The 105,373-nt window shown below is 33.6% G+C and overlaps 3 protein-coding genes and 1 long non-coding RNA gene across 6 annotated transcripts; 1 reads left to right on the forward strand and 3 right to left on the reverse strand.

The window, feature by feature from the left end:
* Window positions 1–28,243: 28,243 nt before the first annotated feature.
* LOC143256991 (uncharacterized) lies at window positions 28,244–66,593 on the reverse strand. Of its 2 annotated transcripts, XM_076515016.1 has the most exons (15): window positions 65,568–66,593; window positions 57,126–57,306; window positions 56,649–56,719; window positions 55,407–55,505; window positions 54,735–54,923; window positions 53,762–53,871; window positions 52,448–52,565; window positions 49,332–49,539; window positions 44,288–44,436; window positions 42,400–42,564; window positions 40,843–40,911; window positions 36,358–36,449; window positions 34,701–34,809; window positions 31,704–32,507; window positions 28,245–31,056 (listed from the first exon to the last, which is right to left on the reverse strand). In XM_076515016.1, the coding sequence occupies exons 1-15, from the start codon at window positions 65,638–65,640 to the stop codon at window positions 30,938–30,940; spliced, it is 2,556 nt and encodes an 851-aa protein (XP_076371131.1). In that variant the 5' UTR covers window positions 65,641–66,593; the 3' UTR covers window positions 28,245–30,937. The 2 variants fall into 2 exon arrangements, with proteins under 2 accessions (XP_076371132.1, XP_076371131.1); XM_076515017.1 differs by lacking the exon at window positions 40,843–40,911 and having other exon boundaries at window positions 28,244–31,056.
* LOC143256992 (glucose-6-phosphate exchanger SLC37A4-like) lies at window positions 63,308–86,971 on the forward strand. Of its 2 annotated transcripts, none has more exons than XM_076515019.1 (9): window positions 63,308–63,432; window positions 77,483–77,715; window positions 79,748–79,883; window positions 82,320–82,427; window positions 83,016–83,180; window positions 83,491–83,588; window positions 84,713–84,823; window positions 85,137–85,275; window positions 85,941–86,971. In XM_076515019.1, the coding sequence occupies exons 2-9, from the start codon at window positions 77,506–77,508 to the stop codon at window positions 86,099–86,101; spliced, it is 1,128 nt and encodes a 375-aa protein (XP_076371134.1). In that variant the 5' UTR covers window positions 63,308–63,432; window positions 77,483–77,505; the 3' UTR covers window positions 86,102–86,971. The 2 variants fall into 2 exon arrangements, with proteins under 2 accessions (XP_076371134.1, XP_076371133.1); XM_076515018.1 differs by lacking the exon at window positions 63,308–63,432 and adding an exon at window positions 72,767–73,350.
* A 5,309-nt stretch (window positions 86,972–92,280) lies between these two features.
* LOC143256994 (uncharacterized) lies at window positions 92,281–94,169 on the reverse strand. The gene is made up of 2 exons (XR_013031653.1): window positions 93,860–94,169; window positions 92,281–93,702 (listed from the first exon to the last, which is right to left on the reverse strand). It is a non-coding gene; the product is annotated as an uncharacterized LOC143256994 (long non-coding RNA).
* A 1,254-nt stretch (window positions 94,170–95,423) lies between these two features.
* Window positions 95,424–98,428, reverse strand: LOC143256993 (TNF receptor-associated factor 5-like). The gene is made up of 4 exons (XM_076515021.1): window positions 98,286–98,428; window positions 97,716–97,818; window positions 96,900–97,130; window positions 95,424–96,124 (listed from the first exon to the last, which is right to left on the reverse strand). The coding sequence occupies exons 1-4, from the start codon at window positions 98,345–98,347 to the stop codon at window positions 95,900–95,902; spliced, it is 621 nt and encodes a 206-aa protein (XP_076371136.1). The 5' UTR covers window positions 98,348–98,428; the 3' UTR covers window positions 95,424–95,899.
* Between the last annotated feature and the right edge of the window lie 6,945 nt (window positions 98,429–105,373).

Consider the following 105,373-nt stretch of genomic DNA (forward strand, 5'->3'; position numbering starts at 1 on the left):
ACATTATAACGCCTCCATAGCTGAAGGGCCAACATGTTTGATGTGATAGGGATTCGAACCCGGGTCTCTCAGATTACATAATCCACCTGGCCACTTAACGGTGTTTAAAGGATAGAACTAATACTGAAATATTTCACAAATAACTATGAACGTGCTAAACTCAATTAATTAGGCTAGGTATTCTATTACAAATAATGAAAAAGATTCGTATCAGTGATTGCTCATGATGGTAAGGAAGCCACGTGAAGTAAATATAAAGTTGATGTGGGTCTTAAAAAGTTTTTAATTATCCTGTGTTTCAAGTAAAAGATTTTATAATAATTCGATATCATTTCTATCTATTAAGAGTTAAACAAACTTCTAATGATTTTTTGATAAGAAACGACAGCTGTCACACGTGTAGTAAAGCTGTGTGAATATGAAAGTTATAGATGACATAATTTTTGATTAAATACGTATATTATAATATATATAGATAGATGTAAAAATGTTATTTATTCTCTGAGATTAATAACGATAGTTTCAAAACTGTGAAAGAATCATAAGCTGGTGAAAACGGCAAATTGAGTGAACATCTCATCTCTACACTGATTTCTTAGTCACTTGCACAACGTATTCAGCTAAGTAATACAAACTAATTAATTAGAATCATCATATGCGCCTGTGTATACATTTCCTATATTGATATTGGGTTGGTCTGTAAGTAGAATCCTTTCAAAGACATCCTTCATGTAACAACACCCATTCCAACACTATATGAAGCCTAACCTTAAGGTATTGAAGACCTTCCATCTATCCAGTAACATACGTCTCATAGTGGTAAACCTTTACTCAGTGACTCGTATCCATACTTTCAGTCTTTAGTCCTCCCCTCACATTTTATGAATGTTTTTACTGCCTGTATTTCTGCTGTTACACATCATTTAATTCATTCTCACTTGTACTTTTCTTCGTTCTTTCTCACTCGTGATCTCTATATTTTCCCTCACCCTTTCACCATATCTTGCATCTTTTATTTTTCCTCCTTTTTCTCGTGTTTTTATCTTGCCCGACGAGAGGACGTACCCCTCTAAGGGTCCGCCAGCTCCCTCTCAGCCTGAAATGAAATGATGATATGGTTTTGTATAAATTTATTCATGATGGGTGGAATACCTTGATAGGGGTATAATTTGGTACTGCATAGTTAATCAAAATATTTATTGGATCAAGAGTTAATATGTTAAACAACTTATATGATGGAGTAATGTGCAAAGGTAAGTTATTAGTATCATAAAATTCTTATATAAATATTGTATTACTGTGTGACTGAATAATATGTGAAAATAACACACGTAACCTACTAAAACTATCATTCAACATTTATCCTAATCTATCATACAAGAGACAAATTAGTTGCTTAAGCCTACTGGCTTAATCTTCGCGATAGTTATTTTATATGAATATGTGAAAATATTATTTGTATAACAATAATAAAGCCGATACGAAATATTGAAGTCGTTTAAAATGATGATGGAGATAATTATTTCGTGTCGGTGCATTCATCTTCTTAATATTTCGTTATGAAGCATTCTATTTCGTTAATTTTTTAAAGTTTCACATTAAGCCGAATTTTTATTTCTTTTTTCCATAAAAAACTAGAGAAATGTGTGCAGGTTCATTCACGACAAGCTTAATAACATCATTATTGTCATAAAAAAATGTGTTTTTCCATCTTTGTCTGAACAGCATTATTAATCTGTATTTAATGGGAGTTTTAGTTTCTCCTGGATTTCCATTTCTCATAGTTTCGTTAATAAATGATATACTTGTTTATTGTATAACATATTAACTTCTATTTATTTTGTAGCCAAAGTTACAGAAACATTTTCCCTTGAAGCAAAAAACAAAACTGTAGCATTTGTTTTAACACTTCGTGTCTGTTTCAATTAAAGTTACTTGTGTTTATACATAAGATCATTTGAGCCTTTTTAGATAAATATGTTTCAGCTATTATATATAATGTTTATTAATTTGGTGAGTTATATATAACTATTTCAGAGAATGACTCGGAAGGAAAATAAAAAAGCAACAGCTCCTCGTATTTCGTCTAGTAGTTTTCATCTTTAAGCATACTTATGAAGAAACTTTAAGAAGTCATTTGAAAAGCGCATTTTAAGAAAGACATTTCCGACAGGTGTTTAAAGAGATAGTCCTTAGAGAGTCAAATGCTGTTTTGTGTCTACAAAGATTGTTTGAAATACATAAATTTTACTTGCAACTATTTGCAACAAGAGTAAAACCTCATAATATTTATATAATTTTGCAATTTTTTGGTTTTCTTGGATCTCGCAGAAAGCTGTACGAATAGAGTAAGCCGTATATAAATTTGAAGTAATCTACCAGAGGGAGCTACTTAGCACCACTCACAATAAACTCCTCGGAAACTGAAGACACGTTTCAGGACACCAAAGAAAAAGGAAAACAAAAAAAATCACTCTGTGACGAGTTCCAGGCTACGACTCGCGTGTTGTGAGTACAGCGCTCAAACCTTAAGTCCTCGCTATATTTCAATACATTTTACCAACAACATCACAAAAAGAACAAAGAGCATGTGAGATTTAAAAAAAAATGAACTGAAGATGACTGAAGCAATATGCTTAATAATCACGTATGATTAAATTAAACCATATGGACAGTACAATTATAAACTGGATGGGTTAACTAGACATTAATGAATTAACAGAAGCTCACTGTGCTATGTTTAGTAATTAGATACACTTAGTTAGCTCGATGAACAAATATAGTAACTTGACCCTAACTGAACGAAATAACACTATACCAGGAAAACGAACTGTTGGATATTTTATGAGCTAGAAGAATCGCTCATTATTACACATTTAGAAGAATCGTAAAGTGGCAGGCTTTGTAACTGTAATACCTAGTGAAGTACAAGAACCGTACACTAAAAGTCTTTTCAACTACACTTTTAGTAAACTAGAATAAATATACCATGCGAAAGTTGTTAACGAGTCATTTAGTAAACTATAATACAGTATAATATTAGAAATTTAGAATGAACATTTAATGTTTGTTTGTTTTTTTAATTTTGCGCAAAGGTACATGAGGGCTATCTGCGCTAGCCATCCCTAATTTAACAGTGTAAGACTAGAGGGAAAGCAGCTAGTCATCACCATCTACTGCCAACTCTTGGGCTACTCTTTTACCAACGAATAGTGGGATTGATCGTGACATTATAACTCCCCCACGGCTGAAAGAGCGAGTATGTTTGGTGCGAGGAGCATTTGAACCCGCGACCCTCAGACCTGGCCACGCCGGGTCAGCATTTAATGAAATAGATAAAAAAAACACACGATGCTAACATTCAAAATAAGAACTAGTCAAGGCGACGACTTTTGAATAGTAACTCAGATAGTCAAACGGTGCCAGAAAAGACTCTCCAAGTAGTCGCTAAAATATATTACTACCTAATATGACTATTAAATATTAGTCAGTTTTACTATTGTGTAGTCGGGAAATAGCCAGGTGATGGTGGCAGAGATACCTGGCAGGTAATAAATTTGACTGCTCTATAATAATCGTTATAACTTTCGTTAGGTAGTCATTCTGACCAATGCTGATTAACTGACAATAATCGCATCGTCTACCTGCAAAGCACTACAGAGTAGTCATGACATACTCAGTGTGACCCTAATCTTCCAAGGAGCGGTTGTCATTATGACCATTCATTAACAGTGGACTGTTGTCAGTGATGACGAGAAACCCACTTGTTGAGAAATTTATATGCAAAAACGGCTCGTTCGGGCTGAGAAAACACTTTACATAGAAGAGCGAACAACGTTTCGACCTTCTTCGGTCATCGTCAGGTCGAAACGTTGTTCGCTCTTCTATGTAAAGTGTTTTCTCAGCCCGAACGAGCCGTTTTTGCATATAAGTGGACTGTTGTCATTATGACTATCCAACGACCATGGAAGATAAGTCATGTTGACCCGGTCAGAACCACCTCTGCAATGTCACTGTTAGGCAAAGAGACCATCCTCAGTCAGTTGTGGTCAGCAAAACCATCACTGAGCAGTCAACCCCGCAGCCATATGATGATTCAACCTATGTCCCAGTAACCTGCCACCATCCTGAAAAATATAAAATGCATTTTAGCAGCATCATTTTTATTTCAAACTGAACACAAGTGTACATCAATATACATGTTACTATTATCATATCTAATATAACCTTATGGCTTTGAACACTTTCCTCTTCCTTTATATTTGGACGTTTTGACAGATTTTTCGCTCCTATGTTTTCTGACATTCAACACATCAAGCAACTGAAGAACACATCTGTCTGCATCTTTTTCAGATTTGGTAATTTTCCTGGACTCATCATAGAGCTTCAGAATAACTCTTTCAACAAAGTTGAAAGTTTTCTTAAGTTTTGTTGGAAATGCAAAGTTGAAGATATAAAAACTCCCTACATACATAATGAATGCTTCCACAAAATCTTCAGTGGCACAAATATCAAAGCCATCAACGTATAGTTTGAATTCCTGAGAAATTGAACCACATTGAATGTATATACAACTCTCAGCAGGTTCCCTAACTTTAGTGATACTTTCACTTTCTTTTAGAAGAAAATGTATACCAAGAATGACAATACTAGGTGTAACATCAGACATGTGTGAGGACTGTTTCATAAGAAATGCTAGCAATGGATTATATTCTGGTGATATGTTTCTGTCCTGCAGGTGAGAATTCACTGAGTCCTTATATTGAAAGATAAAGTTGGACACTCCTTTTTCTGCATCATTTCCTAGCCGCTTAAATTTATTCGATAGCTGTACTGGTGATGCCACAAGAAAAGTATAATGCTCTATAAGTTCATTGATAGGAGTGTTGTCAATGCCCAGTTTCCTACGATCATGCAGAGTTTTGTCCATAAGCAAGTCCACTTTACACAGATCACCCTTTTTTTTTGCAATGCAGACGAGGTTTTATCAATTCCTTCTGTTTTTCGGTGGAAGTTTCATCCTCCCCAACAGGCTTTTCACACAAGCATTTCTTTAACCCATATAGCCTCTGTTCTGAGATGTGGTTTGGAAATAATGTTTCATCTGTTGCAGTTTTCGTCTTTTTCTTTCCTTCTTGGACTATAGGCAATGATGAATCCTTCCACTTTCTATTATTCTGGAATTCCTGACGAAGCTTCATCCTCCACAGCTCCTGCAATTATAATTGACATAATTAGTTCTATTGAGAATGAATAACAAAACTGTGCTGGTATAATTATAATCATTTTAAAAAGTATTTCTTTTAAACCACCTTTGGCATTTTGCAGGTTTAATCTGAGAAACTGAAAGTCATACACATACTTGTTAATAAATCAGTTGTACGAGTTCATCTTGACAATGTATTCTCTTTAACGTCAAATTAGTTGAGTTTCATTAGACGCGTCATATTACATCGTATACAAACAAAACAAATATTTTAAAGTATCAAAATAGTATTTCCCGCCCCTCCTTGGTAGATATATGTACTTGTATGTATTTTAAAAAATATAACTTCCCACAAAATTTTCACTTGTTTCTTCACTAATATTATGCAACACAAAAAAATGCCATTTCAGTTATTTTGTAACTAACGAACAAAGTTCTTGCAGAATACATTTACACCCTTACAAGTGATGATATGGTCATTTCTGTCATGCACTTTAGGACGAATTTTATTGGGGTCATAAAGCCAAATGTATAGATAAAAGAATATATTTGTGATAAAAATATATTTCACAACAAACATAACATAATGCACATGTGGATAGTACTTACACGAACACCTTGGGGTGTTAGATTTGGGGCATCTGACAGCTGAAGGTAGCGCTTAAATATTTCATCCACTATTTGGTCATACTGCCTTGACGTGGGATATTTGGAAAATAGAGGTTGGGCAGGCTATCAAGTACAGATGAAGACACCTGAAGAGACATAAGTACACGCTTGTAATCAGAAATGGTACACATGGTATTCACTGCACAGCACTTACAAGGTATAGTTGGAAACCTCAGTGTAGACTGCATCCAGTAAATGGAAGCGACCTTCTTTCTCAACAGGCTTCTCTTGCGACAACAGCAAAGCAATAGATCTAGGCAGACTTGACAAATCTTCCAGCTTAAAGGATACTGGCCAAAGCTTGAATGCTAAGATGCTGACCAAAGAAAATATCAAATAATTCAAAACACTTACAAATTAGGGTTGACGGATTGCAATGAAATATTAACCAAGGCCTAATTGTCTCAAGTGAAAGATGAAACTATTTCTCCAATAGATTGAAAGATCTGTCTTACATATCTTAGGATATATCCTACCATGATGATATGGACTGAATATTTTCAGTAGTGGGACCGGATGAAGATGCACTCTGCTTGCTTGAAGGCACTTCAGGGTTCGGTTGATTCTGGTCAAAAATACATTTTTAACGGGTCTACTTTTGCAATAAAAAATAACAACAGTAATTTTGTTATGTTGAATAATGTATATTGAACAATTTCACTTCTTTTCTTCGGAAAAAAGTTTCCGCAAAGTGATATCCAATGACTACATAAATGATTATATTCACTCAAATTTAAATGGGTTGCGCATTCTTACAAACGATTTACCACAACAGCTATCTCTCCGTCAGAGGCCCCAGCATTAGAAACCAAAGAAACACGTAACTTTGCTCGTGGTTTTGGAATGTCAGACCATTGAACATCCACTCATTCCTGTCAGTCTTTCATGTACACTTGAGCTGACAAGTTGGTAGCATCTACATCCAGATTAAATTGTCAGAAATCTTAGTGGGCAACAATCCCAGATCATCCACTGACACCACATTTTTTTAATTGTAGGTAATGTGGTAGGATAAAGCCATCTCTTTGGAATCTAAAAGTATGGTTCTGATCAAAAATGTTTTATATGTATACACATGCAGAAAAGTTGTCATTCAAGAACAACTACAAAACACCAAAAAGATATATTACATTTCCATAAATTTAACATCAGCAGAACTGGTATAAATCAGCTAAATAAGTAATTTGTTTTTTCTTTAACAAACAGTAGCCTTTAAAAGGTGAAAGCAAATATAAGTAGTCTGACCTCAATAGATGGTAATGATAGTAGTGATTTTGGTGCAAATATACATGATACATATTAATATGACACAAGTTCTCGCTGTTTGAAAATTGTGATGAAATTTTTCACAAAAAGACAGAAACAAATTTACATAAAATATGTCAAATATTGATGAAATTTGTCACTGGAAGTTACACACCAAGTTACATAAAATAGGTTAAAATTTACCACTGATTACCGAGTTATGTTTAAAATTTGTCATAATTCAGTTGCCACAAATGTAGTGATGTATGATTATTATATTTTCACCTTTATTCACATAACAAGGCAATGGGTAATGATCATAAATATCTGGAATGCTCAGGAGTTCATAGCTTCTCATTGGCTCTACAATGTAAGCATGAGATACCTGTGATAATCAACAGTTTGGTATCTTTGACAATACAAGAAAGGTTTTCCCCAAAGAACAAAGCAACAGATTACTGAAGAAAATTGAAGACTGTCGAATTCATAGCTACTGACAACCATTGTTCCTGTGTTGTACGTGAGGCAGTTGACTGTACCACCTGATGCTTTAGTAACAAAATCGCCTTCCCCAACAAATGTACTGACAAGGTTTCGCTCTTCTCCGAGTGAATTCACAGGCAACTTGACAGGATTAGTCAAGTCAAAGGCATCTATTCCAAAAAAGCCATTGCTTTTCAAATATGAACAGAGTTTATACTGGTGTCTCATTGTCATTTTTTGGCTAAATTCCTCCTGTGTTTGGTACGTCCTGCAACATCAACAAAAATCATGCTTGGCCTCAAATCTCTTGGTCCACACATTCCTCAGTGGATCAGATCTGCGGGTCATCTCTGGGTAATGCAAAGTAAAATGTCCCTTTGGCTTGAGAGTTCTATTTGGAAATTCTTTTTCATAAAGAGGATGGAACTGTTGTATTACATCATTTAAAAATACAATGCTTGCATATGACATTGATGGACACATTATCAATTCTACCATATCCAGCAGAGCCAACAGAACTTCCCATTTGTTGTTGCCTTCTGGCACTGCATCACCCACCAGTAATGGAAATAACCTTAAGAGACACCAAACTTGCACAGCGTTTTGCTTAATGTGTACAGACCCTCTCAAAATAAGAAGCTCAGGCCTATTGATTTTATCAGTTTCTTTGTAGTGGAACTCCTTCACTCTGCCTGCAAGGTACTGAAGGCTGAACTATCCAGACAAGACATACTGATCTATGAGTAAAACTAAAATTTCTGACACCAAGCCAGATTCAAAAAGGTCATGTAATATATCAGGTGGTAGAGCATTTCCCACATGAAATTGTTGCAGAAAATTCAGGGAGGATCTTTTTTAAACCCCATATGTACTTGACAAAGTCGGTTCAGTTTTGACCATTGCAACTTGGTAATTATAAGATGCAATAGATCTCTCGGGACATTTTGAAATATTAGTCAACTTTCTTAAATCATCCCGAGTCACCATGCAGAATCTACATGATCTGAGAGCAGAAAATGATTCAAGAAACCCTCTAATAGCATGGCTTCCCAAATTATCTGCAACAAGAACAAGAGGTGCACCTCTGAATTTGAATGTTCCCTCTGGTTTACCAATGTCAATACCAATGTTTTCAAAACAGATAGTTCTTCAATCAAAGGTCTCATCACTGTATTTAGCCCATGTTGTTTTACATTTTGGCTCTTCAACAAGATTGCTAAGAGTATACAATGAAGCTGATATCTTTAAGCAGGTTCAATATTGCTTAACTGATAGTAGAAAGCAGTATATTTGTAAGCAGGAGCTCGTATTCCAGCCTGGTTCACAGCTGTAAACTCATCGAAATAGAGAATGATTTGAAGGGCAAGGGGAGTTTTTTGCCAGAATGGATGGTTTTTGAAATGTTCACCATAAACGATATCTCTAAGACAATCATCAGCTGACTGGCGAGGATAAACAACCTGGCTAAAAAATATCATCATGTTTAAGCAAACACCTCAGAGGATCTAATAAAGAAACATACTGCATTGTGTCATGTTTCCCATCACCAGCAGTTCCCAGGTCATACTCAACAGGTTTTACAAATTCCAAATTATCTTCAATGTAAAACTGGAAATTATTGTGATCAGTGAAATTTTCAATCATGGAATGAAAGTCAAGAATTTTTTCTTGCAAACTTCCATCACTGCAACTATACTATTTCTAGGAACCCCCTCACTGATCAATGTTCTTTTTATGGTTTAGAATAAATGTTCATCTTTGGCAGCCATAATAGAACAGGACAAATTTTAAAAAAAAATTACTTTCACGCAGCTGCAGAATTGTTTTAACGAAGGTTCTTCGCTTGTCTGTGACAACCATTTCCTTATTACCATCAACTGCCTCATCACTGTCAGAGTTTTTATACCTCTGTTCCATAAAGTATTCGGCACATTCACCACCAGCTTCATTATCATGCATGCTGGTAGTAGCAAACCATCCATGCTTTTTATTTATGTATTTTCAAACATCTGATGCTTTTGAATGGTCTTTCACATCCGTTAGCCCCACATGGGACAACAAATCCAGGCTCATGCTCATGAACCAAAGAAAAATGAGAAAGAAGCTTGCTAAAATGCCTAACCTTATAATTACATTTAATGCAAGGGAAAATATTGAAAACTTCTGATTGTTCTGCCATGTTTAACTCCAAAGTTTACCAAACTTCACAGTATCTATTAATAAATACCATACAAGACATGCATCCAAATGTCACGGGTTTTCATTCTGGAACGTAAAATGTATCATTTATTTAACTACATTTAATGATAAATGTCAACAAAAACAACTAGCAAATGTCGTTCGTCCGCAAACCGACGGTGTATCCTTGGACTTGCACTCAATCTAGTGAATGAAAACCTGCTTCAAAATGCAAATTCTTGCCACAAAATCCCTCCCGGGAGTGGCAAAAAACATTCATTGGCCATACCTCAACCTAACTAACATATTCACCATATTGGACAGAAATCCGAAAGGAATTGTGGACTGTAGAGTGAACACAAGGAAATATCTGCAGACGCATACGCATGCTGATGCGTGATCCATAGTATCCCCCGATTTTCGTAAGGGTATACAAGTTTTATTATTTTAACTACACAACTCGGTTGCTCATGACTCGATGCAATATTCCACTAATCCTACATTTCATACACCGTTATGAATGTGGTATGGATTATAGGAGGGACCCAAAGTCTGAGAAAGTTCCCTAGGAGCAAAGAAGGGAGAGGGGTTGGGGGAATATTTTGCAGGATCGCAGGCCTTCTATTCTTAATGTACGGCCTGGCGCTGGCTCCTATCTCGCACCATTCGATTTCAAAGAATAAAGTTTAAAATTTAAATACATTCTGTACCTAAAGAGATCTTTAGATAGTTTGTAATATTAAATTAAAGAAACACATATTAAACATAATATATGTTTCAGTTTTTCGCTGTTTTCAAATGATTTGTCTTGCCGCCCCCATTTGTAACTCCATTGTTGGCTGTGTCAGTGGATCCCACCATAATACACACGTCGCATAAAATGTGTACGCTTTAGCATTTGTAGCTCTGCTGATTTATTACAAATAAGGATTTATAATTTATGTATTATCGTATGTCATCTTTCATTATCAAAGGTTTATAAAATAATAAGAGACGAGGTCCCTTTTAATGAGTATACAACTTTCATCTGTGTAGCGGTGGCCGTAACAAATATTTTTAGCAGCGGTGTAGTTGGCGCTAAATTTAACAGAGCAGCAACATGGATCATTGCGGGCATTTAATTCTTCCACAGGATATGCATTCAAGATACCAAATATGTGCATTTGTGATGTCAAGACTGGGGAATGTTTTCGATTTCACACTTGCTTCAAAGCATTACCTAAATATAAATATTCCTACTCTACTACTACTAGACTACAGTAGTACAGACCTACGCAATGTAACGGGCAACCATCCTTGTTTACACAAAACGAGTTGTACAAAAAATACGGATGGATTCACTTCAGCTAATCTAGAAAGTTAAACATTCGTATTCTTATATTGTTTTATTGAAACATAGTATAGGAAATTAAGATATAAATTATTTATATTTACCTGGATTTCTTCTTTCCGTCATCTGCGCGGTTGCATGGCAATTGTGCAATGTCAGTACAAGTTTCGGTCATTATAGATTCTATAAACGTCATATGTAATTCTCCAATGAGCAAGAAAATACTGCTGTGTGTGATTCCCCCCTTTTGGGTTTATAATGTCATCCCTACCTTCGGCTGCCGCTTAGGAGTGGACCGTGCCGTCTTCACTCTCCACCTGTGTATGTATTGTTGTATGTGAGCCACTAAATCCCCCCTTGACCACCTTGAGGAATGATCAACCTCTCTTCACAAATAACATCTACAGCTCTCCTTGCACAAGGAATTCCCTTCTTCAGATAAACTCGAACTGGTACATCCCTCTTGAAAAGAGATAGTCTCGCTCACGCCAAATGTAGCAGCTTTCCATTTGTACTCGATTTGCGCTGCGGACCACTAGATGAATCGGATGCATTTCCCGGACGTGTAGCGTCAGCGCGAGTGTTAACCACGTGGGGAAAGCTGATTTCAGTCATAACTTAGGTCGTTGTGGATTGTAATAATAAATGTATTGATTATCGAATGTCATATTCGAATATTCCAACACACGCACACAATATAAAAACACAATTGTCAAATAAAACAGTGAAGAAATAGTAGTGGTCGAAAAATAAGATTTATTTAGGTTCGATTTATTTTGTGTGAAAGAAATTTATTTCCCCCAAAAAATTAAAGTAAATAAATAAATTCTTGCAAAGTTTAACCATGGTCACGTTTCAATTGTTGTATTTATGGAACAAAATGCATGAATACAGTCATTTGTTTGGACTGCGCCTTAATGCTATAAGAAACATGAAGAGTGTCAATTCATGAGTTAATGCTGCCTATGGTGTTGGTCTTCCTGACCACAAAGCAGTCCTTAAGACTAGCATAGCAGTGCTGCTATGAAGTAGTCAAGGTGACTGGGAAGTGGTCAAACAGACTGGGAAGCAGTCAAACCGACTAATTGTTTAAATTGACTACGTGAGTAGTAAGAGATCGTCGTTACTACTTAATAGTCAATTTCATATCTACGACTACAAATTGATAGTCATCTTGCTTATTGATACATTTTAGATAGTCAATTTGACAGTGACCACGATATCTCTAAAGCAGAAAATAGACGTGACTTTATCCTGGTATTCGAAGTGAACAACTTTTATTTAGAGTGTAAAATTTATAACATGATATGTTTGTAAACTGGAAAAACATTACAGTGACAGAGTTTTGAACAAATAAATATGTAGTGAACTACAAGAGGAATACAATACTAGGTTCGGTAAAATGATACTAAGCACTCTAGAAGAATGGTACAGCACTAGATTTATGAATTTGCTTCAACTAGAAAATTTTCAAATACATTTTTAAGCAGGACGTGGCTCTAGTTATTTGTAACGTGCATTCAGCTATTATAATTGTCAAGTTTATTATTTCTATTTGCCCTTCTTTGTCTCTATTTGTCTTAACAAATGTATATCAGATTAAATATTCCTAATGCTGACATGATTCAAGTATTCATGGTATTTACATTTTATCTGAATATTTTTAAATATTATCACACATTTTAAGTTTATAAAACTCTATCCTGTCGTTTTGATGAAAAACTGTAAGAAAATTTTTAATTATTTTATTTTTAACATATTAATTTATTTTTCGTTATCTTTTCTTTATAGATATTCAAAATTTGTACTAAGTTTTCTAAACTGAAGTTCTATTTTAGACGTTATGCTATTTACAATTTTGTTTCGTTAATGATGATTAAAGTGGAAATTAATAAAATATGAGTGTCATTTTGATCACAGAAATGTCAGCCCGGCATGGTCAGGTGGTTAGGGCATTTGATTTGTCATGTGACGAAAACGGGTTTGACCCCCCATCACAGCAAACATGCTCGCCCTTTCAGCCACGGGGTCGTTATTAAGTAACGATAAATCTCACTATTCACTGGTACAATAGTAGTTCAGAAGTTGGAGTTGTGTGGTGATGAATAGCTGACTTCCCTTTAGTCCTACATACCAAATTAGGGGCAGCTAGTGTAAATAGCCCTCGTATAGCTTTGCACAAAATTCGAAACAAACAAACATACAGAGAAGTTGACATCAACCATGTTATGTACGTTATGTATTACGATATTTGCCAACAAGATTGATACACACAATTTTCTTTCTTAATACACGTGTATTGTAGCTTTCGAAGCTGATAGTGTACAGACTGAAGCCGAATAACAATATTCTATTTTCTCTTGGCGTGTCGATTTATAAAGTTTCTTAGGAGACGTTTTTAAAAGTTCACTTGGCAAAAGCACTGTCAATCACTTGTATTACATACATACCGAGTACTGTTGATTCTTGCGCTCGAGAATGTTCTACAAATTTAGAGAATAGGCGGGACATGGGCAATACACATTTAACAATATTAGCTACATGCATTTTTAATATATATTTAACTAGAATAAAGAGCAAAACTAAATATATATACATTAGTAAATTTGTTACTGTCATACCCTCATCCTAAGAAAATTAAAAAGTTCATTCAGAAACATTTAGTTGACCAGAATGACACAAGTTGTCTTGGCATTGAAAGATTAAAACATGCACTAGTAATAATTACATTATGAATTGCCCAGACGTAATGTTTACGACAAATGTTTATTTTTTTATTATTTATGTTCCAGCATTCTAGGCTGGGACATTTATTTTTGTGAAAACACAAGTGATTGAGCCGAAGTGTAACTTGGGCGATTTAAAGATATTTATAATACTTTTTAAAGACGGAAATCACTCACCTCTAAAGATAGAAATGTGACAATTTATAATTGTAATAGATGATAAAGACCCCTTATTTTTTATTCACTTGCATCTTTGTAAAAGTATTAGTATAGAGCTACTATTTAACGCTCCCCAGTGGCACAGCGGTATGTCTATGGCTTTACAACCTTAACAACTGGAATTCGATAACCGTGGTGGGCAGAACACAGATAGCTCATTGTGTAGCTTTCTGATTAATTTAAAAACAACAACAACCACTAATTAACTTTAGAGGAATATTTACGTTATCAATCACATAACAGACATAAATAACGTTGTGTTGGAAAATAATGCTGTAATATTAATGAAAATATTTCATTATTGATACATAAAAACAGAAATTGTAGTAGCAATATTCCTTAAATTTGCTTCATGAATCTGTTTCTATTTTAACCATTAATCAAAGAAACAAAACATTTTTAAGCATTAACATCTACATCTCATTATCTGAATATATACTCTTCAAAAACAGAAACGCAAAAGGCAAAATATGAGACACCTTGTTAACAAGTTTATTCCGGATAGTTCTGTATGACATGTGTGACACTTTGCACATTCACTGATGAACATCCAAAGTCTGCAAAGGCGAAGTTTACGCTCACTAGGTGAAGTTTAACGTCACTCAACGTCAATAACGAGTATGCCCCGTGAGCATCAATAACTGCTTGGCATCTCCTGCCCATGGAAGCGATGAGATGACGAATCACATCCTGTGGAATGGCTGTCCACTCAGCCTGCAAAGCTGCTGCAACCTGAGGTAGAGTCTGCGGTTGAGGTTGTCGCCGTTGCAGACGTCTGTCCAACTCGTCCCAAATATGTTCGATGGGGTTTAAGTCTGGTGCTCTGGAGGGCCAGGGAAGAACGTTGATGTTGTGGTATTTCAAGAAGACAGCGGTGAGTCAGGCTGTGTGAGGACGGGCGTTGTCATGTTGAAAAACGTCGTTGACGTTCACCATGATAGGTTGCACATGGGGCCTAAGAATCTCGTCGACGGTTGCGTACGGTCTGATCGGAAATCCTACGCAGCCCTGGTATGCCCTCGAATGTGCAAAAGGTCTGTTCTGGCATTGTAGGCGATGGCAGCCCACATCATGACGCTGCCACCACCATATCTGTTAACATCCTGCACACAGTGTGCTCCAAAACGTTCACCTTGGCGACGGTAAACACGGGTCCTTCCATCCTGCCTACGAAGCATAAAACGTGATTCATCGCTGAACCAAACATGCCGCCATCGTCGATGAGGCCATACCCGATGTGCCCGAGTCCACTGCAGCCGTGCTTGACGATGTTGCTGGGTGAGGATGACGCCTCTGACTGGACATCGAGGTCGGATTCCTGCATCTCGTAGACGGTTGCGTACGGTCTGATCGGAAATCCTACGCAGCCCTGGTATGGTTGAGGCAGTAGACGTCGCAGTGGTGGTCCTATCCCGAAGGTGACGTAACCGGATGTTGCGATCTTGTGCGGGCGTGGTCACACGAGGTCTGCCAGATCGTGGACGGTCACGAGTTGATCCATGTTGTTGGTGACGATTCCATAGCCTTGTGGCGGTGCTTGGGTGGACATTCACAGCTCTGGCAACATCTGATCGAGATTCGCCTGCTTCCATGGGACCAATGGCGTTGTTGCGTTGTGCTTCAGTCAGTCTTGGCGTAACTGTATTGCGTGTCGGTGGCTTAACACTGAGCTATAGAAACCGAGAACCCGTCAATTTTATAGGGATTTTGCACATGTTGCACTTGCAGAACATGCAGATCTCTCAAACAAATGTATTGGACACGCATGCGTTTTGGCGAAAAATTCGATGTTTTCCTCCGTTTTCAAAGTGCACAACTTTTATTGTCATTTTGGTCTGACAATCAGTGCCTTAACACGTGTAACATGACATACTCTACACTTGTAACGTTGTTACATATAATTCTCTTTAAAATAACAAAAATATCCGTTTTGTGTTTCTTGTTTTGAAGAGTATATGTTTACCTGGGACATTTCATTAACTACTTAACCTCAGTTCCACATTTCTATTGGGTTGAGGAATAATTCGTAAGCGTTTTTTCAAGTTAAAAAAATATATTCATAAATGAAACGCTTTCGCAAAATATTTCATGTCATTTGGTAGATAATTTTTTGCTCTAATAGATGGTGTGTTTGATTTTCATATGTCTTTAATTTTTGCTTTCATTTTCAGCTCATGAAGTGGAATGGCAAGTGGACAAAATCGAGCATTTTCGACACCATCTGCTTTTCGTATTTAATTTCTGGCAATTTCGTTTAAAACAATGCATACTATATACCTGGGTATTACATGAAATAACGTATCATAATAAATGTTTTGGGTGTAATGTGTTCATGCATTGAAGTATTGTATAGTCTTGCATGTAATGCTTAAATGAAATTATTTAAAAACGCTCACGAATTATTCCTCAACCTAATACAATAAACTATTCATGAAATCAGTATAGCCGTTGGAAATTTTATTTAAAGAATTCAAGTCTGAAGATAAATTTAAATTATCGCTAATTTTTCTTTGTAAAAGAATGTTTTTATTACTAATGATTAACATACAAACATTTCAAATACTGTGTATAGCATAATCACTCTGAATATGTAACAAAAGCTGCATAACAGAGCATCGATCTGAATCTGCTAAAATTACAAAAAAATGATATGGATATTAAAATTACATAAAACAAGTGAGAGGTACATTATGTTTACAAATTTAAATTGGTATTACAATAAATTTTCTATGGAATTAATAAGAAATAAAACAATGGATTAAAAAAATGTAAAATCGAAGTAAGGAAGTTACTCATTTTTAACTGTCCGAAACTTGTCCTTATTTTCTTCGATGGATGCATGTTTTATTCATTTATAGTTGTACCTGTAATAATAATGCGATGTCTTCCAATATACGTAATTAGTAAACGTGGATTTAATATTGCACTGTAATTAATATCCTAAATGGAACATTGGCATCCAATTTATTTGGACTGAAAATTCATAAAGATTTTGTTTGATATATGTGTCACATGTTACAGAAGATATATATAAAATGATGGTTTGGGATATATAAATCAACCTACTACACTTTAACTCTTAAACGGCACCCATCATCAATCGATGCTGCTACCGCAACATTCCCGCTGTTCAAGGGTTAATTATCAGAATTTGTTTTTAATGAATGAAATAAATGGTACGCTATCTATTAAAAAATAATCAAATTCCTAAAATACAAATTTTAAGAAGACGCAGCTAACTACAAATGTAGAAGTTTTGGTACATGAAATAAATATTTTTAATGATTGAAACGAATATTATGCTTCTATTTTTAGATTAAGAGCAAAAGCCAGCGAAGAGGGAGTAATTCCATCTGAACGGTACAAGTACACCGGCGCACTGAACCGACGTCAAGTGGATATTCCAAAAACCCACGCTTTCCACCTTCATCCCTGGGTACTGTATGTGCAAACAACTGATAACCACATGCCAAGATGAGAGCAGCTAATGCTGAGGATATCATACAGATCCTTGACCATGAAGTATGATTCCAGTTTTTATATTTTATTTACAACCATATACAACATCTGAAAACTGACAATAAATAATAAAATACAAGCAACAATATAAAAATTACAATATCAGAACAAAAAAAAAACATTTTTGACATAAGGTAACTATTAAAAACTATAGTTACAAAGAATATCACACAAAATTAAGAGTGCAAGGACAGAAGATTGTGTACAATGAATTCTAGTAATGCTGTGTAAAGGACAAACATGTAAACATAAAACTAACGAAAAATAGTTAAAGATATACATAATTGTGCAAAATGTTAAAGAGAGGAGTTACGAGTACTCCAGAATTTCACAAAACGCGACAAAGAGAGATGTAAGAAGTCAGGTACAAATGCGGATGCCAAGGCAGTAAGACATTGAGAAAAGAATTCAAATTCTCAGCATTTTGAAATGGAAAATTATAATAAATTACAAAAATAATTAAAAATTAATTTCAATCTGACACATAAAAAATTTAAGATTGCCATAAGTTGTTAAAATGTGTCAAGCTGTGTAATTATACAATAAACAGAAATAATTCTATCTTTCCTAATTTCGCTGTTACTTTCCTTTACCATATTTTCTTAGCCTTATTTAAAATAGTTAAGTTCAGTTTGCAAGACCGCATGTGGCCTTCTGATTATGATGCCCAAAACTATGAATTAGAAAACTAATGCTTCGAGTCTCTCACTATGAAATGTGATGTGTGGATGTGCTGTATTGGTAACAGTGAATTACAAGTGTTCAATAGGACAAAGGCAGCCATAGAGATGGTAGAAGGCGATTTATATTAGTCTATCAGTCTAAAACTAAAGACTATGTATTTGAAGGATTTTTCTACCCCCTTGCTAGTACAGCGGTAAGTCTATGGATTTACAGCGTTAAAATCAGGGGTTCGATTCCCCTTGGTAGTGTCAGCAGATATCCTCATGTGGCTTTACTATAAGAAAAAACACAAAGATCTTTCTAATATGAAACTTGTAGTTTCCCTTCGTACGAGAGCAATCGGGAATCGTTAGGTACTAAAACACGTGTGGAGGACCAAGAATTGAAAAAAATATGAAAGTAATATAACTTGTTCAATAAAACGGGCGTGGGATAATTATATTGAATAGTTTAAAAATATAAAAACAAATCAGTTGAGTTCAAGAAGTTAGATGGACGTTATTATACATTATTTGGACTAACTTAAGAATTAATAAAACATAATTAAACTTTTGTTTGAAATAAAAGAATATAAGTCAAGAATTGAGAAAATGGATGGGTTAATTAACACATTGGCTACTGACTCAAGCAAACAGTGGTTCATTTAAAAAGGTGTTAGACTGCAAACTATTTTACAGAACGATCATTGATTCCAATTATTTGGACTCATTTACCACATTCTGACTTAAGGAAACCCGTGTTCATGTGTTAGAAATTGTAGGACAAAGTTCACTAATCCTAGATGTGAATTAATATGACATTGTGACAGTTTGTCATTCAAAATCTTTTGACAGTCAAGAAGAATTTTGAAAACTGTTTTTTTATTAAATAAAATAGTCTTGAAACAAAAGTTAAAGTGGTGAGTGTGCTGTCAGATAATTGTCGAATTTATCGCTAACAACTCACCGACATCTACTGTGGAATAATTCAAGATCATTTACATAAAACCCTGACAATTGTCAACAGACACGTAGACTGCAACCCTAAAATTTTCAGACTTCGTTTTCCTCTCGGAGTTAACTTTAACGATACATTAAATAACAGCATTTCCAGACAAATAACAGTAGCCAATATCAAAAACAATATTGCATAACTTATAAATTATTTTCCTTGTTCTATCTAAGGACAGTATGAAAACAAAATTCCAAAGAACACCTATGACGTCATGAAACATATAAATCCTCAACAAAATTAAATATTGTAGAGATATTATTCCGCTGTGAGAAATAGCCCGATCCTTAAAGTTATCGCTAAAAATGGGAGTGAACCTAGTGATTCAAGTAATTATTGGCCAATAAGCATTTTAAACTGTATATCAAAGCAACTTTAGATATCATTACAGCCAAGTTACTTATATATTTAGAGAAAATAACTTATTAACCGATATTCAGTGATAGAGGGTAACCATAAAACCACCGTGGATCATTTAGTAAGACTTACTGAGTCAAACCTTCATGAATTCATTTGTAACAATGCAACAATAACCCTGTTTAACAGCGTTTGTCACAACATATTTCGTTACAAATTATTAAAGCACAACATTCTTGAAGCTATAACTAGATGAATCTTAAGCTTCTTAACGACAGATCCGTCAGAGTCAGAACAAACAGCAACATTTCTACAGTCTTTACCTAACAAGCAGGAATCCCTCAGTGTTCTGTACTAAGCCCGTTAATATATGTAATTTTTGTGAATGACGTTAATTTCCCCGAAACATATCAAGTATATGAATTTCAATCCTTAAACGATGTCGTGGTCTGAATCACGTTACCAGAACCACTTATAGCGACTAACAAAGTTCAACACACAATAGATAACAAAATCACGTAGTGCAACATCCAGCAGGTTATTCTCAACATGAGTCTCCAACTATATAATGCCCAGATCAAGTTTAGCAAAACAGTTAAATTTTTTTGGTATCGATACTTCTGACAGTAGATTTACGTGGAATACTTATTTCCGCGAAATATATACAGAAACCAAACTCCTTTCGCAAAAATGGCGGTTACAAGATGCAACGCTTACTAAGTTATGTTAACTTATAAAATGTATATAAAATCAGTACTTGAATATGGTAACCTGCAATGTGTCAAACTGTCTGTTGGAAATATTCAAAACACTACAGTAAAAAACAACCATAGCAGCACCACTTATCCCCATTTACACACCTGGGTTATACTTACATAAAGTAAACTGACTGAAAAGACATCAAAAATAGAATAATTATCCAAATACTTTTAGTAACCGAAACACCGTAGCTCGTTACTATAAAAAAAATCACCACATTTACAGAAAAACCTGAAACTAATAACTTTTCTGTCTTCACCTTTTACAAACCCAATGCACATGACGCTACCTTGGCTAAAAGTGTTTTTCTTAGTTTTAGTTATAACCTTGAAAATAACAATAAGCATTTTGCAACACTACTAACGAGCTAACAACACATTAGCAGCTATATTCTATGGCACGCTTTATAATTTGCCAAGCATCAACTTGCCCTTATATCACTTGCTGATGCATATGTGCGCATACAATCAAACTAAGTGATCAACCTGCAAATGAATCAAACCAGATTTAGAAAAAACAACACAAAAGTGAACTATGTAGATTCTCTCTACATAGATCCTAACTACGATATAATCATCTACACATCTGACTCGAGCTTGTGTTAAATAAAACAGTTCTTAATCACAAGTAGTCACATAAAATGTGAGTCTGCTATGTGACGACGAACACAATTACTGTCAAAGTCTTACACATTTCGTGTGCTCTGAACTGAAAAAAAAATTAAATTTCCAGTTCTTTTAAAAACTAAGTGTGGAGACTTAAAATTGTACTCACTGTGGTTTTAGAAAATGCTTTTCAAGGTACAAAACGGAAGGAAAGAAGAAAATCTTATAATGATAACCTTGAAAAGTCTTTGTCCCACTAAAGAACCCAGATAAGATTAGAAAGAGAAACGAGCCTCATACATTAATCCAACAAAAAAGGCTGCTACCATGATTAAATGGAAGAAAAACTAAAGCAAAAATATCAGTAAAAATGCAATAGGTCAATAGGTCGCAATAAGAAAATCTTGCAGAAGGACGGATTCTAAGTCACTCTCGAGACTCAGTACCAAAAAAAAAAGCTAACAGAAAGATAGGTTTAAATGAGCCGAATCATTTTTGAAACTTAGTACCAAAAAATACAGTACGGGTTTTTTCAACGCTCTCCTTGTGGCGGTATCACAGTCATAGTTGTTTTCATAACTCTTCAAGTAACCCATACAAAGGAGGACGTTACTTTACACCGTAAAGCCTTTCTTGCTTCACATTTTCAGAAAACACGAAGAAATGTTCCGTTATTTGACTACTCAGGTGAGAAAAACTTCTTATTTTCTAAATTTCCTAAATACCTACCAGTAAAGAAGAGAACAGATTAACATAAAAAATAAGCATATAAGAGTTTCAGATGTTTCTGTTATTAATGAAAGGCTGTATAAAATAATAGTTGCTCTAATACGACAGCTTTTAGATGATTCATTTTGTTTCTGATGGTTGTGTTTATTACTTTACTACCTATACAATCCACAGTCGTAAGGATAATCTTTTTAAGGATGGTGGCGAGTCAGTTAGCCACCAAAGTAATTTCAAGGCATTTGTGTTAGACTGAGAGCTATATAAGATGACATTTGGCATATAACTTTTTATAACTGTTGTTTGTTGAGCTTAAATGTACTTAATCCTTAGGATCTTGTTTGGGTTTTATCGTACACGAAGTATGTACGTCAAAACTGTGTTTCGATAGTACCTCCTATGTGTATAGGCTTCTCCTTATGGTAAAACGATCGGTCTTATACCAGAATTGTCTGATTCGCTTATAGCGACTTAATTTCCTTGAGATCAGCGGGTTGTTTGAAATTGTTTTATTCTGAGGTCGCCTTTGTTGTTTTATTTCATAATAGGTCATTTCGACACATTGGAGAGTGGTTGTAGAAGGGTTTTGGTGTTCATGCTGGGCCTTATTTTGGTCTTAATTTAAGACTTGACAACAGTCTCATACGTATGTGTATATTTTTTTGTGTAAAATAAGTTTAGTATTTGTAAATTAGTATACTTGTTATTTTTTAACCCTAGTAATTATACCTCTATGAAATTTATACCAAATTTATCAAAATAAATTTATATTTTAGTCATTTTTGTTTGATTTTTTAGAATTACAACATTAGCCGCATGCAAGTAACTCTGATGTTTTTCACATTCTTCTACTTGTTATTAATTTGTACTTCAGTTATTGGTGTTGTTGTTTTGAATTAAGCACAAAACTTCACAATGGGCTATCTGTGCTCTGCCAACCACGGGTATCGAAACCCGGTTTTTAGCGTTGTAAGTCCGCAGACATGACGCTGAACCGTGGGGGGCTAGTACTTCAGTGTGTTTTGATTGATTCGCCGCCGGGTCTTGTTTTTGATTGTTAGCAAAAACACTCTATAAAAATAGAGGTTATGCTTTAGAGTTTAATAAAGCTGGAACAACATCCAGAATATATTCAAGATAAAATCTATTTTATTCTCAAACAAAATTTATATAATAAAATATATTTTAATTCTATATTTATTCAAATAGAATATATAAAATGTCTTGCTGTACTTTCATTGGTTTCAGTTTTCCCGTAATATATCGCAACTCAACTTCCAGAGTATCTGTGTTGTAAAACGTTTTCATTTCGCTACTGAGAGATATAAATAAGATTTTGTATGGTTACGTTAGGCTTCGTTATAGTCCGGTATTTTCTAATTCTATGATTTTTTGTTTGTTTTAATAGCTCGGAGAGATAAAGGCTACAACCATTATTATACTTTTGACACTCACGACACTTTTGAAAGCAACTCAGGATGAAATTCCAAATTCATCAAGGCTGAATTCACACATATCGTTTAAATGCTATTCCAGAAATATAAATTATAAGATATTTTTTTCAATACTATTTCTAGAACCTATTGTAACAGGTTTGTAATGTTTACTTCTGGCTTGTTGTTAGTAAAAGTCTGCAAGAGAATATTAAAAAAAAATAGACATATTTACAAAAAGTATGTGGCCAGAAGTTTGAGAACTTTTAGTCTTGCAAATGAAACAATGAAGAAAATAATATTTTTTGTTAATGATTATATTTTTTGCAGCAAAAAAATGAGATTTTAAATTATTTCAAATGAATGTAAGATGATGAAAAATCAGGTAAAGCCATGTTTTTCTGTTTAAAAATAAACTTGGTTTGCTGTTAAAGCCTCTACAATTGAATATAAGCCGGAAAGTAAGTACTATTAAAGGTAAAAAGTAAACATAACAGTTTTAGGTGCTTTTGTGTGGTTGTGTTTATTGTTGTTCTAGCATATATAATCTACTGCAATGAGAATATTAGTTTAGAATGTTAATCAGTTATCAGACGATTTATTTAGTGTGTTTGTAATCAGAATTTTTATGTACTACCAGTGATAAAATGGAAAGTCGTTTTTTTTTCATGTAATCATAGTGAACAAAATGACAAGAACCTCGGGGAAAAACATATCAGTGAAATTGTACATAAAATTTCTTCCTAAAACAAGAAATAGAGAGATTTAAAAATTAAAATGTAGGACCGTTTCTTAAGAAGTTAAACCAGTTGATGAAAGTTTTTATTACAAACTAAGAGCAAAATAAAATTTGTGTGACGTTTTCTTTTCACAGTTAGAGATTTATTTGTTCATTATAAGGCACTAAACGAATCTTAGTGTTTAGTTATTTGTTTAACGTAAACGTATGTAACAGCAGATCTGAAGTCAAAACGTACTCTACAGTCGGCTGGTAAGGGTATCAAAACTTTATTTTAAGTCAACTTTTAATACCATACCCAAGGTCTTTAGAATGCATTTTTATTTTGTCATCATAAATATGTTTTCAAGTCAACAACCAAATCACCGCAATAAAAGAAATACAAGTGGAAAAGTGGAATAAAATAATTTAGCTAATGAGTTTTGTTTAATGGATATATTATGATGAAATGAACAATTAAAAACACTAACCTTCTAGAGAATTGATACCACTTGACTATATTATCCCTAAATTCTTATAAGACATGTTGTATTCAAGAAGAACTTCAGATTTAAGTATTTTGATACAAAAAAACACGATATTGTGCGTCTTACTTGCTGAAATTTGTAATATAATCTCGCACATAAACTTTTACTTTGACATATAGTGTACATCACTGATTGAGCTAGGTACTGACGTAATGTTAATAGTTTTCTAATCGTAGTGTTTATTAGCTAGACCTTATAAGTAGTAAGCAATAGAAATCACTATAATATATTCTTAGATTTGTGTTTTCTAACAATATCATTTTGTGTACAAATTAGATATGATTACTTGCCAGATGACATCAGATGTAACAGATAATTTGTTTGCTGTGAAGTTTCTTTTACCTATTGTTATCTGGGTGTTTTTGCTGGAGGATTAAAAAAAAAAAAAGACAGTAGACGACCGATCATTTTGTGAGGAATTCACCATCCGTTATTTTTCCAGCTAATGTTCCCCATATTTAATATTTGTAACCCTAATCTACACGTGTTCAATCTATACAGGATTTATCTAGTTAATATCTTGACATTCAAATATAGTCATAACTAAACAGCGAGTTTTGGTTTTGTGGTTTTGGAATCTTTAGTCAAGTACCTCATAAAATCAGCCATTGATTCATGTATATAGGTGAAAACTTGTATTAAACTCAAATCCTTTTTTATTAGTTGTTGTTGGTTTTTTGTTGTTGTTAGAAGTATTTTATGAACAGGTATGTAGGTACTGAACATACCTACAGGTATGTCACCTTTCACTTCTGAGGTGACTGTTAAATCTATCAACACGTGCAAATATTTCTTACAACAAGTATAAATATAGTTAATGATTCAGTTTAAGGGTTTTATTACTGAAGAATTATATAATTAATATCATTGAAGCGCCTGAAAGTTGATAACTTTGTGAAACTGTTGGAAGTCGTTTTAGCGTTATATACTGTACCAGTATAGTAGTGGATGTAATGCTGTGTTAATTGCTTGTATTTCAACTTGTGTCATAAAAATATTGGCTAGAATTGGTGATACTGGGTTGTCTATGCTTAGGCTTTTTGTTTCTGTATAGTTGTGGTTGTTGAACATGAAGTTTGTCTTCATTGTGATGAATTCTTTGAGGGTTGCTGATTAGTTGCTGGTAATGTCTATTGACGGGTTAAGATCTCAGACATAGAGTTCTAAGGCTATCTTGCAGGCTTCAGTGGTTGAGACTTCTGTAAAGAGGGATATAACATCGAAACTGGCCACAAAGGCCTTATGATTAAGTTAATTAAGGTTGGATTTGAAATTAAAAGAGTCTTTGATGAATGAGCTGTCTGATGTTACATATTTGGAGAATGCCCATGCTATGTATTCACCAAGATTGTAATTAAACGATTCATATGTGGACATTATTGGTCGTAATGGACAATCTGGTTTATGAGGTTTTGGGATGCCGTATATTTGTGGTGTGTCTGAGTCGGTATTGCGTAGGTAGGAATAAAGTATTTTTGAAATTGTGTTGACCCCTTTCATTTTAGTAGTATTTTGTTTAGTTGCGTTTCGTGTGTCTTTGTTGGATTTGTATGTATTGGTTTAAATTTATTTGTGTCTGATAGGATGTTCTTCATTTTTTGGATGTATTCATTCGTGTTCATTATGACTATAGCGTTACCTTTATCTGCTTTTAGAATTTTTATGTTTTTGTCTTGTTTTAGTTTTTAATGGAATTAATGTCTCTTTTTGTAAGATTGTTTCTTAATTTTATCTTTTGTGAAATTATGTTGGTGGTTTTGTGAGAAAATTCTTTGAAAAAATCGTTTAAGATGTTGTTTTTAGGTGTTTCGGGAAAATATTAATTTTTAATTTTTTCTGGGAAGTGTGGCTGTTAGATGTCAATAAAATGTAAAATGGTCGAAGTTGTCTTTTTTCTGTTGGTTGTTTTCTTGTTTTTGTTTTCTGTGGAAAGTATCACAAGTCTTTTGGCTAGGTCTTCTAAACATGTTTTTATTTTCTTAACCCAAACCAGCCGTGTTTACATGTATATTTCTTTGCAAGTGGGTTTTCTCGTCATCAGTCTCTTATCTATTTTAAATAAAACCATTTATTTAAAGTTCGTGGGACAATATATAGGATTTTGGCTGTGGCCTTAAACTTCATAAATTGCAGGCTAATAGAAACCATTATAAAATATTATCAGCGTTATGTTTTTAATGACATCATTTTGTTTACCGTACATTGTAGTTCCAAAACATTCTATCTTCAGTGATATTTTTCTTACCTATTATTATCATGTTGTTATTAGTGGGAAAGCTGACTTGGATCAAATTAGAATTAGCTTTGAATTTCAAGTATTTGTGGAACCGGATAACACTATGGACACTTGAGTATCCACATCAAATTATATTATCAATAGAAAATTAAAGAAAACAACAAATCCTATGTTTTGTTTGTTGTCAGACAAAAAAGTTACACAATGGTCTCTGTCAGCTGAGACCACCTCGGGGATCAAACTCAGAATTTTAGCTTCATAAGTTTTCAAGGTCACCAATGACTCAATTGTCTTGTTAAGACAAAGTTCTGAAAGCTAATAGAAGTGCAAAAATTCACAATATTTTTATAACGCAAAATGTTGTCTAGAAAGCAAGTTACGGAAACAAAAATTGTCCAAAGATCATGCTGATGTACAATAAGAAATAGCAAAGAGTTCAAACAGCACATGAATCGGAATATTTTAACAATAAATATTTGAAAGTTCTAAGAGAGGACGCTAGCATTGATTCTTTCTTACTTGTTTGTTTGTTTTGGAATTTCGCACAAAGCTACTCGAGGGCTATCTGTGCTAGCCGTCCCTAATTTAGCAGTATAAGACTAAAGGGAAGGCAGCTAGTCATCACCACCCACCGCCAACTCTTAGGCTACTCTTTTACCAACGAATAGTGGGATTGACCGTCACATTATACACCCCCACGGCTGGGAGAGCGAGCATGTTTAGCGCGACGCGGGCGCGAAACCGCGACCCTCGGATTACGAGTCGCACGCCTTACGCGCTTGGCCATGCCTGGCCCCTTTCTTACTTATTATTGGGTTTTACAAGCCAACATTTTCCATGCACAAGTAAATCTTTTGGACTATAGCATGTATTGAACACTTTCCTCACATTTTTCGTTCATATTTTTCGAATCATTTATGCACGTAAATAATATAGGAAACAATAACAATTGCAGCTGATTAAGCAACACTCGTATATATGTGACAAAATAATACCTTACACATACCTTTCGTAGTTTTAATTTATTGTAATAAGTAAGAAGAAAACAAATGGTGTTCAAGGATTATAATGTAAGATTTCATAGTACTGAGATGTTATAAATTATCGTGACGTTCAATATGTTGGTCCTTAGCGCCGTGACATTTATTATAGGTGTACGATATGCGATATCTTTAGCATATCCCTGTACTTCTTTTCTGTACTGGCGTCTGTAATTACACTGTATCAAAGTCGCTGATATGGTCTCTGCAAGCCAAAAGACGCGCAGTTGTTATTTTACTGGGTAACATTACGCATGAATTGAGAAAAACAATTACGATAAAAACTGTTTCAGTTGGACGAAAAGATACTGAAAACTGCATGTTGTATTTTTTTTTTTTTGGCTATTTAATACAGTTCCCCGCTGGTACAGCGATAAGTCTAAAGATTTACAACGCTAAAATCAGGGGTTTGATTACCCTCAGTGGACTCAGCTGATAGCCCTGTTTGTCTGTGTTATAAGAAAACACACACTTATTTAATAATTATATTTTAAAATAGTAAAGATAATTGTGAACCACCATGAATAATAAATTATATTCTAAATACACACACAAATTGTTTAATTTTTATTGTGCATAATGAAATACCTGCAGCTTTAATAATTGATTCAATGTATTACGCATTTTCCTTCAGGTAACAATAAATATTAAATAATGGTTTGAAACTAATACCAACTAATAATACAAACACATCATCGAACTTACGCTATTATACGATTAACAGTAAAGTACATAAATCATGAAATTCTTAATTTTGTATACAACTTTAAACTAAGAGTCTGGCATAACTTATTTGTAATATTTTGTTACATATATTTTATTAGTTCAGATTGGTTTGGTTTGTTTCGAATTTCGCGCAAAGCTACTTGAGGGCTATCTGCGCTAGTCGTCTCTAATTTAGCAGTGTAAAACTAGAGGGAAAAGCAGCTAGTCATCACCACTCACCTCCAATTCTTGGGTTACTCTTTTACCAATAAATAGTGTGATTGAACGTAACATTATAACACCCCCAGGGTTGAAAGGGCAAACATGTTTGGTGTGACGGGGAATCGAACCCGCGACCCTCGGATTGTGAGTCGAATGCCTTAATCACCTGACCATGCCGGGCCATATCTAATAGAAAATTTAATTTTGACCAGTCATCTGTAACTAACTATACTCAAAATTGTCTCACTTTTACATAGAGTGTGTGTGGCGCCTTATGTCTAGGATATTTTAACAACATCCTGGTTGAGTATTGGTTTAGTATTTTATGTAGTAGAAACTATCTTCACTAATCAAAATGACAATCGTTGGATCATAAATCTGCAATATGTAATAATATGTCAATCAGTTCTCAGTACATTGGTACTCGTTTATGCAGGGCTGGCGCTAGACAGAGGGTGCAGCACGTGCATTTCCACAGAATGGCAAGTTCTTGGAGGCGTAATTGGATAGAATTGACATAATGACAGAGAAGCGATGACAGGAGGTACAGTCAGCGTTTGTCAACAGCGATTTGTGACAGTCTGTGATACGTAAGTACCACTATTACAAAAACAACAAATCTTCAATCTCCTGACATCTATGATATATAGTATTTACTACTTCTGTACCAAAGACGTTCACAACTGTGAGATTCTATTGTTTAATGACTTTGGAATTCTGTTCTCTACCATTAATTGAAGTTACTTACATGTTTTAATAATTATTATTTCATTTTTCACATTTTAATCTGTCGCTGTTAGAAACTAAGTATTGGATAATAAAAGTCTAACCTAGGTAGATAAAGAAAAATATAGATTTACTTCGCTATATTCCATAAAACCTGGGTGAAAAAGCGACAACATATGCACCTTGCTTCCTTCTATAAAAGTCGAAATCAGGAGTTTTTAATTTTCAAAAGGATATATTAAAGACATTAATGTTACTTCACCTCACCCATAAACCTAAAGTATAAACATTTATCCTGACCCTTTCCAACCCAAGATCGTGTTTACTTCGCTTCTGTATAAAACAAAGATTACAGTTGATGTTGTACTAATATAATGTTGAAGAATATTGTTTTTATTAATGCTGTTGCAGAGAATAATAAAACACCGTGCATAATATAGTATACGAATTACTTCAATTCTAGTGGGTATTTAATGCAAAACATACTTATATTTAACTGTGAATAATGTAATTTCATATATTTATGTTTGTTTGTTTTGAATTTCACGCATAGCTACACCAGGGTGGTCTGCGCTAGCCGTCCCTAATTTAGTAGTGTAAAAAGAGAGCAAAGGCAGCTAGTTATCATCACTCACCGCCAACTCTTGGGCTACTCTTTTACCAACGAATAGTAGGAATGGCCGAAACATTGTAACGTCCTCACAGCTAAAAGAGGAGCACATTTGGTATGATGGGGATTCGAAACTGCGACCCTCAGATTACGAGTCGAGCGCCCAAACCACCTAATCATGTACAATGTACTTTTTCTTCAAGCTACGTCTTAGTTCATGGGCTATGTTCGAAATAGGCTAAAAAAAATCAAGCCAGTTGCACTTAATCAATTGTACAAATGTTGTGTAAAGTAAACAGGCACTAAACATATTTCGCAGACTAAACCAATAGCTAGTACAAGGAGTTCATGTATTCTTGTTTGACAAGAAACTAACTAATTTCACATAAAGAAACAATTTAAATATATTAAAAGGTTATAAATGAAACAGACTTGTGAACGTCATGATAATTTATCAGTTAATAATATTGATTGTCGAGGGTTACGTTTGGCTGTATAAAATCGAAACCAAATCGGATTTTTATTGAAATTGAACTTAAAAAATTGTTTAAAACGTTAAGAGTATAAACATTTTGGTCAAAGGTTCATATTTAGGATAAACAAACTTTGATTATAATAATGAAGTCTGCACTGTTTTCTTAAAATATCGAAAATTGGAAGTCTCGTTGTACATTTTGACGTATTTTTTTCTTTTGTTACGTAATTTGTTCATTTAATGAGCTCTTATTCAGTTTTATATGCTAATATATGTAGTGTAGCTGCCGTGTTCTTGTCGTCACAAAGATTGGCCTAATTCCTTTTTTATACTAATTTTCATAGTGTAAAATGTTGATAATCTTTATTGCAGAATATGTTCATCTCAATACTATTGTCTTTATTTTTATTTTTTTTTCATGGTCCAATCCCAAATAGTTCTTTGAATTGTCAATAAAAGAAAGGAAAAATCAAAATTGTAAAAACTAACCACAGTCTCCGTATTACGTTCACTTCCTCAGTTAGCATTTCATAATAATTCAACATAGTGTCCAAATATTACAAGGTATATCACGCATAGCGTTCGTAGAAGATAAGAGGTTGAAACAACTGATACGCTGTGATTCTTTTTTCCTGATCTGGGTCGACCTAAAGTGTGAAAGAAACTAGTTAATTCAGTAAAAGTTAATAAAAGTTTAAACAAATCGAAAAACTATGAAGTTGAATGTAATGTTGGGAATCTGAATACATTATAGAAACGTTTAGAATGATTAGGTGGGATTGAGACAGAAACGAATAAAGTCAAGATCAAACATTTAGAATTTCAATTTATTTTCTTAGCTTATTATTTTAAAACACTCTCTACCAAAAAAGAGTAAACAAAGCATGAGATACCCATGCATAAGTCTAAAACCAAAACTGAATAAAAAGTAGAGATGTTTACAGATACATGTACCTTGTGTACAACTCCGAGAAGAGAGAGTTTAAATGTAAAATTTGGCTTTTGAATACATTTTTTATTTTAATTTTAAATAAACAGATGGCTTAACTCATAAACTTTCTTCTGCTTTGGACTTTAAATTGAAAAATAATGTCCTCTTACAAAACGACTCAGTAAATATTCATAGGTTGGTTTAATTAAAGTCAGCCTCAGGGCGCTTAAGTTTAACATAAAATTAAAGAAAAAAGCCCATGTATAACTTGAGGGTTGTATTTATTGAGAAAATTGCTCGTGTTAAATATCTGCTTTTTCACAAGAATATAAGTTTTTGCTTTTTATCATAATGTTTTCTTACCTGTAATTGGTCTCCAAGAAGGAGTAGTAAAACTAAAAGGCCTCCCTGGGTACTGGTAGGAGATCTTGGTCCGTTGATTATTTGGTGATATACGATTTGGTGGTTGTTGGTGACCGACTACAGACGGTTTCCAATGTTGCCTTGTTTGCTTTATTGGATCTTCCTTTCCAGATGGTTGTGTAACACGAGCTGGCCTCCACGGTGGTATAGATGGTTGAGGTCTGTATGCTTGATCAGCACGAGGTAGAATATTTAAATAAGTTGGTCTCAGTGGTGGTCTAGATGGTTGAAGTCTATATGCTGGATCGGTAGGAGGTGGACTGTTTACATAAGTTGGTCTCCATGGTGGTTCAAATGATTGAGGTCTGTATGCTGGATCGGCATGAATTGGATTGTTTATGTAAGTTGGTCTCCACGGTCGTCTAGATGGTTGAGATCTGTACGCTGGATCGGCATTATGAGGACTGTTTACATAAGTTGGTCTCCATGGCGGTCTAGTTGGTTGAGGTTTGTGTGCTGGATCGGCAAGAGGTGGACTGTTTACGTAAGTTGGTCTCCATGCTGGTTGGAATTTGTGTGGCAGGTCATTGTGGTGTCGCTGAGTTACATGTGATCTGCTTCTTTCATAAGGTGAATCCTGCATATGAGATTGTGTTGGATAATTTAAAGGAGGATTCCATAGCCATGTAGTGGGCATTAAGGATGGAGCAACAGTCAATAACTGTTTTGATGATGTGTTAGTGTATGGTCTCCATAACAGTCTTGTTGGCAAATCTGATGCAAGGGAGTTTTGTGAACATGTGGCTGAGGAAAAAAGAAGACAAGTGTAAAGAAAATTGTAAGCCGATAAAAGCTGAATCACTTGTAAAAATAAAACTTTATTAAGTTTCATCATAAGGCTAGGTTCTAAAAGGTATTCAAACAAGGATATTTATCTCTACTTTAGGTTTTAAAATACCCTGTAAAGATATAAAGTACTTTGTTATGTACATTTCAAGAAGCAAACAGTGTGCATTGAATGTTTAAGATTGTTAGGTATAACATATGAAAACAAGTAATTAAGAAATCATTATCAAATCTTCAATTAATTATCGTTTTTTTGTGGCTATAATTCTTACATTCTTTGTAATGTTTTGTGATTGAATGGATATTTTCAGAAACTGAACCTTTTCCCGTTTAATATTCATTTGAATCCATAGTGATAACTCACGTGTACTATAGCTAATATTTAATATATTGTTTTGAAAACAACGGTCAGATAGGCAAAATTCCAGGTACAGCCATTTTTATTTAGAGATGCTAGCCAAAGAGAGGGCACCCGGTCTACAGGACACATCACCTATAAGAGAATGCTTAACCCCAGTGGAAAGTGTTAAACTATAGATCCTCTGGAACCAAGCGACATCTGGCATTTAAGATGGACAATAATGTCGAACAATAGACTTCTCGAGAAGTTTAATAAAATATTTTGATATGGGTTCTAATAAAAACAAAAAGTATCATATACGCTACTCGATTAGAATCTTTAACTTAAGCATGGCATTTTAACTCACATTTATCACGCTACTGTTCTTAAACCTTGTTTTAATGTTACTTGCTTAGTTAAATGGTTGGTTATTCAACATGATTTTGGTTTTAGTAGTTGCCACAAGACTGTGAAAAGTTTATTAATCTGCATCTTGCTTTCGTATTTTAATTTACCATAAAAATTACATTATTGATTTTATTTTAAAACTGTTATCTAATTTTAATATAAGTCTAAAAGGCCATTTAGAGAGTGAAACCTATGCCACACAATATTTTTGGTTCTTGTTGTCCCCAGCCTAAAAAATACACCAAACAACTCCTCGCCTTCAGAAATATGTGAGAATCATTTTTTATCTTAATATAATCTCGTGTTTAAATGGTTTTGACGATCCCAGTTTTCTAACTTATTTTATTATAAAGACAGTAATTGACCATCAGTATGACCTTGACATTCAATCTACATTGATCCAAATTTACTTGCTTGGACCTTGAGGGATACCCAATCATTATACCAAGTTCGAACAAGATCAGGTCAAAGTTTTCAAATTACGTTGTTAATATTTAGTGTGACCTTGACCTTTTAGCTACACTCATCAAAACTTTATCACCTGGTTCATGCGAACATTTAACCTTTCTACCCAATTTGATCAAAATGAGTTTTTGTTACTTTGCTCATTTTGTTTTTATAATGAGATTAATTTTTTCGAGTTATGCTGTGGATACACACACAGGAATGAAAATAATACTCCAGTCGTCGGGTAGGGTTAATAACTAGGGACCAAACCTAATTCAACTTTAAATCCGCAGATAAAAAACACAAAACTTCTAACTTCATGGAATATTACATTACCTTTAGTAAGGTGTAAAGATTACTGAAATCATTCTTTGCAATTCCTTTTAGCCGGCCGTGACTTAATATTAAACGTATCAGACTGTGGACCCAGTGGCTCCAGATTTCGCGCCTCATTGCGCTTCGGGATCGTAGGTGCATAATAAGATTAACTTCTTCCTCTTAAACGTGTACTTTGAAACGTGTTAAGCGCATTGTGGTGTTATACATTACTCCAGCATATGGTTACATAATTATGGATCACTTAGAACTTTGTTTTCACAATTTAATGTTATAGAAACCTAGAAACTGAAGATTGTGTTAAACCTACAATATCGTGTTCCATTAGTGTAATGTTAGAGATACCTAGTGAATTCAGCGTGACTTTGGTCCTACATATATATATATATCAAATTTTCATGAATAAATTTGATAGAAATATAAACAGGCGTAATTAACTAAACGTTCAACATAAAAATACTCAATTTTCATGACGCAATATTATAGAAACTTAGGCAGTTTGAGTGCAACGTTGATCTGATAAAGGTAGCGAGTTCCATGGAAAATAAGGCTAAGTGCAACGTTGAATCTATAATAATTTTAGGATTTTGTGAATTACTGCAAGAGATACGTGGACTTACTATTCCGGGTGACTTTTACATCATAGGAGTAAGGTTCATATCCACGAAGACAATTTTGTCCTGTATCCTTTATTGAGACTTCCTCTTCATTCCTTATCAATTTACCAGACTAATAAAATATAAATTCATAGTTTGTTACAATAACGTATGAGTGTTTCTTCACATTTTAGGACTTGTTTTGTTCGCAAATAAAATTTAAATAAAACATTAAGATTTGCAAAAAAAAAAATAAGTATTTTTGTTTACATTAAACTGAAATTAATAATTTTATTTTATTATATTGCATACTACTAACTTATAACATCCGTACGTGCCCCCCACTAGTACAGTGGTAAGTCTATAGGTTTACAACGCTAAAATCAGAGGTTCGATTACTCTCGGTGTAATCTGATGTGGCTTTGCTATAAGAAAAACACACATGAATGTATACGTAAGTAGTCACATAATAATATAAAGACCTATAATCGTTTTTTAACATACTACTAACTTGGCAAGTTATCTAAGAACAAAAGCACGGATAAAAATGTATTAAAATGCTCTACCAATTCCTTTTTTCAAAACACAGATTAACGTAAAACTAAGGAATAATTACTACTAAAATAGCACTTTATAATATATAACATATTACGTCGACAGATGGCAGTTTGACAAAACTCTTGTGAGAAAACCCACATGTAGAGAAGAATATATATGTAAAAACGACTCGTTTTGGTTAAGAATTCTTTTTTTTTTATGTAGAGGATCGAACAACGTTTCGACCATATGACGGTCGAAACGTTGTTCACTCCTCTACGTAAAAAAAAAAAAATTCTCAACCCAAACGAGCCGTTTTTACATATATAAACTCTTGTTTGTTTTTGAATTTTGCGCAAAGCTACACGAGCACTATCTGCGCTAGCCGTCCCTAATTTAGCAGTGTAAGACTAGAGGGAAGGAGCTAATCATCACCGCCAACCACCAACTCTTGGGCTACTCTTTTACCATCGAACAGTGGGATTAACCGTCACATTATAACACCCCCATGGCTGAAAAGGCGAGCAGTTTTGGTGCTACGGGGATTCAAACTCGCGACCCTCAGATTACGAGTCGAGTGCTTTAATCACCTGGCCGTTGGCCAAAACCATATGTCAGACCTTTTTTAGTTTCAACAGTATGTAATGCTTAAAGCCTCACATCTAGTAAGATGTTAAACATACAGGCAGACATTTGATATTTTATAGAAAGTAAAAATAACAATTATATTATGACAGTTTGTTTCTTTAATAAAACGTATTGTTAATTTGGAGTATTTTACTGACCTTACTGAATTATTTTAATACCAATACCGTGCGTAAGTTAGAAGGACCTCCTTATAAAAATATGCATACCTCGAAGACCGCCCCGCCATGGCCAGGTGGGTTAAGGCGTTCGACTCGTAATCTCGGTCGCACCAAACGTGCTCACACTTTCAGCTGTGGGGGGTTATAAGTAACGGTTAATCCCACTATTCGCTGGTAAATGAGTAGCCCAGGAGTTGGCGGTGGGTGGTGATGACTAGCTGCCTTCCCTCTAGCTTTACACTGCTAAATTAGAAACAGTTAGCGCAGATAGTCCTCGAGTAGCTTTGAGCGAAATTCAAAACAAACAAACAAACCTCAAAGACCCAACGTTAACTTACAAGACATTGAAAGCCAGGTATGTCCTGTCGCTGAACGTAAGTGTACAAAATTCCATTTTCTTCCCAGTTACCAAGACAACGGTACTCTCGCTCTACAAAATAAAACTTTTGATGAGTTGTTTTATTTTTTGCCTTCAATATGTCAGAAAAAAACGAATATATATAGATATATATAATTACTTAGCATAAGCAACATTGATGATAAATTCTTAGTATAAGCAACAATGATGATAAAGTTTTAGCATAGTATAAAAATCTCATCCTCAGGCTTCGGGACTACTGTTGCGACTTTTCAAAAAATACACTCATCATAAAAACTGATAAATACCTTTAACTACTTTTTGAAGCACTATATCTTAATGTAGATTTCAAAGATACTAGTGTCTAAAATATTAGTTTTCAGGAAATATAAATAAAACACAAAGTTTGGATTTTGTTAAACACAAAGCTACACAACAGGCTATATCTGTGCTCATCACGGGTGCCGATACTCGGTTTTAGCAGCGTAAGCTTAAGAAAAGATCAATTATTAAAGCATTCGCCCCCAGTAGCACAGCGGTATTTTGGTGGATTTGCAACGCTAGAAACAGGGTTTCGAGACCCATAAGGGGCAGAACACAGATAACCCTTTGTATGGCTTTGTGTTTGACTATAAATAAACAAGCACGAAGGAAACGTGTCTATGTGTAAAAAAAGCCACCGAAAGTTCTGTCTGCAATAGCCGTTCTTAGTTTTGAACTGATAGACTAAAGGAATGGCAATTAGTCAGCAGTACCTTCTGCCAAAGCATGGACTACACTCGTCTGATTAACCTATAGGCCTGGCGCAGATAGCCTAGCTACTTTGCGCCATAAAACACCAAACCAACCAACGTGTTCTAAGAAGTTTTGGTTAGGTTTAGTTTGAATTTCGCGCAAAGCTACGCGAGGGCTATCTGAATAGGAACGAAAGCAATAATTCTGAAGTGTGTGAAGAATCAAATGTTTCGCTAATTTTATATTTTACAGTCAATATTAGCCATACAGAACAACCTTTTTTCCTATATGATGCATTAATACATCTGGGGCCAGTATCTAGGCTGTACTTTTGTCGAATGGCTTTGTACAAATGGAAGATTGATTTGTTTGTTTGTTTGTTTTTGAATTTCGCACAAAGCTACACGAGGGCTATCTGTGCTAGCCGTCCCTAATTTAGCAGTGTAAGACTAGAGGGAAGGCAGCTAGTCATCACCACCCACGGCCAACTCTTAGGCTACTCTTTACCAACGAAAAGTGGGATTGACCGTCACATTATAACGCCCTCACGGCTGGGAGGGCGAGCATGTTTGGCGCGATTCGGGCGCGAACCCGTGACCCTCAGATTACGAAGCGCACGCCTTAACGCACTAGGCCATGCCAAGCTGGAAGATTGAACTGGACATTAACTTGTTTTAACACTATTACAACCGTTAGAACCTTATGGTTCTCTAACATAGTATTAAAATATTCATGGATATGACAAGTAAAGAAATGAGAAATAGGAAGAATAAGAAGTTGAACAAAACAATTTGTTTAATATGAACGCAAGAGTATTTTTGTGTATCGTAAGTTTCGCAGTTTAAATCGCATTATTTATTATGCAGTAAAATTATCTGAGAATACAATAATGCTGTTTGCCATTTCAGAGAGCGCTTAAGTTTCATTTGTTACACTCGTGAAAAGTGGCAAAAATGTATACACTCTTTTCCAGCCCTCATGTTGAAGCCCCTGTCTGTGACTACTTGAAAGGCCTAAAGTGGTTTGCCAGTGTCCTGAAATAACAAGTCAAAGAAGTTAATGAAGCTCTTTCAGCAATGCCAAAAGATAAGAAAACGAAAAATTACATATACAATGAAGTATTTAGTTAATCCATTCCAAGATCGGGAAATGAAAGTTTGTGGGTCCATTTGCTACTTTGTTTGAAACGTTTTTATTCGCTAACTACAAACTACAAAATGAATACAAAATAAGAAACATTTTCCTTACTATTCAACTTCTTATCTAGATTAAGAAATTCTTGAAGAGTTTTGCGAAAAAATATATTTCTAACGTGAGTGTGTTAGCAGACAAAATGACACAACTTATTCCAACAAAATTGGAAGTTTGTGTAATAAGAGACATTTCCATTACGAATATCAAGATGTTGAAGAAACACATGACCACTACCACGTCGAGTGTTTTCTTCTTATAGTTGAGATTGCCCGGGGTTCTTGTTGGGTAAATCTGGGCAGAGAATGTAGTACAAGTAGCAGATTCTGGAGATAAATTTCCAGTACCAAAGAAATTTTAGAAAAAACATCACTAACCAAACACTGTAAGTATTTGAATTTGTTGGTGATAAAGATCACGAGTCAAATATCAGCAGATGTGAACTGGAATTGGTTAAAAGAATCATTATGTCTTAACGCTACATCTCCTCAGCAATATTACACGATGTTTGACAAGGCGTGATAATCAATCTTTTTAACTACAACTGGGTCTGTTGCTAAGGGAACGAGCATTTTGAATCTATTAATTGTTAAAATATACATGTAACCCAGAGTCGTCAGGAGAAGCTGAATAGTATGATTAAGTTAAAAACGATGGTACTCTCACAGTCAATCACAGTAATCTGATGGAGGTGTTTCTAAAACGAAGTTTCACGACGTATTACTATTTTCTCTTAGCGTAAAGCTACTCAAATGGCTATCTTTACTGTCTACCTGGAGAATCGAGCCTCAAATTTTAGTTTTGCAAGTCCATAAACTTACAGATGACCCATTAATAGACCTGTAATTTTCAAACCACTTTAGAGTTGTAACAGAAGGAAGATTTTGTTTCTTAGAACAAAGCCAATCTGGGATATCTGCTGTGTTCATCATGGGGAATCGAACCCATGATTTTAGTATTGTAACTCAGTAAACATACCGTTGTCCCACCGAGGGATTAAGAGAAGGGATATCGTCGTTTCTATTAATCGCCTATGGTACTAAAACACATATAGCGAAGCATAGATTTGAAACAATCGTTGATAGCGGCTGCAATTTCTGACTAGGAAAAAGAATATTTTTAATACTAAGCTAGATGTGGGCTATCTGCGTTAGCCGTGCATTAATCAGTTGTGAAAAACTAGAGGGAAGTCAGTTAGTCATCACTACCAACCGCCAACTCTTGGGCTACTCTTTCACTAACAATCAATGGTATTGCTTGTATGGCTATAACGTTCCACGGCTGAAAAGAAGGAAAAGTTTGGTGAGACGGGTATTCGAGCTACCGATCTTTAGAGCGCTATTCGAGCGGTCTATTCACCTGACCACATTGAACTCGGAAGGCAATACGTCTTCAAATGTTTGAATTTATAATTAAACTCAATTTCTGAAGTATGAGTTTCAAAAATATTCAAGTTGTGTGGATGTAGCTACCGCATCAATATTTCACACCCTTGAAAATACGAAATCGCTATCTAATGAAGAGTGTGAATTTACATGGAAGTGTGAAATCACTTTTTAAGAAAGTGAATGATCATGGAAAAAGAAGTTAACATGGTGCATATTAGTAAAATAATTTGTTAAAAGTATTAACGTTAAATACTGTTTATATTATATTATATGAAACGCAAAAAGTATATTTCAATCGATTTATAACTTGCTTAAAAAAACCTAAAATCAGCCTATTGACCTTTAACTATATTTATCAAGTAGTTACTATTTGAAGTTTTGTTGCTTCTTGTTTCAGTTCAGAGATACACTGCGGACTACCTGTTATTTGTCCATTGCTTGAATCGAGCTTTGGATAATAATATTGTTACATTTTGGATCTTTAAAACTTATCTATGACTGTAACTATTTATTTCAAATAATTTCAAAATATTTGCCCCAATACCTGGTGTCACAGTGCTATGTCGTCGGACTCACACCGCTAAAAAAATGTTTTCGATACTCCTGGTGGGCAGAGCACTGATAGCCCATTGTGTAGCTTTGTACTTTAAACACACAAATTCGAAATATTTATGTACTTATAATCTTTTATTAACTTTATTAGTTATTTCTATACAAAATAATTTGTTTTGCTTGTTTATGGTTTAAGTCTAATCTAAACATTTTAAGCTGGTTGTAAACTTTACCTAATATTGGGTTGAAAGCAAAAAAATATTGCAAACTGCACCAAAGGTATCGAACATATGGTTGAATATTTCCTAATTATCTAAAATGCAAGTTCGCTAACTAGCTTATATTTTACACAATATTATGGTTTATCTCCCTTCTTTTCATCTCTAAAGTTTAATTGTTTTTAAAGAATAAAATACAGTAATATTTTCCATTTAATTTAGCTGATTAATTGTTACTGCCGAATTTTATGCATGAATCAATGTATGTTTTATTTTACATTCTATTAGTTTTAATAAAATCGTAAAGTTTCGTGAGTTTCCCACCCCAATAACAAAAGGTATTCTTACGGTATATTTAAAACTATTTACACTTCATCTTACGTATTGGTTCGTGCTCCTGAAGATCACCATTGAAGATCTGTGTTTGGTGGTTTACACTTTCACTTGTGGCTAAAATCAAATAGATTATTTTGTGAGTTGATGTTTTAAAGAAAAGAAAAAGTTGAAAGTAAACATAAAATGTCCAAATACAATTTTACATTTCATGTTTCAATACCTTTAAATTGCGATGCAGTATAATTATCAATAATAAATTTAAATAGCTACATATTTCAAGTTCCTTATTTTATTTGTACCGTCATGAAACCAGAAACTAAATTTAAGACGATCAGAGTCCTATGAACCCTGCAGGTTGTCTGCCACACAATGTATCTCCTCCTCAGTGTTTTAGAGGTAGGTCTTCAGCCTTTCGACCCAAAAAACCAGGTTTTGATAATCATCATAGGGTGAACACAGAAAGCCCATTGTGTAGCTTTGCGCTTCTCAACCAACAATTATAATCAATAAGTCAACCAACTTCAATAATTTCTCGTAAATACTATTTCAGCCATTTTAGCTAGTCTTTCAGCTAAAATGTTTTACCCCACTAAGTTTTATCTTTCTACAAAGATTGAGTGCGTTATAGTAAAACGATTCTGTGTTCCATCGCGTCATTATAGTCAATGTCGCAAATGTTCACAACCAAATGAAAGTAGCTATTAAAACAATTGACCAACTGTATACGGATAGGAGTCTCCGTCATTTTAAACACGTTCGCCCTTTCAGCCGTAGAGGCGTTAAAATGTTTTCATCAATGTTTCGTTGTTAAAAGAGTAGCCAAAGAGTTGGAGAGGGGTGGTGATAACTAGCTGCCTTTCCGTTATTCTTACACTGCTAAATTACAGAAGGCTAGCGCAGATATCCCTCGTGTAGCTTTGCGCGAAATACAAAAACAAACAAACAAATCAATAGCAATAAATACAAGGAATATCCGTCTGGTAAATTCTAAGTACCTTATCTGAATACAGATGTTATTTGAATGTATGAGTATTTCGTTTTGAAAATGGCTTCCACATACCCTCCTCAAAATGACAGATTTACACTAACTATGACATACCAGGTAATACTGAAATTTAGTTCTGATATCACAGTTTGTTGTTCTTTTTATCGGCTGGATTTTGACGTAACTTGTTGATGTGCATATCCAAACTTGTGTAAATATGAAATGTTGATTTTAATTATTTATTGTAATTTTTATTCCAAATTGTTTTACAATAGTGTTTTCATCTTCTCTTGGCCAGGTGGGTTAAGGCGTTCGACTCGTAGTCTGAGGGTCGCGAGTTCAAATCCCCATCGCATCAAACATGCTCGCCATTTCAGCAGTGGGAACGTTATAATGTGTCGCTCAATCCCACTATTCGGTGGTAAAAGAGTAGCCCAAGAGTTGGCGGTGGTTGGTGATGACTAGCTGCCTTCCCTCTAGTCTTACACTGCTAAATTAGGGACGGCTAACGGAGATAGCCTTTGAGTACCTTTGCGCGATATTCATAACAAACAAACAAAAAATATCTTCTCTAAATGTTAGTAGTTATTACAATCCAAGTTGAATAGCACACTAACCTCTGTACGAATACAGATTGTCCTTACAATCTCTAATTGAATAAAATAAGATATCTGGGTTCTCACAGTCTGCAGCCAGTTTAGCACATAATCTTTCTCCACCAGATGCCGCTCCAGTGTAGGTTCCTGAGATCCGACAGGATTCAGTCTCGGTGACATCTATTCCTGAAGGGAAAAAAGTCATTACTCTCTATTGAATTGACAAATAAATCTTTGACTTTTTATTTCTAATCTATTATAACTTTAATAGAGTTTGTAAAATTTAACAAAATTGTGATATTTTTGTTTTATATTACTTTATTGCTGCAAAAACGTTAGTCTTAGTGTCAGATTGATCTGTTCGTTATTCGCAGTCCCTTTCTGGAGAAATAGGGTAAGTACTTTGGGAACGTGTATACATCATGAGATGATGGTCACACCTCACTATTCGCTCAGACAAGAGAAGAATAAAATTTGGTAGGGGGCGGCATTGACTAGCTGCTCCCGCTCTCTTTCTACTTTTCATATTCAAAACTTTGAAGTGAGTAGTATTAACTAACTGCCCTCTCCCCATCGTTTCTACTCCTTCAGTTCAAAACTTGGTATTGATTAGTGTTAACTAACTGCTCTCTTCCCTTTGTTTCTACTCTTTCAGTTCAGAACTTGATAGTGAGAGGAGGTGACTAGTTTCCCCACCCTCTCTTCTACTCTTTCAGTTCAAAACTTGGTAGAGAGTGGTGTTGACTAGTTGTGCCTCTCGCCCTCTACTCTTACAGTCGAAACTATGGATAGCAGTAGTTCTGCGTAAAACTTCTGACGCTAATAAAGATTAAATACAAAATGAGAACCCGCGGTAAGTAATTCACTAGAAAAATATAAAATTAGATTTCGTTTTTTAGAAAACCGTCAGAGCACATCAACAAACAAGCAATTTATTCATTAAAATTTTCAACTTTTTATTATGGTTAGTTAATATCTGTGGATTTTGGAAAGTTTCACAGATAAACACACTGAAAAGAAAAGACATACCATGCTTTTTTAACTTGTAATGTGGCATTTAAAGAATGTTAATTTATTGGCTAAAATATCGAAAATGAAGGTCAATAACTTTAGGTTCGAACCTCGAATTACCACTTAACAAGCTTAAACTTCCAGCTACGATGACTTTATTACTGTACCGGTAAACCCTGCTATTTGGCTCAGTGAAACTTTGTATACTGGTGGCGCTACTCTATGATTGCCCTCTTTTTCTGATCACAGGTTATTACTAATGGATATGGCTGTATCCAAATACTATAGGTCTTTGACCTGTTCGTTTGGTTTGTTTGTCGAATAAAGTCAATTCAGATACTGTTAGATTCATTACTTGTTTATTGGATAAAGATGTTAAAACATAAAATTCATTCAAACTGATACAATAATAAGATAAATGTAAGCGAAATACAACTACAAATGTGATAGAGTGTGAATAATAAACAGAAAACTAGTCTCAAACTTAAAAGCAACATCATAACGTTTGGAAAGAAAGATCTCTGATCTGTCTGTTTGACCTATTTGTCGCGTAAGTAACATGGGGCGTTGTAGTGTAAAGGTCAACGCCACTTTTCGTTGGTAAAAGTAGCTCAAGAATTGACTGTGAGTGAAGTTGGTTAGTGGTATTCGCTTTAGTCTATCGTAGTTAAATTAGGGGCTATTACCGCAGATAGCTGTCGTGTACTTCACGTGAAATTCAAAATAAACCAAACGATTTGCCAAAATATCACCGCAATCTTTATTTTTTTAAAAACGTAAAATACGAAAAGCGTAACTGAAACAATTTATAAGTTATTTTTTTTTTTACTATTTACAATCAAAGAAAAGTAACTTAAAAAAGATTGACCAACTGTGTACGGGTAGGAAATATACTTACTTCCTAGGGTGATCCAAGTATGAGGATCAAACTGGTGACTATGACAGAATGATGGTATATATTCACTGCTTGGAAAAACTCCTAATTGAATCTCCATGATGTTTCTAGCTTTTTGCTGAAGCCAGACACAGTTGTAAGCCTCATCACCACTAAAATGATCAGATAAATAATAAAACAAGTCGATACATTAAGGCCTTCAGAATTAAATATACGTATACACACTGATTGGCTGAAGCTTAATAACATATAAATCACTAAAAATAAGGCTGCGATTTTCAACTGAATAAAATTTTAAATTAATTTAAATACACTGATTCAGTATGTTGATACCTGTAGATCTTCATTCACAACCAACTACAAGTTATAACTTTCTCTAAGGTTTTACCCGTGTACTTTGGACAAATATGTCTCAGTTTTTGATTATTTTAAGGATGTCTGTCAAAAATAATCCCATAATTATCTTCACTGTAACAGATCAATCAAACAAGTACATCCTTATTGATCTTTCTCTCCAAATCCTATTGTTACTCTTAATTGTATTTAACTTAGTGCTATCTGCTTGGACCCACTCACTATGCATTCATGTTTTAAGGTAAATATTTCATCCGCATCTTTCTTGACCTCACTAAACCACAATATTTATGACTTGGTATACTAGGCTCTATATTACTATTTTTTCTAGCCTTTCTCTTAAGTGGTAACATAGTAGTCAGAATATGGCTGTGTTTGCTATGAGTAGCACTTGCCTGGCTTTAAATATTTTGTCATTTTGCAGCAATACTCAGACCTAACTAAAGTGCATGATTGTCATAGTCTGTTGGTTTGAGTACTTCTGTTGCTTTTCTCATGGTTGAAAGTTTTACTAGAGTTGGTCAGTGCTGTCGTTGCCTCTGATGCACAAATGTGGATTACGTATTCAGCTGTGTTCCTGACTGTTGCATTCATCAAGTTGTTGAAACTCCTTTGTTGCAGCATATTTGCTCTTATTTCTCATTCAAAGGTCATTAGGTGCAGATATTATCAAGTTGTGTTCATCAAAATATCCATAAGCGTGGCACAGTTCGTATACGGAATTCTTCTCTCTGCATATGTCAATATTAAGAGACAGTTGTTCTTGTGACCCTTGGTAGCCAATATTCAAAAAGCTGGTTAAATAGAATATCATTGTCTACAATCCATAGGAAGGGGTTTATGCTGGTTTCTTGAAGATCATTACTCACTTCTACTGGTGCATGTGAGATGTTTTCAACGATTATATCATCAACGGGTGTGTATATGATGCCAATTTGGGAAATTCTAGTACATTAAAAGATCAATAATGTATACCCAGAAGAGGACAAGACCCAGTGTGAGTTTGGTGGCAAGCCAGAGCTGGTTAAAAATGTATGCATCTCCATTTCCTAAATTTCAGCTGGCAACACTTGGTATCTAGCGTAACCAATATATGTTATAGTGAAACAGCCAACACCCCTATAGCCTTTATTTTCATGGCAAAATGTCAATGTCTGTTATATGAGAATGGTCAAGATTCCCATAGACTCTAAACCAATGCCCACCTAATTGTCAGCATCTTCAAAGCCAAAGAGCGCAGTGCTACGATGTCTACTTGCATTACTGGAATGTAATGTGTGACTGCTTCTATACTGAATCTTTAGCCATTACACCTTGATAGACAACAATTTCTCTTCTCCAGGTCTTAAATAGGTCTATTTTTCTACTAATTTTTCTATGAGCTTTACCAATACATTTGGCATAACCGTTAATCTATAAGTTATACATTTGTGGTAGTAATTAAGAGGTTCAGCAACGCTTTCAATAATCGCTTCCTGAATTCCATCACTACTTCCTACTCAACCATTGACAAATTTATTATTTTAACTAGCTCTGTTTTCTCCTCCATAGGGATAATTTTGATTTTGAAGTAACTCACACCATTTGGTCACAGTGCAGAATTGCAGAATTCCACTTTATTGTTTGAAGAATTCTTTTCAACTATACAGTGTTGCTAGCATTTTTGGCCATGGGTCAACTAATTTTGTTGAATTCTGTGATTCATTAACTGCCATGCTGACCTCAAACAAGTCTGTCTACTTTCTTGTAGCTGGATCGTAGGCTTCTTCTAGGATGTGTTATCTTATTGTTCATCACCTATCAGATATTCAGCCTTTGGTGTTGTGATCCTCTTGTGACCAAGCCACCAATTCACTTTATACTATTTTCATGATAGTTTAAAGTTTCCAAAATTGGTTTGGTATACTAGGTTCTGCTAAATTGTACTGCTGACAGACGTTGTCGATATTGCTTGCCTATTTTATGTACTTTTTACTTAAATTCTAAGATAGCTTTGTTCAGTTCTATTCTATTCTGCTTCACCTCATCTTTTCTTTTGGCTTCAGTGGATTATTTACTTACTTCAAACATATATTTCTTGATCTGCTTCACTTCTGTCGTATTTTAGATAATTTTATAATGACTCCTACATGTACTCATCCAACTCATTCCTTCATTTTCTCACTAACCTTCTACATCTTAGTAGATGTATTTCTCTGCATTGAAAAATTTTATCTGAATGAGTTTCTGAGATGACTCCTTCTTAGTAATATCCACTAGCTTCTATATCATTTCTAGGAATGCGACAGATGTAATGAGGGTGAAGTCTTAGAGTGAGAAGGAATTTCTCCTTCTTTTATTTAGTAGTTTTATTTAGTAGAAGGTTGTGGTATGTGTGACGCTGTGCCTCTTTCAATGATCTTTCATTTACAGTTTAGTTCTATCAGCTAGGTAGGATTATGGGTATTCAGGCTACTTTTGACCATACTCACGATATGAAACATCAAATTAGCTCATCTTTTCCATTGTCAAAATGTCATTCTAGATATACAAGTTCATCAGTAAGTATTCCATGCCTGCAACATCCAGTATTGACATCTACAAGGATGAGAATCCTTGTTTGTATGTGTTTTACGTTAATGGTGATAGTTTAAAAAAGTGCTTTGACATTTCTCTCATATGATAGTTTCTTTCAGAACTTTGTTTCTTGAAACATTGGGGAATTTTCTTCCCAACCGTTAGCTTTCCAACAGTTGTAATTTTCATTTTATGGCTACAGGCATTTCGAGATATTATTGGGACAAATTTTGTGTTAATTCTCTCTGTTTTACTTATCTTCTGGTTTTACCTTCTTCTTCTTTTTGTATAAAAGGGTTGTACACAGAGTGGTGCTGTTTTTTTTTTTGCCTAAGTCCGTGAAGAGCCCACGTCTGTGAAAGTTATCCTGTTAGCCTTCCTCACCAGACATAAAATCTGTCATGCCATAATTGAAAGTCAACTGCTACTTTATATACACACACACATATAAATATATATATATAAAGATTATAAATATCATACATGAATGTATATACATATACACTGACTTCTTTAATGAGTACATGTACATATATATTTAGGACGTATTTTGTGAATCCACAAACTTTGCTTCGCGAGTAGCATTCCTTTGTAACGTTTGTGTCACAATCCTGTAAACAGTGACGAAGTATAGACGACTGATTATATGCAATATTTTCTGCATGATTTTTAAATCTTCGGCTCAGACAACATATTGTAGAACTTAAATAGCTAAGGTTACGTGAGAACGATGCGTTATTGTTATCCAGTATTCACATTTATAATAACTTCAATAAAGCAACACTTTTAAAATGGTTCTGAACTTGATATTGGAGAATGCGTGTAGCAAAGAAAAGCTACAAAAGAAGAAAAGCTTGTGGATTCACAAGATTCGTCCTGAATTAATCATTATGTATATTATTTCATTATTTATTTAGTTCAATTATTAATCACTTAATATTGGTCTGTTTTTCGTTTATATTTTTTTATTACTTCTTCTCCAATTTTTTCAACTCCTCAATGTACGTTAGAGGATATCAATTAATACAAATCCTATATCCCGAGTGCTTTTGAAAACTTGATATTTCTTTTACGTGGATCAACTGAACTACATTCCGAAAGTGCTGGGGTTATGGGATATTTAATATTGAGGCTTATTGAACCTATCTGTTTTTCTTACAGCATGAATGTATCTAATTAATTATATTGATAATAAAAAAGGACAAACAAATATAAGTCTAGTAAACTGAGTAAATTAGTTTAATATAGTTCAACAGGAGTTTGCTTTAACACTAACGGGCCTCATACTATCCTTCTATTCAGTAATACAAATAGTAATAACTTTTCTAAATAATTTGATATAGTTTAATTCAACATAATTTAATATTTTACTCATTTTCTCAATGAATACACTGAAGTTAAAATTTGCTTTGCAATAATAGGTGTGTGTGTATTTTTTTGCAACAAAGCCGCATTGCACCATCTCTTCAGTTCACCGTGAGGAATCGAACCGTTGATTTTTACTGTACTTCTATTGTAATGTTGAATAATAGTGACAGCATCTTTTTTTGTACTTCTCATTTAGGCACGACATGGCCAGGTGGATTAAGGAGTCGATTCGTAATCTGATGGTCGCGGGTTCGAATCCCCGTCGCACCAAACATACTCGCCCTTTCAGCCGTGGGGGTGTTATAATGTCAATCCCACTATTCGTTGATAAAAGAGTAGCCAAAGAGTTGGCTGTGGGTGATGATGACTAGCTGCCTTCCCTCTAGTCTTACACTGTTAAATTACGGACGGCTAGCGCAGATAGCTCTTGAGTAGCTTTGCACGAAATTTAAAAAACAAACTAACAAACTTCTTATTTACTCGACATCAGCTTGACAGTCCAGCAACAGCCCAAGTAAACGTAAGCCTACTTTAGTCTTAACGGTTATTTAATATAAAATTGCACACTACAAGTACACTGACTGTAATTGAATACTGTATTATTTAAATAACCCAAAATTAATTAAATTATTAATAAGAGATTACGGAGAGATTTACTGACTACAATTAAACAAAACTGTAAAAAGTAACTTTCCCTCATTTTCTCTCTCTCTTTTTCCAGCGTCCCCTTCAAATTGAAAATACCAATATCTATATTCAAGTAACTCACCACTGGGTGATGGTATAGATATGGAAAAGTTCGAATGGGTTGTTGGTTTCCATGGTAACACACCATGCTGTGATCGCCTGGAGTTTTCTATAATCTTCATAAACAAATTTATTACCGCTGACTTCTACGTTTTCCCAACGACCTTGGAACCAAGAAGGAAATTCACACATGGTTGTGAGGACTGGTGCAGGAAGACTCCGGGATGGAACTGAAGAAAAACAAAAATAAAGAAGTATTAAAACTTAGTTAATTTGGAAACTTAAGCTTAAATAAAAAAAACTCTATATTCACAGAAAAAACTTCTTTCAGCTTAGCAACTTCTCAGACTCTTCATAATACCATCTGTCTTGTCTACATCACCAGCCTTTGTTCTTTTCAACTTGATTCTATCTAAACAGAATGACCAGGGGGTTAAGCAATCAATTCTATTTGAAAACTTGTCAACGGTTGATAAATCCACAAAGAGATTTAAAACTAACCAGCACTAACTAAAAGTAATCAAATCTGTTATATTAAAAACACAAAATTGAATTATATAAAACTATAAGTCTGGAAAGATAAAGAGAAAGGAAGAAGTGATTTCAGCGTGCAGGAAAACAAAGAAAAACCCTTGATCCGGATATTAAATAAAAATGTACTTCTAAAATTGAGTAGACGATGTTAGCTTTGAATAACCCTCGAGCAAAAGCTTCGGGTGTTAATAATTTTAAACTTCAACATTTGAACATATTCATTATCTAATACTTGTAGTGCAAGTTAGTGTATGAGAGACATTTAATATACCAATTTACTTGATATATCAAACGCACCCATAGAAATGCATGTTATAGATTATATAATAAATTTCATTATTTAAATCGCTTAGATCATTATACTATTAGTTACGATCTGTGTTTTAGTGAAACCATCCCGAAGAAAATGTATATCGAAACGTTGAGTGTCCAGTTAAAGGAACATAACAAATTATGGTGTTTTAAAGTCGTTTATTTTCAGTATTACTATGGTGGAAATATTTGTTTAAGTCAAATGTTTCCCTTTCGAGACATTTCAATAGCATTATAAACTGTAAAACAAAATAAAGAACACATCTGATGACTACAAGGAATTACGAATTCCTCAATTGCTCTGCGATGGCCTTGAAGGTTTAAAACGTTAAAACCTAAAATTTTATTCCTCATGGTATACGCAATATAGCCCATTGCGCAGCATTCGACAACAATGAAGAAATTAATGACAAATAACGTCTTTATAAATAGACGATGCTTGTAGTTATTTAAATGAATTTATACAACCTTAATGTAGAGCGAAATTTCGTCTTTGGTAGAATTTCGTTGTCGTTATCCATACATTTATATAAACAATGAGATATAACGTGTCGGGCCAAACTGTAAATACACATTACATTACAATTTCATTGTTATCTAAGCGACATGGATGTTGTAGTCAGCTATAGGATTTGAAACTTACATCTCTTACCCGCCAAGGAAATGTTTCCTCTTTTTTTTTTACGTTCATCCTCGGTAACAAGTTTACAAAATTACGTATTACATAAAACATAACAAGAATAAACTATAAGCTAACTTCAAACATCTAAATGTAATAATGTATTTACTACCTCTTCTATTTGCTTGTTTGTTTGTTGTTAAACTCAGTGCTTCACAATGGATTACCTCTACTCTACCCACCAATACCTTCACTGGTATCAAAACCTGGTGCTCGGTATTCTAAGCTGCAGACTTAAAGCTATGCCAAGTACAATTATCAGTAAAACATCTTCACACATACTCTTTTAAGACCACAACGTAACCTGATGTTTAGCCTTTATTATCCGCACATTGTCTCTGAAAATCAAAACGCAACCTGTTGTTTAACCTTTATTTTATCTCTAATAAAACATTTGAAAGCGAAAGTTTAGCCATAGAAGTTAAAGGGTTTACTCCCCAACACTTTCCAGTAAATTGCTTTTAATAACTTAACTGAGCTAAAAGATTAACATCATAATATGTCTTTGTGAAGTGTTTTTAGCAATTCAAACTGACCTAAATTAACACCCTAGCATCTCCTACTGAAGTAATTTTCGTAATTTAAGCTGACATGAAAAGGTTAACACTCTAGCACCACCTAGTAAAGTAATTTTAATAACTTAGACTGAGCTAAAGGGTTAAAAACATAGCACTTCCTAGTAAAGTGTTTTTCGTAACGCAAGCTAGCGAAAGAGTTTACACCTTAGCGTCCCATAATAAAGTTAGTTTAGTCAGCTATGATGAACTTAAGTTATCTGGCTGTCAGTCAATATCATTTCCAGTTCTGTTGGTTAGCATGTCAAGTTCATGATCTAAAGATCCAAGGTTCGGACACCAAATATGCCGCTAACTATCCTCCGTTCTTTCATTTGCAAACCGTGGAAACCTAGAACAATGTATAACTTATACTCCATGAAACCAGTGTTATCCGTTGAACATTACTAATATAAACTTAGATTAGAATAAAACGGTAAGTGATTACAATGGTAAAATATGATTCACTGTTCAGTCTATGTGGAAAAAGCTATTACTAAAAGTATTTCAATATTTTATCGAGAATAATGTAGAAAATATTTACTGGCTCTATCTTAGTATTATGCTACGGTTATTATGATTTTTGTATTGAAAGTATTGGAGTCTTAAACATAAAAAACGGTAAATATAAGACCATCAGTCTGATACGGCAGATTGAATTAAGAAGTGTAATGACTTTCTCAACTGGGATAGAGTGTTACTAGTAAAAAAAATAAAGTTAACATATATATATATATATATATATATACACACATTTGTAACATTTATAAGAAATGTAACCTGGAACTTCAGCGGAGTTAAACTAAATGTTAAGCCTGGCGCTTATGAGGAGTTAAATACTAAACTCTGTACTTACAAGAAGTTAAGCTAAATATTAAACGTGGTACTCATAAGGACTCAAACTGAAAGTTAAACCTGGTATTACAAGGATTTAAGCTGAATATTGAGCCTGTTAAATATAGGAGTTAAGATGAATATTAAGCCTGATACGTACAAGGAGTTAAAATGTTGAACTGGAACTTAGAAGAAGTTAAACTGAATATTGAATTTGGAACTTACGAGAAGTTAAACTGAATGTTTCATAGCCGTTAGAAGAACTTACAAGACCCGATACGCATGTAGAATCTTCCGAAAGAGACAAATATCTACGGCCTGTGGACGAGTCTTCTCCGTAGAGCTGTAAAACATAATATATATCTACATACTCCTCTTTTGTTAGACTTTAGTCAAGTCTAAGCTTAGATTTTAATTAATGTGAAGAAGTGACTAATTTTTTTGCAAAAAGTACAACTATTAGGTTGATTCTCAGTGGTACATCAGGCATAGTTTACATTCATTGATTTTAGTTATTGTTGCCTTATAAAATTCGTGTTTTAAATTTCTGATGTTCCGTTTGTTGCACGTAATCCTTCACACAAAATAATTACTCTATTTCAAACATTCTGTTACAATGTGACAGAATGTATAACGCTCAACAAATTGTTTTCTTTGAAATTAATGTAGCAATAGCTCTTAGACTGTTTATTAATGATCGTGATTTTAATGCAGTTTTGAGTGTTGTATTGCCTTAAATAACTGGACCTCCAGATTAACGCTCATCAATCAGGAAACTACATATATTTGATCAAGAACGTTTAAAGGTTGAGAATACTATAAACCGTTTACCTTCAGTGAATTAACATCGGACGTTAGTATTTCTATAAAAAATTTGTGTAAGTTCAACTGTGACAAACTCACGTGAGACCAAATAAGAATAGAGAGCTAGCTAGCTACCCGTTAAGAGAACTGTTCCGATATCAACGCAGTATTAATGAACTCATCGTGAACCGTCAATTAAATATTCAGCTCCAGTCCAGATAGAAGACTCAGCATTGTTTGTAAAACGTTTGTATATAAATTATTATTTGTAATAATCGTTATTATAAGTTGTATTTTTGTTTGCATAGTAAAATATATTTGTGATAAGAAAGAAAACCATGTGTATCAATCTTGTTAGCAAATATCATAAATTTATTCTACATTAAATTTTAATTAAATTCTAAATCAAAATTACAATTTAACATTGTTCAGTCTCTATGAAATTGTAATGCGTGTAGAATATAATAAATTGTAATACGTAACATAACAAACAATTGTTTAGAGTTCGACCTTAAGTCTACATTATAGTCTAACACTTAGACGATCATTAATTCGAACAAAAGTTTAGTACTTGCTAACAACAAATTTATCCAATTGAATTATTTACAAATGTATATCCACATAAGTGTTTTCACTTTGGTATGAGTAACTCTGTACCATGTTTTTACTAATATAAAAAGTACAGCTAAATATGAACGACATGTGGCTCTGCTGGTATAAATTCTAGCAACATACCCCACAACGAAATCTTGGTTTCGTGTCTATTTCTTCACTCAGATCCATAAGCGCCACATAGCGTTCGTTGTTCAAACCTTGCCAATCTCCGAGACATAAAAATCTCTTAGCTAAAAAGAAAAATGTATCTTCAGTTATTTAGTTTTAAATAACAGCTCAGAGAATAAGTGACATTAAGTAATTACTTTGGTTTTGCAATTACTCAGTATTAAAACACCGTAATACAGTTTATACGTTTACTCAGTAAATGTCACGAAACACGGAACAGAACAAATTAGCACAGCATTTTACAACGCTAAAAATTGGGTTTCGATACCCTTGATGGGCAGAACATAGATAACCTTTTGTGCGGCTTTGTACTTAGCTTCAAACAAACAAGCGGAACTTTGCGAACGTCCTCCACCATTGTCATCAAATATTAAAAGTTCTGTTCTAGTTGTTACACATATATATATATATATATAACAAATGGCTTTAATCTAGTTTGCGTATTTAATAAAAAGTAGTTTTGGTAGTAATATTGAACGAATTTTTACAAGCATTCAAATTAACGGGTGAAATATTCCTCATCTGTTCTGGCTCACAGAATATATTTCATCACTTCCCTTTGACATTTGTTTTCTTAACTGTCGACAGTATGGGAATGATATATAAACTGTAGTCATTTATTGTAATGAACTGATCACATAAAAGGTAAATGTGAATGAGGATCTTTAAAACGTTCCCATAGAGACAGTTGCTGAGTTCCTAGCATCTCTGTTAAACATTTGATGTGAAATTATCCGGCTAGATACGCTAGTTAAAGAGGAAGTCACTAAGCATTGCTGTAGAAACAGTTGCTAAATTTGTGGTATCTCTGTTAAACACTTGATTTGAAATTATTTGGCTAGTGTACTAGTGAGACCGGATGTCGTAAAAAAATCTTATCGGAGCAGTTACTGCCCTTGTTAAATCAATTGGTTAGTTAACTTACAAGTGTCTGGAAAGGTACATTGATGAAAACGGAACTCCAAAGTGTTGCCATAGGGACAGTTGCTAAGCTCGGGGTAAGGATCATCACAACGGTAATTTCCATTGTTGCCATGAAAAGTGAAACGAAACCTCCCATTGATTGGACAAAATACATTTTGTACACTAAATGTATCCCGTGGATTATTTTTCCCTGAAACAAAAAAAAATAAGAAATTATATATTCTAGTTTATTTTGTAATTACATACAATAATTTTCTCAATTTTATAAATTATTTAGAATATATTCAGAAAAAAAAACCAATCACATCTGATACGCAAAATATTAGTTCTTCATCTTTTTAACATGGTATCTCACAAAAGGCCCAACAATTAGTGTAGTATTGCGATTAAACATAGGTTTATTTTGATATTGTGTTTTTATGAAAAATTGCTCTTTAATATGAATAAACTGTTATTTTACATCGAGAACAGCAAAAATAAGTTTAGTAAAAAATCAATTAATAAATACGAAAATTGGAGTAATACCTTTTCTGTGCTCTGTTGTTTGGATTTTACTTCTTATGAAAAAACATTATTATGTATTATTTACTCATTAATGTCTTACCAACAGGCCTTTTACCTCGCATAAAATGTTACCTTATAGAGATCTCATTAGAAAACAGAACTTACTTACTGTACATCATTATCTCCGTGAATCGTCCTTTAAATATTAGTTCTTCATCAGGACAAGTTGCAAGCGCTGCTTCAACGGTAGTATGGCACGTTGTAAACCCTAATTTTTAACATAATATTTATTTATTTATTTGCCAATATATTTGCTAAAACCATTTGGTCTGTATTTGTATTTCATAGGTAAATATATGTACTTAACTATAATTAAATAAATTATTAAAAAGCATGTTCTATGGATATCAGGTTCCTACACAATTTTCGAATTTTGCAAGACGGTGCTGTGATACATATGCATACAAACAAATATACGTATATTATAATACATATATATATTATAAACATATTGCATCATCTGTCAACAAATGTTAAATAATAAGTACAAAAAATTCCTGTTGGCAAGAATTTTCCTTTTTGTTCTATTACTGTTATATTCATTTGCATCAAGTGGATATTTTCATTATTTTGTTTCAACCAAATACAATAATATCTTATTAGATTATTTCACATAACTTTAAAAAGAACACTTCTTCTTTGCACTATTTTACTCATAAATTTCAATGAATTAGATCTATGCAAAGATGTAGGTTGTAATGAGAATAAAAATTGGCTATAAAATAAAAATAAAGTAGGTGGTGGTTTCGAGATAATGAGAGCATGTATGTTGTTCAGTTGATAGATTGATGAAAAAGTTTTACAGTAATACTTGATCAGGTGTGTTTTCATTCTTCTTACACTAAAATATAAGATGTCAAAAGGAAATCAGGTTATTTTCCTAACTGAATTATTCAAGTCTGTGTGATAACTAATGGTATTTATAATTAGATTAACAATTACGAAATCTTACAAACTTACTTATGACTATTGTAAGCAATGAAAGTTTATGGCTTGAAAAGTACGCTGAAGAACCATAGATGACTTTTTAAACTAAAATCCTAGAATAAAGATCCCACATAATAAGACTCTAGGGTTATTACTGGCTTAGATTTGTTTTTTTGGATATATCTTCTCTATAATCTAAAGGACGATGAATGGAACGTGTTTTTGTGAGAAACTGTTAGTTAAGAAGAGTGAATAATTTTGGTAATGTCTACCTTCAGAGCTTATAATTTCTAGATCGACTACATGCGCTATAAACTGGCATTCTCTCCATCCAAACTTAATATCAGACAATCAGCACATATTGTAATACACACTTACTGATTCTACATAATTTAAGAAAAAAGATCTGAGTACATAAAATTACCTTCTGTATGAATCTGTATAACGTTGGGTGTTTTGAAGGTCAGGTGGAAACATCGCATACATTTTTTCCATCTGGTGGCAAAATAGATAAAATAAATAAGTATATACGAACACGTCGCGTGATTTAAACCTTGAAACGGCCATCTAGGTTATCTGTTAAACGGTTGTATTTAGTGTTATCCATTAAGGTTTATTTAAAACCAATTTTTGAAGTTTCTTAAAATGTATTTACGCAGTAATGATTTTAATATTCTGACTGATTCACTTAGATTTCTATTTTTAACATTTAAGGAACAAAAATAATTCCACAATATGAATTCCACTGGCCAGCAAATTCATACTAAAATCCGTTAGTTCTAAAATATATTTTACATACAAATTTGAGTAAAAATATTTTTAAGTAGTAAGTGCAATGTTTTGATAGATTGTTTAGGCATAGTATTCTACAAAGTCTCATCAAGTGCAATGTATATTTTACTTTTCAGACAGAATGATGTTCTTCTGGTACTGCTGTTCACAGCGCCCCCAAGGAGTTATTGAGTTTTTCTCCACTGTAACGTCAGAGTACCTCACATACGGACCTCCGAAACCTGGTGATGCCTGAGCTTGAACAATGTAGTGTCCTTGAAGTTCCGACGGAAAATAGCATTTTCGAGACGCTAAATATTAAAATACTTTCATTAAAAGTACTTGAATTGTAAAGATATATTATGTACTATAGTATTATGTTAATCAAATTATTGTCAAATGCGTGTCTTTGTTTTTTCTTGCACCGTTTTTCACGAAATCGTTGAGAGAAGTTCATCCAGAGTCTTAATCTACAGTATAATTATGAGTTCAGATATTTAGAAATCTAAAGGGAGAGAACGGTAAAGTCCCAACACTTTTATTGTTGAGGATATTTCTAATTAAATATTGGAATTCGACACTAGCTCATTGATTAACACTATCAGATAGTCTCAATGCCATATTTTATAAAACTATTGAACTCCCAAATATTCATTTTTCAACTAAGGTTCAGTAGGAACCGCCAAATAACAGGAAATACGTCAAGGTATATACGGAAATGTCTTCTTCATTTGAAGTACAATAATGAAAGAAGAGTACATAACTGTTTATAGGGAACCGTTGATTGTAAAAGACTTATTGCCTGTCCCAAAACCGACTTGATGAATGTAATTAGAAGAAATTTTAAGATAATTTTAATTGCACAGGAATTATAGTTACAAGATTCAGATATGTATTCAAGACCGGAAAGGTGAATCCAAGTTCAAGGCCAATAGAAGTTTTATGTAGCACGAGCCTTGTAATCCAAACAACATTTCGGATTAAAAATAAAAGTTATACTACTAATAACAATCTTACTTTTTGGATTTTTGTCGCATAAAATATATTTTGATGTCGATCTGGAAAGATTCGTCCTTGTTTTTGCCCATTGTCTTTACTAGATCTCTGGTTACATCATAACGATTGAACAGTTATTCATAGAATCGTTTCGTAGATTTGTAGTTTTCATACCGTTTTTGTTTGTCTGTTTGGTTTTTAGTTATTGAATGTTAACTCACCAGAAACCAGTTGTACTTTTAAGAAGCATGAATATTGTTATTATAGATTTTTTACAATTCTACATTAACAAAAATGTTACGAACATGTTACATTCATCTAGACTAGGCCTTAAAATTAGATCAAGGGCTAGAGTTCTCTGACAAAAAGAGCGAAATAAGAGAGCTATATGCCTTCTTAAATTTTAAAAATTCATATAGTATATTGTAGTGAGATAAACTTTGGGTTTAGAAATTAATGGTATGTTTTTATTACGTTACAAAAGGACTTGGTTCCCACAATTATTAAACATTTGTACTTGCTTTATTCCCAATAAATACCTTGTACACTTTTACTTTTTACTAGTTTTATTCCCAATAAATGTGTTGTACACTTGTATTAACACAGTCTGACATAGTCTTAAGCCATGAGGACTGATAAAACAGTTGGCATTTTTGTTGTTGCTCGTTACAATTGTTACATTCAGGCAACAGAATGTATATCCTAAACACGTGATATTCGAAAATGTTATGAAATGATACTATGGATAAGTTATTAGGCCTTTAATCAGGATCAACATTTTTTAAAGAGAGCCTGTCGTATACTTTTTAAATAGCTGCGCAAACAGCGTTCTGAGGAACATGCCAGATACCTGAACAAACAGATCTTTCCACATTCTTACTTGATAATAACTTTGTGAAATGTTTTGATAAATCAGGTTGTGTGCTATTAACAATCAATCAACATTTAAATTTTACATCCTTCCAACGAAAAAAAGAATCAACAGTTGGTACTACACATTTATTATTATTAACTTGACAATGGCAAAATAAAGCATGAAGCCGCTGTATTATTCAAAATACCAACTTAGGAATTAGAAAATGAGATAAAACTTCAGTAAATCCTTACTAGATGGCAGTTTAGATGACGATCAACAGAACAGGCGGGAACTGTCATTTTATTACGCCTAACGATAGACACAAATTTAAATAAAAAAATAATATGGGCTCAGCTCCTTTATAATTTTGAAACTAATAATGTGGGTGAAATAGTATTGCGTAAATGAGTTCGGTAACAACACATATGAATCATAACTGCCCGTTAGAATATATCTGGTCACTAAGTCTCTGATGATGAATTTAGATGTGCACTGTTGCTAACGCAATAAAAATTGTATTATTTCTATAACTGGAAAATAAGGTGATTCTCTAACAAACATCCGATACAAATTCATCTAAATTATGTTTTCAACGTATTTATTTACCTTAGAGACTCATACAAAATAAAACCTCACTGATATCTGTGTCTATACTGTGAATCTAATGGTTTATGGCTCACGCCCTGTTGTTGCATTAACGTGCTCAACCCGTTCGGACTTACAAATCCCACTACTCTGCGATACAAGATTAACCCAGAACTAGACGTTGGGTGCTGATTAATATGTGCTTTCTCTCTGGTGTATCCATTTGAGAATTTGGAAAAGATATGCGCAGGTTATTTTATGTAACCTTGACGGGAAATGCTGACTCGAACTTAAACATGTACCTTATTAATCACTAAAGCACAGCTATAGATGAATCACCCACTATATTTATCCCGAGGCTTCGCCTGTGTTGAATATAATCAACGTCAGTTTCCTTTGCTTTATTAACAAACTGTGAACTGCTCGAGCGACAGATCACGAGACACGATATATCCGGATTTTTGTTATTACTGAGATACATGACTTATTCGACAATACTATTAAAATGTAACATGTTTCTCACCGTTTAACAGTTACCAGGAATTAGCCAGATATCAAAATATTAATGTGATTAGATAATGCATAAAAACATATAACTTGACAATTATATCAAAATAAAATATTCAACGATAGAGGTAGTTCGCAACAGGTAGATAAATTTTATTCGTATCGTAACGTCGACCTCTGTTTCTCTGAACGAATACGACCAAAACTAGCGATAAACATAAACAACAGACAACAAAAACATCTAAAGAAACTTAATGGTTTCTCCTATAAATTTAAGTTTTATCTTCCTCATTAAATATATATAAATTATCTTGTTTACTGCCAAAGTTTTGGAAATGGTTTTGCTAAGTTTTTTTGTTATGATCATCGAAATATTTTTAAGGCAAAGTTTGCGCTCATATCGAATACTGACATGATTCCCTACTGTCCTTAAATCTACAGATCTAATGTCAGTTTTGAATTTGTTAAAATTATTATTCTTCAATGAAAATTTTGTAATCGTAAATTCTGTTAAGATCTGGTGTAACAAATATTATATAAACACGTTAACAGTACAAGTTCTTATTGGCTACAACAGTAAAAAATTTTCAAGAATATTCGTAACCATAAAATATCCTATATCGTGACATCAAGATATATATATACATGCTGAGCAGAAGCATAAGTATTGTTAGTAGATCGACTAGTGATATGCTGTTTGGTAACACTGTTATACATTATGTGGCAGCAACTGCTTGTATGTTGTGTAGTAACAACTGATTATATGTTATGTTGTAAAAACTGGTTATGTATTGTGAAGTAACAACTGGTTAGACGTTGTGTTGCAACAGTTGGTTATACGTTGAGTAGTAATAACTGGATATATAATAAATACTGCCTATAGTGGAATTTAGCGTACATGATAACGCCCTAATGGCTAAAAGAGTGATCATATTCGGAGGTGGAATTTAAACCACTAACACACCAAGCTGTCCTGCCAAAGGTGCAACCATTCAGTTTATTACACCTTCTTCCACTGGGTGTTTCTAATTTTTTCTCCAACCCCTGTACCTACGCAATTAAGTTTTTCTCCAAAGCCAAATGTCATTGTCGAGTGTTTCACAGCGTTTGAAGCTCCCAGCATCATTGAAAACTATTGTTAAAGTGGAGAACTGGAAACTAGTTAAATAGTCAAAGCGTACTTTCTTTATGTTTTATACAATAAATATCCACCAACTACATAACACCTAACATCAAACAGACTGATAGACATACTATTTGGTATAATAAATCTCTACAGCAAAACATCTAGTGGGCAAATTATACACCAAAGCAAGTTTCTAAAGTATGTGTAAAAGTACAACAGTAAATAACCTGGTATACAAGCTGTTTTCACAACAAAGGTTTATTGATTACGTAAAATGCAACAACAGACATCAAATAAACAACCAATTTTCCACAACAATAGTCTATCAATTATGAAAACATTTAACAACAGACACTTGGTACACAGTCTATTTTATAAAGTTTAAATACAGGGTGAAGGATAAATTTCCAGTCAATAATGGATAAACATTTAATGACTGTAACGTATAGAATACTCAATGCTTCGTACACTTTACAATCAGTACCTATAGGAAGCGAAGAAGGAAAAAATCAATACACATAACACTAAATTTTATTGCACACGTTCATTGAATACATCAGGTTTCCATCAGAAGAAAAAATGTCACAGAACAAGCAATAAAAAACATTTTGTAAATATAAAATTATGTAGGGATACCAGTATCCAAACGAATGGAAACATGAAGGTAGGCATGATGTAACCATACATTGTTCATATGTTCCTCAACATTAAGTCTCAAGGAATCAAGATTATGGCAGGTGATGATTAATAATCTATTGCAGCTAACTATATCGTATAATATTAATACCTGAGGTCATTTTACAAGTGCAGTAAAAAAACTAGCAAAAACTAATATGATATTAACAATATATATTGCTACTGATTTAGGAAAATAAAAAAAAAACAAGTTCACTTAACAACCAACTTCAATGAAGCTGTTTTTAAAAAAATAAATATATAAAAGTAATAAAAATTGTAAAAATTAAGGATGATGTTAGAATGGCAAAAAATACAAATCCAAGGTAGAGGTGAATACTTAAAACCATACCATAAGTAGCCAAATATGTCCAAAAATAACGTTTATTTACAACTAAATGGTGGAACAGTGATAAGTTTTCGGATTTACAATGCTAAAATCAGGAATTCGATTCCCCTCGGTGGACACAGGAGATAATTTCATGTAGTTTTGCTATGAGAAAAATACACACGAAAACATATAATTAATCGTTGAGTTATTGTCAGTTGCACGAATTCAGGTTTGAATACAAGAACTTAAACTGAATAATGCTATACATTCTTATAGTTCCTAATAATCATAAGCTTGTAAGATTGTTTCAGTACTTAGTGGCTACTTATGAAGGAATTTTTTGTATGGCTTGTGTATTTATCATTACCTTGTTTGTGTACTTTTAGGGCATTGCCATCCCTACATCATACGTAATTTTTGTAATTTTTATGACGTGTATAAGTATAGTTACATTCTTGTTACAGCTGAAATACTATACACATAGTATACGTTATACCACTCTAAAAAGCCTTATTTTATTTATTAAATTAGGTAATAGGCAGATGTTACTGACGGGACGTAAAATTCTTTGTTATCAAATGATGAATTGAATAGAGACTGGTTTCAGTATAGCTTAAGCAATAAATGATGAATTAAATTATATATTGGCTTTCCGCATAGCTCAGTAACAAATGGCGAATCGAATCATTGTATCTGAAATATTTTATATGTTGAATACGTCAAAAATGCTTTTTAACATCAGTGCTACCTATTCTTCTAACATCGTATAAACATAAGCTTACAGTAGTGTGTATAATACAACTAAAAACACCCTATATACCACTGCTGTTTTTATTCTTTTAACGAACTAGTTTTTTTAACTTTAATGATTAGATTAGTTCATTCTTAGAAACATTGCAGAGGTGACATAAACTATGAAGTTTTACCAGAAAGTATTACATTAAAGTATCACCTCTCGAGAAGTCACATTAAATTATGTTTGATAGTGCGTGACATAGGAACAAAAATACAGTTCTTGTTCATATATTGTCGTACGTGGAACAAGTATATTGTAAAACATACATCAGTCATCATTCCAGACAAACCAGTTTCTAACTTGTAAATGTTCATCAAACTATCAATTTCCTCTGTCAGCGACCTAGCCCACCCATGTTGTTCAACCAGACCACTGGAGATACGGTTGGAAAGTTATACAGTTGATTCATCTCGTTTGATGCAGTTTTGATTAATCATCTCGAGAGGAAGGATACACGGATGAAATGAACTTATTGTTTTCCTCTGTGCCATAAAGTTCATGACAGGAGTAAGACTACCTCTTTCCAGATACTAGGACTACTTTCACTGAGTTTTTAAAACCGGAGGTATCTAGCTATTTTATTAATGTTCTTAAAAATAATAGGACGAATAAATTTTACGTTAAATTGGCATTGGAAATAATGATATATTTTTCTTTCTGTTAGCGTAAGAAAACTAACTAAATAATGTTCTCAAGTGAAAGAAACTCCATGTTATTTGATTATTGTAAATAATGGTATACGTTCTTATTAGCATATCCTCCGGTAGTACAGCAGTAAGTTTACAAACTTACATTGCTAAAATTCGGGGTTCGTGTGGTTTAGTGCGGCTTTGCTTTAAAAATAAATAAACTTTCTGGCACCAGCATCACACCGAATTCTATATTTTGAATGAAACTGAATTAAATTTAGAATTAAATTTAGAATTAAATTCAGTCAAAAGCTGGTGGAGTAAAGCGTTGATTATTATTATTAATAAAAAGCTTAATTTTATCATATCATAATTCCAAACATCAAGCTCTATGAATAATTTAAAGTGTATTTAGCAAAATGATACTTATGTAACCCCATAATATTTACTAAATTTCTTGCAGGTTCTTGGAATTTTTTATCGAATTTTTAATACGAATGCAACCAGACATGAAACGAATAATATTATTTGCTGCTAGAATTTCTAAAGTGTTTTACACAGAAAACAGGAGAAACACAGAATTATTCATTAATACTTCATTATTCATTGAGTTAAAGACGATGTTTATATATATAAACTAATTATTCCTATAGCCATGAAGCATACTTATATGTCAAATATCCTTTGAGTTAAGGTAATGTTCATATATAGAAACCAATTGTCCCTATAGCCGTAAAGCATGTTTATATATCAATTATGCACTATCCCTTGAGTTAAGTTCGTGTTCATATATATAAACTGATTTTCCCTACAGTTATGAAGCATATTCATATATACCAATAATCTCTTTGTGTTATAGGTCATGACCATTTTTATGAACTTCTTTTCCTCTAAGCTAAGGTAATAAATGATTTTAACCTGCACATATTATCACCTTAAGTAGCAACGTTTTATTTTCTTTTTTTCATATCAAGAGTTTTAATATATTGTAGTGTAAATAAACTTTGATGGAGATGTAACATAACGATTTTTTGTATGGAATAGTGCACAACTACACAGATATCATCTCCACCAGGTATTCTCAACTCTGAGTTGATAAAACAAAAGAAAGGTATCAAGACAACAGTACTCACTATTTCTTCAGCTAGTCTAACCAGATAACTGGATTTGACGATCATTCTAATAACATTCCTATGGTTTCAAAGTACTAAGAGCAGTATTATACTTTTTTTTTTAATCAGTGATGACGAGAAAACCCACTTGTAGAGAAATATATATGTAAAAACGGCTCGTTTGGGTTGAGATTTTTTTTTATGTGGAGGAGCGAACAAAGTTTGGACCTTCTTACAACCCTCTTCAAACATGTGGTCAGCTATCGGTCAGTTACCTCTTTCTTTCTTTGTGAACCTGACGATGACCGAAGAAAGTCGAAACTTTGTTCGCTCCTTCAGATAAAAAAAAAATATCAACCCAAACCAGCCGTTTTTACACATATGTTTTTGTTTCTTTTTGCGGTAACGGGATAAAAACAGTGGAATATCAATTCCACAACTCGGCAGGCTAACAATAAGATAGCTCTGGCCATTATACATAGAGTAAGCTTAAAAGTTAGAATAGTAGAGTACAAATGTACAAGATAACGATGTTACTTGAGATTACCGACAATATCTAGAAATATCTACATATTTATGATGTTATGTGTTATTACCGACGGCACAAGTCTACAGTATTATCGACTTTTTATATATCTATAAGATAATGGTGTTACCTGTTATTATCGACTCTTTATATATCTACAAATTAATGATGTTACCTATGATTGTCGATTCCATATATCTACAATATAAGGGTATCACCTTTGATTATCGACTGTATATATATCTACAATATAAGAATGTTACCTGCTATTATCGATAGTATAAATCTACTACATTAGAAGGCTACCTATGATTATTGACTCTATATATTTATAAGATAAAAGGTACATGTTGTTATCGACTGCATATATCTACAAATTAATGATGTTACGTATAATTATCCATTCTATATACTTACAATATAAGGATATTACCTGTGATTATCGACGGACAGAAGACGGAAAGTAACCAAGTTAGTAACAATCGTAATTTCCGCAAAGATAACATCTTATGCCAAGATGTCTTTCAACCAATCTTATGGTCTTGTTCCAAAAGAATTGCGTGTCTTGTCTATTCTTTGTTTTTTTCTATCAACCGTATCTTCAACATTTTGTTGACCACTTAAAAGAGAAATGTACGTGAGATTTGGTTTGGACTGCTTTTCAACTTTCTCTCTGGAAATCTCTTTCAATTCTCCCCTATATCTTGCTGGCTATACCTTGTGTCTCTGAACTGGTTCAGTAAGACTCTTCATCCCGCGTTTTACTCAAGCTTTTGCTCTCAGAGAGGATTATTGATGTGCTACTAATCTCATAGTTTATTCGAGGATAATCTTTAAGGTTGCCGAGTCAACTGTTTGCGCGTACCATACTTTATAAATTTTGTTTTCTCTTAATTTCTTCTTATGATTTTGTCCATCAGTGAGAAAGTGTTAAATCTACGAGTTTGCAACTCTAAAATACGGGGTAAGATTTCTCACGGTAGACACATCAGATAGCCAAATGTGGCTTTGTGACGAAATAAACAAACACACACTCTATCGTCTGTAACACCTTTCTTTTTTAGTAATTTTCCTGCCTATTGGTTATTATTTTAAAATTATATTCTGAAAGACATAATCGATTTTTCAAACTGTCCTGTAACAAATGTTTTATTTTTAATTATACTAAATTCATATGTCTACAGAACATGCAGGTTATCGAAAGTAAGAGGCATCGAGATCAACAAGTAGCAGACACTGACACCTGGTGGAGGGAGAAGATTCCTTTATGTTTGTATCAGATTAACTCTACGTGGCTACTGAGCTATTTTCGAAACACTGGTCACCTCCGGTAAAACCCTTTCGCTAGACTACGTCATGCATTTCCGTTCTTTATTCAACAGCCAGTCGTAGTAACCAAATAATGAACGCCACAGTTATCTAGTCAATAATGGCCAATCAGAAGAGGCAGGCTGTAATCAAAAAGTTTCTTGTTACTCTTTTTGTTTTGTGTTGTTGTTGTATTTTTTGCAGATATTTTTCGACATAGCGCCTAAGAAGATAGTCTAAATTACATATTTTCAGTTCTCTATCACTTTTGAGGAAACATTTCGACCATATTCTGTAAACTTGTACAGACATGGGGCTTATAGCAACCAACTTTTCGTACATCCTGAATGGTGTGATTATAAAAATTCAAATGTCCAACCAGGAAGGTTCTTGTGAAGATCAAACTTTTTTTTTTAATTGCGTTCCTACACTTCAAGATAGATAGTATTTTGATCAAGAAAACTGTTCTATATTAAACTACTTCGGCCATTTGAAATCAGTAAGTAACACCATTAAGTCTGGAAGTGTGTGTTACAGTAAAATTATAACATTATTTAAATCTGCTCTGATCACCTGAAACAGACAACGTTTGTGTATATTTAAAAGTAAAATTCAATGCACCTTTCAACTCTTTCTTTATCAAGTATTAATGGAGCAAACGATTCTTGGAGAGTTGTCTCAGTCCGAGTACATATTAGAAAGATTGTTATTCAGTTTCTTTTACAAACAAACAAAAATTTTGCGATATACATATATATATAGCTTTTATGTAGGATAATTCTCTGCTTTTATTGATACAATTAAATTTCTCATTGATTTTCAGCATTCAAACATTGTGAATTGATAATTTATGCTGTACAGAGACTGAATGCGTTATGTCTAAAATAATGTTGGAGCCTCACTACGTCGCAACAGTCCTGACTGTCACGTCTGATAACGCTCCATCGTGCATGGGAATATTCCTGCAGCGTAGTTTCTAATGAAACAGAACCCCATAATTTGTCTGTTTTTTTCAAACCATATTAATGTTCCTTGAATACTCTCCATAATCTGTTTAGCTTAGATAACATTAGTTTCTCTGTGCCTATTTCAACAGTTAATTTGCACATAAATCCAAAGAGGATTTGTTCTAAAATTGTTAAATTTTAACAGTATGGGATCTATTATGTAAATCTAACACATCACAATGGGAAACTGAACAAAAATTACTGTTGATTTGAGAAACAAAAACCTAATTATTTTACAGACTGGTTCTGTTGCAATGATTAAGCACTTTTATGAATCCAAGCTATCACAAAGAAACAAAACAGGTTAACCTAAGAATTGACTCGATTTCGATTCAGATAAATATAAGTAGTATAGAGACAAAGAGTGCATCACAGAGTATTCCAGAATGAAAGAGAACATTAATTTTCATTCAAATTAATATTTTAGCTTTGAATTGAACGATTATTTCCGATTTTTTAAAAGTTTTATATAAAAAAACTTGAAATAATATATGAAAACCTAAATTAGCTTTTCATCAAACTTTAACTTCAATAAATTACTGTTGAATGAAAAAAAAAGTGCTGAATTCCGATTCTTTTCCCGGTTATGGTTGCCTGAAAGTTCTTCCATTTATATAATACTTGATTTGGAATGAAAGAGGACGTTGCTATTGAAACAAAATCTTGTGTATATGAACTCGGGAAGGTGCCTTCACAAAAACATACACACGATATTTGACAGAAGTGTATTTTTAAACACTTGTGTTTAAACTATGGAAGAAACAACGTTAATATTCGTCGTTTTAATCATTCATAAACTATAAAGAATGACTATTATACACGTATATAGTTCTATTTATTAGCAGTTGAAAATAAAGGGATTGAAAAAGTGCCAGCGCACATCTTTTTTTCGCTCCGGCTCCACCCCTGTAATAAATGACATGTATATCCAGGTGGTTTGATTTGTTTTGAATTTCGCGCAAAGTTACACGATGGATATCTGCGCTAGCCGTCCTTAATTTAGCAGTGTAAGACTAGAGGGCTAGAGACAACTTTTGGGCTACTCTTTTACCAACGAATAATAAGATTGATCGTAATATTATAACGCCCCCACGGCTGAAAGAGCGAGCATGTTTGGTGTGACAGGGATTCGAACCCGCGATCCTTGGATTAAGAGTTAAATTACTTAATTACCTGGTCACACCAGGCTATTTCCAGATGGAGTTGGAAACGATAAGTCAGTTAACGAAGTTTTTAATGTTAAATATATGAGAACCTGATCCTTATATCCTCTCAAGTTTGTGTCTGAGTGATATTGTTTATGTGTCAATATTAGACGTTTTTAATACACTAAATTAATTTAGAAGTATGATAAACTATATATTTTGAAGATCTAATTTTAATCATTTTATCAATGTTGTTTTCTAATATTTCTTTGAAGTTCAAACCACTCACAACCTAACATAATTTGGCATTGTTAGCTGAGAAAGCCTATGTCTAACACATCATTGTGGAGAAGCTTTTATTTGATAAGGGGGCTCCACCATTCATGAAAGGCTGAAATATTGCTTTAAAATGTCCTAGATTTTTTCATTAAATTGAATTATAATTTTTTCATTTAATTTTTCTCGACATGCTTATTATAAAACTTGATATGACAGAGGATTAGTACCAAACTTTATAGTAAAATTCTACTTGCTCTTCGTGAAGGAGTATTTGACCACTAATAATTCGAACTGAGAGGAATGGATTTCTTATCAGGCCTTGTAGAAGCTCAGCGGTAAGACTAAAGGCATTTGACGTTAAAATTCGCATTTTGATTTTCGTATGGGTTATTGTATAATTTTGTGTATTACCGACTAACAAACAAAAACAATTCTTTGAGGGAATATCATGTACTTATCTTTGAAGTCGTACATTTAAGGGTTACAATGTGGCGTGTAGTTCCCTAAAAATAAGTTACAAGATCGAGAGATTTTAACCGATACGAGTTTTAAGTGTTTCTTTAATCATTCATAATTTATAATTCATAATAGCTTATTTCATTCAGTGATTTTAGAAAAAGTGTTCAGTTGTAAAAACTTTAATCATTGAGCCACCTAAACATATTATAAAATATTAATTTTTTGTGTTAAATTGGTTGACAACATATACATGATCGCGAAAAAATTCTAGTTCCTGATTAGTCTAAATTTAATCAGTATAATGTTAATATCGATTCTGTATATAATGGATTACCTAAGCCTTAAATGTTTTTTATATAAAAAAATACGATAATTAATAATCTTATATATTATTTTCTAATTTTTAGCTACAACATAGCAGCTTATAGAATGGTACTGAGTCTTTTTTTTTCAACTACAAACGTTTCGTTTATATTTCACAAAGAATTGAAATATTTGATATCTAATTACAGCCGCGACTACTGAGGATTTCTTCTTATTTAAAGTAATTTTTAGCATTTAAGAAAGCTTTCTAATGTTATTAGATTAAAATACTAATCAAAATCACATTTAAAAAGTATCATTTAATAATTCCCGATCCTCTCGCTGGTGCAGTGGTACGTTTGAAGACTTATAAAGCTAATCCCTAATCTCGACATGATAGATTAGAAGGGGGCAGCTACTCAACATCACCCACAGACATTTCTTGGAAAACTCACTTATCAAAGAATAGTTGGATTGACTGTCACATTATAATACGCTACGTCTAAAAGGGCCAAAATATTTGACAACAGGATTCTAATCTCCGGCCTACAGGTTAAGAGTCATATTCCATAACCAGCAACCCGTGCTAGACCAAAGACATATCATATGACGATGAAATAAAATATGTGTTACACAACTTTATTTATCCAATAATTTCCTTATCTACTGCGTGTCCAAGTAAATAATTTAATAAAACACTTAGAAATTATGGCCCCAATAACACATCGTTATACCTGCGAACTTACAACACTAGAACAAGATTTTGATAGCTGTTGTGGGTAGAACACAGGATCGCTCATTGTATAGCTTTGTGCTTAACTTGAAACACATAATTAAAAAATGCAACGTGAGAACTGACCTAACATCATGAAATGATTATGACACTTCTTCAGTATGGACTTTTATTATTAATTATTCTTAACATATCGGTGATGCATAAGACATTGCAACATATACTGTAGTACTTTGTAGCCAGATGCTAGATCGCACAAGTATTTCTGCATGTTCGCATTCTCAGAGAATGGACTTTTTCTCACGGGGTTACGTTTTTTACAATCCCAATCCTGAAGCTGAAAATAGCCTATTAATTAGGTTATGACCCTGTAGATCAAAGATACTTAGGTTCGAGACGTGATACCACTGTTACAAAAGTAATAGTCAATCTGTTGTGGCGTCGAGTTTTGCTCGCTAGCTGTTATCCATTTGGCCAATCTTGAAAAAGTACAAAATGCTATGCCTAAACCCAAGGAAACTCCTGCCCTGATTAATTAAGCCTATCTAAACTCTGAGGAGTGTTTTACCTGGTGATTTAGTTCACACAAATCCTAGTGAGTCTTTTATCTAGTGAGTTAGCTCACGTAAACTATAGAGAGACTTTCATCTAGTCATTTAATTGAACTAAACTTTAGGTAGCCCTTTATCTGGTCATTTAGCTCATATAAACCTCGGAGAATCTCTGACCTGGTCATTTAGTCAAAATATAGCCTAGTTAATTTCTTATCTGGTCTTATAGCTTATATGTAAATAACGTGCTGTTAAACTTCAAAAATTCAGTTTCAAGAACTTTGTATTTCAAGGGTAATAAAGAAAATCCAAATAAAACTTTAGATGAATATCGAACAACCAATAATATCGATTCTATCTTGTAATCTGGTGAATATATATTTTAGATTATTAAGATTACTTCGAATTTTAAAATATTTATTTCTTTGACTTCATAGTTTTATTTTTAGACTCTAAATGGAAGACAAGAAGTAAACGCGTTATGAGAAATCTTGGTATGATAATAACTATAATTCATCTTGTGTTGTCAGATAATAAGGTACAGCAGTGGTTTACTAACTGTAACTAATCTTGGTATGATAATATCTGTAATTCATCTTGTGTTGTCAGATAATAAGGTACAGCAGTGGTTTACTAAATGTAACTAATCTTGGTATGATAATAACTGTAATTCATCTTGTGTTGTCAGATAATAAGATACAGTAGTGGTTTACTAATTGTAACTAATCTTGCTTTGTCAGACGTCTTGGTATGCTTATTAGAAGTTTAAGGTTGTTATGGTTCTATGTGGTTTTGTGCTGAATTCATAAAATCTAGCAATTATCATACAATAGTAGATTATTAGTGAGTTAAGGAGCTTTATAATGAAGCCAGAACACCCAACAATTGATTTACTATAAAATTATTAGAGAATTATACAGCTTCATCTCGCAACCAGAACACCCAACAATTGATTTACATATCGCAGCCAGAATGTCCAGTTATAGTTTAATATACTAAAGAGGTACACAGTTTTTTGCGTTGCCAAAACATCAAGTAACTGATGTGCTAAAAATTATACAGCCTTATAATGCAGTCAGAATACCTAACAATAAATTTATTGTTGTATTATTAGATAGTTTTACAGCCTTATTACACAACCAGAATACCCAGTAATTGATTTGCTATTGTGTTACTAGGTTAAAATAGAGTTTGTGAACTTTATTAGGCAATCAAAATACTCAATAGTTGACTTTATTATATAGTTTGGTTACGAAAGCTTGTTTGTGTGTACATGTCTCAGACATACCTACACTGTTTGCAAATATTGCTTTCCATGAAGTTAAAGCAGAAATAACGTTAATCTTTATGACACTTAGCAAGCACTTAAAAAAACAACAAAAAACTATGGAATGATTTTACGAAAATTGTTTACCGAAAGAAAAAACTAAGAAACCCGGTACTTACGTCATTATCATGATGCAATGATTTATTATTGATTCTCGTATGCGATTTATGACGTGACTAGGAAACGTTTAAAATAAAATGGAAACGGGATGTTAATCACTAATCTATTAAGTTGCTCTATTGTGCTTCAGCACAAACAGAGAATAATGTATATTCATAGGCAGGAAATGTATTTCAAGTGGACGTACACATATAGAGATAAAGGAGCATTTTTGTTTCACTCAATCGATTGTAACCCTCTACGTTGGTGAACAGACTGTACATCTTACTTGGGAGAGAAGGGTATGTGTGAAGGCTGTGGGATGACATGCAGGGGAGATCAAGATGACCTCCAAAGCTTGGAACACGAGACAAATATCAAAACAGGGTTGTTGCGTAAGGCGAACATAAGGTCACCGAATAAATGTACAGGATGAACTCGCGCATTAACCAAATAAGCGTATTCTCTAGTTCTAGCCACTGGCTGCACAATAATATTACGGTTCGTTATCTAGTGATAACAAATCTTCAGTTCTTCATATTTATACTCCAAGTTTTATTTGGATTTAATGGGATCAATGCCATAAAAAAGCAAAACGTATATATAGATAAGGAGAAAAAACTGTATGTTCTCTTCCCTCAACGTCCTTGTATTTCTGGGTATACGAGAGACAAGACACTGTGTTAGGTCTAGTTGCTGATAGCTTAGATGTTTTTAAAACATCACACGGGAACAGTTAGCACATAAATCTATATATTGATCCGTCTGAAGGGAAACTAACATCAGATTCGGGTTTGCTGGAATTGACAAGTACACGGAAGCCTAGTCAGTTTTTTCTTCGTTCAGATATAATTTCCGACATCATGGAGAAAAAGCTCAAGTCATACCAACTCATTATTTTCACTACGATGTTCATAGGATATGCATGTTACGCTTACAACAGGAAAAGCGTATCGTTTGCTATGCCTAAGTTAATGGAAGAAGGACTGAGTAAGAACGAAGCAGGTAAAATCTTAATTTTTATGTATTAAGTCTTAGAACAAAAGCACAGAGAAGAAATTATTTTTCGAAATTGATATTTTTAATTCTGAAAACTTGACATCTCTCTCTCATCGTCAGTCCAGTGAGGAGTACTGGTATTAAACGAAAGACCTCCTTGACAGCTGGAACAATTCCTTCCCAAATTTCTTTCAATAAAATAATGTTAGGCTGGAACCAAAGTTAAATCTTAGGGCATTAGAGCCAAATAAAACTTAAGATTACATATATATGTAAACTAATAATTTCTTAGTTTCACTATAAAACAATTTACTTTTCTTATACTTTTTCAATGTACTCTTTCTCTGTTTGAGCACAAATCCTACTCTATCAAAAGTGAAAATAGTTTGATTTACAGTTGAAGTTATTTATATGTTGAGTAGATAATAACAAATTAAATAACGTAACACAAAATATACAAGGGTTCTATAATTGAGTTAGCTGTACTTCTGTAGACAGACGGGTACCTCTACTTTATAGGAACACTACAGCCGCGTTAGCTGTACTTTCGTAGGCGGATTTCTGTATTTCCTACTAGCAGTTCTACAACTGACGAATATGTACTTCTGTAAGCGTACCCCTGTGTTCTATAACAGTTGCATTACATCCGTGTAAGATGTCTTTAGATTGGTACTCGTGTTTTATAGGCGTTGTACATTTATGTAAGACGCATTTCTGTAGACGAATACCTATATTGTATAGGATGTATTTCAATCACACTAAATAAATAAGGAAGTGCGTAGTTCAAGGTTAATCCTTTCCTTCCGTTAACCATCAAGATAAAACACACGCACAAAAAGTTGCACTTAAAACAAAGTCTTCAACATCCATGTCATTATAGTTATCAAAGTAAAATCAAGACTACTGTTTTTTTTTTCCAAATATCAAAAATGATTTTCTTTTCAACTAAACATAATCATATATTTCTACATCCATTCACACCTTGTCCGATTACTTTAATCATTAACTTGATAAGTTTGTTTGTTTTGAATTTTGCGCAAAGCTACTCAAGGGCTATCTGCGCTAGCCGTCCCTAATTTAGTAGTGTAAGACTGGAGGGAAGGCAGCTAGTCATCACTACCCACCGCCAACTCTTGGGCTACTCTTTTACCAACGAATAGTGAGATTGACCGTAACATTATAACTCCCCAACGGCTGAAAAAGTGAGCATATTTGGCGCGACCAGGATTCGAACCCTCGACCCTCGGATTACGAGTCGAACGCCTTAACACGCTTGGCCAAATTGATAAGTATAAAAAGTAAAAGGATGAATGATCGCTTTACACAAAGTGCGTTTTTGTTGATGGTAGAGTGACAGATCACGTGGTCTTTTACACAAAACTTGCTCGTGGTTGATGTTAAAAATTATCTCAGCAAATATTAATTCAGGATCTGCTGCACACTGAATAATACGTCATAAGATTTAAAGTAAACATTTCTCTATCACGTTTTGAATGTTTACATTAATTTGAAATGAATGTATATGAATAAATAAATAAATGGTAATAACATATTACATTATAATACACTTGCTTTGTGCTTTTTCTTATAGCAAAGCCACAAGGGGCTATCTACTGAGCCCACCGAGGGGATTCGAAGCGCTGTTTTTAAAGTTGTAAATCCGTAGACCGCTGTACTAGCGGGGGCGCTACAATACATAATCTTGATTTTTAAGCTTCAACTACAATACTCAGTAACATGATATTCACATCCATTATAATGTAAAATATTGTGATGTTTACACTAATTTATAATACACAATACCATAATTTCAAACATTTTTTTACCTTACTTTATGTGTGTGTGTGTTTGTGTGTTTTTCTTATAGCAAAGCCACATAGGGCCATCTGCTCAGCCCACCGAGGGGAATCGAACCCCTGATTTTAGCGTTGTAAATCCGGAGACATACCTTACTTTATAATACACAGTACTGCAGTTTGAGCTCATGGTTTTTACTCTACTTTAGGCCCGGCATGGCCAAGCGGGTTAAGGCATGCGACTCATAATCTGAGGGTCGCGGGTTTGCATCCCCGTCGCGCCAAACATGCTCGCCCTCCCAGCCGTGGGGGCGTTACAATGTGACGGTCAATCCCACTATTCGTTAGTAAAAGAGCAGCTCAAGAGTTAGCGGTGGGTGGTGATGACTAGCTGCCTTCCCTCTAGTCTTACACTACTAAATTAGGGACGGCTAGCACATATAGCCCACGAGTAGCTTTGTGCGAAATTAAAAAACAATCTAAAATCTTACTCTACTTTATAATACACAGTGCCATAGTTTCAACCTATGGTTTTTATCTTACTTTATAATACAAAGTACTGTAGTTTGAATGTGTTGTATATTACGTTGTGTCTGGTATAATAGGCAGTGTCGTGGTTGAGCCTCAATTAGCAATAGCTTCTAATTGAAATAAACTACCTAAATAGGTGAAAATTAAAGCTAACTCACTAAATAATACATAATATAATATAACGTTTTATTAGGAGTATGTAACATCCAAAAAAAATGTCTAAAGGTTAGAATGCATTGATTTATCGCGTGGATACTGTTGTTGTAAGCAATACTTTTGAGCCCGGCATGGCCAAGCGGTTAAAGCACTCGATTCCTAACCTGAGGGGCGTGGGTTCGAATCCCTGCCATATCAAGCATGTTCGCCTTTTCAGCCATGTGGGCGTTATAAAGTTACGGTCAGTCGGAGTATTCTTTGGTAAAAGAGCAGCCCAAGTGTGGGCAGTAGGTGACGATAACTGGATGCCTGCCTTCAACGTTTACAATACTAAATTAGGGACAGCTAGCGAAGATAGCCCTCATATAGCTTTGCACGAAATTCAAACCAATCGATATTTTTGTCCGAAACCTCAAATTATCTTTTACAATATCAACGCTTTGTTTTCTAATATGTCATACGCCATTTTTAAACATATTATAGATTTCTTGTATATATTCTATATGATCTAACTCTTTTAGGGTGTATTATTATTCTTATTGTTTTAATTTTAAGGTAACAAAATAAATTTTTTTATAGAAAATTAACAATGACAACGTCAGTTTCAATTTCGAACAATTTAGAAATGATCATTACACGTGAATCATTGAAATTCGAATGTAACTTTTTTAGGTCATCGATTATTATGATCAAAATAGTGAACAATAGTTTTTTTTATGGAAATACTTAAAATATTTCTTTTAAACACAATTTTCATCTACCTATTTAAAATATTTATCTTTTGCTTCGTATAAGTTTATATACTGCAATACAGAGTATTATGCATTTGGAAATCATACGTCATTCTTTGTTGAGCCTTTGTATCCAATCAGTTTCTCCTGGTAAGCGATATAATTCGTCATAGTTAACTTTAATAAATGCTCTTCTACACTCTGAGATATTTAATTTTTAAACAAATATAAGCTTTCTCATAGAAAACATTTTCTGCAAGTACACTCTAAAAATGTAAAATAAAATATTGTTTTCTTAGTTAAATCACTATATACAATAACTAAGACATCGTCTTTACATCCCTAAAATCACTAACGCTAAAAAAATATTTTAATATATCGTTCTCAGTTAAAAGATAGGCTGGTACACCTGTACATGCAATATTAAAAACAATCACTGAGTTGTCCATAATTCAATTTGTATACAAACGTTATTAGTACTGTCCGTTACTAGTGTAATAGTTACCTTGCGTACACACAAAAGGTTCACGAATTCCTTGTTAGGGTTCCGTTGCCACAAAATCAAGCACTCCGCACGTTGGAGCAACAGGTATACTATAAAAGGGGCTGTGTTATATCATTATTTGATTAGAAAAAAGCAATTCAAACATTGGCGGTGGATATCATTGAAGAGATGCCTTATCTTTTGTCTACTAGCTCAAAATTAAGAACCGCTATGTACAGACAACTCTTGTATAGTTTTGGGTGAAATTCTAAATAGTGAAACGAAACATTATTTATATTTTAAATACTTATATCCTATAATGTCATCCTAACATTAAATTACAATAATGAAGAACATTGCCAAAGGTAATACGGTTACACGTCTCATGTTACTTGGATGTCATCCTATAATGAAATACTGAAGTAGTTTGTACTTTTCAGGTCTCATCGCCAGCAGCCAGAACATGGCTTATGCTATTAGCAAATTTCTAGGTGGAATTTTATCTGACAGAATCAGTTCCAAGCTTCTGTTCTCTTCCGGATTGGTTCTGAGTGGAATAGCAACCCTGGGGTTCTCAGGATCTGGATCCTTGCTGGCTTTTGCCTCTTTGTGGTTCGTTAACGGCTTCGCTCAGGGCGCTGGCTGGCCTTCTTGTGCAAAGGTACTGCGCAAGGTAGGTTTCTTAAACTGTGAAAGGCCAGTTTTGCTAGGTTGATTGACTGATTGTATGTTTTATGTAGTTAAGCGCAGAGTTACACAATCAGCTACCTGAGCTCGGTTCACCATAGGTATCTAAACCCGTTTTCTAGGAGTTATGATTCTACTGATATATCGCTGTGCCACTGTGAATTTACACGAGGACTTCATGAACTAACCATCTCCAATTTAGCAGTGATAGACAAGAAGGAATGAATATAGTCATCGCCCACAGCCAAGTCTTGGGCTACACATTTACCAATGTGATTTACCATCACTTTATAACGCCTTCACAGTTGAAAGGGCGAACATATTTGGTGAGGAGTATTTGAATCCACGACCAACACGTTTCGAGTCAAGCGCCCTAATTATCAAGCAATGCCAAGCCTATAAACTCTTAAATAATTTCAACCACTTCATCAAACGAATGTTATTGATTTTATCAATTTGGTGAATATAATTTTAAATATCCTAGTTGATATTCTGAACTAAACTGAGCATAAAAATTTATATTTAAAATAATTTTATCCTAAACATCTCTTGTACTGTGAGAATATAATTTCACAACAGGCTCGTTAAGAATCAGAATTTTTTTATTTATGAGTGCTTGGAAATGGTGCGAGAAAATTCACTTTATATTACGTAGTTAAGTAACCTTTCTTACGATCTGCTTTTACGTCAGTGCCTTCAAATACGTATTTGAATATAATACATATTATCGTCCATGACACTATGAGAATCAATTGATGATGTCTATAACATATGTTTTAGGCATGTGCGACTTATTTTTGTTGTATCGGACTGTGGGTGGCGGGTTTCATGAGCGTGCAACATAAACACTACGAAAAAAAAAATCTATCTCTGCGGCTGTGGGGTGTGCCATAAAATTGGCAGTCAAAACCCACTATTTGATCAGACTATCCAAAGGGTTAACCGAGAATACTGTTGACAAGATGCCTTCCCTCTCTCTATTCTATTATTTCAAAATTAGAAAATTTTGTGTAACATGAACGAAAAAGCGAGTAAATAAAAATGATCAAAACCAACAACTGAATCTAGTTTAACATGTAACTTCATTGCATAAGCAATTTTTTCAGCCAGGATAACAAATGATAATACAGCTTGAAACTAAAATTTCTAATTGGTCATAGTATCAGGTTTTAGCTCCAAACTACAGATCTTAACTGGTTCTAATATCAGTGTTAAAAATTTACAGTTTCTAACTGGTCTTCGCAATAGATTTTAGCTCGACATGGTATCGGATTGACGTTACCATAATGTTTAGCCAGCAATTCACTTTCCAAATTGTAATCATAATTCACCTAAGAGCATCTTCGTGAAATTCTTTTTTTAAAAAATCAGTATGTTAATTGAAATTGGAAAATCGTTCAATTACACAAACTCCACTATCCATATACCTTAAAAGGAACATAAGGTTTAATAATGCAGAGACGTGTAAACGTTTTCAAGTGTGTATTACTGCTTCTAATAGAAGAATATAATTCAAAAGGTCGAAGGACATGCCCCTCTGAAAATAAAAAAAAAACAGCAAACGTGTGTCTAATGACCGCACGTAATATGAATATATGTAGTATGACGTAATACTAGATGTAAACAAATAGAACACAACAAACACATCTGAATAATAAGGAATTTTCTTCTCTTTCCTATTATTATAATAAAAATGACAATAACACACATTTTTGATAGACAAAAGGCGAAACACTTTCGTAACGTTGTCCTTTACGCTCGTGTTTCTACAAGTAGTTGCCATCCATTCAGGTGAGCTTCATTGTATACAAGTTCGTTGAAAGTTGCATTTTCATGTGGAATTATTACAATTCTGTTTAAGCCGATGATTTAAAAAAAAGTTTATATTCATGCAAAGTCAAGGTGTAAGGACGACATATCCATCTGGTTATCAGTACGTTAACCGAATTTGATCTAATGTATCTAAATATTCATTGAAGGTGGTGAATTTTAAGTATATGTTACTGTTCTTTTTTCAGTGGTACTCTCCTGAACAGTTTGGAACTTGGTGGAGTATGCTCTCAGCAAGTGCGAACATTTCTGGTGGGGTTTCTCCCTTTATTTCAGCTTTTTTTATTGTCAATTACGGCTGGAGGTTCAGCCTTGTAATAGCAGGTAAGAATTTAGTTTGAATTACTTTGTTTTAAAGCATGCTATTGAAATAATCCTTCAAACACATTATGGGACAAAATTAGTGGGTCCTCGCTGCAAAGAGCCTGAAATACTACAATATAGGCGATAATTAATAGGTCATCACTGCAAGTAACCTACAAATACTTCATAGGATACACATAACTGGTACTCTAACTATATTAGAGTTAACACTTTTTTCAGTAGTTTCTCAAAGTGAGCACTTAACTAATTGTTACTACAAGAAACCTTCAAAACGCATTACAAGGGATACTTCGTTAATACACGCACGCTACAGGAAACTTCAAAAATGTTGTATGGAGAACAGTTTTAATAGATCTTGACTGCAAAAACCTTCAAAAATATATTATGCAGGCACTTAACCCACTCAGACCGTATTCCCTAGTTATCGTAAATTTCAGACTTGACTATCAGCCGAATCATACCGGGAATGAGAAACGCTCACATTTAAACGAGGTCAAACTAAAAATAAATTAGTCAATTACAATAAAGGTAGGTTGCAAGTGCGGTATTAATATTATTTTGCAAATGGCAGCCTCCTTTTAAATCCAATTTTGTTGTTTTTGTAAAAATATTTGCTATTTTTTTATCATGAAGCGTAGCTCTTTGGAACCAAGCACTTCGAGTATGAAAAGACAAAGGCCTAATATGTTTACAACAGTTGAAATGTTGCAAAAATGAGATGAATCAGAAGAATATTAACAGCAGTTCGATCAAACGTATCCTTAGGATGACTTGAAATCAGTTGAAGATGAATAAAGTTTAAAAGAAGAATCTGAAAGTGATGATGATATGCCTCAACCCAGGGGATGTGGTACTCGATCCGCTGATGGTGGAGGTGATGCAGATGTTCTAAATGCAGGTTGGAATAATATTTTCTCTGCACCAGAGACTGAGTTACAGTTTGATGTTAACAATGAAAGCACGTCTGGAAATCATGTGTGCGTTGCGTGCTGTGAGATATATCTCAAATATAAAAGATACTACCCTGAAGTACCATACAAGGACATTCCTTTCAAACTGGTTAAGAGGTAAATTTGGTGCTCCCTCTGCAAGAAATATCTCTGTATCAAACGCTGGTCAACATGCTGCGAACACTGGCACACAAAGGTCCAGTAATGGTACTAGATTAAAGGTAAACCTATTAGAGATAATATCTTTAAATTGTATGTGTTTCTGTGTATTAATTTTTGTTTCTGTGACACGTATGTGTTTTTATGCATTTCTGCTGTGAAGCTCAGGCTAAGGGTAAATTTGGCTTCCTTGGTTCAGGGCTGATGTCGTTAATAAGCATTCATTGCAAACATTCTTGACATTTGTAAGAGTTACAATTATGAGAAAAACCTGATTTATTCTCAAACTTCAATCCAAACTGTGTCATGTCACTTTAATGTCGAAAAAATGTATTACATTTTCTTGTACATTTTGACCTTTGATCGTGAATTTATATATTGCTTTATACAATGTGACTTTCATTTAAGAAAACTTCAAACACCTAAAGAGTTAAAACGAACTATATCCGGATTTAATTTGACAATGAATTTTATAACCAATTATTAATTAACAAGGTTTCTGAAAGATTAAACCCCATTTACCATCACCACTTATTCTGTACCTACAATCATTATTTTGCTTTTGCTCATTCTAAACCCCTTTCCTTTCAACCCTTGCACTTTCATTATATATATTTGCTTTTCAATTACTGTGAAAATCAAATATATACATATACAAAAATAAGGGAATAGTAATATGGTATTCGATTTAAGCTTGACGCAATAAAACACGAGGAAAAATTAGTGTTAGGGAATAGATCTCTATTGAATAAAACTCTAGGTCGTACTGCCTCCTTTGTAGTATACACGTGATGTTTTTCTGTCTCAAAGTGTTTACGAACATTTTGCTGACATTTATTTTCACTTTTAAATGTTGGTCATCCTATACAACGCAGTACTGTTGTAATCTGTACATCGTCTGATTTTAATTAAATAATTATAAACGGTTTTTCATAATAATATGCAGGAAGTTCACCACACTCTTGTATCTTAGTATATTTAATCAACTAACTGTTTCTATTTGTCTTAAACATTTAGAAGGTGAGAAAACTTCGAGTGTTGGAGAAATTTCTTTTACTGTCATAGGTACCGCAATACAAGTTTCTAGCCAAATTGTCGAGAGTTTTTGTAAATCTTTCTTGTATGCACGTGCTTCTAGTTTAATTCTCTAGTCATTGTATTATTTATTTTTGACAATATATTATGAAAAGGGGTTCCTTCTAAACTATTTATCGAAAAGTAGCTTCGGTTTCTTGTAATCGAATCGACATCGAGTTTATTTGCAGTTTTAAGTAGTGAATTACTTTTATAGAAATTAGTCTTAAATATGTTTATTGATTTCTTTAAGGTACAATTTCCATCATACTGGGAAGCATTTCTGCATTTACGATTGTCAACTCACCAAGCGAAGTGGGGCTTCAAAGTGGCGTGGAAGTAGACGAAAAAAAGAAAGATGGTAAGGTACTGAAATAATGTAAGATTTTTTTGCTTTTTTTTGTTTAATTCCGTACAAAACTACCCGGAAGCTATTTGCACTAGTGGTCCCTAAATTTGAAGTAACAAACTAGCAGGAAAGTAGCTAGTCAACAACACTCATGAACTCTTGAGCTACTTTTTTTACCAACGAAAAGTGGGATTGACCGTGACATCTAACACCTTCCATCTAGTCTTACATTGCTAAATTAGGGACGGCAAATAGCCCTCGTGTAGCTTTGCGCGAAATTAAAAAATAAAAAAACAGGATGTGTCCTTTCACACCCCTACATTACGTTCTAGGAAGATTTCTCCCAGATTATGTTTCTTTCCTCCCTTACATAATTTGTGTTCTTTATCGGATGGGGATTCTCCCCCTCATGTTTCTTTCACTCTTTACTAGCTAGAGTTCTTTCATTCATACTATATCTAGTTATTACCAGCTTGGTTACTTCTCCAATCTTGAGGTGAAAAACAAATTTATTATTTTAAAAGTCGGAAAAATATGTTGGTCATCCAGAGTATATGAATGAGTTAAATGATCTAATGAACGATTGTCTTCTGCTGTTAGGAACAGATCGACAGAATCAGACAGCGACGTTTGTGGATTTACTTCGTAGCCCTTTTCTTTGGTTAGTTTCCTTCAGCTACATGGTTGTCTTCTGTGCCAAGACCAGTGCTGTAGATTGGGGTCAACTGTTTCTTATGGAGGACAGAGGTCACTCTCAGTACGTAGGTAAGAGACTAAAACTAGGTTTCGTTGTAAAATGTTACTAATCTTGACATTACCTACATGTCAACTTCAACCACAACCTTCAAAATTTTATATAGTTTAATCATTTGGCTTGCGTTACAGTATTTTTCATTAAATATAATGGCAACATGATAGTAATTATTCTAATATGAATATTCAGTAGTAGTAATATAATGTTATACCTGAATAATATTTTAAGCATTTAAGAAAATGAAAGCGAAAAAGCTAAACGTAATTTTTCAACTATCAAACTACCAACCACTTAGCTAAAGATATCTGTGTGGATTTTCAGGCAGTGCTTTTACTAGCAGCGTAGAATCTGGTGGGTTTTTTGGTGGTGTTGTTGCTGGTTACCTGACTGACTGGGTACTTAAGCAAAGTATGAAACAGGTGAGTGAACAACAGGTGTTAAAAGCTGAGATTTAATGACTTAATAAGCAACTGGGGAGAATGTAGAAACAGATAAAACAGTGTTACATTATGTAACTAACAGAGTAAACTGTGGAAGCAGTTAAAAACAAGAATATGTTACGTAAATATCTGTCAAGTATGTGAATAGAAACCTATAGTAGCAACTGGAAAATATTATGGAAATAGATACAATTAGGATCAGACGACTGATGGTTTATTAGATGTATAAAAGATGAATGGAAATCTCATGACTATATTTTTCAGTCAAGAGTGATTAATTCGTCAAGTCAAAACCTGTAAGGTAAAACAAACCTTCAGAGAAGTATAAAAATAGGAAAGAAATTACCAATGGTGAGTAAACGCTTTACTTAGACCTAAGTCACCAATTATGTAATTAAGAATGTTAAAACACCAACAAACTCTAAACAAAGTGCGCAAGAAGTGACAGAGAACAACCTCAGTGAGTATTTTACTTGGGATTCATTGAGATGAGCCCACTGAATAGTTGCTTAAGGATAGTGTAGAAGTAAATAGGTCACGGCCTTGATTGTAATTATCTTAATTAGTAGTATGTAAATACTTTGGTATTACAAGGTCCTTTTTGATGAATAACTGAAATGAATAACGTTCTTTCATTTTATGTAGTTCTTATTAGTTTACCATAAACTGTAATTTAAATTGATTTAGATATGTCAATACTGTTATGATATGGCGCCTAATCCATTGTTTGACATTATATAGTGGACCAACTGTTTAATAATTGCAAATGAGTGATAAAGATTCCTTTTTCATCAAAGGTAAAACTATGTAGTGGATTAAAAAATCATAAATATTAGATAAACATCATTATTATATGAGACCTAAATGTATTTCTTTGGTTTGCTTTAGGACTCTATGTCATAGACTATCTTTTTAATTTTGCCTTTGGTGAAAACGAAAAGAAACATTTAACGCATATATACAAAGTTCTTTTTATTGGGGTTTTATAATTAAAATTAGTACAAAAACGATTAAAATGCATAATGACTATTAAAGTTGTAAAGTACATCATTTGTTATTCTTTTTTTTAACACTGTTTTAGTAAATCGTATGTTATTTTTTAGGGTAAAAGAGGAAGAGGGAATCTCCGCATGCCAGTAGCTATTGCTTTTATGATTGGGGTGATGATCTGTCTACACTTATTACAATTTTTTGTCTCAGCCACATCGTCTAAGGTAAAGTGCGTCAACAAATAGTAAGCCTTAAAGACAAAAAAAAAAAAGACTCGGCTTTCTCGTTATATGAGAAACCCTGAAGAGACGACACAATCAGATTACTTATTTTTCATGCAATTTGAATTTCGCCAGATATTTATATGTTCGAATTGTAAAGATGCCGAATCATTGTTGTTTGTCTTTTTGTCTTTATATTAAATTTTTTTTTTCTAACTAACGATGAATGAATTATAACCATTAAGAAAGCTAGATGATATACCCGAGGTGACAACAAAAAAATAGTCCAGCATATGTCTGATTTTCTTCTTTTCAGTTTTGGATCACGTCGATAGGATTTGTGCTTGGAGCATGTCTATATGGGCCAATAGCAATTTTTGGAGTTGTAGCCACAGAGTCAGCTCCTTCTCATCTGAGTGGAAGTTGTCATGCTATAGTCGCTTTAGCCGCTAATGGTGAGTATAATGCTACATAAAGTGCGAATGACGTCTTGTCAATAACTCAACTTTTAGTGTTTACAACTACTATAAGGTTTATGTATAGCAAATCGGCAATCTGTGTTAGTATAAGTAGGGAGTGGCTTAGCGACTCGTGTGTTGAGCTGCAAATATAAAGATTCGAGCCGTGATATAAGGCTGCACATATCAAGCATTTTCAGCTATTGGGAAAATACGATTGCAACAGTCAATCCTGTTATTTCGCTTAAGAATAGTATTATATGCAGCGGGCATTGTTGAGTTATTACCTACTCAGATTAGAGGTTTTAAGTTAGATATGTCTCTTTTATATGGTAAATAAAAGTAACGTTAGCGATTATCTGTCTTTTTCGTGTGTCATCATCCATTCTTAGACTGATAATTGCTAGTGTTCAAGTTGAGAAAATAAAAAATTGTATAGCGAACCTGTAAGTAACCTACTTTTAAAACAGTGAATTTTAATAATGGTTGAAATTTCATGATGACATATACATTTTTTTATTTATACCAACATGTATTTAATAGTTTACATTGTTCTAAAATGGATTTTTTTACTTAAAAACAAATGTGATATACGTGTTTATTTACTAGGAATTGATTAGTACCGCTCTTTAGTCCCATTTTTAAAATGTGTGTTATTTCAGTGGGGGCAATAACGTCTGGCTTACCATTCAGCTACATTGCTAAGCACTACAATTGGGAAGCCATCTTTTTCCTGTTGGAAATCATTGCTGGTATTACAGCAGCCATCATGTTTCTCACGAGGAATCTCAGCTCAGCTATTGGTCATGTGAAGCAAAACTGAGGACACTTGGAATGATTAAAAATAGACTGGAACACTTTGTGGGACTTAGGACTAGAATTTTAAAATTTTCAACTAAGAAGAATTGCAACAATACGATTTTATTTTGTAATAAAGGCAACTCTTTTTATAAGTCTGAATTTACTGTTTTAGAATACTGACTGGCATATGTCTACCAATATATGAAATGAAATAGGTTTTTGTAAATCTAGATTTATTGGTTTTGAACGTTTACTGGGATGCCTCAAACCTTTTTATTGATTTAAAACATCTAATGGGATATCTCAAGCCTTTTTAAAGATTAGCTTAAAGCATTTACTGATATATTTTGAGCAATTTAAAACCTGAAATAAGTTTTTTCCATTTATTATCAAATGATGTTTCACAGCTTTACTACACAGTCTTTAATACTAACACTACCAGTACAATGAAGTATAATTTAAGCTGATTCATCTACAATTCGAGCATTTTTGAGAAAAAAATAACAACATGTTCCAAAGGTTTTGGGTCATTTTTTATTAATTATAAAACTACAGGCTGTAGTGTTGAATTAGAGCGGCCTTTCTTAGATTCTTTGTTTCGGTTTTATTGTAGTGCAGTGATTCAAAAATATTTAACCAGAAACACTTGCGTGCTCATTGGTAACATTTCTGAAAGAGCCATATTAGAATATGGCGGTGTGTTGGTGTCGTAAAATGTAAGATTTGTTTTCTCTTTTGCCATAATTGCTAAGTACAGTTTTAAGCGAAATGCAAAAATTGTTTTCTTTGTGTTTGTTGTAAGAGAAAAGCTTGCGTGAAAATGTTGAAGATGTTAATCCCCGAATTATTGACATATTTATATAATTTTCAAAATAAATGTGGTTCACATGTTGTTTCGTATTCTGTCAGTTTATATTTTTGCTTGTTACAACAGTTTGTGTAAAAACTAATAAAAATTGACAGAATTACCAAGTTTCTGTTTGAAATACATAAGGAACTCCATTATTATGACCAGAATTAATTACAAAATGTATAGTTTTTTTTTAAATTTTACGGTAGCCTTTACGTTATCACATTTATAAAAAAGCAAAAAGGTGTGAAAGGATTGTTCTTCACAATTAAAGAATAAAGTTCACACTATTACTACGTATGAAAATGTGGGGATTTATAAACACACTCGTCACGTAAGTCACGTGTGAAAATAAAATAAAATAACTGTTAAAGATTAACATATATTAAGAAATTTCTAAGATAACTGTAAACGTTTTTGAAAAGAAATAGTAGAATCGTTAAAACGTACACATTAACAATTAAGTTCATTTGAGCGAAGTGTAGCTGCTTAACAATATTATCATGTAATACTTACTGATCATTATGTACATGTGAAATCACTTTTTTTTATCAAAGGGTGTGAAACAATAAATTAGGGTAAGTGAAGCCCCGTAGTAGTACTTCACATCCACAATAAGTGTGTGTGTTTTCTTATAGCAAAGTCACATCGGGTTATCTGTTAAATAAACCGAGGGGAATCGAACACCTGATTTTAGCGTTGTAAATCCTAGACTTGTGAGTCACATGTTTTGTGTTTAGAAAGTTAATAAGTCATTCATCAACAAGCAGTTCGGTTCAGAAATAATTTGGAAAAATATAATTAAAAGGTCGTATGGACTTTATCGCTAGTTCTTTAATATTCCAGTTGTAATTATAAAATTTCAGGTGTTCACCAACATCAATGCTTACTTTTTTGTCTCAACATTACTTTATAACTTTCGTCTACTACAGTTCAGTCTGGTGATGGGGGGGGGGCAGTTGCCCTGAAATGTCATTGCTCCCTCCCCAAGCTAATCCATTAAATTAATTTAATTTTAGTCTTATTTTACATCTGTCTCCCTTCTATGTCTCATTGACTCTCTCCCAGTTAAGATAAAACAGAGCTAGGGTGGTTACGACCTATTGTGAAATATGAAATAATACGAAATGCTTATATTAAAAAAGTGTTCGTTGAATAGAATAGCATCTCTGGTCATTAAACTTCATATATACTTTACATTATTAGCATTTTATCATTAATAACATTCAACACGCATAACCACTGTATATTCTATATACAGGAACAGCTGCTGTCTGTACATTTTAGAATTTATTTAACAAAAATTCAAACTAACCAATCATTTTATAGGACAGAGACTAGCATCTGGATTTGTTCCCGTTTAATTTCAAATGCGAGCTTTACTGTCTAGCATTAGTTGTGTGCAAAAAGAAATCATTAACAAAAAAGACCTCAAACCGAAGTCGCTCGGGATAAAAAATTTGATTATTTTTAATAAATAAACCAGGTGGCGCTGTAAATCAATACCTCCAACACGATCTCTTTCTCCAATAGAGATGTCGGAATTACAGAAACCAGAATGTTTTCCGAAGGCCCGGCATGGGTTAAGGCGTTCGACTCGTAATTTGAGGGTCGCGGGCTCGAATCCCGGTCACACTAAACATGCTCGCTCTTTCAGCCGTTGGGGAGTTAATGTGACGGTCAATCTCACTATTCATTAGTAAAAGAGTAGCCCAAGAGTTGGCGGTGGATGGTGATGACTAGCTGCCTTCCCTCTAGTCTTAAACTGCTAAATTAGGAACGGCTAGCGCAGGTAGCCATCGTGTAGCTTTGCGCGAAATTCTAAAACGAACAAACAAACAAGTTTTCCGAAATTCAATTTTGGAATAGCTTGGGTTTTCCTAGTTTCTTCAGCTTCTCTAATTATTTCAACTTGCAATCTGCGGGTCATAAATTCGAATGCCATCAACAGACAGGCTCACCATTTCGACTGTGGAACTGTAATAATATGACGGCCCACTTTTCATTTGTAAAAGAATAATTTAAGAGCTAGCTGGAAGTGGGTGATGTTGACTAACTTCTTTTCATCCAGTAAATCACTGCTAAATTAGAGACGGTTAACGCAGATAGCCCTCAGGTAGCATTGCGCGAAATTTCAACAAGAGAATCGTATCATTAAAAGGTAATTAAAGTTTATTTATTATTGGAATTACTACCTCCAGCTTTTAATGTTATGCCCCCTAGGTCGTATGAACAATTGATGTCGTTCCTATTGCAAAGCTAATTTTTAAAAATATATGTAAGATGTTCATGTAACCAATTCTATTCAAAGCTTATTCTCTTTACTAATAAAATGTGCATAGATGTAATAAATGCAGTTTAAAATGCATTTGAATATTTTCGCTAAGACAAATTATCTTCAGCTATGACCAATTAGTCTAAAGTACGCTACAATAAACATAATATTCTTCTCTGCTTATGGTGTATAAATCAATAAATTATACATATATACGTATAACAATACGTTCTGGGACAACATGGGAATTATTGGTCAATCTCGTCTGTTTCATCCTCAAAACTCAATTAAAATAATTTTAGAAATATCTTAAAGCCAGCCCATGTGCTTCATATACTTATAAAGCCTTTTCTTAAACTCACTTTGAATTTTTGTCTCCACAACATTCGAAGATAACCCATTACAAAGCCAACCACTTTGTTAGAAAATTGAAATTGAGATGAAGATGACTCATACACTGTCAAAATTTATACTTGTGTCCCCTAGACCTACTATTCTCACTGTTATGTATGAAACTAAGATGATGCGTCAATACTATAAATTCCTTTACAAACATAAACACCTTAATCAGATTCCTCTTACCTTTTCTTTTTCAAGAGAAAAGAATTTGAGAGATTCAGCCTCTTCTCATATGACAACCTCTCCACCCCAGGCACCAATTTAGTAGCTTTTCTCTGAGCCGTTTCAAACAATTAATTACCTGAGGGTGTTTTCAAAGCAGTATGGAAACTGTAACAATAACTGATTGCCTCATACAAGCAGCAAACAAGTCAATACCTAAATAAACTCTAAACAACCTTCGACAACGACGGAAACCACACACATAATTGATTAATTATAGGAAAGAACGAAGATAGTTACGCAGAGTATGCGTAGCTACAAAAATCCATTAATCAAAACCTATATAAGTACCGTATGAAACAAAGCTAAAAGACTGAAACAGGATAGTTGGAATGAGTTCTGTAATTAACTTAACAGACTACAAACAACAGTGGAATCACCTCAAATACTTAGAATAACAACTCACAATATCCAATCCTAGTTTTAAGCTCAAATATAGTTCAAATAAACAAGGGAAAACCAGAAATGCTTAAAATACATTTTCAAAATATCTTCATGACCAAATGACTCAGACATTGATGTAACCAGATTAAAAAGTATGTATCAAAAACACACGAAACCAACACTTCATAAATCCCAATCAGTTTCATCAAAGATTCACACCTACAGTGAAAAGAATAAAATCTGCACGCACGTCAAGTGTTACAATCCATTAGAAAACAAAGAAAAACACAAGGGAATGACAAAATCCAAGCTAAATTTCTGAAAAAAAAAGACACTTAGTTATTCTTTAAACTTTTAACAGCATTATTTAATTTATCACTTAAAAAATAGGATATGTTCAAGTTTTTTAGAAAAAAAAACTAATACAAATGTTCGATAAGGAAGGAAAACCAGTGAATAAACAAAATAGTTACCAGTCAATCAGCCTGGCCTATGTAGGAAAAACCTAGAATGCATACATAATAACTATACAATTATAGTTATAGAATAACTATTTATATAGAAATTACAAAAAAAAATTACCAGAAATCTGAAATGGTTCCTGAAAATTTAGACAAGTCGATTACCCAGTGAGATTAACAGAAACATTTATTGATAGTTTTGAAAAAAAAACTGCAGCTTGCTTCCTTCATACTGAGAATATATTCGACCCTGTGAGGATTAACTGTCTCAGATTCCGCATGTCTGAAATAGAACTCCTGCGTGCTCTTATTCGCTGGTTATTAACTTTCTGGAAGACTGAATATATAGAATTGAAAGTTTCAATTCCCCGTACCAGCTGTCTTGAGAATACATTTTTTATTTCAAGGTCATTTGGAGTTTAACTTTGTTTTAATACCCCTACCAGCCGTCTTCAGAATACATAAGCTATAAAACAAACCGTATACAAATAAGCACAATAACAACAGGTACTTATTCAAGCATGGATTACAAAGCTAATACACTCCAGCATAAGACAATGAAGTACTTCCAAAAAAAGTCTGTATAAGAACAACTTACTAAGTGGAGTACGTAGATACATTATACTTGATGGAATATTACCTAAGTGCCTCTCCCCATTAAATAGCTACATATACTATTAAAGGGTGTATTAAAGGGTATTTATGTAAATAAACTTCTTGCAAGCTAATCTAGTGAAAAGTTAGCGATTAACAACTGGCTCTTAGCGAGAGTGTACGATTATCTCATCAGTGAAGTGTCAACGTACAAATGTTAATAGTTTATCACACATGGACATGGCCCTATGAAAGTAGTTGGATGAAGTATTTCAAAGAAATACAAACTCTAGTCCTCGTGTAAAATACAGTATTTTTACAAGTGAAATAACATGAACATTAATAAATAATTATACAAAAAAGGGGAAAGAGGTCAGAACTGTACTTGATAACCCAAACGTCGAGACCGAAAACCGATGAGGATCTTGACATCTTCGCGTATAAAATTAGTAAATAGTATAATCAGCAAAGTAATCACGTGTTTTGAAAAGTGTCTTTTCATTACTTTTGAGAGAAAAAAATTTAGGTAATATTTTCAGTTCTTTATTAATCGCAAACTTTTCACTAGATCCAGATAAGAAAGCAAGACAACCTTGATAGTTTCTACGAAGATACCTAAGCCTACTTTAAACTACTATTGTCGTTGTACCACAGCTTATACTTCCCACTCACTTGTTTCTTTAAAACATATTACTATGATTTAGAAACATGAGTAGTACTGGCTACTCGAAACAGAAACGTATTTTCAGGACTAGGAGATAACTAAATTCGGAAATTCTTTTCTATACTTTCATTTTTTCATTCCAAAGGAAAACATTAATAATAGTTGAAATTAGGATTAGGTACTGTTCGCTTAAGTAAAAAGTTTAAATAAAAATATTTCGCTTATCTCAATGATATCTCATAAACATAATAAAACCGTTGCAGATGTGGTCATGACCTATAAAAATCCAAAGTATCAGCCATGTACGAGGCATTGGTTGAAAACGAAAATCGTTAGAAAAGTGACAAAAAACAAGGTTATTTATTTGTTTAATGAGCATAACACCCGTTTCAGCGAAGTAGTACACGAGAAAGCAATAAATACGAAACATATAACTTAAAATAACTGTATGTAAGGGAAGTTGGGGAAGACAATCACCTTGTTTATGAACATAGAATTTGCTAATTAAAACGAAGGCATGAAAAAAAACAACTTAAATTGAGGCTATTACTAATAGAATGTAATTTCTATTTAGAAAATATTGAGCATAAGCCTTTTTAAAAATCGAAAATATTAAATTATTTTTGTCGTTGGGGTCATTTTATCTACAAGGTCAATTAGAGCACTCACCAAAGGTGAGGTAAAATGAAAAAAACATCTAACTCAAAATAATTGCAATTTAAAATAAATATTGCTTTTAGCAACTGCGTTTAAGTAATTTAAATCATCGCTTAAATTTTCTCGATCGGACAGCGTTATAAAAGTAAACAGATATTAAACACAAATGAAAACTTTGCATGGTTACATGCTGGATTAAAACAGTCCCCCCTCATCGTAAACTACTCATCTTAAAACAATTGCACGTTATCGAAAACCAAAATTTAAAGTTTATTTATTTTACGTCATATTAGTTTTGTATATTTAATAATTGTTTGAAACAGTAAATTTAAATGTCCTGAAAAATCTGCTTTGCAATGATGCAAAGTTCAAAGTGGTTACTTTACATAAAATCGTTCAAAATCGCAAACTTGAAATTGTGCCCTTCTGCCTATGTATTTATGTACCTGATCATATGAACAATACTTATGTATAATTCAACCTGTAAGGCAATACGTATAAACTGACAATATACAGAGAGAGGTGACTATATAATCGAAGAGGGACCGTTTTACCTCACCCTCTTTTATGTGTAGTATATTCTAACAATCTATGTCTTGCTATTTTCTTTGCTAATGTGTATATATATGTCTATAACTAAAATATATAGCTAAACGAAACATTTCTCTCTTTTTTCAAATTTTAAATAAACACTCAAATATCAATATAAACAAATATTTAACCTTACTGAAATACGGTTTCTGTTGCCTGATACATAATTTAAACAAAATCTATGAAGAAAATAACTTAAACTGTGTAATAAGTTTGACCTCAGCTGACGTACTTCATAATATTTAGTAATTCTTCATAAATTTCTTTCAAATTGTTGACATGAATTCTGACATTTGCAAAATTCCCTGAGTTTTCCATCTCTATAACTGATGACTGGTTTCGACGTTTTGTAAACACAAACTCATAGCTAGAACTTAGATATCAAATTGAGTCAAAAACGCATGTGTCAACATGAAACTTTGAAATTTATCTAATATTATTCATTTTCAATAGAGTCACAAACGCTTAAATGTCACCATGAAACTTCAAAACTTATCCAACGATGTTTCTTTTGATAGATGTGTTTCTAAATAAGGAAAGAGGTAAAATAGCCCACTTTAATTAGATGATATATAAACCTTACCTTTTAATTTTTTTACAAATATTTAATTAATTTCGGATATTAACTCCAAAAATTCTAGTTTTTACTTCATGTACAATTCACTATTTATTGAATCTATTACCAGTCAGATTTATCTGTGTTTCTGCTCCGTTTTCTGTTTCCATTTCTGTTGGCACATTTACCAATGACAAAGATTTTGTTGTGTTTCAGTCTGTCATGATGTTGGGATGAATAGATTTTGTCAGATCCGAAATTTCATGTTGGAGCTCACAGTGAATATGAAAGTTATCTTTCATATACGTTAAGAAATAGTTCATCATAATTTAAATAGCATGTGACTGCTATCTCCTGCGGGATATTTGGATATTACACTAGCTACTAAGTGTACTAATCTGTTGCAAAACGAACTGAAACAATACAACTAATTTATCTTTCTCTTCACTAACACCCCCAGTGGCACAGTTTTGTTTCTGCGGACGTATACTACTAGAAACCCTGTTTCGATATGCGCGATGGGTAAAACACAGATAACCTTATGTATAGCTTTGTGCACAACAACAAACAAATTCTAAAGTGTATTATTACAATTCGCACTGTTAATAGTATATAAAAGTTTGGAAAAATACTTTGACGATGAAAGTTTCTACTTTCTCATTCTTGTCCTGTCGTTAATAATCCTAAGTCCATACAGGCATTTAATTCCAAATTATTCTTTGTTTTTTTATTTGCACGATTTTGGTTTTAATTTATAAAGAAAAGTATTTCTTATTTTCTGAAATTCATTTAATATGATTTGTTAAAATACATCCAAATTTTCTTTACTAATCTTCAATATGATCTAGTAGTTATGACTGTCTGATCCTAATGACTTGTGATAATGGTTGTTTGACTCGTCTGGCTTTCAGTTAGGGCTGTTAGGGCATAAATTTAGAAGCTATGACTAATTGTCCACATTCTCATCGAAACCTAAATTGTCCTTTATTCCTGAAAACTGGCGCCTTTTCTGTTTCAATTTAAAAAGAAAAATATTTAATATTTTCTGAATCTCATTCAAAGTAATTTACTGAAATAAGACATGACTTTTAGCCATAGCTCTTTGACACATGATTTGTAGTTATGGGTGTTTGACCCGCATTTCTTGTAGTTATAGTTTTTTTTACTCTCATGACTTGTAGTTATGGTTGTTTGACCTGCATGCATTGTAGTTATGGCTATTTGAACCGTATGACTTGTAATTATGGCTGTTTGATCGCATGACTTGTAGTTATTACTATTTGACCCGCATGACTTTAGTAGCTATAGATGTTTTTCTTAAAACTGTAACTTTATGTTTCTTTTATTTTTGTTGATTCCATCATACTATATATTTCTTGTATTTGAGATAATCATTCTTTAAATATTGGCCTAACTGATCAAAGTTTAACAATTTCAAATTTACAAAATCATAGAGAAGACATATTTTTAGCACAACGCACAGTTGACGTGAGAACGTTTATGTTTCAGTTTCCATAACAGAGTTATTGCAGCAATATTTATGTATATATTTGGACCATTATTCCTTTAACAGCCAGCACAATCGTATTTTGTAGTATTGTAGTATTTGATTGGTTATTTTCAATCCACAGAAGACACTATCATGTTTTTTCTAATTAACATTGACTTCTGCAAGAGTCATGAGTCTTCTCCAATTTTGAAAATAATTTTAATGTTAAAAGTACACAATAAACCTATTTCTCCTTGTATACTGAAACATTTATATATGAACTAGTATATTTCACTGTATTTAATACAAGTTATTTTGTTAAAGCTAAAAATACAAAAAGGTAAAAAAAGCGGTTACAAACTTTAAAATATCCATCAAAATCCTTTCTGTAGTATGAATCATAACCTTTAGCAGCTTTTATCGTAGAGAGTTTGTTGTTGAAATAATCAATTATTATTATTTATTAATAATTATTATTAATGTGAACATTAATATTTTATCACTACATTTGCTTTAGAGCAAAGCCACGTTGTACAATTTGTTGCATCCATTACTTGGCAACGAACCTCATGTTTTAGAGTTTGAAGTCTATAGACTTAAACGCTGTAAAACTGATGAACTCTACTTTATACTAAACAGCAAAGCTTGACATTAAGAAAAATATTTGTCTGATGACCACTACTGAATGCTCACCGCTAGTTGGATCGTGTCGTTACGTAAGTATGGGTTATATGTACTTTCAAGATCAGCGTGGCTGATCAGAGTCGGGAAACCCCATCCTTTATTATTCTTCTCAAAATGACGATTAAAGCAATCTGGACATTTATCATAAATTTCTTTGGCATCGAAGGTTAATGACCAGTGATTATTGTTACCTGTCTGATCCAGCACGCTGAACGTAACCTGCATAAGAATAGATAAATATTTAAATCAAACAGTTTATGCTCTCTTCACACTATGTATGTACTTTAAGCTAATTCAAGTTAATACACACAAAGGTATGTGTATGTTCATTAATTGTATTAATGTTATTTCCTACTATATGATAAGGATCGTTTGTTTGTTGCTAAGAAGTTATAACACAATGGGCTGCATGTGATGTGCTCACAACAGGTACGTATCCCGTTTTTAACATTATGAGTCATAAGATTTGCTGCTGAGTGTGTGTGTGTGTTTCTTATAGCAAAGCCACATCAGGCTATCTGCTCAGCCCACCGAGGGGAATCGAACCCTGATTTTAGCGTTGTATTGCTGCTGAGCCACTGCGAACATGATAGGTTAAGCCTAAATACTGATCTTGTTGTATTTAGTATCATAATTCTGTAAAGTAAATGTTATTTATCTCAAAAGTGACCAAAAACAACAGTGAAATAACTTTAAAGGTTCACATAACAGTCGTAGAAAATATTCGTATTTTCACACGAAAATGTGACGTCACTTTCACATACAAACGAACAGTAATAATATCATATTCTGGTGGTACTTCTTAGTTCTACACGTGCAACATCATTTCACACGTAGAATAAGATAAAGATGTGTTTTTATACATTGAGTCACTTTTTATCTATAATCAGTTATTGATTTAAGTGAAAACAGCAAAAATAAAAATTATATACATTGATACTTCCTGTTTTATTAAACCTAATAACCTAAAGACATGTTATGTAGTTATACTAACCTTTTTGCTGAAGGGCCAAGACAAATCACTATCGTATTCTCCTGGTTGTAATAACATGAATATACCCAAATAGTTTCTATCTTGGAAACTCTTTAAAAACAAAACCAGTGATATTCTGTAACCATACGTGCTTTCGTAAAATTCTTCACCTCTAATTAATTCGTAGTTAGCTTTCACACTCCAATAATTTCGTATTGTCCAAACTGTTGCGCTCTGGTATAAGTCAGATTTCTAACAAAAAGAAATGTAAATTATAGTGAAAACAACATTTCTTTAAATTGTTTAGTGGAAATATTTCAAACAAACTAATGGAATTAACTAGAATGAAAATAACATTCATTTAAATTGTTGAGTAAAAATATTAGTTACTTAACCTTTAAACACTTACACTTAAAAATTATTTTCGGAAGTTTAGATTAAATAATAATGTCCATATAAGACTGTTGCCATTTATTCTAACGAATTTACATTAAAATTTTAATTCGCCTACCTTTTTGTGATATTTACATATTTTTTATCCACTCTTGTTTCATTCATGTTACTGACTTGTAAATAACATCAACTTAAAAGGTCACATACGATAAAAATCTCATTTAAAAATCTGTAAAATAAAGAAGATTTACCAACATTTTTAAATTTTTTAAACTTGTATTTAGAAAGGTTGTGACTATGTTCAAGTTTTCGTTGTTCTGGTTGTTAGTTACTATTTCTTATTCAAATAAGTGTATTAAGAGAAGAGTTTGTCTCATCATACTTAAATAAATTGTATTGTTTGATCTCTTTTCGTCTTTTTCTGTTTGATCGTTTAGACACTACCTGTAGATTAATGTTTCCAGAAAGAAGTGGTAAAGCATTGCTTTCCTGGACTTTAAATTCTACATTATTTGGTCCTCCTTGCCTTTCTATTGTTGGTAATCCACTGTAAAAACATAGCTTCGTTAGATAAATAATTCAAAATATTTTTTAACGTTGATCACATCACAGTCTTAATCTAGTGCATAGCAAGTTAACCTTCTAAAACATATACGCCTACACGTGCTGTCTAATGTAAACGAAGACGTTTGTTCACATCTGCTACCACGTTTCGTTTGACATTATAAATTATTTTCAATAAAATATTGTCTATCAGAGGTATGATATTAATTTTTACTGTAATTTTAGCTTTCTTTAAAATTGTGTAATCCTAGTCACAAAAGTAATGTACAGAATACAAAATTATATGTAGGTATGGAAATGATGTACAGAATGTATGATATATGTGTAATTCAAGAAACAATTAAGAGAATACATAAAATATACGTAGTTATATAAACAATATACAGAATATCTAACAAAGCAATAATAATAATATTGTTAACATAAAACAAACTGAAATGTTACTCTTACAGGAATAAGGGGGTGAGAGCCAAAAGCCACACTATTGAAGCTAACATTTTTATCGAAATCATGTTCCTCTCCAGTAGTAACTTTCTTTTTAATTATGATCTCACTTTTTCGCTTCTTTTATACTCTTCAGATAAGAAGTATCTGAATTTCTTATGTCGTCATAACGTTATTGAAAATGTTGACTAACGTTATAACCAGTGTTTTCTAATCTCTTTGAAGTAATACGTAATCCAAATGATAAATAAAAAAATCGATAAATGAAAACATATCAATTAAATATTGTTCTTATTTACTGCATGGCTCACTAGAGGACAGGATAGTAGCAATTAGACATAAAGCACTGCGGTGTGTAGAGAAGCAGTAATTCATCATAGTTGTACAGCCATAACTTCTGAAAGCCAAATATTTAAATTGAAACATAAGGTAACAAAATAAAGTATTTAATATTACGTTAGGCACGAAGTTCAAAGTGTTATCATTGTGAAAATATATAAAACGCAGTCAACACTCAACAGAAATCGCTGATAAGCAGAAAAGAAGTGAGATTAAGTGTACAATAGACACCTTAATTCATGTATGTTTTTGACAAGACCAAATTTCGATGAACTTTATAAAAGCTCAAAGTGCTTTGGAGACAATAGACAATATGTTTTGAATTAACGAACCTGTTTTGTCCTTGTCCAATTCACCTGGCACGGAAACTTTAAAACATAAAATAGAAACTCTTGGTTTTAAAAATAAGTTTAGAATGATCGACTACAATATTTATATCGAATGGTGGTATCCAGAAAGAATTATAGTTAATTCTATAAACACGTTGTTCTGCCTGAAATAGGTCAATCTTATGTTTAAAAAGTAACGAAACTTAATTTATTCTACATTTAGGGATAACCTGAGTGAAAAGTAACAAAACTAGCATATGAAAATAATCTTAACAAAAATGTCTCGCTATAATTGACGAGAATGTGTGATCAGCTAGTTGACTGACTTAGAGGAAAGCCACAATAAGCTATTTGCTATGACCACAGTAGAGAATTAAACCTCGGATTTAAAGTTCTAATTACTAAACATACTGCTGTCCCATCGGACGATCTGTAACGAAATGAAACAAGTATATCGTCGTTTTCGATTTTAAAATAAGGTGGGTTGTTTATGGAATTTAACATTCATTAAAATATTGTTGGTGAGTCTTTTCTGAATTTGTGAGTGTATTCTTAATGGAATTGACCATTCTGTACATTCTATACATTTTACTTTGGGAAGAAATAAAACAAATGTCACTTTTACTTCCTTCAGTTTATATGGTTTGTATGTGTCAACATTTGTTTCTTATCATTTGAATGCTAGTTCATTACAGAATATGTGGCATAACGGGCGAATAGTATGATAAGTACACTACATGGCCAAAAGTATGTCGACACCCGACCATCACACCCATATGTGCTTGTTGAACATCTCATTCCCAAACAATGGGCAGTAACATGGAGTTCGTTCCCGCTTTGCTGCTACAACAGTCTCCACTCTTCTGGGAAGGCTTTTCACTAGATTTCGGAACATGGCTCCTATTCGGCCAGAAGAGCATCAGTGAGGTCGGACACTGATGTTGGGCGAGAAGGCCTGGTTCGCAGTCGGCGTTACAATTCATCCAAAAGGTGTTCGATGGGGTTGAGGTCAGGGATCTGTGCAGGCCAGTCAAGTTCTTCCATACCAAACCATGTATTTACAAACCTTGCTTTGTGCACGGGGGCATTGTCTTGCTGAAACTAAAAAGGGCCGTCCTCAAACTGTTGCTACAAAGCTGGAAGCACAAAATTCCTTAGAATGTCGTTGCATGCTGTCACATTAAATTTTTCCTTCAATGGAACTAAAGAGTCTAACCCAAGTCATGAAAAACAGCCCAAGACCATTATTCCTCCTTCATAAAATTATACAGTTGGCACTATGCATTCAAGCAATTAACGTTCTCCTCACATCTGCCAAACCCAGATTCGTCCGTCAGATTGCCAGATAGTGAAGCGTGATTCATCATTCCAAAGAACGCGTTTCCACTACTCCAGAGTCCAATGGCAGTGTGCTTTACACAACTCCAGCCGATGCTTGGTATTGCACATAGTAATCTAATCCTTGTGTGCGGCTGCTCAGCCATGGAAACCCATTTCATGGAGATCCTAACGAACAGTTTTTGTGGTGACGTTGCTTCTACAGGCAGTTTGGAACTCGGTAGTGAGTGTTGCAATTGTGGACAGACGACTTTTACGCGCTACGCGCTTCAGCATTCGGTGGTTCCGTTCTGTGAGCTTGTGTGGCCTATTGCTTCGTGACTAAATTGTTGTTGCTTCTAGACGTTTCCATTTCACAGTTGACCAGGGCAGCTCTAACAGGGCAGAAATTTGACGAACTGACTTGTTGGAACGTTGACATTTTATGACAGTGCCACGTTGGAAGTCACTGAGCTCTTCACTACTACCCATTGCACTGAAAATGTTTGTCTGTGGAAATGGCATGGCTGTATGCTTGATTTTATGCACCTGTTAGCAATGGGTGTGGATGAAATAGTTGAATCCACTACTTAGAAAGGGTGTCCACATACTTTTGGCCATGTAGTGTATGTTTAGCAGTTTGTTTTCTGTAGGAAATGAAATTGTATTTAATATATATATACACTTCAAAAAAAGAAACGCAAAAGGCAAATTTTGAGACAACTTGTTAACAAGTTTATTCCGGGTAGTTCTGTATGACATGTGTGAAACTTTGCACATTCACTGCTGAACATCCAAAGTCTGCAAAGGCGAAGTCCACGCTCACTAGGTGAAGTTTAACGTCACTCAACGTCAATAACGAGTATGCCCCCCGTGAGCATCAATAACTGCTTGGCATCTCCTGCCCATGGAAGCGATGAGGTGACGAATCACATCCTGTGGAATGGCTGTCCACTCAGCCTGCAAAGGTGCTGCAAGCTGAGGTAGAGTCTGCGATTGAGGTTGTCGCCGTCGCAAACGTCGGTCCAACTCGTCCCAAAGATGTTCGATGGGGTTTAAATCTGGTTATCTGGAGGGCCAGGGAAGAACGTTGATGTTGTGGTGTCTCAAGAAGACAGTGGTGAGTCGGGCTGTGTGAGGGCGGGCGTTGTCATGTTGAAAAACGTCGTTGACGTTCACCATGATGGGTTGCACATGGGGCCTAAGAATCTCGTCGACGTTCGTTGAGCCGTAAGATTCCCTCGAATGTGCAAAAGGTCTGTTCTGGCATTGTAGGCGATGGCAGCCCCCATCATGACGCTGCCACCACCAAATCTGTCAACTTCCTGCACACAGTTTGCTGCAAAACGTTCACCTCGGCGACGGTAAACACGTGTCTTTTCATCCTGCCTACGAAACATAAAACGAGATTCATCGCTGAACCAAACATGCCTCCATCGTCGATGAGGCCATACCCGATGTGCCCGAGTCCACTGCAGCAGTGCTTGACGATGTTGCTGGATGAGGATGACGCCTCTGACTGGACATCGAGGTCGGATTCCTGCATCTCGTTGACAGTTGCGTACAGTCTGATCGGAAATCCTACGCAGCCCTGGTATGGTTGAGGCAGTAGACGTTGCAGTGGTGGTCCTATCCTGAAGGTGACGTAACCGGATGTAGCGATCTTGTGCGGGCGTGGTCACACAAGGTCTGCTAGATCGTGGACGGTCACGAGTTGATCAATGTTGTTGGTGACGATTCCATAGCTTTGTGATGGTGCTTGAGTGGACATTCACAGCTCTGGCAACATCTGATCGAGATTTTCCTGTTTACAAGCGACCAATGGCGTTGTTGCGTTGTGCTTCAGTCAGTCTTGGAGTAACTGTATTGCGTGTCGGTGGCTTAACAATGAGCTATGGAAACCGAGAACCCGTCACTTTTATAGGGATTTTGCACATGTTGCACTTTCAGAACATGCAGATCTCTCAAACAAATTTATTGGACACGAATGCGTTTTGGCGAAAGATCCGATGTTTTCCTCCGTTTTCAAAGTGCACAACTTTTATTGTCATTTTGGTCTGACAATCAGTGCCTTATTACGTGTAACATCACATACTCTGAGCTTGTAACGTTATTACATATATTTCTCTTTAAAATAAAAAAATATCCCTTTTGCGTTTCTTTTTTTGAAGAGTATATTATATTATAATAAACTTCATTAATAGACTTTTATTTATGAGGTAAAACTTTAATTCTTTAATAACTTGATAAGTGGACTGTAATTTAGCAGATAAAACTTTGATATTATAATTAATTTGACAAGTGGACTACGAGTTAGAAATTAGGAGACAAAATTATAATATAATAAACTTGATACTGGACTTTGATTTTACCTATCCTTATTGTATGGTAATCAAAATTGTTATAATTATTATTCAAGTAATTCTCCTGCTAAGAATATATAGTCCCTTTATATAGTTCCTTATGTAACTATATTATTCTGCAATAAATAAGCTCAGCTTTCCTGTTTTTCAAATTATTTCAAGGATAAAACCAAAATGTGACCTGGTGCTATAACCTATATTAACCCACTAACTAAAATATATCTATGACTTATTCCGCCAATCTATTCAGCAAGTCTTGCAGAAAATCACCACAATAAAACAATGAAAAGTTCCCGTGTGTGTATTTTTATGTAAAAATATATTCTTTGTGATTTTTTGTAATCAATGTATGTGCTTATGAATGTGTACATTTCTTAATGTGTTTCGTAGCCAATCCATGTGTTTAAGTTTAAGTATATATATATACACTTCTTGATGAGTTTTACACAACAATGTGTTTGTAATATCTTATTTGATGGGTTTTCTAACCAAGGTTTCTGGAAGTATAACCTACTGTGGCCTATCTAAAACCTAAAAAAAAAACTAAATTGAAGTGTTTTTATTTTGTTTCCACTCAGAGTTGACCAATGACTAAACACTTCTTAGACATAACATAATACATGAAAACTCTCTACGTTTACGTCACTGAATAACATAATACATGAAAACTCTCTACGTTTACGTCACTGAATAACATAATCAGTATTTTGAAATGTATTTTAACTTGTTTTGTTTTAATATATCTTTATTTCACCTTACGACAATAAAACAGCGGCATTTACATTTTAAAAGAAGATCGCTAGCTCTAGTTTAATCTAGTTCGTGTTTCAATATACATGTTCGTTCTCACACAACTAAAATTTTTGTTGGTTTTGTTGTAAAGTGCAAACCTACACAACGGCCCATTTGTGCTCTGCTGTTTTTAGCGTTTTCAATCATAAACAGTTCATCAAATGATAATTTCATGTTGCTGATATCTCTTGTTTGTCAGCTTGTAACTACACCTTTAAGTTCTGCTGGATTTCTGGATATTAGCCTATCTATTATTCATACCAACTTGTTAAAAAAGAATTAAAACAATACAATTATGTTGACGTATTAACCAATAGCATAACAATGGGCTAACTCCATCTTATCGGATTGCAAGCATTATGTTGGAAACACAGAGAATATAATTTCATGTTCCAGCCTAGAGAGGATATAACGTTATTTACTCATTCCAGTAAAGAAATAATTTATCATAACCCATATTATGTTTCTGATATCTATTGTTTTTATCTTGTAACTACAATCTTTGATTCTGCTGAATCTCTTGATGTGTTGAAAGTTGTCACACAGACTAGCAAGTTATTAAATAATGAAGACTATAACAAGGTATCTGAAAAGTTCTGAACCACAAGCACTTCAAATAATTTTATGGAATTTGCAACATGTGTTGTTCTTGTAATTCGAAACAAGTTTGGAGATGTTATTTCCATTCTGTTTGAACACTGAGAATCATGCTCATGTCATTCTCAGTGGCCCACACTACCAGTATCCTTAACTCTCCCATGCTTTGACAACATCAAAATTAGTCACGTATCTGAAATTTAAAAAAAAAAAGCTAAAAATAGCCTATGCTTGCGGACTTTTGAACAGCCTGTCATTGTCGAACAGTACATACAGTTTTATATATAGTTCTTGGTAATACACTACGATAATGAACACCAGATTGTTTTGAATTAAAACAATAGGATAAACTGAAGTGTATCATTACAGTTTGCAATGTTAACACTATATATAAGTTTGGGAAAGTGCTTTATCGATGAAAGCTCCTATTTTGTCCCACTTGTCCCGTCGTTAATAATTCTAAGTCCACACAGATAATAAAGTTCCTATTATCTTTTTTTTGTGTTTTAATTAACACCTTTTTGGTTCCAATCAATATATAAAAAAAAGTATTTCATATTTTCTGAAACCCATTTAATGTGATTTGTTGAAATACGATCGTTTTTTTTCTAACTGATCTTAAGTGTGATCTTGTACTTATGGCTGTATGACCCACACGACTTGTAGTTATGGCTGTTTGATCAATATGATTTCGGGTACTATTATTGACTCGCATGAATTTAGAATATATGACAAATTGTTCTACATAACTTCTAGTTATTGTTGTTTTATCCGCATGACGTTTAGTAATGAATGATTGACTAACACTCATGCCTTTCCGAGCTTTCGACTCTTTACCAGCAAGACCTTAGGAGTTATAAATGTAGTTTCGTGTTCATTTTGATTTCATTAGAATCCAATAAAAATATTTCTTGCATTACAGAACAACGTTCTTTATACATTGGCCTAATTGGACAACGTTTGACAATTTCAAATCTACAAAATCGTAGAGAAGACAGATTTTTTTTACCTTATGTACATTTGAAGTGAGAATGTTTATGGTTTAACCTCCATAACAAGAGTTATTCCGGCAATATGTATATATATATATATATATTAAAAAATTACTATTGCTTTAGCATCCAATAAAAGCGTATTTAGAGTGACTTAATTGCTTGTGACGAAACCAGTGAAAACTCTATAATTCGATGCAACCGTATTTTGAAGTACTATAAATATCTGGTTGAGTGTTTAGAATACAATCAAGACACCGACGTATTTTTCTAACAACATTAATTTCCCCAACAGTCATGATTTTAGAAACTGAAAGGTATTGATTAAACCTCTCTCTCTCCCCGTTTATAGAGAAACTTTTGAA

This window comes from Tachypleus tridentatus, chromosome 7 (assembly GCF_004210375.1).
Source record: "Tachypleus tridentatus isolate NWPU-2018 chromosome 7, ASM421037v1, whole genome shotgun sequence".
Lineage (NCBI taxonomy): Eukaryota > Metazoa > Arthropoda > Merostomata > Xiphosura > Limulidae > Tachypleus > Tachypleus tridentatus.

What these genes read in the sequence shown, in the direction of transcription:
- LOC143256991 (XM_076515016.1), bottom strand. Translation starts at nt 65,640, where the DNA reads ATGTTATCTTTGCGGAAATTACGATTGTTACTAACTTGGTTACTTTCC. An exon ending in TATACAGATTCATACAGAAG is followed by an intron (nt 55,506 to 56,648) that starts GTAATTTTATGT and finishes GTTAAAAATTAG; the next exon opens with GGTTTACAACGTGCCATACT. An exon ending in CAATCTGTATTCGTACAGAG is followed by an intron (nt 40,912 to 42,399) that starts GTTAGTGTGCTA and finishes ATTTGATTTTAG; the next exon opens with CCACAAGTGAAAGTGTAAAC.
- LOC143256993 (XM_076515021.1), bottom strand. Translation starts at nt 98,347, where the DNA reads ATGATTTCGATAAAAATGTTAGCTTCAATAGTGTGGCTTTTGGCTCTC. An exon ending in GCTCTCACCCCCTTATTCCT is followed by an intron (nt 97,819 to 98,285) that starts GTAAGAGTAACA and finishes ATGTTTTTACAG; the next exon opens with TGGATTACCAACAATAGAAA. An exon ending in CTGGAAACATTAATCTACAG is followed by an intron (nt 97,131 to 97,715) that starts GTAGTGTCTAAA and finishes TCTTTTTGTTAG; the next exon opens with AAATCTGACTTATACCAGAG.
- LOC143256992 (XM_076515018.1), top strand. Translation starts at nt 73,209, where the DNA reads ATGGAGAAAAAGCTCAAGTCATACCAACTCATTATTTTCACTACGATG. An exon ending in AGGTCACTCTCAGTACGTAG is followed by an intron (nt 83,181 to 83,490) that starts GTAAGAGACTAA and finishes GTGGATTTTCAG; the next exon opens with GCAGTGCTTTTACTAGCAGC. An exon ending in TCTCAGCCACATCGTCTAAG is followed by an intron (nt 84,824 to 85,136) that starts GTAAAGTGCGTC and finishes TCTTCTTTTCAG; the next exon opens with TTTTGGATCACGTCGATAGG.